Source organism: Lampetra fluviatilis, chromosome 81 (genome assembly GCF_964198595.1).
Source record: "Lampetra fluviatilis chromosome 81, kcLamFluv1.1, whole genome shotgun sequence".
NCBI lineage: Eukaryota > Metazoa > Chordata > Hyperoartia > Petromyzontiformes > Petromyzontidae > Lampetra > Lampetra fluviatilis.
The window spans coordinates 1,224,526-1,368,704 of NC_136355.1; the positions used below are offsets into that span (position 1 = coordinate 1,224,526).

At 49.2% G+C, this 144,179-nt stretch overlaps 4 protein-coding genes and 1 long non-coding RNA gene across 6 annotated transcripts; 1 reads left to right on the forward strand and 4 right to left on the reverse strand.

The window, feature by feature from the left end:
• Positions 1 to 21,588: 21,588 nt before the first annotated feature.
• Positions 21,589 to 43,984, reverse strand: LOC144953720 (tripartite motif-containing protein 14-like). The gene is made up of 6 exons (XM_078884289.1): positions 43,510 to 43,984; positions 28,183 to 28,278; positions 27,735 to 27,968; positions 25,461 to 25,483; positions 25,027 to 25,316; positions 21,589 to 22,160 (listed from the first exon to the last, which is right to left on the reverse strand). Exons 1-6 carry the CDS (start codon positions 43,966 to 43,968, stop codon positions 21,619 to 21,621), a joined length of 1,644 nt encoding a protein of 547 aa, XP_078740415.1. The 5' UTR covers positions 43,969 to 43,984; the 3' UTR covers positions 21,589 to 21,618.
• Positions 43,985 to 56,048: 12,064 nt separating this feature from the next.
• LOC144953735 (phosphatidylcholine:ceramide cholinephosphotransferase 2-like) lies at positions 56,049 to 79,976 on the forward strand. The gene is made up of 8 exons (XM_078884321.1): positions 56,049 to 56,226; positions 58,649 to 58,713; positions 59,470 to 59,773; positions 62,372 to 62,505; positions 70,566 to 70,683; positions 72,598 to 72,751; positions 74,451 to 74,617; positions 78,640 to 79,976. Exons 1-8 carry the CDS (start codon positions 56,212 to 56,214, stop codon positions 78,802 to 78,804), a joined length of 1,122 nt encoding a protein of 373 aa, XP_078740447.1. The 5' UTR covers positions 56,049 to 56,211; the 3' UTR covers positions 78,805 to 79,976.
• Positions 79,977 to 84,193: 4,217 nt separating this feature from the next.
• Positions 84,194 to 94,923, reverse strand: LOC144953724 (uncharacterized). Of its 2 annotated transcripts, XM_078884294.1 has the most exons (3): positions 94,751 to 94,923; positions 92,254 to 92,367; positions 84,194 to 86,001 (listed from the first exon to the last, which is right to left on the reverse strand). In XM_078884294.1, exons 2-3 carry the CDS (start codon positions 92,337 to 92,339, stop codon positions 84,654 to 84,656), a joined length of 1,434 nt encoding a protein of 477 aa, XP_078740420.1. In that variant the 5' UTR covers positions 92,340 to 92,367; positions 94,751 to 94,923; the 3' UTR covers positions 84,194 to 84,653. The 2 variants fall into 2 exon arrangements, with proteins under 2 accessions (XP_078740420.1, XP_078740421.1); XM_078884295.1 differs by lacking the exons at positions 92,254 to 92,367; positions 94,751 to 94,923 and adding an exon at positions 92,700 to 92,753.
• Positions 94,924 to 107,457: 12,534 nt separating this feature from the next.
• Positions 107,458 to 124,595, reverse strand: LOC144953738 (uncharacterized). Its single transcript, XM_078884327.1, has 2 exons — positions 124,428 to 124,595; positions 107,458 to 109,323 (listed from the first exon to the last, which is right to left on the reverse strand). Exon 2 carries the CDS (start codon positions 109,311 to 109,313, stop codon positions 108,483 to 108,485), a length of 831 nt encoding a protein of 276 aa, XP_078740453.1. The 5' UTR covers positions 109,314 to 109,323; positions 124,428 to 124,595; the 3' UTR covers positions 107,458 to 108,482.
• Positions 124,596 to 139,778: 15,183 nt separating this feature from the next.
• On the reverse strand, positions 139,779 to 142,529 carry LOC144953739 (uncharacterized). The gene is made up of 3 exons (XR_013640887.1): positions 142,474 to 142,529; positions 141,057 to 141,123; positions 139,779 to 140,198 (listed from the first exon to the last, which is right to left on the reverse strand). It is a non-coding gene; the product is annotated as an uncharacterized LOC144953739 (long non-coding RNA).
• Between the last annotated feature and the right edge of the window lie 1,650 nt (positions 142,530 to 144,179).

Here is a 144,179-nt window from a genome sequence, read left to right on the forward strand (position 1 = left end):
CATTGACCTGGTCAAGGCCTATGATACCATCAGTAGGCCTGGGCTCTGGGTTGTTCTTCGTGCTTTCGGAGTCCCTGACCCTCTGCTCACGCTCATTAAGGACCTTCATGATGGTGAGCAGGCCCGGGTAAAACTACGTGGCCGTGAGTCAGAGCCATTCCCTGTACACCTTGGGGTGCGACAGGGATGTCCTCTGGCTCCCACATTATTTAACATCTATTTTGACCACGTAGTTCGTGAAGCCTCCAATCGCTGTACTGGAGGAATTTCCATCTGGTACAGATACAATGGGAGTCTGATCGATGTCCGGGTGCGGTCAAGGGATAGCTCCCTATTGGTCAACCTCGTTATGTATGCCAACGACCTGGTAATTGCGGCTCACTCAGGGGAGGAGTTGGAGGTGCTGCTGCTTAAACTGGAGTGTGCCATTAAGAGCTGGGGCCTTACCATCAGCCCCACCAAAACGAGCACCTGCCTGGGTATTTTGTAACATCGGACACTCCACCCCCACAACTCCCAATCGGTGATGGGGCAGTTGTGAAGAGATTGGAGAGGTTCCCATACCTGGGCAGTGTGCTCATGACCGGCTCCGGTTTAACAGCAGAGGTCTCACTCTGAATCAGTCGAGCGGCATTATATTTTTGTCGGTTGCGTAATGCTGTGCGGAAGCTACCTGGTCTGTCGCTCTGCACGAAGCTTCAGGTTTTCTCGGCCACGGTCATTCCCTCCCTTCTCTACGCGTGCGAAACGTGGACCCCCCCAATGGAACATCTTCGCCGGTTAGAAACATTTAGGCTGGCCTGCCTACGATCAATCCTGGGTTTAACCAGGCTGGATTGTGTGGGGAGCTCACAAATCCTCGAAAGATCTGGACAAAGTCCCATCGGTGAACACCTCCGACAGGCAAGGCTCTGTTGGCTGTGCCATGTAGCCCGCATGCCCAATCACCGCATGCCCAAACAGCTTTTGTTTGGCCGGATTGAGGGGGTTAAACGCGTGCGGCATGGGCTAGAGAAGAGATGGAGTGACGTGGTACAGGAGGATGTGGAGCTGAGTAGACGCGCCGATGACTGGTACCAGCGGTGTCAAGATCGGCTTCTGTGGAGGAGGCTCGTGAAGGACGCTACTGGGCAGTTGGAGGCAGTCGCCCTCCAACAACAACAGAGGGTGGAGGAGCGACACTCACAACAACGAGCGGAGCGCCGGGTGGCTAAAGCATAGCAGGTTGGCACAGTAGGGGGCACAGGTGGTGCATCAGCCACTCGTCTCAGGCACCTGCTGGGTCTGCCCCGTGACCTCCTGCCAGCGGGCGTTCGACACTTCACGTGGCTTCAAGGTGCACATGACCTGGCACAAGCGTCGTGGTGACGTCACCGCCACTTAGTGGCGAATGGCGGTTGTTGTACCTGGTGTGTGTGTGTGTCGGGGTACCTGGTGTGTGTGTGTACGGGTACCTGGTGGTATGTGTGTATGTGTAGGGGTACCTGGTGTGTGTTTAGGGGTACCTGTTGTTGTGTGTGTGTGTAGGGGTACCTGGGGTTGTGTGTGTAGGGATACCTGTTGTTGTGTGTGTGTGTGTAGGGATACCTGTTGTTGTGTGTGTGTGTAGGGATACCTGTTGTTGTGTGTGTGTGTGTAGGGATACCTGTTGTTGTGTGTGTGTGTGTGTAGGGATACCTGTTGTTGTGTGTGTGTGTGTAGGGGTACCTGGTGTGTGTGTGTGTGTAGGGATACCTGTTGTTGTTGTGTGTGTGTGTGTAGGGATACCTGTTGTTGTGTGTGTGTGCGTGTAGGGATACCTGTTGTTGTGTGTGTGTGTAGGGATACCTGTTGTTGTGTGTGTGTGTGTGTAGGGGTACCTGGTGTGTGTGTAGGGGTACCTGGTGTGTGTGTGTGTAGGGGTACCTGTTGTTGTGTGTGTGTAGGGGTACCTGTTGTTGTGTGTGTGTGTAGGGGTACCTGTTGTTGTGTGTGTATGTAGGGGTACTTGGTGTTGTGTGTGTGTGTGTGTATGGGGTACCTGGGGTTGTGTGTGTGTGTGTAGGGATACCTGTTGTTGTGTGTGTGTGTGTAGGGATACCTGTTGTTGTGTGTGTGTGTAGGGATACCTGTTGTTGTGTGTGTGTGTGTAGGGGTACCTGGTGTGTGTGTGTAGGGGTACCTGGTGTGTGTGTGTGTAGGGGTACCTGTTGTTGTGTGTCTGTGTAGGGGTACCTGTTGTTGTGTGTGTGTGTGTGTAGGGGTACCTGTTGTTGTGTGTGTATGTAGGGGTACTTGGTGTTGTGTGTGTGTAGTAAGCATCGCCACTGGGGAGACAGAGGCTGCCGGGCGTGGTGCTGGCCACCCGTCGCCTTGTGTGCCACAGTGCCGGTAGCCTTCATAGTTGCTACTCGCTAACAGCACTTTCCCCAACAGTCTGTTACAGGCTACACGGGGGATCTTTGTCTTTGTGTGTCGGAGTGTGTCAAGTTGCACCCGTTTTGTCGAGTGGCTATCGTTTGTGATGGGCGCCGTGTTTTTTTCTGAATACAAATTTCAAATAAAGTAAATAGCTCAGTTGGAGAGGGGGGCTCTGCCTGGTTAGGATATGGGGATGGTTTAGTTTTACCAATTGTATCGGTTGTTTTTATGGGTGCGATTTGTTTTGCCCCATGTTTTGCACTTTACACTGCTATCGTTCATTTTTCGTTAATGTTTTTTTTTACGTTTTTTAAGTAGCAAAACTTACTGGACACGTCCTAACTCCGTCTTATAACGGTGATTCCCTTTTCTACCCCCCATAGATATTTTTAGGAGTTTTGAAAACACTGTTTTGCTAGTTTGACACGTTGCATGCTTTCGCGATCAATATTATTAATAATAAAGAGGGGGGGGGTGTGTGTAAGTAGATCGCTTAAGTATATAAATCTGTACAACAATATGAGAATAGCTTTTACCCTTTTTTGGAAGTCATTACACAAGAGGTATTAAAATGTCCAAACACTAAATATACTGTAACTTTTGCAAGGATTCAAGTTACTACATTAACGACACACACTACTTGTGGTGAACATGCAAACAAACATGGCTCTGATAATAATTATTTTATAATATACCCATTGTCTTTGAAACTGATTGGCTTATAATCAATTTCACTACCAGTATCAGACTATAGAACGCCAAAAGGCGAAACAGTACAAAGACAATGCACTATCAGAGCATTTATAGCTGATGTGGGCAGCTATATCATGGGATAACTTTTGTCAGTATCAAAGTATGACACTCGCAAAAAAACGGTTCCATGAAATATAGATGTGTCGTGAACAATTCTGGCAAAAAAAATCACCCTATGATGCTGGATGTAATTACCAGCGAAACGTCACGGGTTGCTCAAATTGTAAATGTTGTAGTAATGGGTTTAGCTCGCCAACACACCGGTGGTGCTGAAGTTAGTAAATCATTGTACACGTTTTGTTTACACGACCTCCTGCATACTAGGCGAGGTAGTTAACATCTCCTAGCCACCGTGGCGTCAGGGTCGGCATCGAATTCACGACCTCTTGCATTGCAGGCGAGATAGGTAACATCTCCTAACCACCGTGGTGCCAGGGTCGGCATCGAATTCACGACCTCCTGCATACTAGGCGAGGTAGTTAACATCTCCTAGCCACCGTGGGGTCAGGATCGGCATCGAATTCACGACCTCTTGCATAGCAGGCGAGGTAGTTAACATCTCCTAGCCACCGTGGCGTCAGGGTCGAGATCGAATCCACGACCTCCTGCATAGCAGGCGAGATAGATGATATCTCCAAAGCCACAGTGGATCAGCACCAAGCCGGTTTACTTATCGCGGATGCTTACAGTCAGTCTGTTAAACATCACAAGCAGAATCTATATCTGCAGTGCACTATAGCTATGAAGTTATTTTGTCGCAGATGTCCAGTAAGGGTCATGGGGGGTAAAACAAGTTACAACGACAAACGGTGCACAAACACACGCGCGACGGAAATATAGGAAAGACAACAAATCACAAGAAACGGACATATACAACGTATATTTATCTCACTAGGTAAAGCCCATTGAGCTGTATAGCTCTTTTACAGACTGATCTGGCCACATATAATAGCTCAACAAATTGGCTTATCATCACGTAGAAATGTATATCAGCAAAATAATATAAATAACACTATGTAACACAATTTTTGTTCCTGGGTAGTAAGTATTATTTCGTAATTGCTTATGCTTAGAAAGTATAGAAAATGGCTATTATTCCCCACAAACTTTGCTTTTGTGACCAGGACAGTGATATTTTGGAATTTACCTATTTTCAATGAAAAAACTAATTGTGTCTTTTCGTTCACATAAAGTCAGAAAAAACAACATATGAATCAAAATTAACATGTATTTATACTAAAGTAATAAAAAATTACTACAAAAGATTTAGAATTGAGTAGTTTTTCGAGATTTACAATTATACTGTAAATCACGAATCTGCCCAATAAATGTTGTCTCCCATCATGTTCTCGTTACACTGTCCTTGGTAGCGGCGTTCAAATTCTAGTATATCCTGGTGGAAGCGCTCGCCTTGCTCCTCCGTATACGTTCTCATGTTCTCCTTGAATTTATCAAGATGAGCATTAAAGATATGGACTTTGAGGGACATCCTACAGCCCATTGTGCTGTAGTTCTACACCAGTCTCAACCAGCTCCACATAGTTTTCGACCTTGTGATTGCACAGGAAGCCACGAACCACTGCAACAAAGCTGTCACAAGCCGCTTTCTCACTACTAGTGAGCTTCTTGGGGAATTCATAGCACTCCAGGATCTTCTTTATCTGTGGTCCGACGAAGACACCTGCATTAACCTTGGCCTCAGACAGCTTAGGGAAGAAATCTTGAAGGTACTTGAAGGCTGCCGAATCCTTATCTACAGCTCTGAGAAATTGTTTCATAAGACCCAATTTGAAGTGCAGTGGTGCCATCCCCATCTTTCGGGGGTCTACCAATGGCTCCCACCTGACGTTGTTCCTCCCCACAGAGAACTCGTTCCGCTGTGGCCAGTCCCGCCTGTGGTAGTGCGCCTTGGTGTCTAAATCTTGTGTAGTCATTTTTGTATTACTTTAGTATAAATACATGTTAATTTTGATTAATGTTGTTTTTTTCTGACTTTATGTGAACAAAAATATGCAAATTCGCCCGTTTTCTCATGGAAAATAAGTAAATTTCAAAATATCACTGTCCTGGTCACAAAAGCAAAGTTTGTGGAGAATAATAGCCACACGACCAATAGTCTAACAGACAGTCCGGCAAAACAACCCTTGCCTCCTCTCGTTGGTGCCAGATGGTAACGCTGTGGTCAGCGGTGCCATGGGGGGAGGGCCAATTGCGATTGTCCATTCCCCTCATGGCGTTTGTAGCCACCACAGCGGCCAAAGGGGACTCTGGACCGGTGCGAGGGGCTGGTAACTCCTCCACATTCAAATAATTTACCACTAAACGACAGAAAAAAAATGTACACATACATAGACACACAGAGACACATACATAAACACACACAGACACTCACAATATCCGTGCTATCGATGAGGTGCTTCTGCTGAAATCGCTTTCACCAGGTTGAACATTAAAGCACTCTGCATCGTCTTATTTAGCTTTGTCGATGTTTTAGACACATGGTTGTGTGTGCATGTAAAAGTGGGGAGCGGTGGTCTAGCGGTTAGCGCGCTGCTGCGCTACAAACCTGGCAACCCGAGTTCGATTCCTGCTCAAAGCCGGACAAAGGTGTCCGGGCGTGGTGCTGGCTACCCACCCCCTCGTGTGCCAACAGTGCCGTCCGCTTGTCCCTGCAGTCTGTAAAAAGGCTATATGGGGGTTCTTTGTCTGTGTGTGTCAAAGTGCGCGTCTGTGTAAGGAAATCTTAAGAGCTCAACTTTGCTCAGGTCCAACGGCTTCGGATCGTGTATCCCTTCCTTGTTCGAAAGTTATCACAAAATACTTTCGTATTTCGTACGCACGTGAGGAGCGATAAAAGACCACACACACACACGCAAAAAAACGTATGGCTGTGGGGGAACACAAACATTAGACAAAGATCCCCCGTATAGCATTTTAACAGACTGTAGGTGCAAGTGCCATTCATCGCGAGCACCTATGAAGGCCGGCACTGTGGCACACGAGGGGATAGGTTTAACAAAAAGGACGCCCGTCCGCTTTGTCTCCCCAGTGGTGATGTTTTGCGACACATTACTGATTTCGATCAGAACCTTCATTCATCCTGGAGAAAAGCTACGAAGCTTTCTTCCACAGATGTCCAGTGGGGGCTGAGTCGACCTAGGGGAGGCAGAGGAATGGTTCTGATAACACTGGTCTACATTATTTAGACGTCGTCTGCTTCAGAGATGAAATGTGCTGTTTATTATGGATTTTGATGTGCTGAAATCAAATATGACAATTAGAATAACTGATTGGCTACTGCTCCCAATATATTTAAGTTTTTACATTTTACGTCTACGTATATTGTGTAGATAGTTGTGTAGATAATATATCGGAAGCATTTTGGCTGGAGACCAGTGTAATCGTCACTGGCGGTCGTGGCCGTGAGCGGGAATCGATCTCGGGTTGGTGGGTTCATCGCTGCACCACCACTCCACACATTCTCGGAGCATCACGCATACACACACCTACAACACCTGGCAAGCCCCAAAGATGCTCGCCTATCTAAACACTCGCCAGGCTCATACCTGTTTAGCTGATAAGATCCCACCAGATGTCAGAAACCATGTAACTTTCAAAAAACATCCACTCTTGCAAATATTTTTTTTCTCTGCAATAAATTAACCTATTATCCTAATCACTACCACCATCATCATCGTCATCGGTTTTAGATTATTTGGCTACTATAGCTGTCCACGTGATACGCCGCTTAGTTGAGCTATCATTTGTGATATCCAGACCGCTTCTGCAAAAAAAGAGCTGGACAGCTCAGTCGGCGTAACTTTATGACCCCCCCCCCACTTACTGGACATCTGTGAACATAGGCTTTATAGCTCATCAGATTTCTCCAGCATAAAAAAAGATTGTGATTGTGAATCTACTCCCTCCCTCCCCCTCCCTCCCTCCCTGTAACCAATCATCTCTCTGGATGGATAACACATGTGTAGTGAGCGACTTCCAACAAACAACGTGTAGAGGGCTTCTTATTTATTTCTCACACTTCAGGCACAATCACTGGGCGACAAATATTTATACACGGGGCTATGCATAGCCGACCCATCTACACAGCCCCATTGTCGGCGTCTAACTACATAGCTGACTGACTAATATAGTGACGACGATGATGGGAGCCGTGCAGAGAATCGACCATGCGGCCGGACGATGAAGGGAGATGACGGCGAAGATAGCCAGGACCCTGTACCCCACGACAGCCCCAATCCTTTGGTCACGCACCCCTTATTCACTTCCCAGCGTGGCCAGACCCCGCCTCCGGCCACGCCCAATTCTAGAACCTTTGAGGAGGTTCCCGGAGCTTCCCGACCTTTAACCCAGATTCGCCCCCCTTCTAGTTAGTTCTTATATAACGCACCCATACTCGTGATCATCCCTCCTGGTCAACAGATGGCACCCTGTATTTACATCACCCCCCCCCCCCGCCCATATTTAGAAGATAGCCGTCCTGGCTAATACTAATAAAAGCAAACACATGAGGCAGAAGAGTTCCGCAATAAAAACAGTAAAAAAACGAAAACAACAACAATGTTTTTGTTAAGACGGAACAAACCGCATGGAAAAAGGAAGACCCAAGCTACAACTCGGGAGAGGTGAGAAGAGAGAGAGGGAGGTAGAAAGAAAGAAAAATGTTCCGTCTGCATAAGGCTTGAGCGTGACCCCAAATCCCCCCTCATACACACACAGGGACATTCCTATCACCGGAATCTAAAACATTTTGACCGAGTCCTCGACGCCGGTCCATCCATGGGGGCAATTTTTGAATTCTTCGCAGGGGATGTGGGCTCAAACAGAAGACCTGGAGAAGTTGGTACCCATCCCCAGCTTCAAAGGTGATGTGGGCCGTGCCGCAGCCGGCGGCTCCTGACATTAGGCGAGACCTCAAGACCCGCTAACCTTCAGGGGCTCGGAAGCTGTGGGTGGCACAACACAATCCTTCTCGAAATCAACACAGGCCCAACCACCGTGATCTCGCCCATTTCGACGCGGGCCTCCATCTGCGCTATGATACCCATACTCCCTCCGTTCGCCGTGATGCATGCATTTACCACCAGCTTAATATGCTGGTTCCTCGACGGCAACAAATAAAAATCACATCTGATATAATAGTGGTGGAAGCACCCGTGTCCACCAGGACACGTACCTCGATCCCCTGGATGGAGCCCAACACCACCCAGAAACTTGATGCGGCTGCGATCACTCGCGCGCCAACTTCCTCCACCATGTACCTGAGCTAGGCCACCCCTGTGCAGTTAGACCCTGCCACTACCAGCAATATGAGTGCGATGTGGGGTGATGACCCGTGGAACCCCAGATGCCTGAGATGGTGAAATGGGCCGGGTGTCTGGTGTGTCGCTACTCGCCTTTCGGGGTTGAGATGTGGCCGTCATTTCCGTTTCAGTTCATTTCATTTCAGTTCATTTATTAGGTATAGCCCTGTGAGCCATTCGGCTCTTGAATCGGGTGCAACCGCAACAAACAAAAACAAGAACAAGAAACATCTTAAAGTGACAACGCTCAACAGAAAAATCCAGGAAAAAACAGCAAACTCTTCCAGAAAAAGCACTGTATATCAATGCTGTGTGCAAAAATCCCAATGGGATGCAAGTTAAACAATAACATCCATAAGACAATTTAGATAAAATTTAGCAGTCTAACTCTGTACAACAAACAAATATGGCTAATCCAAAACGATTTCGAAATCACCAAAATAAAACTATAAAAACAACGTAACAGTGATCATAGGAACTGTGATTTAAATTTAACAATAAACGATATACATAACATGTACGACCAAACTTTGCAGCCATAACTCCATAACAGCAGGAGTATCAGTAGGAGTATCAACATTTTTCAATGCACCTTTAAAAATCAGCAAATTATAATCAAAAACTCAAGATCATACTTTGCAGTGGTCATCCGGAACGATACCTTTGATATCAGGCCACTGACTAGCAGTGGCAGCTAGGGGTGTACAACTCCTCTAGATAAGTTTTGAGTGAAGATCTCACAGGTAGTGATCCAAGTTGCAGTTTATTGGCGATAGCATTCCAGACCCTGGGGACAGCAATAGCAAAGGCCCTTCCTCCAGTATTTGTACGGTAATAAGGAATGTGAAGCTGGTAAATGAGCGAAGACCTTAGGCCACATTTTTTCTTAGAAACAGTGAGGAGATCCAGCAGGTAGTCTGCACATTTTCTTGTAAGTACATCGTGAATAAATAAGATCTGATGCACAAGCCGTCGATCATTAAGAGATGTTAAGTTTGACCCAGTGTAGAGATCGCAGTGGTGGGTCCTATATGAGCAGTTCAATGCAAATCTTAAGGCCGAGTGATAAATTGAGTCAAGTTTCCTCCGTACAGTACTGGGGGCTGATTTATATACGATGTCACAGTAATCAAGTAGAGGCAGTATTGTAGCTTTTAACAATTCCAAACAGAACATAGGAGGGAAGCAGTGCTTGTGTCGATACAGAAAATATTTTTTTCGTCTTTTTACCAATATAATCAATGTGATCTTGAAAATGCAGTTTTTAATCAAGAATGACCCCAATATAATTATAGATCTTCTTGGTTCTTTCGGTAAAGTCACGTAGAAGGGAAGTAATACAATAATAAAAATAAAACATAATAAAATAATTCTCACGACGTTTCGGCCACAACGCAAGCAGCCGTCTTCAGGTGAAAACCAGGTCTGTCGAGGCGACAGCGTCTGAATGAAACAGCACCATGCTTGGAGCATATATTTAAGCTGGGTAGGAAGGGGGGGAAAGGGTCCCTTGACAAAATAATTTGCATATCAAGAGGAATTTAGCATATTTATGGGAAATTTAGGTATGTGATTAGTACTACTTATGCCCGTGCATTATGCAGGATTAGCAGCATCAAAGGGAGGGGATATGGGAAATGCAGGTATGTGATTAGTACTACTTATGCCCGTGCATTATGCAGGATTAGCAGCATCAAAGGGAGGGGATATGGGAAATGCAGGTATGTGATTAGTACTACTTATGCCCGTGCATTATGCAGGATTATCAGCATCAAAGGGAGGGGATAGGGGTAGCATTAATAAAGGGAAGGAGTGTTAATAGTATGTAGCTGCAGTAACTAAAACCAACACGTAAACAACTAAAGTTTAAACTACATAGTATCATCAGTATACTAAATATACTCTACAATAAGCTGAGTTACTAACAGTAAGTAATACATTCGAATTCTACGTCGTAAAAAATATAATATGCTTCCATCTAAACTTTATTCTCTTACATCACACGAGTCTGCACTGTACTATATACTACCATAGACAAACCCAACATTAAATTACATACTGTATTGCTATAAACCACCTTATACATTGTAATATTACACTATGTATTATTCTACCCACCCTAATGTATATCACACTGCTGTATATTCACTATACAATTACAATACTATATATTACTTTGTACATTGTATTAAGCATATAAATTTTATACTAATTGTTATTATACACTGTACCATTGACCGTCGTGTGAAAGATACTAAGAGGAAGCAACGAAATATGTCAATGGGAGAGTAGAATTTGGAAACGTGCAGCGGAGCAAAGAATCCATTCCCTGCGGAGAATACAATGCCAGTGAGTGTAACGCGGTCTGAAAGTCACCGTAAACGTGAACACAATCAGTTAAGATCCGAAATGGTTTATTACGTCCTTCCAAGGATTGCTAAGCCAGAATCCATCTTCTCGGTTGAAATTGTCTCTGTGTTTGTATATGTGGATCGCCTCATGAACGAATCTCTCATGGTAGCCAGATGGCTTGCAGAGAACCTCTGTCTTGGGGAAGTCAATATCATGTGAGCCCACTGAATTGTAACAGTGATCTGCCACGGCCGAGGTGTTTGTCCTACCGTGTTTCAAGTCTGCTTTATGTTCACGGATGCGGTCCGAGACATGTCGTTTGGTTTCTCCAATGTAACTGCTACCACAGAGGCAACTTAGTTTGTAGACGCCAGGGTACTGTATGTCTGGAACCACATCTTTTACAGATGGAACCAGATCACGGATTTTATGTAATGTGTTGAATCGGACCTGGATCTTGTGTTTTATTTTGGAGATCTTTTTTGTGACCCCAGCAATGTAGGGTAAGGTGATGGTCTTGAAAGGCTCCTCAACAGGATCCTTCTTGATGGTTGGAGTGATGGCTTTGCGGATTGTGTAGTCGGAGAAACCATTAGCCTTAAGAGCTTGGCGTACGTGTTTGAGTTCACTGGCAATGTGTTCCTGGTCGGATATGCATTGGGTTCTATGGTATAGAGTCTTGATGAGGGAATTCTTCTGGGATGGATAGTGGTGGGAATCCGGTTTTAGGTAAGCATCCGTATGGGTGGCTTTCCTGTAGACAGAGTGGCTCATTGAACCATCAGGTTTCCTTTTAATTAGGACATCCAAAAAGGGTAGCTTGCCATCTTTGTCGACTTCCATGATGAATCTGATGGCTGGGTGTATGGAATTGATATGGTCGAGAAATTGGTCTAGAGCAGGCCGGCCATGTGGCCAGATGACAAAAGTGTCATCTACGTACCTCTTCCATAAGGTCGGGCATTGAGTGGCAGTCTGGATGGCGTCAGTCTCAAATTTCTCCATGAAAACGTTGGCTACAACCGGTGATAGGGGGGGCCCATTGGGGTGCCCTCAGTTTGCTTGTAGAAAGTTCCATTCCAGGTGAAGTATGTATTGGTTAAGCAGTGTCTCACCAGGGGGGGTACCCCAGTATTCAGTTTCATTCAGATGCTGTCGCCTCGATAGACCTGGTTTTCACCTGAAGACGGCTGCTTGCGTTGTGGCCCAAAATGTCTTGAGAATTATTTTATTATGTTTTATTTTTATTATTTTATTACTTCCCTTCTACGTGACTTTACCGAAAGAACCAATAAGATGAATCCCTACAGTCACGAAAGCTTTAAATTGAAATATAATTATAGATCTTGACTTGCTCTATTTGATAATTAGTTAAGGAATGTAATTGGGGGAAACTAACTTCCTGCTTTAGTCCTGGAGAGAAGCATAGCACCTTGGTTTAGGAGGTATTCAGGACTAGTTTACGAGCAACTAGCTGATGTTGTAGTTTGTTGAAATCGCCCTGGGGCTCAGCAATCACGTCATCCGGAGAGCGGCCAGCAGTAATCAGTATCGTGTCATCTGCAAAAAGATGTACCCTGGAATGATCCAGATCAGTGTCCAAGTCATTGACATAAAGAGAGAACAAGAGGGGGCCGAGGATGGAACCCTGTGGAACCCCTTTTGTTTTCTTAACACTGTTTGACCTCCAGCTATCTATGAATACAGTTTGGGTGCGAGAAGAGAGGTAATTTTTTAAACTATTCCTTTGCGTGTTTAGAGAAACGGAGGCAACTTAGTTTACTAAGCAGGGTGTTGTGGTCGACTGTATCAAAGGCTTTGGACAAGTCAAGAAAAAGACTGGTGCAGTACTGCTTATTATCAAGACTATTGTAAATGTGATTCAGAGAGTCTAATGCAGCAGATGTGGTGCTGCATTTTATTCGTAACCCAGATTGGTTTCGATCTAAAAGATTGTTGTCGGACAGGAAACTGCTAATTTGGTAGTTCAATCATTTTACAAAAATTTTCATCAATGGGGACAAAATTGAAATCGGTCGGTAGTTATTTGGATCATCTTTAGGACCCCCTTTGTGAAGTGGACGAACATAGGAATGTTTCCATTCTAGAGGTACTGATGCTTCTTTGATGGACAGGTTGAAAATATGGGCGATAGGTTTGTAAGTTAGTTGACCAACAGGTATCAGAGCAAAGACAGGAATGCTATCCGCTCCGGTAGAGGAGGACCCTTTGAGGTAGGAAAGTTGTTTCAGAACATTACTTTCGTGGATTGGCTGGAAACTAAATTCGTTTAATATTTGGACAGGCGTGTAGGAAATTGGATGAGCACGAGTTACTCCCAATACATTATTAAAAAGGCCACCAGCTTCAGAAAAATGAAGGTTAAAATTGTCTACTACTTTTTGGGGCTCTGAAAAAGTCCCCTTTTCGGTTAAGCGCAACGGGAAGATTATCTATGTTAGATGCCTTTTCAATACATTTGATTGTTTTTCAGAAGATCCTGGCGTTGCCGTGCGATTCCAGGAGAGAGGAGGAAAAGTAAGCGTTTTTTGCATGCTGTATTTTTTTGACACATCTATTCCTTAAAATCCTGTATTCTAGCCAGTCTTTGACCAAATTACCTTTCTGAGCACATGCCCAAGCCTTGTCCCTAGTTTTCGTGAGCTTAGTAATCAAAGGATCAAACCATGGTGGGTGGTTGCTTTTAATTGTAAATCTATCCAACGGAGCATGTTTGTTAAGAATTTGGATCTTGTGGGGACATTTATTAATTGAAATAGGTTAAATTCATCTGCAAAATTTGTAGCCACGGCCAGCGGGTTTAGCCAATTCCAATTCAGATCACCCATTAAAATGATATCACCTTCAGGGAGGCCCCCAAGAAGCTCTCTCAGTGCAGACGCAGCACACTACCAATATCTGTTGATTATTTGGGAGAGTTATTCTAAGAGCCAGACCTTCAAAGCAACATTTTTTTAACAAGGAGTGAGCTGGTGACCATGCAATAGTATTAATAGTATAGATGGCAATTCCACCTTCTTTAGACCCTCGGTCAAGCCGATAAAGGTTGTGGTTGTCAATGGTAATCTGCAAGTCATTTAGGGCAGGAGTGAGAAATGTCTCTGTAAGACAAAAAATGTTCGGGTCCAGATTTGCCACTTCTAGTTTTAGTTGACTTAATTTAATCACAAGCCCTCTGGTGTTGACATGTAGAACACCAACACCTTTTCTGCCACAAAAATTTACAGAATTATACGAGTTCTTTACATTTGGGCCAGGATGAAGCTCAATACCTCCCAGAAATAAGAAAAGTAAAATTAATAGTTTGCACTGGTATTTTCTGTGAAAGGATGAAGAGTGGCAAACCTCAGACGAATAGCAGCAGCTCACAGATGGTGACATTTTTAAGAGCAGAATGAAGTTTGGAAGGTGTGCTGGGGAAGTAATGGGACAGAGATAGGGTTTAAAAGGATACAATTGTAATAAAACACTTCGATGACGGTCTGTAACTTGTGTCTTCTTTATATTATTTATTTTTCGTCGGTTGGACAGCTCCGCTTCCTCCCTCGTAACCACCGTTCGCTCCGCGTCGCGCAGCGTGAATTGTTATCGTCCCGCGTGCAGCTCGCTCACTCCTCCGCTCCTGCTCACCACTGGCAGACGGCGCACAGGGAGACCGTCTCTGGACCACCACGTGGCTGATGGCGTTCCCGAGGCGCGAGACGTGGTCCTGCTTCCAGACTTCCCACACTGACCCCGAGTCCCTTCCTGCTTCCCCTTATACAGCCCTTCCGCGTCACCAAGCCCTGCCTCTAGCCACGCCCCCTTACGAACCTTCCAGATGGTTCCCCACGAGCACCCTTGAGCTCCACTCTTTGAACTCTGGCCTAGATAATCCTATCCACCTGATTGGCTAAAGGCTGAAGCGGCGAAGCCTATCCCACCGATCGGCGACCGTCGATGTATGCTCGCATTACACAATAATGGAGTGTAAAAGTGTCCATACGCTGTTTCATTAGCAGGTGCAGTGGCAAATTGAGCAATAAGTATGGACCAGAAATAACGAGTGTTACCGGTGGTAGAGTTGAGTGTGGCACTAGATACAGTGAGGGAACAAAAGTATTTTATCCCCTGCTGATTTTGTACGTTTGCCCACTGACAAAGAAATGATCAGTCTATAATTTTAATGGTAGGTTTATTTGAACAGTGAGAGACAGAATAACAACAACTAAATCCAGAAAAACGCATGTCAAAAATGTTATAAATTGATTTGCATTTTAATGAGGGAAATAAGTATTTGACCCCCTCTCAATCAGAAATATTTCTGGCTCCCAGGTGTCTTTTATACAGGTAACGAGCTGAAATTAGGAGCACACTCTTAAAGGGAGTGCTCCTAATCTCAGCTTGTTACCTGTATAAAAGACACCTGTTCACAGAAGCAATCAATCAGATTCCAAACTCTCCACCATGGCCAAGACCAAAGAGCTCTCCAAGGATGTCAGGGACAAGATTGTAGACCTACACAAGGCTGGAATGGGCTACAAGACCACCGCCAAGCAGCTTGGTGAGAAGGTGACAACAGTTGGTGCGATTATTCGCAAATGGAAGAAACACAAAAGAACTGTCAATCTACCTCGGCCTGGAGCTCCATGCAAGATCTCACCTCGTGGAATTGCAATGATCATGAGAACGGTGAGGAATCAGCCCAGAACTACACGGGAGGATCTTGTCAATTATCTCAAGGCAGCTGGGACCATAGTCACCAAGAAAACAGTTGGTAACACACTACGCCGTGAAGAACTGAAATCCTGCAGCGCCCACAAGGTCCCCCTTCTCAAGAAAGCACATATACATGCCCGTCTGAAGTTTGCCAATGAACATCTGAATGATTCAGAGGACAGCTGGGTGAAAGTGTTGTGGTCAGATGAGACCAAAATGGAGCTCTTTGGCATCAACTCAACTCGCTGTGTTTGGAGGAGGAGGAATGCTGCCTATGACCCCAAGAACACCATCCCCACCGTCAAACATCGAGGTGAAAACATTATGCTTTGGGGGTGTTTTTCTGCTAAGGTGACAGGACAACTTCACCACATCAAAGGGACGATGGACGGGGCCATGTACCGTCAAATCTTGGGTGAGAACCTCCTTCCCTCAGCCAAGGCATTGGAAATGGGTCGTGGATGGGTATTCCAGCATGACAATGACCCAAAACACACGGCCAAGGCAACAAAGGAGTGGCTCAATGTTGTATGTGTTGGGTTATGAAATTTTGATGAAAATAATAAAAATTAAAAATTTTCCGAAAAATGCGCAAATCGCATTAATTATGTTAATGTGTGAGTTAATATGCATAAATTATGATAATGTGAGTAATTATATGCATGAATTATGATAATCACGGAGATAATCGTAGTAATTTATGCGGATGCTTGCGATTATGTTAATGTGTGCAGTTATGATAATTAGGCTCAGCTTCGTTTATCCAGAGTTATCAATCAGGATAACACGATTATCATCGATTAAACGTTTACCGATTATCCTAGTGTGTGTTATGATATTTTAGGTCTCCATTTTCATATCTCATCACAGGATACAGTTATCAAGAATAAGATAGTTTTGCATGGACTTGGAAGGAACACTCGATATGCTTCTTTGATAACAATTTTATTCTAACAAGCATGTGACATTCTATCATGCAGGTTAAACATGTGTCCATAATTCATGAGCAAGATTATGCAATTAACGAACATGGATAACTAAAAATACTTCTTCATTTGCGAGACTATGCATTTAACTAAAATGAATGAATAAACACTTATGCATTTGCGAGACTATGCATTTACTAAATTGAATAACTCAAAACTCTTATGCATTTGCGATATTGTGCATTTAACGAACTGAATGGCTAAAAACCCTCCTAACAATCGTAACCTCTACCTTTCCACCAGGCATCTCATTAGTTCGTTTTTGTATCGATCACAATCGGCGACTGGCCGAGTTTGAAAACAAGCATGACACACTTCATTTTGCGGTAATAAAAAGCCCTTATTGTATCCCAGAGGCGAAAGTATATGTCAATAGATTCATCGGCAAGTATAAAATCCTTTTAACGGAATGTTTGATATAATGGTGGGTGAGGGCGTGTGTGTGGGAGAGCGAATCTGGCTCTGTTTTAATTAATGCTTCGGCGAGACTCTATGACAAAGGAAACTGGTTTGACAAGATTTTCTCTGTGCTTCCTTGAGTCTGTATGTGGGGAGCGATACGACCTCTGTCCGTGCGGGTTGCAGCCAAGACTTTCTCCGCGGTGAGGTGAGCGGCGGCGCTTGGTTGTACTTGGTAGCTGACGGCGCGATGGCGCCTCTCTGCAGCTCTGACGGCGGCGCTCGTTCGGAAGACTTTGACTCTCTTTCTCCACGGCGGGATGACGAGTCGGTTTTGGTTGATGCTGGTCGATCTGGGTGTCGCTCGGTGTCGCTCGGTGGCGCTCGGTGGCGCTCGGTGGCGCTCGGTGGCGCTCGGTGGCGCTCGGTGGCGCTCGGTGGCGCTCGGTGGCGCTCGGTGGCGCTCTCCGCCTTTCCTGCGGGTTGTTCGCTGGTCGTCACTCTGACGAGGAGCGATGCTTCGTTCGTGGCAGGGGGGAAGTTGGCGTCTTTGTTGGCTTCACTCGCAGCTCGGCGACTCAGGGTAGCGATTTTTCTCAGGTGGTGCAGACATCGGCTTGTAGCGGCACGTCGCTACCCCGCGAACCTCGTCATTCTGGATGACGAAAACTTCTTGACGACCTCTGGTGGGGCCCGTGGCCCGGACGATCTGTTTTGGATGGATTTTCCTTCGGCTTATATCTGGAAATTCCACTCAGTTTCCCGAGTTGTTCAAAGTCTGTCATAAAACATTCCTGTGGGTGTGAACCATCTGCGTCCGTGTGTGTGTCGTGTGCGTGTCCGTCCGTGTGTTTCGCGTGCGTGTTTGTCCGTGTGTTTATTAGCTTTGAAGACACAGCTGTGTGTCGTTCTGGAAGAAGGGGTGGAGGGGGGGCCTCGTGACGGCGCCACCTAAGTTATCCATTAATCAGCCCGATGATTCGCGTCGAGTTATATATTTAAAAAAATATATTCGAATCCATGTTTTTGTTTCTGAATAATATTTGTCGCGAAAGCCTACGCGTTAAGCGAGCTTAATTATTCCCTCCCTTGCTCGGGGATCATATCTTTTGTCTCACACAGCTTAAGTTGTTTTGGTTTGGAAGTTGAAATGCGACTTATTTCCATTATGCCCAAGTTATGCCGAAACCGTGTTCACGATGTTTTATCGTGACCCGATCTCCCATGGAAATGTTATTTGCTCGCGTGTGCAATTTTTGCTGTCCGTGTTGCGGGGAGACAAAGACGGTTGTTTCCACGGTGGGAGCACCCGGCGCATGCGCTTATTTATTTATTTTCCGAAGACGTGTTAATTTCCTTTGAGCCATTGCCCCAACCTTTATTGGTGTCATTTCCTGGCTTTTGGCGTGTGAGTGTAGAGATCCTCTTCGGGAAAACAAAGACGGCCGTGAGTTGCTCGCTTCTCATGGGGTGTTGCGTTTGGTTGATTATGAGAGACTTCTCCGCCCTTAGCTCCTCTAGGATATCCACTTTAATTCCGTACTTATTATTTGACTTCTTGTGATTATTTAATCTGATATCCCGGCTAGGAATTTTTGTTTTGGAGCGACCCAAGCCATAATTATTTTTTTGATGCTTCGGCCCGGCCGCGTAGAAATTATTTAAAGTAAATAAGGTCAGTATTTAATTAACAATTGATGAATCGCGACTCTGGTGCAGACTGTAGTCTGGTTTCCAATTGGAGTGAGGATGGATACTGTTTGCTTACTCTTCATGGCTAAGTTGGTACTTGTTTATCTAACATGGTTCAAAACCCGTTTGTGTTTTTTTATCGTCAATGTTGTTTCCTTTGTTAAGAATATAATTATATATTTCGTGGCCTGGTCTTGTATTTATCAAAGGGTTTTTTTTTTAACGAAAGGATGTTTCTTCCAGAACCCCCCGCTTGCAATTCCCCCCTCCCTTGTTCCTCTGGTGTGAAATTAGGGGAGTTTTTATGACCTTTATTGCCCTCTAGTCTTTTTGAGGCGAGGAATGTGCATCTGTGGAAGTGTGGGGGCGTGTCTATTAAAAAACGATATTATATATGTTGGCAGAATAATTTAAAAAAAAAATAATATAAAAAAAAAATAAAAAGGGGGCATATACACAACATCAAGAAGAAGCACATTAAGGTCCTGGAGTGGCCTAGCCAGTCTCCAGACCTTAATCCCATAGAACATCTGTGGAGGGAGCTGAAGGTTCGAGTTGCCAAACGTCAGCCTCGAAACTTTAATGACTTGGAGAAGATCTGCAAAGAGGAGTGGGACAAAATCCCTCCTGATGTTTGCAAACCTGGTGGCCAACTACAAGAAACGTCTGACCTCTGTGATTGCCAACAAGGGTTTTGCAGAGGGGTCAAATACTTATTTCCGTCATTAAAATGCAAATCAATTTATAACATTTTTGACATGCGTTTTTCTGGATTTTGTTGTTGTTATTCTGTCTCTCACTGTTCAAATAAACCTACCATACAAATTATAGACTGATCATTTCTTTATCAGTGGGCAAACGTACAAAATCAGCAGGGGATCAAATACTTTTTTCCCTCACTGTATGGCCGGGATGGACAGCAGTAGGATATACAGCAGGATACCTGCAATTTTTAAAATATCAAGGGTACACAGTTTAACACAAAAGCAATAAAAATACTTGTAGGCCGAGCGCGAGAAACGTCTTGCCGCACTCGTCATGGACGGCTTCTCACACGTGTGTTTGAGTTTTTGGAGATAAGCACCGCCCTCAACGTGTCATCGGAGCAAGAGATCACTATTGATAATAGCATTGGAGGTGAAGCGAAAGAGGGTGGCGCGCTCATTGATGGGCTTTAGCTTCTCGCTGCACTCGGGCGGCAGCTTAAGGGATTCCAGGTCGTTGAGCGAGCGCTGGAGAGAGCGAGAGAGTGTCAGCCAGCTAGTGGTACATTGGCGGCATGATACTCTGGTTGACCTGGGTACATGTGACCGGATGATACTAGAGGGAGGGCACCGGTGGAGGGGGCCAATGGGTGGTCACATGGTCTGGAAATAACTCTCAAGAGCCTTCGGGCAACGGCAAGAGAGATCTATAAGGTGGGCAGGGTGAGAGGCGGAGCAAGCCCCAGCCCGGCCCGATATAAGGGGGGGAGGGCTGTGAGGGGCTCGGGGTTCTAACTGTTGGAGAGGCAGAAGATCCATGTCAAGCTTGAAGAAGCCTCCAGCCACGCGGTCCGGGACCCAGCTTGTGGTCCGGACCGGGATAGTGGAACCGTGTTCGGTTCCGCCGTAGAGTGGTTAGTTGGGTGGTCGCCACCCGAGAGTGTGTTGTGTTAATAGCCTGGAGTATGTTGTGCTAAGAGTTGAATAAAACGTGTTGCTCCCAAGACTAACGTCTGCGACTCAGTTGGACTCACTACACAAGTAATGCGTTTGGCACATGACTCATTCATGGCTGGTCATATGGAAGTATCGCGCACACAAGTTCGTAAACCATTATTGGCCGGATGTCAATTCTGATATTGCCAATCGTGTGATGCCTGTCAACGGACAATAGCTAAGGCTGGGTGCCGAAGCCTCCCTTGGGTAAATATGAATTATAAGCACACTTTCAATGGTGGATTTCGCAACACGTTATCCAGATGCGAAGATATTGAAATCCATAGGAACAATGGAGGTGGCAGAAGCTCTAATGGATATATTTTCACGAACAGAAGTCCTATGGGAGCTATTGGGTGAAAGAGAGACAGTTCACTGCAGAGCTTGTGAGAAAAATAGGGCGGTTGTTGTCTATTTAACAAATATTTACACACCCCCTACAACCCCTAGTTTAATGGCTTGGTGAAGAGGTTTAACGAGGAGAGCTGGGAGAGAAGCTCCTGGTCGTTGTGGAGACATTGAGGAAACTTCTCAGAAGTAGTGTGTGCAGGCAAAGACAGGCTGGCCACGTGCTGAACAGGCCGCACCACAACCTAACGAACTCCAGCGAGGCTTGGCCAAGCGCCCACCCCTCCCCTTGGTCGGTGGTGAGGATCACTCTTCCCACCCATCTGGTGCCCATATACACTTGTACAAGTTGTACAATTCAAGGATATGTGACGCCCTGTGTTGCAAGAGCATCTTGTCGGGTCAGCACTACTGGAAAGTGGACCTCGGGAACACGGGGCAGAGGTGTTGGGTTGCAGCTGCCTATAGTACTACAGATTGTAAAGTACAATGCGACGTGATGCCCTCTGGTGCACATATACAGAAGTACAAGTTATACAGGATATGGTTAGGTTTGCACTGGTGACAACGCCAAACAGTCCAATTGAAGCAGGGATCACACCACGCAGCTGGGCCGATTCCTCAAATTTTATTAAAATAATTCAAATGTCTGCACCAGCGGAGTCGGAATCAGAATATGTATTTATACTAGATGAATCCGATGAGCTTTACAACTCTTTTAATAGGTAAGAACGTTACAACAATAACCAATGCAAAGTACAGGATAGGCAAACAAATCATCCAACAACTTACAAATAAAATTAAACCATCCCTATCCGACGCTCACCTCCACCTTCACCCCTCACCCTTCCCCTCCACCATCACCATCCGTCCCCTCACCCCTCCACCGTCACCACCCCTCTCCTCTAACTTCCCTTCTGTTTCTTAGATATCTGTCGCTCTCTACCCTCAGGATTCACAGCTCAGATCCATTATCCTCATGTAACCACCCCCCACCCCCAGCACGGGATGGAGAGGCAGAGTGAATCGGTCATGAATTGCGTGCAGGGACTGCATTGAGTCTGCTCGGTAAAACTCCAGGAGCCCCTCTTCCCAGTGCAGAAGAACCCCGACTCTGCGGAGAGGCTCCCTCACCTCTACTGGGGTCTCCACTCCACCGTGACTCACTGAGAAGCGGGTGCCATCTTTCTTTAAACACCAAGACTCATCGCCCATTCCCAGGATGCATGCAGCATTGTCTCCTTTCCGTGGGATCGTCCCGTACGCGGCTCCAACCCAACACCACTGCCCCTTGTTACCAAGGTCCACCTCCCAGTAGTGCTGACCCGACGAGAAGCTCTCGCAGCACAGGACTTGTGGACAGAACTCAAACCGGAGGGGGTGATTGGGGTGGCGCTGGGGGTCGCGGGTCACCACCACCATCCTGAGATCCGGGGAAATCTGGAGCAGGTTATGGGCTGAGTTCGTGTCAAAAGTCGGTGAACATCCATCTGGGAGACCAACATCACCACCATCAACATCACCATTACCATCGGCAGAAACATCACCATCAGCAAAATAACTATCACCATCAGCAAAATTAACATCATCAACACCATCAACACCATCAGCAACACTCTCACTCACATTCTGCAGAATGCAGGAAAACGTACAACAACTGCCATTCGCTACGACGTGGCAGTGACGTCACCACAGGGCTTGTGCCAGGCTAGGTGCACTTTGAGGCCACGTGACGTGTGAAAGTCTCGATGCTGGAAGGAGGTGACTGACCGAGATGACTGATCGAGATGACTGGCAGATTCACCACCGGTGCCTCTACTTTTCCAGCTTACTGTATTTTATCCACCTGGCGCTCTGCTCATTGTTGTGAGATTCGCTACTCTGCCCTATGCTGCTGGAGGGTGACTGTCTTCAACTACAATATAGCGTCCATCATGAGCCTCCTCCACCACTAATACCTGTCTTCAGCAAGTCCAATCAGCTCCATATCCTCCTGTACCACATCAGTCCATTTCTTCTCCAGCTGCTTGGGGACTCAGTGGCTGGGCATGCAGGCTACATGACCCAACAAATACAGCCTGCTGAACGAGGTCACTGATGGGAATGTGTCCAGATCTTTCAAGGCTCTGTGAGCTCATCACACAAACCAGGCTGGTGAAACTAAGGATGGGATGTAGGCAGGCCAGCCTGAATGTTTCAAACCAGTGCAGATATTCCATTAGAGAGGGTCACATTTCTAAAACATAAAGGGAGGAAATAACTGTGGCTGAGAACACCTGGAGCTTTGTATGAAGTGCCAGACAAGGTCGCTTCCACACAACAGCATTACGCACCTAAAAAAAAGATAATGCCGCTCAGCTGATTTGGATTGAGACCTCTGCTCCCAAAACTTGTTGGTGATTACAAGCCCATAAACTGAACAGAAGTCTAGCAGCCTCTTGACATTTGTATTGATCTGATCTGGCCTTAAATTTTGTACCTACATTGTGCGTACATCACCACTCAGGAATTAGTCACCCAATGGGATTACTCTTTCCCGAGAGGCCACTTCAGCCAGCACCTGAAGCAGGAGGTCATAGAAGGCATCTGACTCATCAGTCTTGCCTGTGTAGTGATGTAAAATGGATCACTACGGCACGTAGCGCTAAGTGCTGTAAAACAAGGAAATATGGGTGCAGAGGCTAGCACACCGTGCAATACTATACAGTGGGTCACTAGGGGCGTGGTACCGGGTGTGAGCAGAAAGTGGCAAATGAGTCCTACCGACAGAATAGGGAATAGCAGCCACTCCACCAGCGCAGCGAGTAATTGCCACATCCTTGGTCATGGGGGAGCGTGGTGAGGGCTGCTGGTGGAGGGGGGCATGTGAGGACGAGTCACCCTGGCATCGGGTGAAGGACGTGATGGGCCGGGGTGAGGAGTGGGGGGGAAAGGTGACTGAGGGGACATGGGAAGTGTAGCCCTGGTATCTTCTGGAAAGTTTCTGAAGGGGGCGTGGTTAAGGCCGGAGCCGGGCAGGTGGCACGTGCAAGGTAGTCTGGAACCTTCGAGAATGTTCCAGAGGGGGGCACGGCCAAGGGTGGAGCCAGGTCGCGCCAAGAGGGATAAAAGGGGAGCCCCGATCGCATATCGGGGCTGTCTGCAGGTGAAGTGGAACCCAAGTGCTACGTTTTCGTCTTCATCTCCGTCTCTGATATCGTGGGTCAGACAGCACGTTGGCTGCTCTGACCCGGTTATAGTTATCCCGTGTGCGCAAGAGATAGGCGTGTTATAGTCCCGTGTGTAACGAGTGTAAGAGTCTGGTGTATTGTAGTCCCGTGTGTAACTGTGTTATGTAATGTAGAATAAACTTTGTTGCCTCCTGAATGGTGGTTCCGAAGTAACTCACTATACCTGCATCCCTCCACTGATGTTCATCTTCTGTGGGGGTGTAAGCCACCACCGCCACCATTTCTCACCTTCAGTTGATGCGGAGGTGTACACACAGTAAGCCTAGGACTCACAGCTTCCACACAATGCCTCCACGCTCCCACACCCCGTTCATTCTTTTGTTCAGTAGGAACGCCCCTCCCTGTTGTTCGGCAGTTTCCACCCCCGAGTGAAGGACTGTCCACCCCTCATGGTGACTGGAGCCAGAAGCAGCGCACTCGGCCTTCTGTATTATGCAGAGGTGCGATACCGGTCCAGCTCCTGAAAGAATGGCAGCCTCTTCTCTGTAGTGAGCATTCGGACATTCCATGGGGCCACTCCATGTTTGCTGCTGTGTTTGGAGGGTGTGGGTTTAGTCTCCTGGCTCACACAATTGAGGTTTGGCCAGGAGGTATGGCCAGGAGCCTCCATCTATAACTTGGCTTAATCTCTGTTATTTGTGGTTTTGTGGTGATTGGGAGGGGTCACCTGGCCCTCTGGCCCATCCAGAGCCCTCGGTGGGCATCTGTGGTGGCTGCGAGTGTCATGAGGGGAACAGCCAATTGTGATCGGCCTCCCATCAATGGCATTGCCCTCAGTCACCACAGCATTACCGACCAGCACTATTAAGGAGGTAAGGGGTTGTTTTTGCCAGTCGCCACCACCATCACCACTTCCACCACAGCCATCATCAGAGTGTGAGGCAGAGTGAGTGTGTCATTGAGTAAGTTGAGTTTGTGTTTTCTCTCCTGTTTTACAGTGTGAGTTAGTGTGAGAGCATGAGTGAATGCAATTGAGTGACTATGGGGAGTTTGTATGTTGTTCCATCAACAACAACACAGCATCATCATCATCGATGAAAGCAGCTACAATCTTAACCACAGCAACAGTGCTATCCGCAACAGCTTCCCACTGTACCTCAACCTCGCTGCATGAAGCGTGACTCACATCTACTGATGAGTTCCGCTCTGTCGAGGCCGCGCCGAGCAACTGCAGGTAGTCCAAAAGCTCTGGCTGATTCGACTCCCCATGGAGCTGACCTCCGCCGGAACGTGGGCACAAGAGCAGCTGCTGGAGCCCCGATTCCTCCTATAGGTTGCGGTGCATCCGGAAGTGTGTAGGTTCTGAACGAGAGCAGGCGCTCGTCTATCTGCTCCTGCAGAGCAGCCGTTGTCTCAAACTCCAGCAACGCGCTGGGCCCAGTTGGCTCCATCTGCTCGCATTCCAGACTTGTGAAGCTATGCGAGGTGGAGGCGTAGTGGAGAAATCAGAGAGAGAATCAAAACAGGGGAAATGGCAGCCTAGAGAACCATGCATGGGTCCTTCATGAGCATCGATGGAATTTGTGAGAGCTGAACTTGAGTGCGATGGGGCATCCCTACCTTGCCCAGTGTAGAGTGCAGCCCTAAAACACGACAACAAACACGACAAAATTCAGCAGAGTCAATGCACAATACAAAGTGTCACTGAGTACTGAGTGTGTGGGGCTGTTAGAGGCACCTAGCATCAAGAAGTGAACACACCTACAGCAAACAACAAGTGTCATACTCTATGGTTCTTTCTTTTTGGGTGGCGACCGAAACGTCCTGATCTATTATTTTTTCTACTATGTGACTTTACCGAAAGAACCAAATAGTATGGATTTCTGCAGTCACGAAAGCTTCAAATCAAGATTGAACAACTGTTCTTCGCCACTAAGTGGTGGTGATGTCCCCACAGCACTTGTACCAGGCCAGTTGCACTTTGAGGCCACGTGAAGTGTCGATGGCTCCTTGGCAGGAGGTCACTGGATGGACCCAGGTGCCATGGGTTGCCTCACTGAGATGACTCGCAGATGCACCATCTGTGGTGCCTAATGTACCAACTTGTTGCATTGTATCTGCCCGCCGCTCCGCTCGTTGTTGTTAGCATCGTTTTATTGAAGGCCAACTGCCTCCTACTCCTCAGTTGCATCCTTCACAAACCTCCTCCATATAGGCTGATACTAACGCCACTGGTACCAATCATCAGCAAGACCACTCAGCTCCACTTCCTTCTGTACCACGTCAATTAATCTCTTTTCACCCATTTACCCCGCTCTATCTGGCCAAATTGAAGCTGCTTGGCCAAGAAGTAGCTGGGTATGCAGGCTACACGACCCAGCCAATGCAGCCTCGTCTGCCGGAGGAGCTCCGTATCTACATTTTTTTTAGATGTTCAAGCTCCTCACACAATCCAGCCTCGTTAAACCAAGGAGGAATTGTAGGCACGCCAGTTTAAATGTTTCACAAGCATAGCGAAGGAACCACATACATTTGGCGGAGAAGACTTTGAGTTTCATATTGAGCAATAGGTCAGATAGCTTCCACACAGCGTCACACAGCTGATGAAAAGAAAATGCCACTCGACTGATTCAGTAAGACCTCCACTGCCAAAATGGATCTGGTCATAAGCACACTGTCCAGGTACAGAAACGTCACCACTCTCTCCCCGACTGCTCCATCGATCATGAGGAATGAAGGGAGGAGAGTATTTGATGACAAAAAAAATATGCAGGCAGGTTAATAATTATTGTGGGGCCGATCTCACAGTGACACACTCCAGGTGCAGCAGCAGACTCTTCAAATCATCAGAGTGAGCAACAATTGCCAGGAAAATCAGCATGCATAAACATGGTTTACCATAAAGGAGTCTTCCCTTGACCGCTCATGGGCACTGATTATCCTATTGTATCCGTACCAGATGGAAATACCCTCTAGTTCAGCCATGGAAAGCTTCTCGAACTATGTGGTTGAAAAATATGTAAATTAATGTAGATCACTTCAGTATAAATGGGTCAACCCTCCACCACCAGATACAGCCAATTAGTAAGGGATTTGTTACGTAAACAACGCGCCAAATAGTTACTACTTTAGCCCACTGGTGTGTTGGGAGAGTAAATCAACAACATTTATACCATTTTATTACGACGTTTCGCGTGTAATTACACCCAGAATCATCGGGCGATTTGCCACTATTCTGGCCACTATTCTGGTAAATCGCCCGATGCTGGATGTAATTATCAGTGAAACGTCGTACTTAAATTATAAATGTTGTGAATTTACTCTCCTACACACCGGTGCACTGAAGTAGTAACAATTTGGCCCTTTGTTTACGTGACAAATCCCTTACTAATTGGCTGTATCGGGTGGTGGAGGATTGACCCATTTATACTTACGCGATCTAATCCAAGAACCTTTATTATGAATAATATTGGTTGTGAAAGCCTACGTATTAAACCGAATGTAGAGGCTAGATGACATCGTTGTGACTCGACCACGCAACTTTATCTGGGCCTGCCCACCACCATGAAGGTCCATAAGGAATTAGAATCAGAATATTTATTTATACTAGCGGAATCCATTGAGCTAGAACGCTCTTTTTCACAGATGTTTAGGAAGGGTACGGGGTAAAAAAATGATTGGCCACTGTGACAGCTGCAAGTGCCATGAGGATATCAGCTGATTGGTATCGGCCTTCCCTCCAATTGTTGGGGTGCATAGCGAGGGTCTACAACGTTACCGACCAGCAGCCACCAAAGAGGACAGGGATTGTTTATTGCCAGACGCAGCAGACAGAGCACACTGGGATGGGCGAGTCTGGGCCATAGACATGCCACGTCACGCACATGGCAGCACCTCGAGAAACTCCACGGGGTCTTCGGTCTCCTCCAAGCTGCGGATTCTGCTCAGTGCCTCCCTCAGGTTGCCCAGAGTTGCCCGGCTCTTTTCAATCTCCTGCCGGATCCCCGAGAGCTTGAGGTCGCGCTCCTTGTCCACGGCCCTCAGCGCCGAGGCCTTGTCCTCAGAGAGGAGGTGCAGGAGCTTGTCATAGCTGCTGCTCAGCCTCCACTTGATCTGCCCCGCTGCTGCCTGCGGTGGCAGCGTGGAACATCACAGTCGCTCTCAACTCCTCGAGAGTCATTACACGATTTGTGGAGACTCCGTGTCCTGGCTTTATACCAGAGACTACAGGTGACATATATTGTTGAGTCTTTCTGCTGCAGTTATGTATCGGATTACAGTCTTTATTGACAACGGGTTATCTGTCCGAGTGTGACCATGAGATGATACAGTGATCCCTCACCTCCACAGTCTTGGTTGAGTCCACGAGGCCGTTCACCAAGGAGATCTCCGACCCCTCTCTCTTGCTCAGTCGCAGCTTCATCGAGCTCAGTTCCTCCTGCATGGAGTGCGACTCGCAATGAACATGGGGACAGCTCCTGCTCCGTAGATGCCTGGATTATTCGAACTCACTACCCCCCATGATCCAACTTCAACCAATCAGATATTAATAACTCAATGTCAACATAATAGATGTGCCTCGGAATCTCGGAGGCAAGACACACTGACTGCACCATTGAGGACCTGATTCGGGGAAGAGTTTCAGGCGTCCATGAATAAACTGGTGCTTGAAGTGGAGGAAGTTGATGGTTTTCAATGCAGTCACCAAAGAATGACTGCACTAAAAAGCACCTTCATAAAAATTTGGGGTTTCACTTCGTTCAGATATAAGGTGATGCTTTACTGACTATGGTGAATGTTTCTCTGTCGCTGGGCATGTGGGAAAGTGTGCCCCTAGTGAACAAAAAATAAGAATAGGTGTTAACCTTTCTGGCAATATAATAGGAGTTGTGTTAAGATGTTCAAACACAGCAGATGTTCAAACACAGCAAATGTTCAAACACATCTTAACACCTGTTTCATTGCCACAAAAGGTAAAATCTATTCTTACTTTATTCATCATTTTGTATACTAACTAAAAAGTCCCGTATATATATTCCCCCTCGTATTAAGATTTTAACCAAGGGAGACACACTTGCACACACGTGGTTTCTGTGACGCTTTCCAACGTGTGTTTGCCCTCGGAAGCATTTGCTGTTGCATAGGGGAGGGGAGTAGAGATTGGTGATGGGGGTGGGGGGGTCGCCAACTGCAGCTGCAACTAATGATTACATTATCGCTGGGGACTTTCGCCAACAGCGATCCGAGACCAGGCCACTGTGGGCTTGAGTAAGATTCTATGTGCATTCCCACCATGGCAGTGGAGGAGAAATGGCTGGCGAATTTTCAGATTACAAGTCGATGGTCAGTGGGACGGATGAGAGTCAAGGACATGGCCCCACATCACTGTTACGTAATGATGTCGTCTAGCAGATGTTTTTGATTGGACCTGGTATACATCCATGATGTGTGAATGTTCCAATGTCAGAACAGCATTTTGGTGCTCACAAGTCCATGGGCTGCATATTTGTCGAGCAGCCTCCTACCGTTGTTATTGAGCTGATCTGGCCCATGCCTTCTAATCACTCCAGCCCAGGTGCCTACGTTATGACCCACCTCGGCATTAAAGTCACCCAACAGGATAATGCTATCCCGAGTGGCCACTTTAGCCAACAATAGGGAGAGGAGGTCCGAGAAAGGGATCTTACTCATCAGCCTTGGTTGCATCCCTCCACTGATGTACATTTTCTATGGGTATGTAAGCCATCACAAACACAATTCCTTGTCTTCTGTTCATGGGAAGGCAAGCCCACAATAGCCTAGGACTTCAGACTTCGCCTTCCACACTGCCTTGCCCCTTCATTTTTTTCCTAAAAGTGCCACTCCCTGTTGTTTGACAGTTTCCTGCCGAATTGAGGACCGTCCACCCGCATGGCGACTGGAGCCACAACAAGTCCACTGGACCTTCTGGATAGCATAGAGGTCCAGGTAGTACCAGTCCAGCTCCAAACAGGGAATGTAAGCCCCTCCTCCACAGTGAGCGTTTGGACATTCCACGTGGCCACTCGCAGTAGTGTCCTGCTCACAGGTCATTGGTATAAATTAGTGCCAGGTGGAGTTACCAGCCCCTCATACACTCTGCTCTCGATATAAACAGACTTTTGTGGAACGTGCTGTTAGCGAGCACCTATGAAGGCTGACACTGCACACGAGGGGGTGGATGGCCAACACTACGCCGGGCTGCCTTTGTCTCCCTAGTGGCGATATTTACACACACCCATACCCCCTACTCACACTCACTTCTGCCTCAACACACTCACCCCGATTCACACTCCCTTCAGCCACACCACCCTCACCCTCTACTCACACCTACACACATCAACCTCAGCGTTCACCCTCAAATGACGTCTCATACAATGCACTACAGACCACAAAATGCCCTACACACCACACTTATACGCACGAAATTACAGCACAGACTACAAAATTGATCATACACTACACTATTCTTTATGCCACACTACACTTCACCTTAATAAATTCCACTGTACATTACAGTACAGGTGTGTTCTCGCTTATGCGTTCCGCGAAAAATTGCTCAATAAGTGAAAACTCGTGAAAGGATCGACGTGGGCTCAAAATGTTCATACTCTTGAACGACTTTTGGTTAATGTGAGAAATACAAATTATATTAGAATAAAGCAATGAAACATCAAATTTAAAACACTTTCCCACACATGAAGAACACCAGTGCTTGCAGGTGCCTTGCATTTAATGTTGTTTGAAGGGTAGATGATGATCGTGGGTGGAGGGTTCAGCAGATTCCATGCAAGACCGCTGGTTCAAATATCACTCGCCATTGATGTTAGACGTGGCTTGGAATAGAACCAGGGTTGCTGGGTTCATAGTCACAATGGAGGGATGCGAGATGGAGCGCCAGTGCCCTACCCACCCACCCATTCCAAATTGTCTCGTTAGGGTGAATCCTGCGTATAAAGAACGTCCCATTAAGCGAGAGACACGCCTGTAGTGTACAGTGCTCGGCGTAATATAAAACATGCACGTATAAACGTGTAAAGACCAAAACACAACAGACTACTTGTTGATGCGTACACTGAGCGTACAAACATGGGCAGTCAGGAAGCAGCACAAGGCCTCCGATTGGTGCCCCTAATCTGGGAGATACCACGTTGGCTGGATGGTGAAAGGGGAAGTACAGAGGGGCCTGGAAAGGGATTGGCTGGATACAGAAAATTGAAATTATTTGAGGAAAGATAAAAACGCAAATGGTGAGAAAATGAAGGCTGACTGACAGTAGAATGGTTGACAACCATTGGAGGGTGGGATTGGCTGAGGGAGATAGGGTGAGGGAACATTCGAGAAAGGAGGCTCGAGGAATATAAAAAGGGATAGCACAAAAGGAAGGGATGCTTGGAGAGAAGAAGTTCATACCTGAAGAACCGAAGCTCATGCTTGAAGACAGTGTTCATGTCGACCAATAAAAGCTCCTAATAACTTGACGAACATGTCATAATTACAACTTGTGTCAGAAGTGGGGTCACTTGAAGATGTCCCACCTCAGCCGATGGTAGGAGGCGACTGGGGAGCCTTCACCAGGCGGTTCGAGGCTACATACCAGGCATTAAACTAGACGGAAGAGGAGGCAATAAAGACACCACCCATGGCCTTAAACGACGAAGCTCTCACCATCTTCAAAGCCATATCGCATAGCGAAGGGCTACGCTGCAAGCAACCTGCCGCGAAATGGCTGATGTCTTTGACCCGCCATCCAACGTAAAAAGGAAGTTCCAATATCACAAGCGAGAGGAAACAAAGTCGCCCTTCGCCTACCATAGCACTCTGATGGTGCTTGGGCAGGCGGCTTACCCTCGTCTGGATGAAGCGGTGCTAGATTCGTTGGTGATGGAGAGGATGCTGGCCCTGGTTTAGGAGATGGGCGTTGCTCTGCCCATAGCGCAGGAGGAAGCACATACCTCCTTGTAGGTAGCCCGGTGTCTACAGGCACAATAATTGAACCGGCGGACCCGAGTGGTGGCACGAGTAGAAGAGGTCCTGGGGAGTGGCGCCTGCACATCTACCGCCAGCAGGGTCCCACCCATCGCGACTGCAATTGGGGGGAGGGGAGGGTTCATAGAAGAAATAGCAGCAGTGGTCCACGGGTGGACAGGGCCCAGCAGAATGGCTCTGCAGCGACCTCGAGGGTGGAGGCCAAGAGTGGCTCCACGGCGGAGCTCACCCATCACCTGCCATTTCTGCAGCTGTCAAGGACACATTGCACACAGGTACAGGAGCGGCCCACTGCCATCAGCGCCAAGAGCATCCACCTCATCATTGGCTGCCACGGCTCAACAACATCAGCCATGTCGCGACACCTTAGGCACCCGGCTAGATAATTAATCTCATGCACCTAGGAACTCCTCGCCTCTCACCATCTCCATCGCCATCCAGTATATACCATCTAAATCGGTGAGTGTCGGGGATAACGGGGTCGTGAAATTCCCTAGAGAGGGTCGGGACTCGCTTCTCCATCAGTGGCCCGAGTCGGGCAAAGAGTGGAAGAAGCTGGCTTGGCTGGTCGTAGCGGCAGCCCCCAGGGATCTCGGTCGTGGTGAGCTCAGTGGGAAGAGTAGAGGTACGAATTTTAATTGATACTGGGGCGTCGGCCAATATTATTTCCAAATTGATATTCGACTTGTTACTGTCCTATCGCTTGACACCAGTCACCAGCACATATGTGGCAGCAAATGGTGATAAATTGGGGATTGAAGGGCAAATCGATGTGCAGGTGTGAATTGGGAAGCTTACATTTTTGGGACTTATACTGGTGAAATAAGACTCTGGCCATTTTCTTTATCCACAAGGTAAGGTCTTTATTTCACAGCAAGGTAAGGTCTTTATTTCACAGAATGGGTCCACACCTTCATCCTTGCCTTCTCCCACAAGACCCCAAACTCCACCTCCTGCTCCCTCTTTTAAGCTCTTTCTGGCCCTGCCCCTTGTTGCACTGTCTCCACCAATCGTCTCTTACCCTCACCTGGCCTAACCATTCCACCTGACACTCACCCAACCCTATATCTCTTTTCCATTTTGCATACACCATGCTCTAACCAATCAGAGCATGGAGTGTTTGCTCCCGCCTTCTTCATTACTCTGTCCCAGGGATCATGTGAGACAATCACGACAATACCCCCACCTGTGGGAAAAAACGAGCCGTCCTCGGCTACGTCCACCCATCCCTGTGTAAGGGTTAGGCCTGGCGGCCAACCCTATGTCTGTGTATGATGTAGTCTTCCAGAAGTCTTAACTTCACAGGCAGGCCAAGTTTAAAAGTAGCAGAGCCACTGACAACCGACTTTGTCGGTGACGCCACACACCAATCTGACTGGAAGGCAACAGAGCATTCAAATCAGACTGGTGCAAAGGGAAGAGGCGGGAAGATAAAAATAATTAACAAGGGGCGGTTGATAACCGTTGGTAAAGGTGATTGGAGGAAAAGAGGATATATAAGGGACCCGAGAGAGAGAGAGTGCGGGGCGAATTTCTGTAGTGAAGCTTCTATAAGTACGGTCTCTACGTGTTTGCGCATTACACTGGTCTACAGCCAAAATGCTTCTGAAATAAATGCAGTCCAACTTGACTAATTCTGGGTCACTGAGAATGAAAATGATGTTTAAAATTGTTGATTGGCTCTAGTGTTCACGATATGCTACTGGGTCAGTATCGACGACCCTTGACTTGGGAATGGCGGAGGATAAGTGAGTTATAAAGGGAAGGGATCTCAATTATAACCAGAAATCATTAAAATACATCTTTTACTGGATCTATGAATACATCTACAGTGGGGAGAAAAAAGTATTTGATCCCCTGCTGATTTTGTACGTTTGCCCACTAACAAAGAAATGATCAGTCTATAATTTTAATGGTAGGTTTATTTGAACAGTGAGAGACAGAATAACAACAAAAAAATCCAGAAAAATGCATGTCAAAAATGTTATAAATTGATTTGCATTTTAATGAGGGAAATAAGTATATGACCCCTCTGCAAAACATGACTTAGTACTTGGTGCCAAAACCCTTGTTGGCAATCACAGAGGTCAGGCGTTTCTTGTAGTTGGCCACCAGGTTTGCACACATCTAAGGAGGGATTTTGTCCCACTCCTCTTTGCAGATCTTCTCCAAGTCATTAAGGTTTCGAGGCTGACGTTTGGCAACTCGAACCTTCAGCTCCCTCCACAGATTTTCTATGGGATTAAGGTCTGGAGACTAGCTAGGCCACTCCAGGACCTTAATGTGCTTCTTCTTGAGCCACTCCTTTGTTGCCTTGGCCGTGTGTTTTGCGTCATTGTCATGCTGGAATACCCATCCACGACCCATTTTCAATGCCCTGGCTGAGGGAAGGAGGTTCTCACCCAAGATTTGACGGTACATGGCCCCGTCCATCGTCCCTTTGATGCGGTGAAGTTGTCCTGTCCCCTTAGCAGAAAAACACCCCCAAAGCATAATGTTTCCACCTCCATGTTTGATGGTGGGGATGGTGTTCTTGGGGTCATAGGCAGCATTCCTCCTCCTCCAAACATGGCGATTTGAGTTGATGCCAAAGAGCTCCATTTTGGTCTCATCTGATCACAACACTTTCACCCAGTTGTCCTCTGAATCATTCAGATGTTCATTGGCAAACTTCAGACGGGCATGTATATGTGCTTTCTTGAGCAGGGGGACCTTGCGGGCGCTGCAGGATTTAAGTCCTTCACAGCGTAGTGTGTTACCAACTGTTTTCTTGGTGACTATGGTCCCAGCTGCTTTGAGATCATTGACAAGATCCTCCCGTGTAGTTTTGGGCTGATTCCTCACCGTTTGCATGATCATTGCAACTCCACGATGTGAGATCTTGCATGGAGCCCCAGGCCGAGGGAGATTGACAGTTATTTTGTGGTTCTTCCATTTGCGAATAATCGCACCAACTGTTGTCACCTTCTCACCAAGCTGCTTGGCGATGGTCTGGTAGCCCATTCCAGCCTTGTGAAGATCTACAATCCTGTCCCTGACATCCTTGAAGAGCTCTTTGGTCTTGGCCATGGTGGAGAGTTTGGAATCTGATTGATTGATTTCTTCTGTGAACAGGTGTCTTTTATACAGGTAACAAGCTGAGATTAGGAGCACTCCCTTTAAGAGTGTGCTCCTTACCTGTATAAAAGACACCTGGGAGCCAGAAATCTTTCTGATTGAGAGGGGGTCAAATACTTATTTTCCTCATTAAAATGCAACTCAATTTATAACATTTTTGACATGCGTTTTTATGGATTTAGTTGTTGTTATTCTGTCTCTCACTGTTCAAATAAACCTACCATTAAAATTATAGACTGATCATTTCTTTGTCAGTGGGCAAACGTACAAAATCAGCAGGGGATCAAATACTTTTTTCCCTCACTGTATGACTGGGTTTGGACAGTACTTGCTTTTTGAGCAAAACAATGAACGGTGCAATCTGAACCTGGTATTGCATCATACATTATATGAATTGCATCATGTTATTCCTAGAAGTAATGGATTGTGCAAATAATAGTTAGGCTTACATCACTCTGCTGAACAAATTGCCCTATATCAGCTCTTGAAATCATTCAGTGTCGTGCCCTCTAATTTGTCAGTATTTGATTTTGCAAAGGGACACATTTATGTTTAGCCAAAGTAAGCAGAGATGCCTCGTACTTGTGTGAACAAAATAGATAACTTCTGCTATGTTTGTGGTGAAGTGACTTTTGCATCACAAAAGTGCAATATAACTACTATGGTTAAGAAGCCTATCACCTTTATTTTGGCTGCTAAATTATAGATCAGGACAAGATGTGGGCCCCACACATATGCTGCAACACTTGTGCAGTAAATATTTGCTAGTGGTTGAACAGGAAAAGGAAATCTATGCCTTTTGCAGTGCCAATGATTTGGAGGGAGCCAACAGATGATATCAGCTATTGTTACTGCTGCATGATGCCTCCAGTTGGGAATGGTGTGTCAAAAATGAAAAAGTGGACTGTGCATTATCCAAACATTATATCAGCTACACGCCCAGTACCCCATGGAGAATGACTTCCGGTTCCTGATGCACCAAAATCATTCTCACTTGAGTCAGACGAGCAAGAGGAAGAGGATGAACCTTCTTGTCCTGAACCATGAAGGTCACATGACCCAAATTTTCTCCGATCCTCCTCCTCTGAACCACACCTCATAACACAAGGTAAACTGAAAGATCTTGTCAGGGATTTGGAACTACCCAAGAGTAAGGCGGAGCTGTTGGGCTCCAGATGGCAGTCGTGGAATCTCCTGGCAGGTGCTGTTAGGGTTTCCATGTTCCGTGACCGTCAAAAGGATCTTGTCCCATTCTTCTTTAAAGAAAGTTGATCTTGAAGCCTGCAACAACATCGATGGTGTGATGGGAGCCCTCAACACCGTTCATGATACAGATGAGTGGAGACTGTTCATTGATTCATCGAATGCGAGTCTTAAAGCTGTTTTGCTGCACAATGGCAATGTTTTGCCATCAATTCCAGTTGGTCATGCAGTCCATATGAACGAAACCGATGACAACATGAAACTACTTTTGAGGTGCATAAACTATACCAACATCAGTGGCAGCTTTGTGGTGATTTGAAGGTTGTTACTCTCTTGCTTGGTCTGCAGACTGTATACACAAAGTAGTGCTGTTTTCTCTGCGAACGGGATAGTCGTGCGAGAGATTCCCTTTACATTAAGATAGATTGGCCACTCTGACAGTCATTGGAGCCTGGGAGCAAAAGTGTTCAGCATCCACCACTTGTTGAATCAAGGAAGATTTTGTTACCACCCTTACACATCAAGCTGGGTCTGAGGAAGAACTTTGTCAAAGCGATGGACAAAACACAAGCAGCTTTGAAGTACCTCTGTGGAAAATGTCCAAGGATAAGTGAAGCTTAAGATAAAGAAAGGTGTCTTTGGTGGTTCTCAGATTCGTGAACGTCTTCGAGATGCATTTGACAGTGCACTGAGTGGCAAGAAAAAGACGGCATGGAAAGCCTTCCACAGTTAGTGGCAACAAATTTCCTCGGAAAAAAACAAGGCAGACAACTACAGGGAGTTGGTGGAAAACCTCCTCAAGGCATGCAAAAGCCTTGGTTGCAACATGTCACTAAAGATTAAAAAAAAATCACTCTCATCTAGATTTTTTCCCACCGAACTGCGGAGTGAGCGATGAGCATGGCGAGCGATTTCACCAGGACATTCCAACAATGAAGAAACGCTATCAGGGCAAATGGAGACCATCATTGCTTGCAGACTATTTCTGGACAATGACAAGAGATGCTCCATTTAATGAATACAAGCCAAAAAGCGCCGAGTATACACTGAATAAGGATTCAACTACGTACTTATATATAATATTTCTAGATTTGAAGCTTTCGTGACTGCAAGGGTTCATATTCTTAGGTTTTTTCGGTAAAGTCACGTAGGTAAAAAAATAAAATTAATAAAAGTAAAATAAAAAATAAAATAAAAATCACAACGTTTCGGAGGCAACACAAGCTTCCGTCTTCAGGTGGAACCGTCACAGCACGATAGCTGTATGAAGTGAGAGAAATTCCAAGAAACAGTATGTGTATATATACTGGTTGAGGGTGGGAGGAGCCAAGGTAGGCCCTGAATAGAATTTTTTATTTTTGTGAGGTTCGGTGCAGCTGAAGCACGCTGTTAGGAATGAGCCTTTGTTGTGTAAACTAGGTGCGGATGATGTAAAGGTGCGTGTAAAAGGGACTGAACGTTTTTGTTATGTAGAGATGATGCGGCTGAAATCACTGCCAGGAAATAAGTCTTTGTTGTGTAGAATGGTTGACTGAGCCTATTATTATGTAGAGGTGGTGCGGCTTAAATCGCTGCCAGGAAATTAGTCTCTGTTGTGTAGAATGGTTGACTGAGCCTATTATTATGTAGAGGTGGTGCGGATTAAATCGCTGCCAGGAAATTAGTCTTTGTTGTGTAGAATGGTTGCTTTAGCCTATTGTTATGGAGAGGTGGTGCGGCTGAAATCGCTGCCAGGAATGCCCCAAATATGTGTAGTTATATATTTTTTGCATGGTTAATACATCTTTCCAATGATTACTAAGTTTGTACCCATCATCACGGTTGAAATTATGCCTGCGTTTGTATATTTGAATGGCCTCGTGTACAAACCTTTGATGGTAGCCAGGAGGCTTGCAGAGCACCTTAGTCTCGGAAAAGACAATTTTATGAGAGCCCACAGCATTGTAGCAATGATCGGCAACGGCGGAAGAATCAGTTTTTCCATGTTTCAGATCTGACTTGTGCTCGCGGACACAATCAGAGATATGACGTTTCGTTTCTCCAATGTAGCAATCACCACAACTGCAACTCAGTTTGTAGACTCCAGGGTATTGTAAGTCAGGAATGACATCTTTCACATATGGAATTAGATCACGGATTTTATGTACTGTACTGAATCGGACTTGAATCTTATGTTTGTTTAGAATTTTGGAGATCTTTTTGGTCACGCCTGATATGTATGGTAACGTGATAGTTTTGATCGGAGTTTCATGTGGCTGTTTCTGTATGGTGGGAGAAACAGCTTGGCGGATGGTGCGGTCAGAGTATCCGTTCATCCTGTGGGCCCGATGTACATGTCTTAATTCACTGGCCAGGTGGTGTTGGTCAGAAATGCCATGAGCTCTGTCGTATAGCGTTTTGATGAGAGAATTCTTTTGAGATGGGTGGTGGTGGGAATCGGGTTTCAAGTAGGAATCTGTGTGGGTGGCTTTCCTGTAGACAGAATGTCCCAAGGATCCGTCAGGTCTGCTCTCAAACAGAATATCTAAGAATGGTAGTTAACCATCTTTCTCCACTTCCATGGTGAATCTGATGGATGGGTGTCCGGTGAATCTGATGGATGGGTGTCCGGAATTGATGTGGTCCAAGCAGTGGTTCAATGCTGGGAGGCCATGTGGCCAAATGACGAAAGTGTCATCCACATACCTTTTGATTAATAATAAATATTACTTATATAACCCTTTTGCTGATTTTTAAAGTGTTGCTTGAACAGAACAGGTGACATGTTATCATGTAAAGCAACTATAAACACATGAAAAAACCTAGGTTTACAATTTATGAGTAAAACTCTATTTACACAATATACATAGACAGTTTAACACGTAGGCTTTCGCGACCAATGTTATTCATAATCAACGTTTTTGGGTTTAGATCGCGTTATTTATAAATGTGTCGTAACCCTCCACCACCCGACACGGCCAATCAGTAAAAAATGTGTCACGTTGACAAAAGACAAATAGTTCACTGCTTTAGCCCACCGGTGTGTTGAAGCCACAACATTTACAATTTGATTACGACGTTTCGCTGGTAATTGCATCCAGCATCATCGGGCAATTCGCCAGAATGGTGAGGCGCTGCTGTTTCTCCCGTTCTTATATAGAGCAGCAGCAGGGTGACGTCATCATTAACTCATTAACTCATCAGGTGCAAAGATTCAAGGGGGGAGTGATTGTAATTATATACTAGATTAGTAATCTAGTATATAATTACTAATCTAGTATATAATTACAATCACTCCCCCCTTGAATCTTTGCAACTGATGAGTTAATGAGTTAATGATGACGTCACCCTGCTGCTGCTCTATATAAGAACGGGAGAAACAGCAGCGCCTCACCATTCTGGCGAATTGCCCGATGATGCTGGATGCAATTACCAGCGAAACGTCGTACTCAAATTGTAAATGTTGTGGCTTCAACACACCGGTGGGCTAAAGCAGTGAACTATTTGTCTTTTGTCAACGTGACACATTTTTTACTGATTGGCCGTGTCGGGTGGTGGAGGGTTACGACACATTTATAAATAACGCGATCTAAACCCAAAAACGTTGATTATGAATATACATAGACGTTAAATGTAAAAACTTAAATATTTTGGGAACAGTAGCCAACCATCTTCTTGGTTCTTTCGGTAAAGTCACGTAGAATAGAAACAATAAAAATAATAAAATAAAACATAATAAAATATTTCTCACGACGTTTCGGCCACAACGCAAGCAGCCGTCATCAGGTGAAAAACAGGTCTGTCGGGGAGACAGCGTCTGAATGAAACAGCACCATGCTTGGAGCGTATATTTAAGCTTAAATATGTGGCCGCGAGTGTCTCTCTACCTCTCACGCTGTCTGTCAGCAGCGTGAAGAAGTAAGATGGGAGTGTTGTAAAATAAAGACAAATAAAGACCGGATTCCAGAAGTCGCTTCCACGACCTTTATTACACATGTGTTGTATGCGGTGACTCTGGAGGTGAATGTCCCGAAGGTGCTGTAGGGTAGTGTATGGTGGAGAATTCTTGGCGACGCCTCGAACTTTTTTGCTGACAACAGTCGTCCACAGCGTGGCCCTACAGATTTCACCGTAAGGACCTCGCACACGCTCGGGACCACATTATCAGCCCGTCTTCCGGTGGCTGCAGCTCGGCTGTCCATTGGTCAGTCAGCGAAGGGGGTGCATCCATGTGAGGAAGAGTTAGTCCTTGAAACCGGCAGGCAAGGCAATCCTCTAGACCCCGCTAACGGTGATGAAGGAGGCGATCAAGGCAAGTGAGCCACGTGATGGGGGTGACATGGGGTTTGAGCCTGCTCAGATGCACAAACCACCGGCAGTAGTCAAGTTGCGCGCGTAGGTACTGGGGGCACAATATTTACACAATTTTCACCGGACCCTGCCATGGTCGGTGTAATTTAGCAGAGGTTCCCTCTGGGACCTGTGAGAAATGCAGCCAGGCCTCATCCCTGACCTTAAAGTACACAGGTTTAGCAGCTCTTAACTTTAAGTGCTCATTGACCTTTTGCGCCACCATATCACGGGCCTCTTGTAACTGCTGCAGCACCAATTTGACTGAGGTCGGCCAAGCAGCCTACCTAGGCGGCAGGTCAACGTGTTGACACTCAAAGGGTTGTTCAGGGTCAAGGCTGTATCTACGTGACTTTACCGAAAGAACCAGCGAGTGTGGATTCCTGCAGTCAAGAAGGCTTCAAATCAAGATTAGATAGAAAGTTGAAAATTCTGTGGACGCGTGTGGGGCCCTACCATACACGTCTAGTACTGCCGGGATGTGAGCATCGCAATTTGTCTGGTCAACCTCTACCGCCTGCGAGAGCATTGTGGTCAACGTACGGATAAGTCTCTCCACCATCCCGTCTGCCTGCGAGTGATAGGGAGAGGTCCTAACCTTCATGGTCCCCATAATGTTACATACGTCATGAAGTAGGTGCGAGAATTTTCTTTTCCCTTGATCGGTTAGAAGTCTCTCCAGTGTCCCAAAACATATCTCCATATAAAAACATCTGCCATGGACCGAGCTGTTTGGTCAGCCAACGGTTACGTCATGGGCCAGCGGATATAATATTCGTCCCCCACCAATAGGAACTTGTTCCATTGAACGGGTTCCCAGTTAAACTTATTAGCGGTCTGTGCATGCTATGCAAAATGCTGCATGGATCTCCTATAGTAGGAGTCAAATCCGACGAACATGGGTCAATTTCTGACGTAAGCAGTGGACGACATGCTTACCGCGGGGGCTCCTTTTGTGTTGGTTAAAATCAAGAGAACTGGCAACAGATAGCTAAAAGACTGGACCGCCTTACCTCCGCAATTGATTGGCTGCTGACGGCGATCATTGAAGAGAGAGAGGAAGAACCGATGCTGCATGGCCTGAACAGCCGTCGCCTCCACCCTCCACGTGGCGAGCTGAAGCTCCACTTCCCCTTGAAGCGCAGTGCACAGTAACGCCAGAGCCGCCGCTGCCATTGGCCATGTGGCCAATGAAGGTTGGGTCGCATGAAGGGGTTTACGGTGACCGGAAGCGACTGGGCGGTGTTTGTAAAGAGATTTGAAGCCACCGTTAAAGTCAGCAGATGGAGCGAGGAGGACCTTCAAGCGCTGCCCACAGTGCTCGACAATGGATCGCTGATGGCCTTCTACATGATTCCAGAGAATCAACATGAATCAATGTGGTTCTCAAAGTGCCTCCATGCACACGCAGAAGCAAGACCGCTATTTGAGATGGTGGCACAAGTGTCAAAGGAAACGAAGAGTGAAGGAGCCAGAGGACCAGCAGAGCCGAGAGGAGCAGCCCAGGATAGGTGGTGAAATTCAGGTGACCTTGGAGGAGATGGCAGCGGCCATCCGGGGATTCAACAGCCCGACAACAGCAGTGGCCATGGCAGACCCGCAGAGGGACCCGGGAACATACGGAGATCTACTGCTACCGCTGCGGGAAGCCGGTCCACATCGCAAGAGGATTCTGAGGGGAAGTCGACCCGAGAAAGCCAAGCCAGCTCTGCCAACATTGTGGGGCTTCCCAAAAATAATCAGGCAGGTCGCAACACCCCAGACACCCGGCCCAGACCAATATCACCTGCTACCCAGGGTGACACGCCAGGACAAAATTGGCCAACATCTAAAGCAAAATGGAAAAAACGTGCAAGACGGGTTGTAGCAGTGACTACGGGGACATCGGTTCTAGCAGGAGCGATAGTGGGAAATCCCATTAGGGTGTTGGTTGACACGGGAGAATCAGTCACCATGATTTCTGCACTTGTGTTCAATATGTTACCTAGAACTGGTTTATAGTAAATTTGTCGCGGCAAAAGACGGTCGGTTTGGAATTGTCGGTAAAGTAAAAACGTTAATCCGCAAAGGAGAAATGTGTTTATCGGGTCCATAGCAGTACCATGCTTATTGGGAACAAATTATTTCATTTGGCTACTCATTAAAATACTAATGGGCCAGGGCTGTATAGAGACGCTGTCAGGAGGACGGATATATTTTTTGCAGCCTGACATGGAGACAGGAATGGCTGTCAGAGTACATACCCTAGAGGGAAAGTCGATGACGATTCCGTCGCTAGCACAGGTGTTGGTCCCCTTGCGATATCGAGTGCCATTAATTACCTCACGCGCGGACGCACCAATTATAGTGTCACTATTGGGACCAACAATCAGTTGGCATTCATTAGCGGCGGCGGACACCATTGTAAGATGAAACCAACAATTGTCTATGCAAGTTTTGAACACATCATTGCAGACGATTGAACTGCGAGAAGGGACGGTCATCGCCCAGATTTCCCCAGCAAGTGAAATACAGGAGGATGAAGTAGTTGTGGGGACAGTGAAAAATGGGGTAGGGTCCCGCCTGGGTGAAGGAAATCGTTAAGTGGAACCCTGAGTTGAGTCAAGGTCAAAGAGACTGTCTTAAAAGTCTCCTTCACGAATTTAACGATATTTTCAGTAAGGGCCCATATGATTTAGGGTGCACTGACTTTTTGAAACACCACAAACCACGTAACAACCCTTACTAGTTGGCTGTGTGCAGTGGTGGTGGGTTTTAACGACACATTTAAATATATTTATGCGATCTAACTCAAAAAACCTCTATTATGGATGAAATTGGTCGCGAAAGCCGACGTGTTCAACGTGATCATCTTTCACTGCACAAATTAGTAATGTGCCGAATAAAAATATATATAACGACTACTGTAGTTCACGTGTTTGCTGAAGTGCCTCCCAGAATAACAGCAGGAAAAGGGGGGCGAGGAGAGGTTGAAGTGAGAGAGTGCGACGTGGATCGGATGCCCCGCGCTCACCGACTTATCCTCCTGCTCTTCCTGCACCGGGACGATGTCGTGCCTCCTGTGGCAGCTCGTGCAGCCCGGGCAGATCAGCTGTGCGTCCGTCCTGCAGTAGAGTTCCAGGCCCTGCCCGTGAGGCTCGCATCTCCTCCCTCCGCGTGGGCTGTTGATCGCCACGCGTGGGCTGTTGGTCCCCGCGCGTGGGCTGTTGGTCCCCGCGCGTGGGCTTATGGGAATTTCCGTGAGCATTTCCATCATGTTGGCTATGAACACGTTCTTGCTCAGCTCTGGTTTGCGGTAATAAACCCGACGGCACTCGGGGCAGGAGAACCCAGTCTCCTCTGTCTGCACCGCCCAGTGGCTCTCAATGCATGACTTGCAGAAGCTGTGGCCACAGCTCAAACTCAGAGGGACCTTGAACAACTCCAGGCAGATGGCGCATGAGAAGTCTCCTTCCGGAGCCGGGGAATCCATCGCTGTGGAGCGAGGAGTGTGCGGTCGCACGGTCAGAGGGCGACTTGAGAGAGTCGAGGAGGAGGCGTCGCATTAATGAGGAGCCTCGCCCTCGTCTAAGTATGAGGTCGCTATGGAAACCACCCCTCTGTGTGCTGAGTGATGATGCAGTGGGCGTCGAGCCATGCTGTCACCCACAAAGACCAAGATCCCCCGTATAGCCTGTAACAGACTTAGGGCAAGTGCTGTTAGCGAGCACCTATGAAGACTGGCAAAGTACACGAGGTGGGTGGCCAGCACCACGCTCGACCGCAATTGTCTCCCTAGTGGCACTGTTTTTCACATCGTCCCAGGTAGTCGTTTGAGGCCGAGTCGACCTAGGAGAGACCCAGGACCGATTCAGATAATTGTCACTGGTGCTGGCCTAGAGGTGGGAATCGGAACTCGGGTCGCCGGGTCGATAGCGTTGCGCTAACCACACCACGCCACTGACAAACACTCACGCCTCGCCCTTAGCCTGCCTCGCCCTGAGCCTGGAGCGTGGCAAGAGATCAATGTTCGCTCACCGCCCCCCCCCACCTCTGTGGGAATGTGGCTCTGGGCGATGCGCAATGCGGGCGGGGTGGCGCAGGTTTTGTGCGAACCAGTGGTTGAAGCACTGCGAATCTCGGGCTTTGCTTTTGCATGGAAACCTTTATCGTGTAGAGAGTTAAGCGTTGCACTGTTAAACACGACTCATTGTAAAATAATTAGGGAAGATATGAATGATGCCACGGTGTCCAAACACACACCACCACTACAGCCGTACATACACAGCACACAGTTACCATGCACCCCACCGCTACACTACAGCCGTACACCACCAGACCATCACACACCTAAGCCATAGTTACAGAGGCCCATACACTTGCACAGAGACATATATAATTATTATGAGAGACCCAGAGACTTACATAGAGACCCATAGAGTTACATAGAGTCACAAGAACAAGAAGGCTTTCGCGACCAATATTATTCATATTAAAGGTTTTTCGGTTCGATCGCGTAGATCATTCGGCTGCTATGAATATATATTATTCGGTTGCTATGAATTTCCATGTGATAAGCTACTTTGTTGTGCTATCATTTGCGGCGAAGGTTACATCTGGTAAAAAATTGGTAGCAAAAAAGTTTTCAATACACACTTTTATTTTTACTCAAAAGTAGGAGATAAATTAATAAAATTGGATGTGCTGAATAAGTGAGTGGCTTATTTTCGATAGGTTAACTGTTAAAAACAGCATCACTATAACCCTCAACGCCTATGAAATCACCCGGACTTGGAATGCGCCCGATCTGGTCGGACCTCGAAAGCTAAGCAGATCTGAGCTTAAGTAGTGCCTGGATGGGTCGCCACCATGCACATACAGGTAGTCTTAGTGCTTTGGGGCCACGTTGTGTTTATATCCAGTTATACTGTACGTCTATGCTGCCCGCCTTTACCAATCTGCACTGACCAGCAGCGGTGGAAGACGGTCGATTGACACAAGTAGAGTCGATTGACAAAATCTCTATGCTCCTACAGGCATTGTGCGGCGCTCATCTCCAGCAGTGGAAATTCCACGTTCCCAAAAAAGGGACCATCACTAACAACCACTGATGACTTCGCACAAAGTGGTACCTATTTTATCACCCTGTAGAGATGGTAATGATGATGGCTTGCCTATCCCAACCATTGAGCCTATAATAAATAAAAGCATGTGCATTGCTATAAAATAGTCTCCGTAATGAAAGGTTGATAGCACGCAACAGGAAGCACGGCTATTACAATTAGAATGACGATCACCCTGATTACGTAGTGAAATTGCATTTGGAACAACAGGATACGTATATCTCGTTTAATTGTGATTTTTGTGATCTTTAAGTATACCGTACTGTATGAAAACGGTAAGACACATTGACTGCAATGATATAACAATGCACGCATATGCACAACAAAACGTATCGTGACACTGTATTCAACGTGCACACATTTAGCAGTTTAATTTAAAGCATTTATATCAACAATTATTATTATAACATTTTACCAATCAAAATAGGGATAACATTAAATCTTAATTTAAAGCTTTCGTTACTGCAGGAATTTATATTCTTTGGGTCTTTCAGTAAAGCCACGTAGATAGAGAAAAAAATAATAAAATAATAACAATATCACGACGTTTCGATCGCAACACAAACAATCGTCTTTAGGTGAAAAAAGAGGGGGAAACCTGCCGAGGTAAGGCTATTTATAAAGGTTTAGGGATGGGCAGGGCAGCAAATATTAATGTAGGAGAGGTATTACGGAGCTGTGGGGGGTGGCCATTGTGTTGTGAGAGATTAGCATGTATTTTGAGTGATTAGCATGCGCAGTGGCCACATGGAGGTGGGAAATAATGGCAAGCCGTCATTTACTAACACAGCTAACGGTGGCTGTGGTAATGAATGTAACTCAGAGAGTCGAAAATAACTTACAATCACACTTAACATTGACAGAAACAAAGTCGGCATCTAATTGGGACCATGTAGATAACATGACAGCCTCTTCAGCCGCCTCAATGTCAACTAAATGCAAAGATAACTTGATTTACAAGTTCAACCTTCTCTCCAAGAAGAAGCCAGATCCAGACAATAAAAAGTTCGATGGTGACAAGATTTCGATTTAAAGCTTTCGTCCTCAGGTGAAGACCAGGTCTGTCGGGGAGACAGCGTCTGAATGAGGAGACGCTGTCTCCCCGACAGACCTGGTCTTCACCTGAGAACGGCTGCTTGCGTTGTGGCCGAAACGTCGTGAGAATTATTTTATTATGTTTTATTTTTATTATTGTATTACTTCCCTTCTACGTGACTTTACCGAAAGAACCAAGAAGGTGACAAGATTGTTATCAATCAGAGAATACGCCCAATTTCTGACAGCCTAAAATCGAGTATAGCTAAAGGGTTGAATTTTGCAGTCACCCATAAACACATCCGAGTTGATGATATCATTGCCCAGGTCGACGTAGCCCTTAAGGGTTTTAGGACACATTCCTACAGACATAACAAGATCGGAAATCGCTGTAATCCTCAAAAATGCTAAGACACCTATTAGCAATATCAGCAAGGATGAGTGCTTTGAACTCTCTCAACTAAAAAAGAGAGATGGCATAGTCATCCTCTCAGCCGACAATGGCAATTCCACTGTCATCTTGGACAAAACCACATACAATAACACAATTCAGGACCTACTTAATGATGGCAGCTATACCAAAATCAATAGAGATCCTACCAACCGACTGGTTATGCAAGCCAACAACATCATCACTGATCCGACATCTTTAATCGAACCAACCAAATGGCTTGCCGTAAAACCCTCTGCTGCTAGACCACCTAGATTTATGGCTTACCAAAAATCCATAAAGAAGGCACACCACTCCACCCTATCGTCGCCACCATTGGCTCACCCACCTACAAACTGGCCCGATTTCTGTCTGAGACCTTGCAACCATTTACTGGTAAGACCACCTCAGCTGTACTTAACTCAGCTCACTTGATATCTTCCATTAAGGACATCTCACTATCTCCAGATGATTTGCTTGTCAGTTTCGATGTGGTATCTTTGTTTACTAAAGTGCCTGTGCCTGACACAATTGCAATAATTGAAAATATGTCTAACCAGGGCTGATGTACCAGTCCTGGTTAGACACTGCTTCACCAACACTTACTTCACCTGGAATGGAACATTCTACAAACAAGTTGAAGGTACCCCTATGGGTTCTCCCTTTTCTCCAGTTGTAGCCAATGTTTGCATGGAGAAATTTGAGATAGATACTATCCAGGCATCCACCCTACGTCCTTCCTTGTGGAAGACATACGTTGATGATACGTTCGTCATCTGGCCACATGGCCTACCAGCTCTGGACCAATTCTTCAACCACATCAATTCCATACACCCAGCTATCAAATTCACCATGGAGGTGGAAAAGGATGGCAAGTTACATTTCTTGGATTTTTAATCGAAAAGAGACCTGATGGCTCAATGGGACACTGTCTACAGGAAAGCCACCCATACGGATGCTTACCTAAAACCTGCCTCCCACCACCATCCATCCCAGAATAATTCCCTCATCAAAACTCTATACCACAGAGCTCATTGTATTTCCAACCATCACCACCTAGCCAATAGCAATGTCTGAAGGTGCAGCAGTACGACAACCAGAAGCATCAGTCAGCAAGTGCTTCTCATGTTCCATTTTTATGATTTTACCCGCGTGAATTTTGCATTGTGCACGTGTAGCACTTCCGAATTGTAGAGCTTATGTCCAGTTGGGTGGCTGCACATCATTGTTTTTTAATAAATAAAGTCAGTGAATTCGGATGTCAACGGGCGCACAATAATCTTGGAGACTTCTTGCAGGTCGGTTTATTTTAATCTGGGACTCCAGCTCAAACCCTCAGCTCCTGCACACAAGAAGTAACACTTATAGTCCAGCCCGTTGCTCACTACCTCACTGCTGTGATCCATAATGTGTTTTTTGGGTTAGATCGCGTAAATATTATGGATGATATTGGTCGCGAACACCTACGTGTTAAATCACTGCTGTGAATCTGATATTGTTTATTTTTCTATCTACCCACGATTGAATATAAATAACAATATAATTACTGACATTCAGCAGTATTAACGCATTTAAAAATTGAAACACCAAAACAATAACTTAGAATCAAAACCACTTAGCGAATTCAATTAACTTTTAAACATTAACTACACTACTTTATTCATTAATTTATGGAGCAGCTGACATTCTAGCAAGTCCCTTAAGGCTCTTTTTATCTGTACTCTCATGGACTCATTAATTATATAGATGAATACAGCAGTCACTTTTAATAAAAGAAGCATTTAACAAAAAATGTCTGGTCTGGTATAATTCATCTTAATGGTATATTATACTATAATTATATTATTTTCTTGGTTCTTTCGATAAAGTCACGTAGAAGGGAAATAATATAATATATAGTTTTATATTTATATTATTTTATTATTTCCCTTCTACGTGACTTTACTGAAAGAACCAAGAATATGAATCCCTGCAGTCACGAAAGCTTTAAATCAAAATTTATAATTATATTATTGTTAACCAATTATTATGTTTATACCCGTTTGCCTCAGCGCAATGAATTAATTCGACATAAACGTTAATTACAGAATATTTCCCTATCATATTTTCTTACAATCATATGCAAACTTGTGTAATGATGACGACACACGTTGCTACTCGGAGCCTTTTATTGGACACAGCACCAATACTAGGCCCGGGCTTCATTCATCATGTTTTCGCTCATAATCTCCCACGAACGTCCCATCTCCCCTTTTTATCTCCCCTTTTATTCCTCTCGAGCCCTCTCTCTCTCGAACTTTCTGTCAAAGTCTTTCTACCAGCCAATCCCCGTCCTTCTCCCTTTACGGTTCTCAACCGTCACCTCCAGGTTCGACTTCTGATTCCCGCATTTTTCCCGTTTGAATCTCTCCTCCAATCCCCTCAAACCTCCGCCTCCCAACCCATCATCCTGGAAGCCTCTTTAGGCCAATAGGAGGCCTTGACCTTTCTTCTTGGAAGTCCGTTTGGCTGCACATTTGCTTGGGGTGCTTCTTAATTTCAGTCATTACACTTGCAAACACGTTTTTAAAATCATGTAAGTTACGTAACTATGTTATTCTGAATGCTTCATTATACATACGACATCTTTAATATGCTCTTTGGTTGTTTCAGTAAAGTCACATAGAAATAAATGTCATTTAATAATAGAATCCGACGTTCCGATTGCAACACAAGCAATTGTCATCAGGTAGAGAACAAACCTAGTGAACTTAGAAATACAATGCAATCCAACACAGAGAGTCGGCTAACACAACGGTCAGCATCTTACCGGGTTGATTACGTTCTTACAAATGTAATGCGAGCATAAATGGGGTTGCTGCTGGGCTCTGGCCCAATCACACGGCCCGGGGTATGGGGGGCGTGTGGGAGGGGCCGCCGTTCACCTCGGCTCCAATGGAAAGCGAGGTGAATGGAGGTGGAGCCAGCAGGGCAGTATGGGAAGGCCGGATCGGACGATCCGGAAGGGGAGGAGTCAGGGTCACGTGGGATAGAGGATATAGAGGGGAGCCCGGAAGAGATCGGGGTCAGTTGATGGAGTGAAGAAGCGTGACCACGTTGGGTGGCCGCCGCGCCATCAGCCACGTGGCTGATGGTGCTTCGGTACACCGTCGGCCAGCGGTGTGCGGAGCGGGGAGGAGCGGAGCGACTAACGAGAGGAGCGTGCGGGGGCACGCGAGAGGAGCGTGCGTGGCACGCGAGAGGAGACGCTGGTCCCTTGTCAGGACCAGCGGGGGTGTGAGGACGAGTGGAGGAGCTAATGGAGGAGCGTGCATGGCACGCGAGAGGGAGCGTGCGCGGGGCGCGCGCGAGACGACGTTGGTCCGTGGAGGAGACCAGTGGGGTGCGGAGAAGAACCTGAATAAAAGGCAAGCGGAGACCAGCAGTGCCTGACAGAGTCTTTTATTACACAAAGATTGGTAAATTTGAGAGAGAGACAAAACACAGACATGGGGACACAGTCTATATTGTGTCTCTCTCTGTGTGTCTCTCTCTTCTTGTTTGTCTGTCTGTGTTTCTGTCTGTGTTTTGTCTCTCTCTCTCTCAAATTTAGCAATCTTTGTAAGAACGTAATCAGGTAAGGTGCTGACTGTTGTGTTAGCCGACTCTCTGTTAGATTGCATTGTATTTCTAAGTTAACGAGGTTTGTTTTCTACCTGATTACGATTGCTTGTGTTGCAATCGAAACGTCGTATTCTATTATTTAATTTATTTTCCCTCTACTTGACTTTACCGAAAGAACCAAAGAGTAATTCCTGCAGTTATGAAAGCTTCAAATCAATCATTAATATGCTTTTATAGACTTTAACAGTTTAAAATACTGTATTTATTGATGTCAATAACTATGTAAATACAGCATTTTTACCCATCATATTTATTTTTGATTCTAGTCACACAAACGAGTTTCGAGATTAACCTGAACTATTTAACTATGTTACTATGAATGTTGCCATTTGCAATGTTATTAAATATTTACCTCAATGCATGAGTTGTGTTATATTCTTAATCACTTAACTTTATCCATATAAGTTGTATCCTTATCCCACTGCTCCCTACCTCCTAGTAGAGTATATTTAATCTACCCAGTTACTTTATTTCACTTACCTGTACAGAAGAAGTAACACTTTTAGTTCAGCCTGCTTCTCACTGCCCCTCACTGCTTCACAACAACAGTGTTGTGAATCTGATTGTTGCTTTCAGGGGCCAGAGGGCAGGGTCTAAGTGTTATCCTGCTTGGGTAAGCATTGGGCTCTGAGCAGCCGTCATTGTTCGGGGTGGAGTTAAAAGCATCCTGATGAGTATTTTAATAAGGGACTTTTTCCCCTCAACTCTCACTGACATCATGTGTCACACGAGCATTCGCCAAACATTAATGTTCGTGGAGCTGGTCCGACCAGTCCTCTCTCCTCCCGTCGTGAATCATTGTGAGAGGGGTGGGGGGACACAGGTCGGCTGAATAAGCATTAACAATAAAGTTCAGAGAAGATGAGTGACTCTGCATTGTGTTCTGTACTCCGGAGAAGTAGGCGACTCGACAACGGCTGAACACCCAGGGGGCGGTTTGTGAAACGGCAAAACTGGTTTCAAAGGTCCTCTTCAGAAGGGCAAATTTGGTATGTGCAATAGCGATCAGATACCCTCCACGTCACAACACCGTAGCTGAATTCCTTGGTCCAGAAGATAGTCCACATCTCTATTGGGGTGTGCCTTGTACTTTTGTGCGCGGGGTCCAACCTCTACTCATCACTGCCAATGATCTTAAATAATCATACAACACACCTGGCTACCCGTAGCTATTAGCAGAGTACACGGTGATACACAAGCGAGTAGTCACGGATGAGCTCACACTGGCTACATCCGGTAATGATAAAAAAAAGAACATGCTTTGACCCTTTGTGGAAATAAAACAGTAGTTGTGTCAAGATGTTCAAGCACTAAATAGATACCGTTTGAAAGGCACCAAGTTTGCATTAACCATAACCTTATACTTGTGGCAAAACATTCAAACAAATCTACTCTGATATATGCATTGGCTTTAAAACTGATTGGTCTACAGCAGAGATAAGACTTCTGCATGACCTTGTCTCTGCATCAGTGTTAGACCAGAGAATGTCAAAAGGTGAAGTACAAACATTTTAACATCAGTTCTATTGCCAGAAAGGGCAGAACCTATTCTTATTTTTTCACCATCTTGGATCGTGGCGAAAATATCCCATAATGTCCGGTAAGCATCTCACTACGTGTTTTAAAAAATCAAGATTATTTCATTTCATTTTTACTTTAATTTATTTTCTTTCTTTAAATAAGCTGATTACTCTAGATTTGAAGTTTTCGTGACTGCAGGGATCCATACTCTTTGGTTCTTTCGGTAAAGTTAGGTTAGTATTGTGAATGTGTTACTATGCTCAGTGAAATATGTAGGACGTAAGAATGACAGACCTGTCAACCCATACGGTTTACCCCGTATTCTTGTACAGCAGGGGTGTCCAAACTTTTTGCAAAGAGGGACAAATTTGATAAAGTGAAGATGCCCGGGGCCAATAGTTCCTTCTGACATTTTTTTTAACCACAAAAGTTATGTGAAAATACACACTGTTATAAAACAATTTTCATTGTTACAATTACCTTTATTTTTAAAATGACAATGTAACCAAATATAAGCCACTCAGGCAGACGTGAACAACTCTAAAAACACAATTAAGCCTTTCATTCAGTCAGATAACATTGAACAAACTGTATAGAATACCTTAAATTTCCAAGAGTTAAATATCTTTGCCTCATGAACATTTCAAACAGGAGTTATAAGTAATGCAAAGTGGTCTGTTATCATTAAACTTTAAAACAAGTGAATTTTGCCATTGTCTTTTACAATATATTTCAGAAAGCAATAGTTTGTGTCACATCTACAGGTACATCACATCAACAGTTATAACCAAATCTTATTCAAGAGTTTAATAAAACAAGTGCCATAAGTCCAAGTGCATTAGTGTGCTTTAGGCTTTTCACTCTTAATAGTGTAGAGGTGTAATTGTGTATGGGAGCGGATGGCCAACAAACACAAGGGGCGTGGTTAGGGCCGTACACATAGGAGGTGCTCGCACCGACGTCCGCACCTGCATCCCCCACGGGCCCCTCCCGGGGGGGCCGAGGACTATAAAAGGTGGTGAGCCGGAGGGCTCGAGGTCGAAGTATCAGCTTTAACCAGCGAAGACGGAAGACCAGCTAGAATAGGCCCCGGAGCTTCCCTGGCTCGCTGTCCTTGTAAGGGCTGACCAGGGCTAGCCGGTGGCGTGGCCCCGAGAGCCCAGACTGACGAGCAGGTCTGGGGACTCAGGGTGCCGGATCCCAGCTTGACCAGGGCTGGGACAGGTAGCCTCCCTTAGCTCCCTAGTGGAGGACTTGGGCTTGGGTTAGCGGGGCTTAGATGTCGTGTCTCCCTGTTAGCCGAGTAAGGGGACGTTACCCCTTAGGTCCTGTGTATACTCGTTAACTGTATACAAGTTGTGTTAATAAATAAGTGTGCCTCCGATCCCGTCGTCAAGCCTCCTGAGTACTTACTACAATAGTGACAGATGTTACCGTACAAAACACTCAATTTCAGATTAATCAAGGAACAGATAACTTCCTGACACTAATGAGAAGGGTAATACTGAGATCTAGATTTCCGTAAAGAGACCAGGTCTGGCTTGAGGGCAGTGGTTGAGATACGTAAAATGTCACGCAAGTGGGAGTCACTCATCCTTGACCTCAACCGGTTCTTGTTTAAGTTTATGACTGAGAATGTTTGCTCACACAAATATGTGGAGCCGAATAAGCTCAGCATTTTCTTAGCGATTGACCGCATTTCTGGAAACCTTCGTTATGTCAACCAAAAAAGCCAGATTTGCCAGCCATACAGGATCGGACAGTTCTTCCATTGGTTGTCCCTTCTCACCCAAAAAATGTCCAATTTCCTCTTTGAGAAAGAAAAATCGCTGTAGTGCGGGCCCCCGACTTAGCCACCTCACATCGTTGTGATATATTACGTCACCGTATTCAGCCTGGATGTCACGCAAGAACTGCTGAAACTGTCGGTATAGAGCTTTAGAGCGAATAGAATTGATTGCCTTTGCCACTGGTTTCATAACATCGTCAAATTTGAGATGTTTGGCGCAGAGAGCCTGCTGGTGAATGATAGTGATGTTTAATAGCGTTACCTGCTTCTTCGCTGACTTTATTGCAGATCAGTGTGGACAATCCACTTCGCTCACCAGCCATGGCAGGCGCACCATCAGTAATGATCACAGAAACTTTACTCCATGGTAGTTTCATGTCATCAACAGCTTCACAAACAGAAACGAAGAAATCTGTTCCTCTGGTTTGCCCTTTAAGGCTTTTGAGGTCAAGCAGCACCTCTGTCACGTTCATGTTGTCATCAACTCCTCTTAAAAAACAAGTAGTTGTGCAGTGTCAGATGCATCGGTGCTTTCATCGCAGGCTAATGAGAAATAATCAAAAGCCACTCCCCTGTCCCCCAGTTGTCTCTGAATATCTGACGATATGTCCTCAACTCTCCGTGCCACAGTGTTGCGTACCAGGCAAACATTAATAAATTCTTGCTTCTTCTCGAGGCAAATGTTCTCCACTATTTTCATGACACAGTCTTTTATAAACGCACCTTCAGTAAAAGGTTTGCCATGTTTAGCTATTAACATGGCCACTTCGTAGCTGGCTTTGGTGATGTTTTCCTTTGTCTCACAGGCCCGCGTGAAGAATCACTGTTGCGATGCCAAAGCAGCTTGAAGTTGCTTCACTTTTTCAGCGCGGTCACTCCCTGTTAGCTTGTCGTATGTTGTAGCATGTTTAGTCTCGTAGTGTCTCTTTACGTTGAAATCCTTAAACAAGGCAACCGTCTCTTTACAAATTAGACAAACACAATTGCCTCAATTTTCAGTAAAGAAGTATTGTAATTCCCACCGCTCCTGAAAGCGGCGGCCCTAACTGTCAACTTTTCTCTTTTTTGCAGTCGCCATGGCAGAAATTATTCGAGAAGGGTTCGCGGCACGGATGCAGAGCCAGATAGCATTCGAATGGTGCTGCCACCGTGTGGCGGAAGCCGGAATTACATCTTTAAAGTTTTATGATTTATTTATTCTGACAGAGCTAGCGATCCATAAATAACATATTATGAGACCGAAGCTGCGGGCCGTATGAAATCTGATGGCGGGCCGTCATTGGCCCGCGGGCCGGACTTTCGACATGCCTGTTGTACAGAGAAATCGAGTTTTCAAGTCCATACGGCATACAGCCGTTTCAATACGGGCACAAAAAATCGTATTTGGTTGTGTTTCTCCCTTGTGATGAGACTTTGTAGGATGAACATTGAGATTTACAAGGTCACGGGGTGACCAATACGGTCTGAATTGGTCTGAAATAAGGTTGGGCACTGATAGGGGGATGACATGGCAATGAGGTTTGATAGCGTGCTCTCCCTAACCCCAACCATTATCCATTATTTAGTCTGGGAACATTTTACCTTTATCTTTACGCAATTTTGAGTCGTCGCACGCGCCGTTTTATGATTACACGCTTTTTATTATGATTACACGCTTTTTATTTAACTCACTCTGTTGCTGTCGTATCCTCAAATATTGTAACTCAATTTTAACCCACTTCCCAAAGTGGTATCGACTGCAAACTTGGTATACTTATGTCATACTGATGACAATACTATATTTTATCATTAAAAATAAAAAAATTAGATATTTTTTTACATTATTTTTTATGTTAAGTTTCGGCTTTGGTCTAATTGTCCACGCTCAACTGACGTTGGCTGTAAATCACCACGGCCCCTTACGTTATGGCACGCTACATGTAATGAAAGCGGTCCCTTACTAGAATATTACTTCTTGTCAATAACAAATCGAGAGGACGTCCATTTTACCTACGTGACTTTACCGAAAAAACCTAAGAATACGTCCATTGGCATCCATCACCCGCCGCTACGACAGCAGGAAGAGAATCGATCCGCGATTCACAGAATCTTGGGCGCCCAACCGCACATGGAATCGATTCCCAGCGAGGCGTCTTGCAAGGGCCTCGCGTGCCCTGAGAGGAGTTTGGGGGCCCGATGGTGATGGTGGAGGTGGGTGGCTCTCGCTCGGGGTGCTTCTTCCGCCGTTTTACCTCTGTCTGCCACCCTCGGGGGCTTTCTCCTTCGCGCTTCAACATCTTGCTGCTGCGGCGGCGGCTCCATCTGTGGCCTCGCTCTCCGAATGTCCCCCGGGCGCCCCTCGGTTGTCGGGCCCCAAAGGAGACCGAGGGGTTTAGGCCCAAGCCTCGGCCTTGTCTAGTTTACTCGCCGGCCGTGGGCGCCTGAGCACGGCGGCATTGCGAATGCAATTCACAATCATAAGTATAAGCGATTGTAATTTATAACATATATAGGCTAGTCCGATTTGAATAGGTAGACTAAATTAGAATGTGCAATTATAATGTATGGTTTGCTTTGGTATATACGTAGCTTTAACGTAGTGCAGAAAAGTATAAGGCTCAACGCAAGTGCCGAATTAAAATATCTTGTTCAGATAGGCATTGCCACGCATTGTGTTTAGAATATGTAGTCGGTATAGGTATGCGTGATTATAAGGCGTAGTGCGGATATGTTAGCAGCTGTGCCCCTCTTGTTTTCCTCCTGATGACGATCGCTTGTGTAGTGATCGAAACGTAGTTTTTGTTTATTTTATTAATTTGAACCTATCTACGTGACTTTACCGACAGACCCCAAAATATAAATTCCTGCAGTCACGAAAGCTTTAAGTCAAGATTCAATCTGTTTAGGTTTACGAGTCGTGAACACGACAGAGATTTGAGTGGGGGATTGGGTGTGTGGGTGACTGGGGGATTGGGTGTGTGGGTGACTGGGGGATTGGGTGTGTGGGTGGGTAAGTGAGTGAGTCGGGGAGTGAGTGGATGAGTGAGTGTGTAAGTGGATGAGTGAGTGGATGAGTGAGTGTGTGTAAGTGAGTGAGAAAATGGGTGAGCGAGTTCCTTAATTTTAGAGGAAGTAGCTATCTCCTGTACATAGCTGGATGAGGTAACATCTGTTGGGGAAGTATGAAAGACGAACTTGATGTGTCGGGACGTCACCATCAACCCCACGAAAAGTTAGCAAGAACCTGCCTGTGTATTTCGTGTCGTGAAACACTCAACTCCGTGTGAATGATGGGGCAGTTGTGGAGAGAGTGGAGAGGTTTCCATTCCAGGGCAGTGTGCTCATGACCAATTCTGGTTTGACAGCAGAGGTGTCACTCCGGATCAGTCGAGCGGCATTATCTTGCTATCAGCTGCGTAACGCTGCTGTGTGGAAGTTACCTGGTCTGTCGCTCAATGCGAAACTCTGGGTCTTCTCGGCCATAGTCATGCCCTCCCTTTTCTATGCTTGTGAAACGTGAACCCCTCTCATGGAACATCTGCGCCGGTTATAAACATTAAGGATGGCCTGCCTATGAACCATTCCGGGTTTAGCCTGCAAGCTGGATTGTGTGAGGAGCTCACAAATCCTTGAATGATCTGGACACATTTCCCAACAGCGAACTCCTCCGGCAGGCAAGGCTGCATTGGATGGGTCATGGAGCATGCATGCCCAGCCACCATATGCCCAAGCAACCGGATTGAGGCGGCTAAACATGCACGGCACGGGCTAGAAAATAGATGGACTGATGTGGTACAAAACGATGTGGAGCTGAGTGAACTTGCCGATGACTGGTACCAGTCGTGTCAAGATCGGCCTCCATGTGTGGAGGAGGCTCGTGAAGGACGCTACTTGGCAGTGTCAGGCTAGGTGCATCTTGAGGCTATGGGTAAGTTGGAGGCAGTCACCCTCCAGCAATAATGGAGGGCAGAGGAGTGATGCTCACAACATCTTGCGTATTGCTGGGCGGCTAAAACGCAAACAGTTGGCGCAGTCGGGAGCACAGATTGTGCATCTGCCAGTCATCTCAGTCAGTCAACCCATGGTACCTGCAGGGTCTGTCCCTTGACCTATCAGTGAGGCTTCAACATTTCACGTGGCCTCAGTGCGCCTGGCGTGGCACAGGTGCCGTGTGGACGTCTCTGTCACTTAGTGGTGAACGGCGGCGGTTGTTGTTGTATGGGGAGCAGTAGTGTAGTGGTTAGTGCGCTAGAAATCCGGCGACCCGAGTTCAATTCCCCCTCATGGTTAATGCCATTGACGATTATCTGAACTGGTCATAGGTCTCTCCTAGATTGACTCGGCCTCAAATGGGTACCTGGTGTGATGTGTAAATATCACCATTAGGGAGACAAAGGCGGCCGGGCATGGTTTTGGCCACCCACCCCCCCGTGTGCCTTGCTGGCTTTCATAGGTGCTCGCTAACAGCACTTGCCCCAACAGTCTGTTAAGGCTATATGGGGGATCTTTTGCAAGTGAGTGTATAAGTCAGTGAGTGTATAAGTGAGAATGAGTGAGTGAGTGTATGAGTGAGAATGAGTGAGTGTGTGTATGAGTGAGTGTTAAGTGACTGGGAGGAGTGATCCCTGTGCAGGTCACCATGGACGGGCACCGCAATGGGATGAAAGGAGGAGGTAGAGGGGAACACGGAGTGAGAAGGTGAGATGAGACTCAAAGAGACTCACACACTCGCCCAGACTTGCACAGAGACACACAGACAGACAAACTCACACAGAGATAGATTCTGAGTTTAACAAACATATGTTGGTGAGATATTATCTCCCTCGTCTAATGCTGATGACGACGATGTTGACGATGATGATGACGATGTTGATGATGATAAGAATGCTGATGACGCTGCTGACAATGATACTGACGATGCTGACTATGATGATGACTGCTAATAATGAAAATGATGATGACGATGGTGTCAACGATGCTGATGATGATGATGTCGATAATGACGATTCTAATGACAGTACTGATGACGATGATCACTATGACGACGATGCTGATTCTAACCATGACGATGATGCTGATGACAACGATGCTGATGATGACGATGGTGTCAACGATGCTGATGATGATGATGATGTCGATAATGACGATTCTGATGAGTGCTGATGACGATGCTGATTATAACCATGACGACGATGCTGATGACGACGATGCTGATGACGATGCTGATTATAACCATGACGACGATGCTGTTGACGACGATGCTGTTGACGACGATGCTGTTGACGATGATCACTATGACGATGATCACTATGACGATGATCACTGACGATAACGATGCTAACGATGCTGTTGACGACAATGCTGTTGATGATGATCACTATGACGATGGTCACTATGACGATGGTCACTATGACGATGATAACGATGCTGATGACAATGACGTTGCCCACACAGCTCCCGTGTCTCCGCCGACTTCGCCGCCGACCTCTCGCTGCCTTCTCCTTCGCCCTGCGACCCCGCGGCCCTCCATCACGGAGCCCCCGGAGGGCCCCCCCCCTCGCCTCCCCCGGCCCCTGGGGGCCCCCCCCTCCTCCCTCTCTCTGTGGTGGGAGGAGCAGGGGGGGGCGGGGGACCCCCCGGGGGCTCCACGCTGCCCCCCGAGTGGAGGAAGACGGCGGCTGCCTTCATCTACGCCGTGTCCGCGCTCGTGGCCACCAGCGTGGCCATCGCTGTAGTGCACGAGCGCGTGCCAGACATGGTGGGGGGCTCGTGCACATAGCCTGGCACCCCACACACTCGCTCATAACCTGGCACCCCGCACACTCGCTCATAACCTGGCACCCCACACACTTACACTCATAGCCTGGCACCCTACACACTTACACTCATAGCCTGGCCCCCCACACACTCACTCATAACCTGGCACCCCACACACTCGCTCATAGCCTGGCACCCCACACACTCACTCATAGCCTGGCACCCCACACACTCACTCATAACCTGGCACCCCACACACTCACTCATAACCTGGCACCCCACACACTCACTCATAACCTGGCACCCCACACACTCGCTCATAACCTGGCACCCCACACACTTACACTCATAGCCTGGTACCCCACACACTCATAACCTGGCACCCCACACACTTACACTCATAGCCTGGCACCCTACACACTCACTCATAACCTGGCACCCTACACACTCACTCATAGCCTGGCACCCCACACACTCACTCATAACCTGGCACCCCACACACTCACTCATAACCTGGCACCCTACACACTCACTCATAGCCTGGCACCCCACACACTCACTCATAGCCTGGCACCCCACACACTCACTCATAACCTGGCACCCCACACACTCACTCATAACCTGGCACCCCACACACTCACTCATAACCTGGCACCCCACACACTCACTCATAACCTGGCACCCCACACACTCACTCATAACCTGGCACCCCACACACTCGCTCATAACCTGGCACCCCACACACTCACTCATAACCTGGCACCCCACACACTCACTCATAACCTGGCACCCCACACACTCACTCATAACCTGGCACCCCACACACTCGCTCATAACCTGGCACCCCACACACTTACACTCATAGCCTGGTACCCCACACACTCACTCATAACCTGGCACCCCACACACTTACACTCATAGCCTGGCACCCTACACACTCACTCATAACCTGGCACCCTACACACTCACTCATAGCCTGGCACCCCACACACTCACTCATAACCTGGCACCCCACACACTCACTCATAACCTGGCACCCTACACACTCACTCATAGCCTGGCACCCCACACACTCACTCATAGCCTGGCACCCCACACACTCACTCATAACCTGGCACCCCACACACTCACTCATAACCTGGCACCCCACACACTCACTCATAACCTGGCACCCCACACACTCACTCATAACCTGGCACCCCACACACTCACTCATAACCTGGCACCCCACACACTCGCTCATAACCTGGCACCCCACACACTCACTCATAACCTGGCACCCCACACACTCACTCATAACCTGGCACCCTACACACTCACTCATAACCTGGCACCCCACACACTCGCTCATAACCTGGCACCCCACACACTTACACTCATAGCCTGGCACCCCACACACTTACACTCATAGCCTGGCACCCCACACACTTACACTTATAGCCTGGCACCCCACACACTCGCTCATAGCCTGGCACCCCACACACTCACTCATAACCTGGCACCCCACACACTTACACTCATAGCCTGGCACCCCACACACTCGCTCATAGCCTGGCACCCCACACACTTACACTCATAGCCTGGTACCCCACACACTCGCTCATAGCCTGGCACCCCACACACTTACACTCATAGCCTGGTACCCCACACACTCACTCATAGCCTGGCACCCCACACACTCACTCATAACCTGGCACCCCACACACTTACACTCATAGCCTGGCACCCCACACACTCGCTCATAGCCTGGCACCCCACACACTCACTCATAACCTGGCACCCCACACACTTACACTCATAGCCTGGCACCCCACACACTCGCTCATAGCCTGGCACCCCACACACTCACTCATAACCTGGCACCCCACACACTTACACTCATAGCCTGGCACCCCACACACTCGCTCATAGCCTGGCACCCCACACACTCACTCATAACCTGGCACCCCACACACTTACACTCATAGCCTGGCACCCCACACACTCGCTCATAGCCTGGCACCCCTCACACTTACACTCATAGCCTGGTACCCCACACACTCGCTCATAACCTGGCACCCCACACAATCACTCATAACCTGGCACCCCACACACTTACACTCGTAGCCTGGCACCCCACACACTCACTCATAACCTGGCACCCCACACAATCACTCATAACCTGGCACCCCACACACTTACACTCATAGCCTGGCACCCCACACACTCATAGCCTCCAACAACAATGGAAGGCAGAGGAGTGACGCTTACAACAATGAGCAGAGCGCCGGGCAGCTAAAACACAGCAAGTTGGCACAGCAGGGGGCACAGCTAGTGCATCGGCCAGTCATCTCAGTCAGTTAGCCCATGGCACCTGATGGGTCTGTCCCACGACCTCCTCCTGTCAGCAGCGAGCCTTCGACACGTCACGTGGCCTCAAAAGTGCACCTGATCTGGCACAGGTGCCCTGGTGACGTCACCGCCACCTAGTTGCGAATGGCGGATGTTGGTATTGGATGGTGAGTGTTGCTGATGGTGAGTCGGCGAGTGAATTGTGAGTCGGCGAGTGAATTGTGAGTCGGCAAGTAAATTGCTCCCTCTTTCTCTCGCTCTCCCCCAGGAGGTGTCCCCTCCGCTGCCCGATGTCTTCTTTGACCGCGTCGACCGTGTGAAGTGGGCATTCTCTGTCTGCGAGATCAACGGCGTCATCCTGGTCTCCATGTGGTTCATACAGTGGGCGTGTCTCACCCACAGGTACAATAGACTACTATAGATGACTATAAAATAGACCCTGTGGAGTTGGCCTTCTCTGTCTTCGAGATCAACGGTGTCATGCTGGTCTCCATGTGGTTCATACAGTGGGCCTCTCTCACCCATGGGTACACTATAGACTCATACACGATAGACTACTACACAATAGACTAATCTATAGACTCCTATTCTTTAGGTCAAAGGCGTTGCCTGAAGACGTCCGCTTGTGTTGCGATTGAAACGTCGTCGTTTTTTGTTATTTTCTTTGAACCTATCTACGTGACTTTACCGAAAGACCTAAAGAATCTGAATTCCTGCAGTCACGAAAGCTTTAAGTCAAGATTTATAGACTCTTACACAATAGATTACACTATAGACTACTACATACTTTAGACTAATATACTATAGACCGCGTGTAGTCGGCCTTCTCTGCGATATCAACAGCGTCATCCTAGTCTTCATGTGGTTCACGCAGTGGGCCTGCCTCACCCACAGGTCTCCTTGTCCGTCCATCAAAGGTTGATGATGACCATGATACTCTTCATTGGGATGAGTCTGGGGTACGGTGAGAGCGCAGATGGCTGGAGAGGCCAATCTGAGCCCGGGACACTGTGGGACACACTGAGCATGATATGTTGGTAGTAGCCTGCTGGGGGACAGGTCTCTTGATGCGCATCTTGCGCTGTTGTCTCTTCACCATGGAATTTTTGGTCCTGCTCATTTCAGAGGTCGTAGCACCATCCCAGATGAGGTTTCGCCAGGTCGGACGATCCTGAGCAAGGGTTTCCCATGACTTTTGATCTATGTTAAAGCTCTTGAGGGAGACCTTCAGGGTATCTTTGAAGCGTTTTTTCGGCCTACCTTGTGCTCGCTTCCCATTCTTCAGCTCTCCAAAGAAGATCCGCTTCGGGAGACGAGTGGCAGGCATCCTGGTCACATGGCCGGCCCATCTGAGCTGTGCTTCATAAGGTGTGTGGGAATGCTCAGCATGTCAGCACGGCTGAGGACTTCATTGTTTGGGTTTCTGTCCTGCCACTTGATCCTCAGGAGCTTCCTCAAACAGTTTAGGTGAAAGTGACTGAGTTTCCTGGCATGTCGTTGGTATGACTGCCTGGTAAACCTTCAGTTTAGTGGCCAGCTTGATGACTGTCCTTTTCCACACGGAATCTCGCAGATGGCCAAAGGCTGCACTAGCCTTGGCGATCCTTGTTGATTTCTTCATGAATGTGAACAGCACGTGACAGAGTGCTGCCAAGGTCGGTGAATTTGTCTACAGCTGTTTCTGACCTTTCACAGAAATGGTTGGGTCCACGTAAGGATTACCGGGGGCAGGTTGTTACATTACTTCAGTCTTCTTTGTACTGATTGTGAGGCCGAAGTTGTCGTATGCAGCTGAGAACTCGTCTTTGAGAGTCTGCAGGTTGGCATGCGTGTGCCAGCAGCTAGTGCGCAATCATCTGCAAACAAAAGATCGCGAATAGTCACCTCCTCTACCTTTGTTTTGGCTTGCATCCTTTACAGGTTGAACAACACCCGTCAAAGTGGTAGATGAAGCGGATCCCAGTGTGGCCATTTGGGAAGGCATCTACCAGTGTGGTGGAGAAGATCGTGCTGAACAGGGTTGATGCTAGAACACAGCCTTGCTTCACTCCATTTGTTACTGAAAACTGTTCAGAGGACTCTCTCTGTTACCTGTGTTGCTCTCGCTATGTATCTTGGTGATATCTGTCTGCTAATATGTCTGTCTATAGTTTTCTGGTTAGATTTTATGTCGCTATTTCATTATACCTGATGATGATTGCTTGTGTTGCAATCGAAACGTTGTATTCTATTATTTAATTTCATTTTTATTTTATCTTTAGACGTGACTTAACCGAAAGAACCAAATAATAATTCCTGCAGTCACGAAAGTTCTAAAATTAAGATTGAACCACTTCTACGGGGAAGTTTTAAGCTTATCTTTTTTCTCTCTCTCTGGCGACTTGTTTTCTCTGCCTGTGTCCTCTTTAGAATGTTCACACTTAAATTCTAACTTAGCAATCTTTGAAATACGTAATCAACCAGGCTATGCGTTAATTGTGTGTTGACCGACCCTCTGTGTTGTATTACATTACATTTCGATATTTTACTAGGTTATTTAATTTTAGTGTGTCTTTTCTCCTGATTTTCAGGCTTGCATGCCGTGTCATCGTACTTGCAGCACCACGTCTGTTGACCACTCATTGATATGCTAATTTTTTCTCTAACCCCCCTCCCTCTCTCTGCCTCCGCCCCCCCCTCTGTCTATTTAAGGCCACCCCACAGAGACGATCACCCCTCTCTGTTACCTGTGTTGCTCTCGCTATGTATCTTGGTGATATCTGTCTGCTAATATGTCTGTCTATAGTTTTCTGGTTAGATTTTATGTCGCTATTTCATTATACCTGATGATGATTGCTTGTGTTGCAATCGAAACGTCGTATTCTATTATTTAATTTAATTTTTATTTTATCTTTAGACGTGACTTAACCGAAAGAACCAAATAATAATTCCTGCAGTCACGAAAGTTCTAAAATTAAGATTGAACCACTTCTACGGGGAAGTTTTAAGCTTATCTTTTTTCTCTCTCTGGCGACTTGTTTTCTCTGCCTGTGTCCTCTTTAGAATGTTCACACTTAAATTCTAACTTAGCAATCTTTGAAATACGTAATCAACCAGGCTATGCGTTAATTGTGTGTTGACCGACCCTCTGTGTTGTATTACATTACATTTCGATATTTTACTAGGTTATTTAATTTTAGTGTGTCTTTCTCCTGATTTTCAGGCTTGCTTGCCGTGTCATCGTACTTGCAGCACCACGTCTGTTGACCACTCATTGATATGCTAATTTTTTCTCTAACCCCCCTCCCTCTCTCTGCCTCCGCCCCCCCCTCTGTCTATTTAAGGCCACCCCACAGAGACGATCACCCCTCTCTGTTACCTGTGTTGCTCTCGCTATGTATCTTGGTGATATCTGTCTGCTAATATGTCTGTCTATAGTTTTCTGGTTAGATTTTATGTCGCTATTTCATTATACCTGATGATGATTGCTTGTGTTGCAATCGAAACGTCGTATTCTATTATTTAATTTAATTTTTATTTTATCTTTAGACGTGACTTAACCGAAAGAACCAAATAATAATTCCTGCAGTCACGAAAGTTCTAAAATTAAGATTGAACCACTTCTACGGGGAAGTTTTAAGCTTATCTTTTTTCTCTCTCTCTGGCGACTTGTTTTCTCTGCCTGTGTCCTCTTTAGAATGTTCACACTTAAATTCTAACTTAGCAATCTTTGAAATACGTAATCAACCAGGCTATGCGTTAATTGTGTGTTGACCGACCCTCTGTGTTGTATTACATTACATTTCGATATTTTACTAGGTTATTTAATTTTAGTGTGTCTTTCTCCTGATTTTCAGGCTTGCTTGCCGTGTCATCGTACTTGCAGCACCACGTCTGTTGACCACTCATTGATATGCTAATTTTTTCTCTAACCCCCCTCCCTCTCTCTGCCTCCGCCCCCCCCTCTGTCTATTTAAGGCCACCCCACAGAGACGATCACCCCTCTCTGTTACCTGTGTTGCTCTCGCTATGTATCTTGGTGATATCTGTCTGCTAATATGTCTGTCTATAGTTTTCTGGTTAGATTTTATGTCGCTATTTCATTATACCTGATGATGATTGCTTGTGTTGCAATCGAAACGTCGTATTCTATTATTTAATTTTTATTTTATCTTTATACGTGACTTAACCGAAAGAACCAAATAATAATTCCTGCAGTCACGAAAGTTCTAAAATTAAGATTGAACCACTTCTACGGGGAAGTTTTAAGCGTATCTTTTTTCTCTCTCTCTGGCGACTTGTTTTCTCTGCCTGTGTCCTCTTTAGAATGTTCACACCTAAATTCTAACTTAGCAATCTTTGAAATACGTAATCAACCAGGCTATGCGTTAATTGTGTGTTGACCGACCCTCTGTGTTGTATTACATTACATTTCGATATTTTACTAGGTTATTTAATTTTAGTGTGTCTTTCTCCTGATTTTCAGGCTTGCTTGCCGTGTCATCGTACTTGCAGCACCACGTCTGTTGACCACTCATTGATATGCTAATTTTTTCTCTAACCCCCCTCCCTCTCTCTGCCTCCGCCCCCCCCTCTGTCTATTTAAGGCCACCCCACAGAGACGATCACCCCTCTCTGTTACCTGTGTTGCTCTCGCTATGTATCTTGGTGATATCTGTCTGCTAATATGTCTGTCTATAGTTTTCTGGTTAGATTTTATGTCGCTATTTCATTATACCTGATGATGATTGCTTGTGTTGCAATCGAAACGTCGTATTCTATTATTTAATTTAATTTTTATTTTATCTTTAGACGTGACTTAACCGAAATAACCAAATAATAATTCCTGCAGTCACGAAAGTTCTAAAATTAAGATTGTTCAGAGGACTCTTGGTGATCTTGCACACTTGCCTTCATGTCATCATGCAACTGCCGCATCATGGTGATGCGGCAGTTGGCATCGAAACTTTGCTGTGATCTTCCAGAGGCTCTCGTGGCTGACTGTGTCGAAAGCCTTTCTCAGGTCGACAGAGGTCAGTTACAGGTCAGAGCTTTGCTCTTGGCATTTTTCTTGGAGTTGGCGGGCTGCAAACACCATGTCAGTGGTTCCACGGCTTTTTCTGAAGCCAACATTGGCTCTTGGGCAGCAGGCGTTGGTCTATATTTTCTGTTAGATTATTTAGGAGGATTCTTGAAAAGATTTCCCCACCATTGACAGCAAGGATATACTTCTGATTGTCAAATGCTTGGCGATTGCCCTTCCTCGTGTAGAGGTGGATAATCGAGGCATCCTTGAACTCCTGATAGACAGCTTCTTGTCTCCACAATGACTGGAAGAGGTTGGTTAGCTTCTCAACCAAAGAAGGCCTTCCCGTCTTGTAGACTTCCGCTGGTATTGCATCAGCTCCCAGAGCTTTTCCCGATGAGAGGAGATTAATCACTTTTTTTGGTTTCCTCCAAAGTGGGTGGATCTGCATGTGACAGGTTCATTTCAATGTGAGGCAGCCACTTGAAGACGTCTTTATTTATGGATGAAAGCTGATTGAGGACTGAGTTGTGTTTGGCCCATCTGGCAAGGATTTTGTCTTTCTGTAAGCAGTGTGGTTCCATCTGCACTCAGGATAGGTGAGGTTCCTGAGGGTTGTGGGCCATAGACTGATTCGAGTACATTGTAGAAACGCTTTGTGTTGTTTCTGTTAGCATATGATTGTATCTCCTCTACTTTCTGACTGAGCCAAGCATCCTGCGTAGCTCTAAGCTTGAGCTGGACAGTCCTGCGGATGTTGAGAAATATAGTTTTATTGGACTCTGCGCTGCTGTCATTCAGGCAGGCTCTGTGCAGGCGATGTTTCTCATCAAGGAGTGCCTGAATCTCTGCATCAATTTAACCGAACCAGTGGTGGTGTTTGCGTGTGGCAGCACCAACTGTTGCAAGGACCGTCGAGTGCAGCAGATTTCTGAGAGCTGTCCTATCGGCCTCAGCATCATCAGAATCAAGGCTTAGGGACTCTGAGCAGTCGTCTAGGGCTTCAGCAAAGTTCTGCTGGATGATCTCCTGTTTCAGCCGAGAGATGTTGAGGTGCTTATAAGATTGTTGGCATTGTGGACGTCTGGGAGGTTTGATCCGAATATTGAGCTTAGAGATAATGCGTCTGATCTCTCCAGCATTCTGCACCGCACATGGTCTTTGTCACTTAGACGTCATTCCTGTCTCTCCTCCTGATGTACAGAGTCAATCAAGTGCCAATGTTTTGACCGTAGGTGCATTCATGTTGTGTTCTTGCGGTTTGGTAGTAGAAAGTGTTTGTGATCAGTGGGTCATGCACAGCACATGTCCTTTGTTGCAAAAGGCCATTGCTGTTGCATTTGCTAAAACCACGTGCATCTATGATCCCATTCCATGACTGATGGTCAGTTCCAACTTTGGCACTGAACTCCCTGAGATTGATGCGTTTCTCTTTGCTGGGTACAGCAGAAATTGCAGTCTCCAGGTCAGATGAGAACTTGTTTTTGACCTCATCAGGGTTAGTCATGGTCGGTGCATCGGCACTGATGATGGGGACCTGTGTATTGCCTGGTAGTTGGAGCTTCAGGGTCATTAAACGGTCGTTTATACCCTTGGGTAAGCTTGACAGTTGGTTGACCAGGTTAGATTTTACTGCAAAACCAACACCAGCGTCGCGTCTCGCTTTTCCACGCCCACTGCAAAAGAGGGTAGGTATAGCTGGCTCCAACTTCTGCAATCTGTCCCGTGTCAGCTAACCAGGTCTCACTTAGGGCGGCAACGTTAATGTTGTATTTGGCATGTTCTCTGCCTACGTGAGCCGCGTATCTCAGATCTATTTGGTCCAGCTGTGTCCATAAGTGTGCGCACATTCCAAGAACCAATATTAAGTGGTGTCACTTTAATTTTGTTTGTTTGACCACTGAGGTGTAGTCACTTTCAACTGTGGTAGGCTGGCCAGGGTAATGTGAAGCAGACTGATTAGGGTACCTTTTCTAGCCACTTCCTCGTGCTGGGGAGGTGAGCAGTGTGATCCTGAATAGGGCTGCTTCAGACACTCAGGCTGATGCCGAGTTCTGCTGCCGCTTCAGTCCAGTGAAAAGCGACCTGATAACCTGAGCCGCTTTTGTGTGGGTCCACGGCTACAGCTCACAGTGCATCCACACCTGTTGCTTCATCGCTCGCCCCTCGCCAAAGGACTTTGGATGATGATGTCATTACTTGTGATTCCATTTTGATTTAAGTTGGGGAGTGTTTCGCAGCTCCGACCTCACTTTCTCGTCCAAGCTCATCTGTATCCAGTGGCAAGACTGTGTCTAGATGGTTGGAGATGATTCTGGATGGAGTGGATAGGCTGAGGAGACTGTCCTACAGACTACTGCGCAATAGACTACTTTAGACTAGACTATAGACTACTACACTATAAACCATGTGGAGTGGGCCTTCTCTGTCTGCGAGATCATCGGTGTCATCCTAGTCTCCATGTGGTTCATGCAATGGGCCTGTCTCCTCACCCACAGGTATATTGATAGACTACTACACTATAGACTACTACGCTATAGACTACACTATAAACTACATACGCAGTGGGCCTGTCTCACCTACGAGTACACTATAGACTACTCTCTAGACTACACTGTAGACTCCTACACAATAACTGTGCAGTGCCCGTGTGTGTTTCTGAGTGAGGAGTGGTAGTGTAGTGGTTCACACTGCTCTTTGAACTAGGCGACCTGAATTCGATCCCACTCATGGCTACCACCACCAACACCACTGGTGATGATTATTTGAACCTGTATCTGGTCCTCCCCTAGGTTGACTTGGCTTCAAATGAGTATCACGGGGTGATGTGTAGACATCACCACTGGGGAAACAAAGGCGCCCGGGCGTGGTGCTGGCCACCCACCCCCTTGTGTGCCAGAGTGCTGGCGTTCATAGGTGCTGCTACTTGCTAAAGCACTTACCCGTACAGCCTGGTGAGGCTATAAACTATAAACTGAACCCTTTTTTATTTTACGAGGTAAGGCCCACTGAGCTATGTAGCTCTTTTTAAGACGCAACCTGGCCACAAATGATAGCTCAACTTAGTGGCTTATCACGTGGAGATGTATAGCAGTAGCCATATATTCTAAACTCGTACAGACGTTGATTCTAAATGTGGAAGGGTAAAACTGCAGGACCCGGTGAAATATACACGTGACCACTCGGAGAGAGATGCAGACTCCAAATATACAGCAGGCATTGTCAGGGTTTAGGATCCATCCCACGACCTCCTGCATACCAGAAGTGGAAGACAACATATCCTAGCCACCATGGCATCCCTTGAATAAATAAAGTACGCAAGTTAAAATAGCCGCAGCAAGATCACGCGATAGTATGGAAACTGCCTCATTGGTATCAGTTATAGTTCCAAGATTAATCTGTGAGACGACTGGTTATATGGGGGGTGGTGGTCTTTGTGTTTCTGCGTGCGTTTGAGGTCTATCATCGGCCGTCGCTACTTCTTTATTATCGGCACGCTGTACCTGTACCGCTGCGTCACCATGTACATCACCACCCTACCCGTGCCTGGACGGCACTTCCACTGCAGCCCAAAGGTGTGTCACCTCGTCACTCGCTCACTCAGCCACTCACCCACTCACCCACACACACGCTCGCACTCAAGCACTCACCCACTCACTCACCCACACACACGCTCGCACTCAAGCACTCACCCACTCACTCACCCACACACACGCTCGCACTCAAGCACTCACCCACTCACCCACACACGCTCGCACTCAAGCACTCACCCACACACACGCTCGCACTCAAGCACTCACCCACTCACTCACCCACACACGCTCGCACTCAAGCACTCACCCACTCACTCACCCACACACACGCTCGCACTCACCCACTCACTCACCCACACGCTCGCACTCAAGCACTCACCCACTCACTCACCCACACACACGCTCGCACTCAAGCACTCACCCACTCACTCACCCACAAACACGCTCGCACTCAAGCACTCACCCACAAAGACAAAGATGATCCCCCGTATAGCCTTAACAGACTGTTGGGGCAAGTGCTGTTAGCGAGCACGCACGCATTCACACACTCACACACTCACTCATGCTCACCTACTCACCTACTCACACACACCTACACCCACACACACACACTCGCCCACTTACTCACCCACTTACTCACCCACTCACTCACACACTCGCCCACACACTCACCTCACCACTCACTCATACCAACACTCACATCAGCACTCACCTCACCACTCACTCATACCACCACTCACATCAGCACTCACCTCACCACTGAGTGGGGAGCGGTAGCTCAACAGTTAGTGCGTAGTTCGATTCCTGTTCATGGCCAACATCAGTGGCGATTATCTGATCTGGTCGTGGGCCTTAGCCCCTAGTTGACTCGCCTTAAACGAGTACCTGGTGAGGTGTGTAAACATGACCACTGGGGATACAAAGGTGGCCGGGCATGGTGTTGGCTTCCCACTCCCTCGTGTGCCGTGCCGGCCTTCATAGGTGCTTTTCAACAGTCTGTTAAGGCTATATTGGGGATCATTGCCTTTGGGGGTGGGTGAGTGAGTTGGTTAGTGAGAGAGTGAGTGATGGCGTGGGTGAGTGACTGGCTGAGTGAGTGAGTGTCTGGCAGAGTGAGTGGGTGACTGAGTGAGTGGGTGGGTGACTGGATGAGTGAGTGGATGAGTGTGTGGCTGAGTGTGTGAATGAGCGACTGGCTGAGTGAGTGAGTGGGTGGGTGAGCGGGTGACTGAGCGCGTGACTGAGCGCGTGACTGAGCGCGTGACTGAGCGCGTAACTGGCTGAGTAAGTGTGAGTGGGTGACTGGTTGAGTGAGTGATTGAGAGGGTGAGGGAGTGACTGAGTGTGTGAATGAGTAGATGAGGTGAGTGGGTGACTGAGTGGCTGACTAACTGAGTGAGTGCTTGAGGGTGTGAGTGAGTGGGTAACTGGCTGAGTAAGTGATTGAGTGGTTGAATGAATGAGTGGGTGAGTGAGTGAGTGATTGAGTGGCTGAGTGAGTAATTGAGAGGGTAATTGAGTGAGTGGCTAGGTAGGTGGGTGACTGGCTGAGTAGGTGGGTGAGTGACTGAGTGCGTGAATGAGTGGGTGACTGGCTTAGTGAGTGGGTGGGTGGGTGGGTGAGTGAGTGAGTGACTAGCTGCGTGAGTCGGTGAGTGAGTTTGTGAATTAGTTGGTGACTAAGTGAGTGGGTGAGTGACAATGTGTGAATGAATGGGTGGCTGGCTTAGTGAGTGAGTGGGGTAGGTGAGTGGGTGAGTGGTTGAGTGAGTGAGTGGGTGGGTGAGTGATTGAGTGGCTGAGTGAGTGGGTGAGTAGGTGGGTGACTGGCTGAGTGAGTGGGTGAGTGACTGAGTGCGTGAATGAGTTGGTGACTGGCTGAGTGAGTGAGTGTGTGCTGGAGTTGGGTAGTGAATGAGTGGGTGACTGAATCTCCGTAATTGTGTGTGCGCCTAGGTGCTGGGCGACGTGGAGCTGCAGATGAGGCGCGTGATGAAGCTGATCGCGGGCGGTGGACTCAGCCTCACGGGGGCGCACACTCTGTGTGGGGACTACCTCTATAGTGGGCACACCGTAGTGCTCACCCTCACCTGCCTTTTCGCCCAGGAGTGTGAGTCGCTCACTCATTCACTCATACAGATAAATGCTCACGCATACGGATATATACTCACTCATACATTCATATATTTACGAGCGTGTATGTGAGTGAGCGAGTGTGTACATGAAACACTGAGTGTGTATGTGTGGTTGAGTGAATGAGTGGGTGGGTGAGTGAGTGAATGAGTGAGCGAGTGTATACGTGAGTGAGTGGGTGAAAAGATGACAACCTTGATCGCTATCTTCCCTGCCCTGCTACGTGTGAAAGTACAACGAATGTCATCAAATTGGCGGCCGAATGCCCCACTAAGGCATCTCGGATGAAAAGCAAAAGTACAAAATGTCCTTCTCATGGCCAAAGTAATGTAATTGTCGGTCCGTCGCTGAGAATCATGCAGCTGAACATTTAAGGCTTCTCAAGCGTGAAATGCAATGAAATTGTGAAGATTCTCAGGATTCATGACATCGATATTCTGGTGCCAGAATAAATCCCAACTAGATCGAGAGTGCGCCCACTTGAAGATAAGTGGATACACCATCATTACTGCAAGCCACCACCCGAAACGTTGCCTTGCAACGTACGTAAAGACAGACCTAAAGGACTTTATCCCAGGTCATAACACACCCAACAACTCGCCCCACTACATTGCCATTAAGATCAATGACGCAACTGTGATCAACGTTTGTAGATATATTTAAGTTTGCTTTGAAACCCCATCTCTTTTAACTGAGCCTTCGCTCTTTAGTTTGGTTGGTTGCACCCTGGTTCTGTTTTTGTTTCCTGCTTTTCATGCATTGCGCATTGGGATCCTAGAATGGAATGCACATTACACATTCAAATTATTATTACAAGCCTCCAGGTGCCGAATGGCCATATCCGGCAAGACCACCGCCAAGCCACCCAACCATTCACGTTGGCGACTTCAATAGCCACCATACCTTGGCGGGGCTACAACGCCGATGGTAAAGCAGAGGTGAGAAAATGACATAATGGGCAACAGCAGAAGACCATCACCTGCTTTACGACGCAAAAGACCGGGGCACGTTCGAGTTGGCACGCTGAAAAAAATGCTACACGCCTGATCTATGCTATGTATAACTGGATCATATTGGTAACTCTATGTCATCAACGAGAAGCGTACTTGACGACTTTACAACTTAGGCCTGTATTGATCAATATCAGCCTTCAGATCTCACTGATTCGCTCTGCACCAAAACCGTGCTAGAACCCAAGGATGGCTCTATGACCGAGTTACACCACGGCCATGGAGGAATCTGTTGGAATGATCCTCCAACGTGCAGCCAAGCACCACTGCTTCACAGGCCTGATCAAGGCAGCTGCCAAGGCCAACATTTTAGAGGTTTTAGAAAAGTCTTCAACTCCTGTTGGTCTCAAGAAAGCGAAAAACTCTTTCGACAATTTAATGGCGAGTGAGTGAACAAGTGGGTGAGTGAACGAGTGGGTGAGCAAGTAAGTGAGCGAGTGTTCATGAATGAGCGAGTGTATATGAGTGTGCACATGGGTGAGTGAGCGAGGTGAGTCAGTGTGTACATGTGAGAATCATTGAGTGTGTACGAGTGAGTAGCTGAGTGAATGAGTACCTGGTGAGGTGTGTACCTGAGTCAGCAAGTGAGTGATTGTTTGGGCGAGTGTGTAGATCGGTGAGTGTGCGAGTACGAGTGAGTAAGTGAGTAGTGCATTGACCCTCCAGATTCCCCCCGACGCTGGCTCTGGTACCGGATTCTCTGTTTCCTGCTGGCGGCAAGCGGCGTAGTGGCCATCTTGGCAGCGCACGACCACTACAGCATCGACGTGCTGGCCGCGTACTACGTGACGACGCGCCTGCATTACACCTACCACAGCATGGCCTGCACGACCGTGAGTTCTCCCACTCATTCGTATTCACTCAACTGTTCATTTATAAAGTCACCCAACCATTCATTCATATGCTCACTTGACTATTCCTTTATAAACTCACTGAACCATTCATGCTCACTCAAACGTTCAGTCATGAAAACAGGACCCTGCGGGGTGGGCTGGTAGGAACGAATAACCAAAGAATATAAACATAATGTATTATTACACTTGTTTAGCCAGGAAAGCCCCACTGAGTCTAAAGGTTTTTGTAGGGTCCTGCCAAGTGTTTGCAGTAGGGGGCGATGTTGCTACACCTAATTGGACGATACGCAGGGAGAGTTTGAGGCCTAGTTCTAGGCTTTAGGCCTAGCTGTAGGCTTTAGGCCGCTGTGAGTTCATTTTTAATTTAAATGTTTTTATTATATTTGTAAAAGCTTTAAATGTAAATGTTTCTATTTTAAAACATCAGGGAATGTAGCATTGTTAAACATTAACTCCCTTGCACACACGCGGGGGTACGATACGAAGGGAGAGTTTGAGGCCTAGTTCTAGGCTTTAGGCCGCTGTGAGTTAATTTTTAATTTAAATGTTTTTATTATTTATGTAAAAGCTTTACATTTAAATGTTTCTATTTTAAAACATCAGGGAATGTAACATTGTTAAACATTAACTCCCTTGCACACACGCGGGGGTACGATACGAAGGGAGAGTTTGAGGCCTAGTTCTAGGCTTTAGGCCACTGTGAGTTAAATTTTAATTTAAAAGTTTTTATTAAAAGCTATCTCAGGGAATTATAAGGGAATGTTACACTTGTTTAGCCAGGAAAGCCTCACTGAGTCTAAAGGTTTTTGTAGGATCATGCCAAGTGTTTGCAGTAGGGGGCGATGTTGCTACACGGACGGACGGACGGACGATATAATCTATTGTAGGCTGGTTCACTTCGTTCCTACCAGTATCACTCAACCTTCCAGATACTCACTGAACAAGTCATTCACTTGTTCACGTCAACTATTCATTCATATATTCAACTGTTTGAAAACTCACTCAAACTGTACATTCACACACTCGCTCAACCATTCAATCATATACTCACTGAACTGTTCATTCATGTACTCATTCAACCATCCATTCATATACTCACTGGACCGTTTATTCATATACTCATCAATCATTCATTCATAGACTCGCTGAAGCGTTCATTCATATACTGACTCGACCATTCGTCCATATACTCACTTGACCACTCGTTCATATACCCACTCCACCGTTCATTCATGTACTCCCTGAACCGGTCATTTATATGCTGAATAGACCATTCATATACTCACTCAACTGGCCATATACTCACTGAACTGTTAATTTACATACTCACTGGACCATTCATTTATATGCTCACTGAACTGGTAATTCACATGCTCATTCATCTGGTCATTCACATGCTCACTCAACCTTCCATTCATATACTCACTCAACCATTCACATGCCCGATAGTTCATTCATATACTCACGCAACCATTAATTTACTCACCCAACCATTAATTCACAAACTGAACCATTCATTCATATACTCACTCGACCATTCCTATACTCAACCATTCATTCACTCGTTCAACCATTCATTTATATATTTACTCAAATGTTCATGCATATACTCAACCAATCATTCACTCATTCAACCAGTCATGGGGGACGATGCCAACCCCAGCTGTATGCGATGATGAAATTCCCACCTGCAACTTTCATCAGCAGCAAGCTGAGACCACGCCACTGTGGGCTTGAGTTAGGTTTTATATGAATGCCCACCACCTAAGTTGAAGAATGGCAGGTGCACCTTAAAGATGACAATCCGATAGTGGGCAGATCAGCTCCACGGTAGGTCGTGATGTCTGGGACATGGGCCTGCATTATCTGTTCCATCACTATGTAGTCCAGCAGATATTTTTGCCTGGACCCGGCGTGCATCCATGGTGTTGTGTAGATGCGCCGATGCTGGAACAGCGTGTTCATGATTACAAGCACATGGGCTGCACAGAAGCCGAGCAGCCTCCTACTATTGTTATTGAGCTGAACTGGCCCATGCTTCTCAATCGCTCTATCCCAGGTTCCTGCATCATGACCCACTCAGGCATTAAAGTCACCCAACAGGATGACTATTCCGAGGGGCCACTTTATCTCGCACCTGTGACAGGAGGTCATAGAAGGCATCTGACTCATCAGCCTTGCATGCATCCCTCCATTGATGTTAATCTTCTGTGGTGACGTTAGCCACCACCATCACCATTTCTGGCCTTTTTTTAAGGGGAGACGAGCCCATAATATCATGGTACTCACAGCTTCCCATACCTCACCGCGACGCTCCCACGCCCCACTTCATTCTTTTGTTCAGAAGAAGAGCCACTCACCCCTCATGATGACTGGAGCCAGAGCTGGTCCACCGGACCCCTCCTGTATTCCAACAAGTCCAGGCGAATGGGGTTTGGCCAGGGTATGTCATAGACGCCTGTCCCCCCAGGGCCTCTGGCACAAGCTTCGTTTGGTCTCGGTTCCCCCGTGGTTAAGCGGTGAAGGGATCACCAGCCCCTTACACCCACCCAGAACCCCCCATTGGCGCCGTGGTGGCTACGATCGCCGTGAGGGGAACAGCCAATTGGAATCGACCTCTCCCCCCCTCCCAATGGCGTTGCTCGGCCACCATAGCGTTACTGTGCGGCACCACCGAAGAGGTAGGGGGTTCTTTTAACCTCATGCACTGAAAACCAATCCTGCCTTAAGGATTTTTTTTGACGCATGAGCCACTGGCACATTCGAGTGCTTGGCTCCCAGGAGGCTGGAATGCAAGTTCAAATCCTGGTCAGGGTTTGACTCTCAACCTATCCTCCATAGCTCGAAGCCACTACTGTGTTACCAGCCGAGAAGGGTAGGGAATTGTTTTTGCCACTCGGAAAATAACAGCAGCACCGTCTGTTCACCAATTAAGTGGCGGTGATGTCACCACGGCACATGTGCCCGGCTAGGTGTACCTTTGAGGCCGTCACACGAGGTGTGGAAGGCTCGCTGTTGGTAGGTGACCGCAGACCCGCGTGTGCCATGCGTTGACTGAAATGGCGGTTAGATACACCACCTGTGTCCTCTACTGTGCCAACTTGCTGTGTTTTAGCCATCCGGCACTCCGCTCGTTGTTGTGAGCGTCGCTCCTCCGCCCTCCGCTGTTGTTAGACGGCGATTGCCTCCATCTGCCCAGTAGCATCCTTCATGAGCCTCCTCCAATGAGGCAGATCTGGACACTGCTGCTCCTGGTCTTCGGCAAGTCCAATCGGCTCCACATCCTCCTGTACCGCGTCAGCTCCACATCTTCTCTAGCCAATGGTGCGCCCGTTTAGTCCCCTCTATCCAGCGAAACAGAAGCTGGCTTGGGCATGTGGTGGCTGAGAATGTGGACTTCATGACCCAACCACTCGCATAGCCACTCGCACAAAGACAAAGATCCCCCATATAGCCTTAACAGACTGTTTGAGCAAGTTGTTAGCGAGCAGCACCTATGAAGGCCGGCAGGGCACATGAAGGGGTGGGTGGCGAACACCATGCCTGGCCGTCTTTGTCTCTTTAGATAATCGTCATGGGCGTTGAACGTGAGCAGGAATTGAACCGTGGATCACCACTCGCTCACACTCTCATTGTCGGTCTCTCATTCACAGTCTATTAACCAACTACATTTTACCAGGTAAGACCCACTGAGCTATAGAGCTCTTTTTCAGAAGCGACCTGGCTATCTCAAATGATAGCTCAATGAAGTGGCTTATCATGTGCAAATTTTTCGCATCCAACTAAATACTCTAAACTCGTAGAGACGTTGACTTTAAATGTGGAGGGGAAAAAAACCGGATGACTCGTGCAACGACTGGGACAGAGAGATACGCAAACTCCAAATATACAGCAGGGGACCTGGTTGGGATCGAACCTAGGACTCCTGCATACCAGGCGAGTGTAGTTAACATCTCACCGATCTCTCCACCCCCCCCCCTCTCATCCTCACGGTGTTTTAGGATCTCAAGTCGCGGGGGTCTGGGAACTGGTTCAGGAAGCTTTGGTGGTTCCGCATTTTCCTCGTGCTGGAGGGGAACGTCTCTACCAGTGTTCCCCTGCGCTTCTCCCTGCCCATGCTGAACGCGGGGAGGAGAGGGAGGTACACGAGGGTAGAGATGGCGTGAAGCATGCAGGGGGAGACGCCGGGAGGGGGAAACATGGGGAGGAGGGGAGATACAGGGAGCGTGGGAGACATGGGGATGCGGAGAGGGGGAAGTGACGTGGGGAGGAGGGGATGCGTCTTCTGTGAGGGGGACACGGGGAAGAGACTGAGGTGGCTGTGTCTGTCAGTGCTGTCTGAACCCATAGCACCATATTGTATGGGGATTAGCCAAAGCACTGAGCCGTGGGGAGCGGTAGTGTAGTAGCGGTTAGCGCTACGCTGCACTATGAACCCTTTGGCCCAAGTTCTATTCCCGCTCACAGGCAACACCAGTGACGATTATTTGAACCAGTCCTGGGCCTCCCCTAAGTCGACTCGGCCTCAAATGAGTACTTGGTGCAGTGTGTAAAAATCATTGCCACTGGAGAGATCAAGGTTTTGGTGTTGGCCACCCACCTCATTGTGTGCCGTGCCGGCCTTCATAGGTGCTGCTCACTAACAGCACTTGCCTCAACAGTATGTTAAGGCTATACGGGGGTCTTTGTTAGTGCTATGGCTAAACCCTCACACTACCCCTGACCCGAACACTAGGCTTACCCTCTAACCATGATTCTAGCCCTATCCACTGTCTAGCCCAATCCACTGTCTAGCCCTATCACTACTCTAGCCCTATCACTGTATGTAGCCCTATCACTGCCTTGAGACCTAACACTGACTCTAGCCCTAACCATTGCACTACCCCTAACCATAGCCCTTAACACTAGGCCTTCCCCTAACCATGACACTAACCTAACCATGACTCTTATTTTTATCACCGTTTCTCGCCCTAACACTGACTCTGGTGCCCTAACATTGACTGTAGCCCCAGCCCCTAACCCGGAGGTGGTTGGTGATGAAAAGTGCCGTTGTGGTGGTGGTGGTGATGCGGACTATAACTGTGGTGATGTTAAATTGATGAAGCCAATATCGGTGAAAAGGTGAACAATGTTGATTATGTCGTTGGTGGAAATTATGGTGATGACGTTTACAATGTCGTGCACACTGCAGTACAGCAAGTAGGTTGTGCATCTCGGATTCCTCGCTCTTGTAAATGCAGCCCTGCTACCAATTACATTTTAGTACCTGTTTATACGACGTGATAATAGCGGTGTTGATGATGGTGGTGATGATGTTTAATAAAAAGTGACATTGTCAGTGAAGTGTGTGTGCATCCTGCATGGTGGTGATTGATAAATCGGGGAGATGTGGTGAGTGGAGTAGTTCAATCTTGATTTGAAGCTTTCGTGACTGCAGGAATCCATACTCTTTGGTTCTTTCGGTAAAGTCACGTAAGTAGAAATAAAATAAAACAAATCACGACGTTTCGATCACAACACAAGCAATCTTCATCAGGTGGAACAACCACAGCAAGAAAATGCTGAAGTAGGTGGGAGAGCTGCCGTGGAAAGAGGTTATATATGTAGTGGGTTCGAATTAGGTGCACACACACGCAGCTTGGAGGCAACACTATTTATTAAACGGTAAGTAATATAACACTGTACATGAGGTGGTGACCACCTTCCTCAATTCACTAACACTCTGGAACGCGACACAGACTGGACCAGGCAGGCAACGGCCTGCCTGGCCCAGGACGACGACTCGGGACTTGACGACCGATGATGTCTTCACTTTGGAGTACAGTACAACAGCCTCGCTCTGCGTTCACACCACGCTTATATCTGCTTTGGCGTGGCCAGCTCCGCCCAGGCGTGGCTGGCTCCGTCCAGGCGTGGCTGGCTTTGTCCAGGCCACGCCTCCCTTCCCAGGCCACGCCTCCCTTCCCCCACCTCTGGGAAGGTCCGGATCCCTCCACCACGTGACCCCCCAGGCACCCCCTTGGGGCCCCCAGCCCTCGTACGGGCCGACACAGTAGTGACCGTTCTGTCACTACATATAGGTAAGAAAGGGGGGAAACAACGGCGGAGAGAGAGGTGGGGAGGGTGTGGGGTAGGGGGGGCTGCATGAGCGCTTGGGGAAGAGGACGTGAAGCTGGGGGGGGGGGGTGTGAAGTGGGCGGGGCTAGAAGTGGGAAGCCGAGTGTGGGACATGGGGGGGGGGGGGAAATGTGCTAGTAAACCGGCAGGTACGATGGAAACAACCAGTTAAGGTATTACCTGGTTAATAACATCCTTCCAATAATTATTCAATTTGTATCCATCTTCTCGGTTGAAGTTATGTTTATATATCTGGATGGCTTCATGAACAAATCTCTGAAGGTAGCCGGTAGGTTTGCAGAGTACCTTCGTCTTGGAAAAATCTATTTCGTGTGACCCCACAGCGTTTAAACAATGATCAGCAACGGCAGAGGTATTGGTCCTACCGTGTTTCAGATCCGCCTTGTGTTCACGAACGCGGTCCGAGACATGTCGTTTCGTTTCCCCAATGTAACTGCTGCTACAACCACAACTCAGTTTGTAGACACCAGGGTATAGCATGTCAGGAATCACATCCTTTACAGATAGGATCACGTCACGGATTTTGTGTACTGTGTTGAAACGAACCTGGATCTTGTGTTTGTTAAAATTTTGGTAAACCCTTCTATGTATGGTAAAGTGATGGTTATGGTTGGATCCTCAGAAGGTTGTCTCCCCATGGCTGGGGAGACAGCTTTGTGGATTGTACGGTCCGAGTATCCGTTCATCCTGAGGGCTTGGTGTACGTGCTCCAACTCATTGGCTCGGTGGTACTGGTCGGAGAAGCAAAGGGCCCTATGGTGTAGTGTTGTCATGAGGGAATTCTGGGCTGGATGGTGGTGGGAGTCAGGCTTTAGAAAGGCATCCGTGGGTTTTTTTTTCCTATAGACAGTGTCTCAACGAGCCATCAGGTCTCTTCTAGATCAAAACATCCAGGAATGGTAGCTTGCCATCCTTTTTCACTTTCATGGTGAATTTGATAGACGGTTGTATGGAATTGATGTGGTTGAGAAATTGGTTCAGTGCTGGCAGGCCATGTGGCCAGATGACGAACCTGTCATCTACGTATCTCTTCCACAAGGAAGGACGTAGGGTGGATGTCACTATGCTCTGCGTGCAGTGCTGACTACTACAGGGTAGGGTGTGAGAGTGCAGGCCGCAGGAACGAGGTTACCGTGGGCCATGGCACTGGTTGATCCCGAAGGACACGTGACCAGTAAAGTATACACAGGGCCCCCAGGTCAGGGCTAGGGGGTGGTCACGCGTCGGGGCGAGATCCTACGGGAAAGGTCGAAAAACGACAAGAGGTTACTCAAAGGTGGCCGTGAACAAGGACGGGGCCAGCCACGACCCGGGAGCATATAAACCGGGTCCCCACAGGGACTAGGGTTCAGCGTAACTGTTGTCATCTGAAGATCTACGTTCTACGTCTGAGAAGATTCACCAACACGTGGACCTGGACCCAGGCTGGGGTCCGGTCCATTGTAGCTACTCCCAGTGTGGTTAGTTTAGTTTAGCCTGGTGGTCCACCACCATAGGCTGTTATCTGGTAAAAAGGGGCAGTTACCCCTTTGTGTTAATGTGTTGGTGTAAATAAATGTGTTGCCTTCAAGAAGTACGTCAAAGACTCAGTTGAATCCACTACACTGGCACCAGATGACAATACATCCAACATTCATTTTAGGGTTTTTTTGGGTTAGATCGCATAAATATATAAATGTGTCCTTAAAACCCGGCACCACCCAACATAGCCAACTAGTAAGGGGTTTCGTGCCAATTCTTCACTAGTATAGTACACCGGTGTGTTGGAGATCCAAGCCACAAGATTTACAATCTGAGTACGCTTTGCCAGCAAGTACAACTAGCTTCATTAGGCAACAGCCATATTTGTGCAGAACTCCACCTGTTCTGTTCCTCACATAGAGGCATAGATGTGGTGACCAAACTTCTGCGCTCTTACGCAAAGTGGGGGGGGGGATCATGAGTCAACGTACATTATGCATGCGCATTATGCGAGCCCTTTGATCTTGCCCTGCCTGTCCATTGTATTAAAATAGCCGTACCAATGGTAATCCCTGTGTAGTGCCATAGGTGGGCCACACCAGCAGTGGTGGACAGGGCCCATCTGCAGGTATCTCGGACCCCCAGGGGAGGTGCCACTGTGCCAGCCCAAGAGGGGAGGGGCTGCTGGGGGCTCTAGGATCCTAGACAGCTAAGCAGTCGGCGCCGGCTCTAGGATCCCAGACAACCCAGACAGCTAAGCCCCTTGGCGCCACCAACGGGGGGCTGTGGGGTATCTGGGAGCACACACAACCTCACCCCTCGATGGGCAAGAGGGATAAAAGGGCCGCTCCCTGGCCGATCGGGGCCAGTCGCAGCTCAAGACCCAAGACCAGCCAGCTTAGGACCCTGGACCCCCTCATCCCGCTTGTTCTTGTAAGGGCCGGGACGCTGTGCGGGCCAGTGGTGGGACTCTGGGACTCCTGGCTCTACGCCCTTGTAAGGGCGAGTTCCGAGGAAGCCAGAGTCTAGACCCGCACCTTGGCTGGGTCGGGTCAGGTAGCCTCCTCTTGGGTAATTGTAGCCGGCCGACCCCAGAGCGTAGCTAGAGTAGGCTGTGTTCCTAGGCTGTAACAGAGTATCAGGACTGTTGGAGTGTTGTATTGTAATAAAGAAGTTACCTCTACAAGTGCCTCCGGAACCCATTACACCTGTATAGTCATGCATTTAAACAATGTATTACTTGATTCACTTCCGCGCAGCACTATCCGAACGGTTAAAATTATTTTTACTTCTTTCAATCTCAATAGATTATCTAATTAGTCTTGACCAGTAGTAGCTAGTTTTTCACAGATTGTCAACATCAAAATAAATTGAGTGTCCTTAGCAATTATGTTGTCAAATTACATTCAAACTTAAACTTTAGTTTAAGTGAGGACAGATATGGCAGCATGGAGATGCAAAGAAACTAAACTTCCTTGGTGGTTCCAAAATGTTTAGGCAGATACATAAAAAAAAGTTGTATCTCTGGCTGGATGACGACAGCTGCATCTATTCTTGTAGTGAGAGAAGCCTGGGAGTCAGGTGACTGCTATGGAGACTCTTTGTGTCATGCTCCTGGTTATAGATCTTTCCAGACTCCACTTTACACATGTGTAATGCGAGCGTAGGAGTGATCTGGAAGGTTCGGAAAGGGAGTGGTGGAAGGTGGAGGCTGGATCACGTGGGAGGGGAATATAAGGGGGTATCCGGAAGAGGCTCGTGGCAGTTGGGATAGACTCGAAGTGGGACCACGTCGAGCCGTGGGAGGTCTCCGGCGCCATCGGCCACGTGGCTGGAGACGACTCCAAGCACACCGTCAGCTAACGGTGTGCGGGAGTGCAACTGATGGAAAGAGCGTGCGGGGCGCGCCAGTGAAACAGCCGGTCCATGGTCGGGACCGGCAGAGTGTGAGCGGCATAACTAACAAGAATAGAGACGGAGACCAAGCTGTGTGTCGTCAACGTCCTTTATTACACATGTAGGGCCTTCCTACTCTGCATTGTCTAAACACTCCATTGACAAAGATCCCCCTCATAGCCTTAACATACTTTTTGGGCAAGTGCTGTTATCGAGCACCAATGAAGGCCAGCACGGTACACTAGGGATGGGTGACCAGCATCACGCCCGACCGCCTTTGTCTTCCCAGTGATGACGATGGTCACACACCATATCAGGTACTCATTTAAGGCTGAATCGACCTAGGGGAGGCCCAGGACTGGTTCAGATAATCACCACTGGTATTGGTGGACCTGAACGGGAATCGAACTTTGGTCATCAGGGTTTGTACAGCAGCGCGCTAACCACTACACCACTACTCCCCCAAAAACTCCACTCACACCTCCATATGTACAACTCCTAGGGGTTGCCTCACTCTCCCTCAGTCTGAATCCTCCTCCTGCTTCACGCTGCCTCCATCCATCTGGACGTCGGGTCCTGGAGTTGAATCTTCATTATCACTTTTCACCTTCACTTCTTTATATTCCACCTTCACTTCTTCATATTCCACCTTCACTTCTTCATATTCCACCTTCACTTCTTCATATTCCAACTTCACGTCTTCACATTCCACCTTCACTCCTGGCCATGTTTCAAAACTGTGGATGCCTTCTGGTTCTTGTTCCATGTGAAATGGGCTAAATGCAGCACGTTCACTTTCACTTCTCGTTTCCACCTCCGTCTCCTTGTGGATCTTCTCATGTCTATTTCGGCCTTCTGATCGTGCAAATGCCTTCCCACACACAGTGCACTTGAATGGCTTTTTGCCTGTGTGTGTTTTCAGGTGTCTCTGAAGATATGCTGATACCCCAAATGCTTTCTCACACACAGTGCACTTGAACAGCTTCTTGCCTGTGTGTGTTCTCTGATGCTTTTGTAAACTTTCTGACTCTGCAAAAGCATTTCCACAGATAGTGCATGTGAAGGGCTTCTCGCCTGTGTGTTGTCTCTGGTGAACGATAAGAGACCCTGATTGTGTAAAGGTTTTACCACACACAGTACACTTGAAGGGTTTCTCGCCTGTGTGTGTTCTTTGGTGAATTTGAAGATATGATGACAGTTTGAATGCCTTCTCACACAGAGTGCACTTGAAGGGCTTCTCGCCCGTATGTTGTCTCTGGTGAGCAGTAAGAGATCCTGATTGTGTAAACCCTTTACCACACACAGTACACTTGAAGGGCTTCTCGCCTGTATGTGTTATCTGGTGAATTTGAAGATGTGATGACAGTTTAAATGCCTTCTGACAAACAGTGCACTTAAAGGGCTTCTCGCCTGAGTGTGTTTTCTGATGTGTCTGAAAACTGCCTGATACTGCAAATGCCTTCCCACACACTGTACACTTGAAGGGCTTCTCGCCTGTGTGTGTTCTCTGGTGAATTTGAAGATGTGATGACTGTCTAAATGCCTTCTCACACACAGTGCACTTGAAAGGCTTCTTTCCTGAGTGTGTTCGCTGATGTTTCTGAACACTTCCTGACTCTGCAAATGCCTTTCCACACACATTGCACTTGAAGGGTTTCTCCCCTGTGTGTATTCTCTGGTGATCTTTAAGATGTGATGACTGTCCAAATGACTTTTCACACAAAGTGCACTTGAAGGGCTTCTTGGCCGTGTGCGATTTCTGGTGCAGATTCATGTGTCCAGTGTCATTCGGGTCATATGGAGACTGGTCGCATTGGTGCCTTCTAGCAGCGGGCGTTGTATTCAGTCTCTGCTCCATGTCATTTATTCTGCAGATATACATTACACACATTACGCACTATTATTACACACAATATACACTATAATACATAGTACACAGTCACATGCAGTACACCCAGCAGACATATATACACATTACACAGAACATACACATACGTTCAACACACACACACACAGTACACCTAGAAAATGACACAGAATATACACATACGTTCAACATGCAAACGAAGTACACCTAGAAAATACAGGGTGTCCATACAATATTTATTTTATTGAACAAATACAATTCTAGCCAACCTGCACCTTCCGATACATCGGGAAATAAACACGACACCGCCTGTTCGCCTAAAATCACGGCACCCTTTCTGGATCACAGCAGCCTCACTCCACCTCACAAATATAAATGAAGGCGAGACATGGCAGAAAGTCTGGACTGTGGCCGACGTCAAAAATAAACATCTCGTACAGAACCCTACCGTTGAACCTCCCGGTTTCAACCTTTTTACGCTGCCAATAGTCGACCCATCAACTAAATCAGGACCGTGCATGGCCGATGGGGCCACCTGATGCACAAACGGTGCATCAAAGATTCAGCGCCCTGCGAGTGAGGCCACGAATCCCAAACCGTCGACCATATTGTAAAAACTCTGCTGCTGTCTTCACGCCTTTAAAGAAGGAATGGACGAGACTCACTCTGCTTCTGAATAATGGAGTGGATACCAAATCTGAAATTACACTTTTCATCTGCTGTTACACTGGTCTATAATTTTTTAGACGTCATCTGCTTCAGAGATGAAATGTGCTGTTTATGTATTTAGATTTTCTGAATTCAAATATGACAATTAAAACAACTGATTGGCTACTGTTACCAAGATATTTAAGTTTTTACATTTTACGTGTATATATATTGTGTAGATAGTAGAGTTTTACTCATAAACTGCAAACCTAGGTTTTTTCATGTGTTTATGGTTGCTTTATATGATAACATGTCACCTATCCTGTTCATGTAACACTTTAAAAATCAGAAAAAGGGTTATATAAATAAAATGTATTATGAAACAAAAGGCAGAAAACTATTATATATATGTAGTGGATTCAACTAAGTCGCAGACGTACTTCTTGGAGGCAACACATTTATGTATACCAAAACGTAACACACAAAGGGGTAGCTGCCCCTTTATCAGATAACAGCCTAGGGTGGTGGACCACCTGGCTAAACTACACTAACACACTGGGAGTTAGCTACAATGGACCGGACCCCGGCTCGGATCCGGGTCCACGTTTTTGAAGACTCTTCTTGGAAGTAGAACGTAGATCTTCAGATTAAGGTAGCAACGCTGAACCCCGGTCCCTGTGGGGACCCGTTTTATATGCTCCCGGGTCGTGGCCGGCTCCGCCTTTGGCCACGCCCACCTTCGAGAGAGCTCTATCTTGACCCTTCCCATAGGATCTTTTCCCTGACACGTGACCACCCCCTAGCCCCCACCTGCGGGACCCATGTAGACTTTACCGGTCACGTGCCTGCAGGGTCAACCAGAGTGCCATGGCCCAGGGAAACCTCATCCCATGGCTGACACTCTCACACTCCCTCCGGTAGGAGTCAGAACTGTACGCCACGCGTGGTGCCACTGCGCTATCCCAGCGCTCACCAAGCCCCCACTAGGGCTGGTACTACACCCACCAATGGGGTGTCCGCGATGACAATGCATCGCACGCCGTGCCTCGCTAGAGCCGGCAGTGCTCGGTGACATTCACGATGTCGTTACATACGTGATGTCCGCAATGTAAGTACATCGCACGCCGTGCCCCTCTTGGGCCAGCACCACACAGTGACATCCGCGATCTCACTACATATATATAAGAACATCGTTTAGTCCTTATTCAGTGTCTACGTGGCACTTCCTGGCTTGTATTTATTTGTAGTGACATCAGGGATGTCACTGTATGGTGCCCGGGAGGGCTGTGGCGTGCGATGTGCTTACATCACCAACAGCACCGGGTGAGTTGCTGTGCGAGGCTGGCTCTAGCACAGCACGGCGTGTGATGCACCTCTTCGTCCTATGAGGCCCCAATGGGGCTTGGTGAACGCTGGGATAGCATGGGCACTACGCATAGCGTGTAGTGCGGGCTCCCACCAGGGGAAGTGGGAGAGTGTCAGCCCAGGGGCAGGGTTGCCCCAGGCCATGGCACTCTGGTTGACCCCGTAGACACGTGATCTGGAGTGTCCATAGAGAGGGCCCCAGGTGAGGGGAGCTAGGGGGTGATCACGTGCCCAGGGAGAGCTCTCGAGAGGGATCGAGGGGGAGCTAGAATGCTAGAGAAGGCGGGCGGGGGCCAAGGGCGGAGCAGCCCCTACCCGGCGGGGATATGAGGTGGGTCCGTTGGGAGGGACCGGGGTTCTTTGCTGCGAATGCTGGAAGCCCTACGTCTACAAGCTGGCAGCTCTACGTCCTATGAGGCATCAACACGTGGTCGGAGACCCGAGTGAGGACCCGAACCTTCTTAGCTGTAACTCCTACGTATAGTGTAGTTAGCTGGGTGGTCATCACCCTAGGCTGTATCTGGTGAAGGGGCAGTTACCTCTTCGTGTTAACGTGTTGATGTTACAATAAATGTGTTGCCTCTAAAGAACGTCTGCGACCCAGTTGGACTCACTACAACTGGTGTCGGAAGTGGCCAACACGCTAGTATATTCAGCTAGCAGTAGACTATGTCTACACGTCGCAGACCACGTACCAGGACGTCAGAGAGCGAGAACGAGGACCTCGTGCCACCTACAGCTCCGGAGGATGCGGTGGAGACGCTGCCGGCGGAGCAGGGCGCCAGCCGGCCGCTCGATGCTTCGCCGTCGGCGGTGGGGGTCGAGTATTTTTCTCAATGGCCTGTTGCTTGGCCGCTCCCTAACGGGACGGGGGGCTGCGCCGTTATACCATAGTTGTCCCGACAAGCTAATATCGGCGATGCATACCTCGGCCGTGATCCAAACGATGATACCCAATGAGCTGCCATCAGCAGCAACACACAGCGCATTGACGAGGTCGAAAACCTGAGACTTAGGGGGCAGAATGTAAAAAATCAGGACTGTAATAATATTTGCCGATGCACCTGTCGATCAGCATCCTTAATTCCACACCCTCGATAGACCCAAGCACCGTAGACGAACCCTCGGTAACAGCCACCACTCGATGGGCCAGTTCCGACCGCTGACCCGGTCGGAGCTGATGCACCTCGTGATTACGCGTATGACTTTCCCGTACCGACGCGCGATCAGGCTGTGAACCAAATTGCCTAGATGGGTGAAGTGAGGCCAGGGGTCGAGCGTGGAGTGCGTCGCGACATGCTTCAGGTTGTAAAGAAGAGCAGGATGGCGGTGATGCCGGAAGGCGCCGACGTGGGACGCGGCAGCCCGAAGCCACGTGGCCCAACAGGAGCTCCGCAAGATGCTCGTGCGCCTCCCGGAGGGTCGCCACCGCTGACGGCGAAGCATCGAGCGCTTGGATGGTGCCTGGCTCCGCTGGCAGCGTCTTCGCCACATTCTCTGAAGTTGCATGAAGTCCTCATCGTCCAATATCCAGGTACTCGGTCCGCGACGTGTAGACATAGTCTACAGCTAGTTGAATAACTAGCGTGTTGGCCACTTCCGACACCAGTTGTAGTGAGTCCAACTGAGTCGCAAATGTTGTTCCTTTTAGAGGCAACACATTTATTGTAACACCATAACAGATACAGCCTAGAGTGGGTGACCACCCAGCTAACTACACTATCCAGAGTTACTGCTACGAAGGGTCGAACCCTCACTCGGGTCTCCAACCACGTGGTTGCCTCATAGGACGAAGAGCTTCAGCTTGAGACGTAGAGCTTCCCGCTTGCAGATGTTGAGCTTCCAGCTTGTAGATGTTGAGCTTCCAGCTTGTGGATGTTGAGCTTCCAGCTTGTGGATGTTGAGCTTCCAGCTTGTAAAATGCGACCCCGGTCCCTCTCAGGGACCCGCTTTATATCCCCCTACGGTCAGGACCGCTCCGCCCTCGGCCCCACTCGCCTTCTCGAGTATTCTCGTTCCCTCTCGATCCTTCTCAAGAGCTCTCCCCAGACACGTGATCACCCACTAGTCCGCCCACCTGGGGCCCCCTGTGTGGACATTCCGGATCACGTGTCTACGGGGTCAACCAAAGTGCCACGGCCCGGGGCAACCCTACTCCTGGGCTGAAACTCCCCCCCTCCCCCCCGGGAGAGCCCCCACCACACGCTGTGCGTGGTGCCCGCACTATCCCGGTGCTTGCCAAGCCCCGCTAGAGCTGGTATTACACACAGCCACCCACACGATGCTGTCCATGATGTAGGAACTTCGAACAGCATGGCCCTTCCGGGCCGGCACCATACAGTCACATCCCCGATGTCACTACACATATTTCAATTCCTTATAGGGGAAACACATACTAATTAACTGATTACTAATCTAGTATATAATTGCAATAACATCCCCCCCTTACTCCCCACTAATCTCTGCACCTGATTTGGTTCAGCAATTAAGTAATACATATTACAATTCCTTAAAAAGGAGTCACTCATTCACGGATTACTAATCTATTATATAATATATTTGCAGATTATACTGCAGATTATACTCAGCTTTACGGCCATTATGAGCCCGATGCCATAGCAGCATCATCCATTTCTCTTAAAAAATCTGTGTTATCATTGTCAGTTGCTGGATGGCATCCAATGGACTGAAGCTGAATGCATAAAAAATGTGATCTGGTTGGGCACCTCCCATAGCCACGCCATGTGGGCACTTGTATACAAGTGCCTACATGGCATGGCACCCCGTTATTTGTCGGAGTTATTTACGACTATCGCCAATGATCGGAAATGATAACACCTGAGATCTGCTGCTTGTAATGATCCCGTTATACGAACCCTGCCTAAAAATGCATGGCGACCGCGCTTTTCAGAAGGTGGGCCGTCACATGTAATTATCAATCCGACAAACTCAAGAACATAAGCCTTGAGTTCAACCACTTCAAGGGAGAACTTAAAATTAATTTAATGAACAGTGTGACCAGAGAATGATGTGCATTAGAGATGCAATAAGCATTATTTTACGATTCTTAAATGACTAATTACATTACTTTGCACACAATATACAGACATTATACACTTATAAGTAGTACACCCAGCAGATATACATACTCACATGCAGTACACCCACGAGATATACATAAACATTGCACACAATATACACACATTACACACTCACGCAGTACATCCAGGAAATATACATACACAATGCACACAATATACAGAATCCAAATCAGTACACACAATGCACCAATAAAAACAACAACTGCCATTCGCCACTAAGTGGTGGTGACATCACAACGGCGCCTGTGCCAGGCCAGGTGAACTTTGAGGCCACAGTGTCAAAAGCTCGCTGACAGGCCACGGGACAGATCCAGGTGCCTGGCAGATGCATCAGCTGTGCCCCCTACTGGGCCAACTACTGTGCCAACTTGCTGCATTTTAGCCGCCCGACGCTCCACTCGTTTATGTGATCATTGCTCCTATGACCTCCGTTGTTGTTGGAGGGCGACTTACTACAACGGACTGTACCATACTTCACAAGCCTCCTCCATGAAGGCCGATCTTGATACCGCTGGTGCCAGTCTTCGGAAAGTCCACTCAGATACACACCATCCTTTACCGTATCAGTCCATCTCTTCTCCAGCCTGTGTCGTGCCCGTTTAGCCTGGTCTATCCAACCAAACAAAAGCTGCTTTGACATGCGGTTACTGGGCATGCGAGCTACATGACAAGCAAAAGCAGTCTTGCCTGCCGGATGAGCTCACTGATGGGACTTTGTCCAGATCTTTAAAGGATTTTTTTAGCTTCTCACACAATCCAGCCTGCTGGTTAAACCCAGGATGGATTATAGGCAGGCCAGCCTAAATGTTTATAACCGATGGAGATGTTATATTAGGTGCGGGGGGGGGGGGGGTCCATGTTTCGCAAGCATAGAAAAGGGAGGGCATGACCCTGGTTGAGAACACCTGAAGCTTTGTGTGGAGCAAAAGACCAGGTAGCTTCCAGACAGCAGCATTACACAGCCGATGAAAACATAATGCTGCTTGACTGATTCAGTGAAACCTCTGCTGTCAAACCAGAGCTGGTCATTAGCACACTACTCATGTATGGAAACCTCTCCAATCTCTCCACAACTGCCCCATCACCAATGGGTAGTTGAGGGGGTGCTTAGTTTGGAGGGGCTGATGGAAAGGCCCCACCTCTTAGTAGCATGCTCCAGGTCAAGCAGCGGCACCTCTAACTCCTCCTCTGAGTGAGCAGCAATCACCAGATCATCAGCAAACATAACGTGGTTGACCTACAGGGAGCGAACCCTCAAATGACAAATTACACACAAAATACACTCACACAGTACACTACCACCACAACAACAACCACAACAACCACAACAACCACCATCACCACCAAAACAACTATCACCATAACCACCACCACAACAACCACCACCACAACAACCACCACCACAACAACCACCACCACAACAACCACCACCACAACAACCACCACCACCACCACAACAACCACCACAACAACCACCACAACAACAACCACAACAACAACCACCACAACAACAACCACCACAACAACCACCACCACCACAACAACAACCACCACAACAACCACCACCGCGATGTAAACGCCGCACCTCGGGTCAGAGACGCACGGAGTCGACTGCCCGACTCTTCACTTCCTGGTTCAGGGGTCGTCGTGTGACGTCATCGGCGAGAGACGCGCTCAGAGGGGTGGGGGGAAGCGGGGGTAGTGGGGAGCAGGGGGAGAGTGAGGGGGTGGGGGGGAGTGGGTGGAGGGGAGTGAGAGGGGGGGTAGTGGGAGGGGGTAGTGGAGAGCGGGTGGGGGGGGATTATGGGGGGAGTGGGGGTGGGAGGGGGAAGTGGAGGGTGCGGGGGGGGGGTGCGGGGGGGTGGAGTGGAGGGTGCGGTGGGGGTGTGGAGGGTGCGGGGGGGGAGTGGAGGGTGCGGGGGGGGAGTGGAGGGTGCGGGTGGGGGGGGAGTGGATGGTGCGGGGGGGAGTGGAGGGTGCGGGGGGGGTGGAGGGTGCGGGGGGGGGGGGAGTGGAGGGTGCGGGGGGGGGAGTGGAGGGTGCGGGGGGGGGGAGTGGAAGGTGCGGGGGGGGGAGTGGAGGGTGCGAGGGGGAGGGTGCGGGGGGGGTGGAGGGTGCGGGGGTGGAGGGTGCGGGGGGGGGAGTGGAGGGTGCGGGGGGGGGGAGTGGAGGGTGCGGGGGGGGGAAGTGGAGGGTGCGGGGGGGGGGAGTGGAGGGTGCGGGGGGGGGGAGTGGAGGGTGCGGGGGGGGGGAGTGGAGGGTGCGGGGGGAGTGGAGGGTGCGGGGGGGGAGTGGAGGGTGCGGGGGGGGAGTGGAGGGTGCGGGGGGGGGGAGTGGAGGGTGCGGGGGGGGGTGTGGAGGGTGCGGGGGGGGGAGTGGAGGGTGCGGGGGGGAGTGTGGAGGGTGCGGGGGGGGGAGTGGAGGGTGCGGGGGGGGGAGTGGAGGGTGCGGGGGGGGGGGTGGAGGGTGCGGGGGGGGGGAGTGGAGGGTGCGGGAGGGGGAGTGGAGGGGGGGTGCGGGGGGGGGTGCGGGGTGAACCAGGAAGTGGAGTCAGGGAGTCGACTCCGTGCGTCTCTGATCAGAGGTGTTTCACGTCGTGATGTCGTCGGGCTTGCATGATCTTTTCATCAGCTGCTTAACACTGTCATGTGGAAGGTCCCTGGTCTTTCGCTCCACACGAAGCTCCCGGGTTTTCTCGACCAGTCATCTCCCCTCCATTTTCTACCCTTGCAAAATTGGACCCCGCTAATGGAATATCTATGCCGGCTCGAAACATTCAGGCTCGCCAGCCTACGATCCATCCTGGGTTTAACCTGCAGGCTGGAATGTGTGAGGAGCTCACAAATCCTTGAAATATCTGGACAAAGTCCCATCGGTGAGCTCCTCCGGCAGACAAGGCTGCGTTAGCTGGTTCACGTAGCCCGCATGTCCAGCAAGCATGCCTGAACAGCTTGTGTTTGATCAGATAGAGGGGGCTAAATGGGCACCACACAGGCTGGAGAAGAGATGAGACTACTGTATTCATGTTCATCCTTTTTCTTTCTTTTTAGTTTACTAATTCCTACTCAAACGTCTTAACCATTTTACTTTAATTAAGTGTTTATGTTTTAAATTCAAAGACGAGTTGCCTCTGTGGCCTCTCTCTGTCGACCTACGTAGCCTGCTCCTGCTTCACAACACACAGAGAAGCTAAAACCGAATGCTTTTTGTCGTGGGCTTCTCATATTGCTGCAACACGCAGCCTGCGCTTGCCATGTGAAACAGCAACAACAGCAGCACCAACAACAGTAGCAATAACAGCAGCAACAGCAATAATAGAAGCAAGAACCGCAACAGGCACAAGAACAAAGAGCATGGTCCGTCTGCCTCAGCAGCAGACCATGCTTTCCCACCTGATGATGGACGCTTGTGTTGCGCCTGAAACGTCGTGATTTATTTCATTTTATACCTACGTGACTTTACCGAAAGAACCAAAGAGTATGGATTCCTACAGTCACGAAAGCTTCAAATCAAGAAGGAACAAGAACAGCTACAACAAGAACGGCAGCAGAAAAACAGGAGCACCGCATGCTTCATAGTCAACAAAGACGGTGAAGTAGACATTGGCCGTAGCCAAAACCTGGGCAGATGACTGACCGGATGTAATCAAGCGTGAGGCTGCCCCTAGCGGATGTTGCGATTGTTCATCAGCACCGTCGCGGTAAGCCTGGCACCGGCAGCCCGCGTGGAGACATCCGCGTGAAAGTCCTGAGCGGCTCATCAACGATCACCGCAATTCGAGCTGCTGCTCGTGAAAATAACGACCATGGGAGGGGATTTAAACAAAAATGCAATGTAAAAAATTAAGGTACACGAAACTTAATATAATTAATATGCTTTAAAGGTAAAAATAAAACAGCAGTTAGCGCGGAGACTCACTATCACTAAATACATCATCAGAAAACTGGAGTAACACATTCGCAAAAAGGCATCCCTACGACTTTGGAAATCAGCAATTTACTGAAAGTTCATCTCTGGCTGGATGACGCCTCCGGCTGTGCATGTGTAGTGGTGGTGTTGACGTGCGCCGACTGTGACAGTGATGGATCACGGGGCGGCGCGGGGTGCGGGGTTGGGCACGCGTTGTGGGCGTGGTGTGGACGCGCGCGCCGGGAGTGACAGATGACGGGGCGGCGCGGCGTGGGTGGTGAGGCATGCTGAGATGTGGGAAAACAGGATCGTAGCCAGCGCCCAGTGATTGGTCGAATAGGATGGGTGCTCGCAGCGACGTCCGCAGGTGGGGTATAAAGGGGGACGCGCGAGAGCACTCGGAGAGAGTTACCCAGTTGAAGACCAGAAGACGGATCTGAAGACCTAGTGCCCCGAGACCCCTAGTCCCGCCGTCCTTGTAGGGACCGGGGCCCTGTGTGGCTCGGAGGCGAGACTGTGGGACCCGGGGTCCGACGCCCACGTGGGTCGGGCTGGGGACCCACAGTCAAGACGGACACCCCGGGCAGGGAGTGTCCCGAGTAGCTCAGTGGGCGTTAGTCGCCAGGGTAGCTAAGTGGGTGTTGGTCACCCGAGTAGCTCAGGGGCGTTAGTCGCCGAGTAGCTAAGTGGGTGTTGGTCACCCGAGTAGCTCAGTGGGCGTTAGTCGCCGAGTAGCTAAGTGGGTGTTGGTCACCCGAGTAGCTCAGTGGGCGTTAGTCGCCAGGGTAGCCAAGTGGGTGTTGGTCACCCGAGTAGCTCAGTGGGCGTTAGTCGCCAGGGTAGCTAAGTGGGTGTTTGTCACCCGAGATACTAAGTGGGTGTTTGTCACCCGAGATACTAAGTGGGTGTTTGTCACCCGAGATACTAAGTGGGTGTTAGTCACCTGTGAACGAGTTTGGTAAAATAAAGAGTGTGCTACCCGTGAAGTCGTCTCCCGCCGAGTTACTACATTACACATGCATTATTGTAGCGAGAAAAGCCTGTAAGGTGACCGCAATGGAGACTCTGTGTCACGCTCCTGGTTACAGATCTTCTCAGACTCCACTTCACACGTGCAGGGGCCCTCCTACTCTGCGTTGTCCAAGAATTCCAAGACTTAACATGTTGAGTCAAGTTCTATTAGTGAGCCACCGATGAAGGCCTGCATGGACACGATGGGTGGGTAGCCAGCACCATGCTTGACCGCCTATATCTCCCGAGTAGCGATGTGTGACATCGCACCAGGTACACTAATTTGAGGCTGAATCGACCTAGGGGCAGCCCAGAACCGGTTGACATAATCGCCACTGGTGCAGGCCGTGAGCGGGAATCGAACTCAGGTTTCCAGATTTATAGCACAGTGCACAAATCACTACACCACTCTGACGGTCAGTACCTAATTTGGCATCAATGGTACTAAGGAGCCCACTAAGGTGAAGAATAGTATAAATGTGTGGTCACCACATTTACGCCTCTATATAAGGAACGAAACAGTTAGACTTCTCCACAAATCTGGCTGTCGCCTGATGAAGCTCGTCATAATTTCTGGCAAAACGTCGTACTCAGATTGTAAATGTTGTGGCTTGGCTCTCCAACACACTGGTGTGCTGTACTAGTGACGAACTGGCACGTTCTGTTTACGTGACAACCCTTACTGGTTGGCTGTGTTGGGTGATGGTGGGTTTTAACGATGCATTTATATATTTACACGATCTAACCCAAAAAAACCTCTATTATGGATATTGCTCACGAAAGCCTACGTGTTAAACATATATAACCAACTGTGCTGATCAGAGGTGCGGGGAAGGACAAACTAAACACAAAGCAGTTATAAATAAATGAGTATTCAATCTAGATTTAAAAGTGCATAGCTCCAGTGGCTTCCAAATATCAGAAGAGTGGTCGCAGAAGCACATCTGAAAGTGTGCGATGCAGTGACCGTCTGTTCGATGGCCAGGCAAAATTATCTGCAAGAATGACCGGAGTCCGTGTGATGGTTTATGCCAGGCATGTCCAAAGTCCGGCCCGTGGGCCAATCACAGCCCGTGGTCAGATTTCATACGGCCCGCAGCTTCGGTCTTATAATGTGTTATTTATGGCTCGCTAGCTCTGTCAGAATAAATAAATCATAACATTTTAAAGATGTAATTCCTCCTTTCACCACACGGTGGCAGCATTATTCTAATGCTCTCTGGCTCTGCATCCGTGCCACGAACCGTTCTAGAATCATTTCTGCCATGGTGACTGCAAAAAAAAAGAGAAAAGTTGACAGTGAGGGCCGCCGCTTTCAGGAGCGGTGGGAATTACAATACTTCTTCACTGAAAATCGAGGCAATTGTGTTTGTCTAATTTGTAAAGAGACGGTTGCCTTGTTTAAGGATTTCAACGTAAAGAGACACTACGAGACTAAACATGCTACAACATACGACAAGCTAACAGGGAGTGACCACGCTGAAAAAGTGAAGCAACTCCAAGCTGCTCTGGCATCGCAACAGCGATTCTTCACGCGGGCCTGTGAGTCAAAGGAAAACATCACCAAAGCTAGCTACGAAGTGGCCATGTTAATAGCTAAACATGGCAAACATTTTACTGAAGGTGCGTTTATCAAAGACTGTGTCATGAAAATGGTGGAGAACAATTGCCCCGAGAAGAAACAAGAATTTATTAATGTTTGCCTGGCACGCAACACTGTGGCACGGAGAGTTGAGGACATATCGTCAGATATTCAGAGACAACTGGGGGGACAGGGGAGTGGCTTTTGATTATTTCTCATTAGCCTGCGATGAAAGTGTAGTGGTGGTGTTGACGTGCGCCGACAGTGATGGATCACGGGGCGGCACGGGGTGCGGGGTTGGGCACGCGTTGTGGGCGTGGTGTGGACGCGCGCGCCGGGAGTGAGAGATCACGGGGCGGCGCGGCGTGAGTGGTGAGGCGCGCTGACACTGTGGGAAAAGAGGATCGTAGCCAGCGCCCAGTGATTGGTCGAATGGGATGGGTGCTCTCAGCGACGTCCGCAGGAGGTGTATAAAGGGTGACGCGCGAGAGCACTCGGGGTTGTTAACCAGTTGAAGATCGAAGACGGAGTTGAAGAGGTAGTGCCCTGAGACCCCTAGTCCCGCTGTCCTTGTTGGGACCGGGGCCCTGTGTGGCTCGGAGGCGAGACTGTGGGACCCGTGGTCCGACGCCCATGTGGGTCGGGACTGTGGGACCCAGAGTCGAGAGGGACACCCCGGCTGGGTGTGTTCCGAGAGGCTACGGGGCGTAAGAGCCCGTGTTGGTGTAGCCAGGAGAACCGTGTGGGGTAGGCTGGTGTTAGCCACCCGTGTAGCTAAGTGGGTGTTAGTCACCCGAGTAACTAAGTGGGTGTTAGTCACCCGAGTAGCTAAGTGGGTGTTAGTCACCCGAGTAACTAAGTGGGTGTTAGTCACCCGAGTAACCAAGTGGGTGTTAGTCACCCGAGTAACCAAGTGGGTGTTAGTCACCCGAGTAACTACAGTGGGTGTTAGTCACCTGTGAAACAAAGTTGGTGAATAAAAGAGTGTGCTACCCGTGAAGTCGTCTCCCGCCGAGTTACTACATTACAACTGGCGTCAGAAGTAAACCTGTCTTCAAGAAGAATGGATACTAGGAAGACTACCCGTACCCACGAGCGAGATCGGGAAGACGACGGCGTACCGGAGACACCAACCTCGGGAGGAGAGGACGAGGAGTTGCCGCCGATGCAGCACTTCGCGGCAATGGCCGACGCTCCGCTCGCCTCCGACACCAGCCTACAGGACGCACACTCCCGCCTGGCGGAGTTGCTGCTCGCCGCCGCTGCAGTTTTGGCGGAGATCTCCGTTCCAGCGGGCGGAGGGATGGCTGCGGGGTTGGAGGAGGTGGCGCGGCTGGAGGGATCCCGCCAGAAGGCGCTTCGCGCCAAAAGTTTTGAAGTTGGCGCCGTTTTTGAGGGTCCGCCATCAATTGGCGGGAAGCGCGGACACCACGTGGGCGGAGATCTCCACTCAGAGCGGCCCGCGTCATCGGCGCGCGCCGGAGCTCTCCATTATGCGCCTGCAGACGGAGCCGACATTTTCTACAACCACAGCGGCGCGCGGGAAAATCGTTTCGACGACGTCGACGACCGGGTCCTCCAGCAACGATTGCCCGCGCTGTCGGCGTTCAAGGCAGACGGGGGCGACTGGGGAGCCTTCCAACGAAGGTTCCTCGCACATCAAGAAATGTCGGGGTGGTCCGACACCACTGCCCTGCGCGCGCTGCCAGCGATGCTGGACGACGACGTGCTTGCAGCCTTCACATCGGCCCCTAGGTCGTCCCGCTCAACGCTCCAGGCCGCGCTACACCTAATGGCTAAAGTGTTCGGGCCGCCCTCGACCTGTCGCCACCAGTTCTACGATCGGCGAAAGGTGGTTGGAGAAACAACGCTCGCCTATCGCACGGCGCTGCTCGCCCTGGCGGACGCAGCTTTTCCCCGCATGGACAAGGAGGGGAAGGACGCCATGGTGACGGAGCAGCTGTTGGCGTTGGCTCACGGCTTGGGAGTCCCCATCAATACGGCGGACGAAATGGACATCTGCTCCCTGGGGATTGCCACGAGTATTCACGCATACGAGGTCCTCAAGCGCAAGCCGACGGTCATCTGCGCATCGGCGGGGAACGCGGCAGTGGCTGCCACGGTCGCCGAGCCTCAGCCTGCTGCGGCTCGGGAGGAGGCCTTCACTGTATCGAGACCGGGGGAGTGGAGAACGGGAGGTCGTTCGCCCACACGTTCATCCCGCAAGCTGGAGCAACCGAAACCTATGACGTCCCTCGTCGTCTGCTACAACTGTGGCCTTCGGGGTCACGTCGCAGCCGGGTGCCGGGCTCCGCGTCAGCGCGCCATGGGACCACGTCCGGACGACGACCGGGGCCACAAGTCATCGCAACTAAACCCGGCAAGTCGCGGCACCTCACACGCTCGGTCCCCATACACGGCACGTTCGGGTCGCCGCTTGGCGGTGCGGGGACCGCATATGGGTACCGGGGGTTCGGTTCGGCGAGGGGGGTTCGTACACGGCCCGAAAGCAGTCGAATGGTCCGAATTGGCCCACAAGATAGTGGCTGCGTCGGCCGGGTCGTCCGTGGTAACGGGGTTTATTGACGGGGTTGAGGTCCGGGTGCTTGTGGACACGGGTGCGTCGGCCACCATCATTTCGGACCTTATTTATAACATTCTTCCCGTCCAATGTCGACCCCTTCTGCCGGTGGACGTACCATTTTACGCGGCGAACGGGGAATCCCTGGGAATCATCGGCCAGATTCGGGCGACTATTTGTATTGGCGATATCAAATTGGCGGGTCCTATTTTTGTATCATCATCGCTGGCCGTTCCTTGTTTACTAGGTACGGACTTTCTGTCTAAAATGCCCATCAAAATTCTCATAGATCAAGCCTGCATTGAGCTTCCATCGGGACGGCGGGTTGCGTTTTTGACGAGCCCTACTAAAATACGCACGGTTTGTGCGACGGTGCAGGCGCTGGCAACTCAGACTGTACGGGTGCCCCCGGGATCGCAAATGTTGGTACCCCTTCGGTTGAGAAAACCCCTCGGGGTGGATGCGGGGGCACAGGGAGTTTTGTTGGGGCCGTCTAACAGAGCCAAAGGGGGCCGTTCGTTATGGTCCTGAATACGGGGTCGCGGCCGGCCGTAATTACACAGGGAACGGTGCTGGCTCACGCCGCGCCGCTACCCGTCGAGGAACAGCTCGTTGCTCACGCGGATTTGAGTGCCGATACGCATCCTCAAAGTGAGGAGGGGACAGAGTGGGTGGACTCGTTGTGTGCCGGGTCTAGTAACCTGTCCAGTGTGCAGTTGGGAGCATTGAGGGGCTTGCTACTCGAGTTTGCTGACGTGTTTAGCAGTCACAAGTACGATATTGGCTGCACAGACCTGTTGCGCCACCACATAGCTACGGGGGACGCGGCTCCTATTCGACAGAATCCCTTCCGGCTCAGCCCAGCCGAGAAGGAGCATGTGCAGTCGGTGGTTAATGACATGTTGGCAGCCGACATCATTTCGCCCTCTTCCAGTCCGTGGGGTGCTCCTATCGTCCTAGTTAAAAAACAGGACGGGTCCTTGCGGTTCTGTGTCGATTTCCGCCGCCTAAACAAAATCTCTATGGCCGATGCGTATCCGCTCCCCAGGATGGATGAGTCGCTGGATGCCTTGGCGGGAGCACAGTTTTTTTCGACGCTCGATCTGCTGTCGGGATTTTGGCAATTGCCCCTCGATAACGAATCAAAACCTAAAACCGCTTTCCGGACGCCGGGAGGCCTATTTGAATTCAACCGATTGCCCATGGGCTTACATTCCGCTCCCGCCACGTTCCAGAGGCTCATGGAATTGGTTTTGTCGGGCCTCCAATGGGACACCTGTTTGATTTACCTCGATGATATCATCGTTTTCAGCCGGACTTTTGAGGAGCACCTCCAGCGTCTGAGAGCGGTGTTCCTCAGGATGCGTTCCGCTAAGCTTAAATTTAAACCGGCTAAATGTTTTCTGCTTCGGGAATTGGTCAGGTACTTGGGCCATATCGTTAGTCGTTCAGGGATCTCGACAGACCCTGCTAAGACGCACTGCGTCAGCTCATGGCCAACGCCAACCTCGGTCACTGAAGTCCGCAGCTTCATAGGATTCGCCTCCTATTACCGTCGTTTTGTCAAGCAGTTTGCCACCATAGCCAGGCCCCTGCACGCTTTGACGGCTAAAGGTGTGCGGTTTCACTGGGGGCCGGAAGAGGAGGCTGCGTTCTGCTCCCTTCGTGACGCATTGGTGCAGGCTCCCCCCTTGTGTTACCCCGATTTCACGCAACCGTTTTTGCTCGACACGGATGCCAGTAACACGGGTATCGGGGGAGTGCTCTCACAGGTGGTCGGGGGGGTCGAACGGGTGGTCGCCTACGGTAGCAGGGTTCCGTCCCCTGCGGAACAACGCTACTGTGTGACACGTCGTGAATTGCTGGCGATTGTGTTTTTTATACAGCAATTCAGGCCGTATCTTTACGGCCGTCTATTTACGGTTCGTACGGACCATGCGGCTCTCCAGTACGCTATGCGGGTGGCGCAGCCATCCGGCCAATTGTCCCGATGGTTGGAGGTCCTTCAGGACTACCAATTCACGACGATTTACCGCAAGGGATTGCGCCACTCGAACGCGGATGCCTTGTTGCGGTTGCCGCCGCTCACGGAATGCGCATGTCTGCTGGGATCGGCGCGGTGTAAACCCCCTGTCGCCGTCCCCGCGGAAGTTGTGCTCACTGCCACTGATACTACGGGGGTCGACGCTCCCACGGGGAGGGACTCGCTGTTAGCGTTGCCTCTCATCGAGTGGGGCCGTCTCCAAATGGCCGACAGCTCCCTACTCACGCTACGTCGGAAGGTTGACGCTCCCGAGGGGGGGGAAACGCGGGTCGGTTCCTGGGTGTGCAGACAGGGCCTCTTGATGAAGTGGGACATGTCCCGGCGTCACGCGCTCGTTGTGCCATTTGCTATGCGGGGTAGGGTCGTTCTGGCTGCTCATGAACGACTCATGCATCTGGGTTTTCACAAAACGCTCGCCCTAATCCAGCGAGACTATTATTGGCCGGGGATGGGCAACGACGTGGCGAACATTCTTAAGGGATGTGTAAGGTGCGCCCAAAGGAAGCCGCCACCAGTAGCGGCTAATCCACCGCTGCAATCCATTCAGGTTTCGCGCACAAACGAATTGGTTGCGTTAGACATCTTGGGGCCCTTTCCCGCTACACCTAGGGGAAATAAGTTCCTGCTGGTTGGCGTAGAGTACTTCACCCGCTGGCCCATGGCATGGCCACTCGCCAACCAGTCGGCTGCGGCAGTGGCGGACGCCTTTGTCCAAGGTTATGTTTTGGACAAGGGCGCCCCTGAACGCTTGCTGACGGACCAAGGGAAGAATTTTTCGAGCGTTTTGTTGCGCGAGGTGTGCGACCTGTTGGGTACAAAGAAAGTGCGTACCTCCCCGTACCACCCGCAGACTGACGGAATGGTTGAACGTCTGAACAGGACGATTACGTCTATGCTGTGCCAACAGGTCTGCGACGATCAGGTTGATTGGGACTTACAGGTACCGGGGGTGCTCGCGGCCTATCGAATGGCCCCTCATGCGGCGACGGGGTTTTCCCCATTTTTTCTTATGTATGGGCGGGAGGCCGATCCGGCCATGGACGTCCAACTGGGGATTTCCCAGCCACGTGCAAAATCTAAATTGGCAGACCACATCAAGTTTAATATCGCCAAATTGGCTGAAGCGCGAGAGGCTGCGAGATTGAATTCGCAGTCTCGGCAGATCGCGAACGAGAGATTGCATGGACGGAGGGTGCATACGCACGATTGGAAACCAGGCGATAAGGCCTGGCTGCATTGTCCACATGCACCGTTGGCTACGTCCCCCAAATTGTTGAGACCATGGAGGGGACCGGTGGAAATTGTGCGGGTTGCACGACCCCAGAGTATACAGATTAAATGGGAAAAACGCCGTTGGTACGTGCACCCCGCCCGACTGAAACCCTACGCGGCACCGCGTGACCCCGTTTTGTGCCGTAACGACCGAGCGTGTGATGTGACCGTCGACTCGGGGAGGGATGTGTCGCAGGCTGATCCTCACGTGTCTCCACCTGACCCACCCCCAGGTGTCTCGGGCCTGACGACGGTTGACCGTCGGGAACCGGAACCCCGCGGCACGCGCGGATCCCCGATGCCTGGCCCGTGCCTTCCTGAACTGCCGGCACCACCGGACGGTCAACCGCGTCTGGTGCCGTACGACGGACCGGCAAGGCGGACTCGGGCTAGGACACAACACTTTTCATGAGAAGAAAAAAAAAATAATAAAATTTTTAAACCCGGGCTCACCGCCGTGTTCCCCCTCTGCCGGGGTAATGTCCCGTTCAAGGGACGCTCGGGAAGAATGGGACGCTGCACGAGTCAGAAGAAAGAAAAAAAAAATATATTTTTTTGGCATACACATTTATTGTTGTCACTCGCCGGATTGTACATATTGTTCTGTTGTTGTGGTGGCATTTGCTGATTTTTGCGGATGGCGGTGTTCGTGTTGTGTTATGTTGTTATGTTGTTGTTGTGTTACGGGGCACACATGGGGGGGTAGGGGGTGTTGTATATTTTTATAGCAGCCGGGTCGGCTGCGAGCTATGTGGTAGGGGGTGATGTAGTGGTGGTGTTGACGTGCGCCGACAGTGATGGATCACGGGGCGGCACGGGGTGCGGGGTTGGGCACGCGTTGTGGGCGTGGTGTGGACGCGCGCGCCGGGAGAGATCACGGGGCGGCGCGGCGTGAGTGGTGAGGCGCGCTGACACTGTGGGAAAAGAGGATCGTAGCCAGCGCCCAGTGATTGGTCAAATGGGATGGGTGCTCTCAGCGACGTCCGCAGGAGGTGTATAAAGGGTGACGCGCGAGAGCACTCGGGGTTGTTAACCAGTTGAAGATCGAAGACGGAGTTGAAGAGGTAGTGCCCTGAGACCCCTAGTCCCGCTGTCCTTGTTGGGACCGGGGCCCTGTGTGGCTCGGAGGCGAGACTGTGGGACCCGTGGTCCGACGCCCATGTGGGTCGGGACTGTGGGACCCAGAGTCGAGAGGGACACCCCGGCTGGGTGTGTTCCGAGAGGCTACGGGGCGTAAGAGCCCGTGTTGGTGTAGCCAGGAGAACCGTGTGGGGTAGGCTGGTGTTAGCCACCCGTGTAGCTAAGTGGGTGTTAGTCACCCGAGTAGCTAAGTGGGTGTTAGTCACCCGAGTAACTAAGTGGGTGTTAGTCACCCGAGTAACCAAGTGGGTGTTAGTCACCCGAGTAACCAAGTGGGTGTTAGTCACCCGAGTAACTACAGTGGGTGTTAGTCACCTGTGAAACGAAGTTGGTGAATAAAAGAGTGTGCTACCCGTGAAGTCGTCTCCCGCCGAGTTACTACATTACAAAAGCACCGATGCATCTGACACTGCACAACTACTTATTTTTTAAGAGGAGTTGATGACAACATGAACGTGACAAGAGGAGCTGCTTGACCTCAAAAGCCTTAAAGGGCAAACCAGAGGAACAGATTTATTCATTTGTTTGTGAAGCTGTTGATGATATGAAACTACCATGGAGTAAAGTTTCTGGGATCATTACCAATGGTGCACCTGCCATGGCTGGTGAGCGAAGTGGATTGTCCACACTGATCTGCAATAAAGTCAGCGAAGAAGCAGGTAACGCTATTAAACATCACTGTATCATTCACCAGCAGGCTCTGCGCCAAACATCTAAAATTTGACGATGTTATGAAACCAGTGGCAAAGGCAATCAATTATATTTATTCTAAAGCTCTATACCGACAGTTTCAGCAGTTCTTGCGTGACATCCAGGCTGAATACGGTGACGTAATATATCACAACGATGTGAGGTGGCTAAGTCGGGGGTCCGCACTGCAGCGATTTTTCTCTCTCAAAGAGGAAATTGGACATTTTTTGAGTGAGAAGGGACAACCAATGGAAGAACTGTCCGATCCCGTATGGCTGGCAAATCTGGCTATTTTGGTTGACATAACGAAGCATCTGAATGTGCTGAATGTTAATCTTCAAGGAAAAGATGCAGTGGTGAGCCAGCTATACGCTCACATCAAGGCCTTTGGAACCAAACTGCAACTTTTCCAAAGACACTTGTCCCAAACAGAGCCCTGCACCACGCACTTCCCAGCTTTGAAAGAGGTCATTGACAGTTTCCCACAGGACAACATCGGTGCGCAAATGAAGAGTTATGCAATAGCTATTGCATCTTTCTGTGGAATTTTACAAACGCTTTCGGGACTTTGCAGTTATTGAAAAGGACATGTTGCTTTTCTCTTCTCCCTTCTCCGTGGACCCTGATGATGCTCCTCCACAGCTGCAGTGTGACAATGAGTGCCGCGGAAAACACCAGCAGTGTTCTCTTGTTGACGTTTACCGGCAGCTGGACAAAAGCAGGTTTCCAGAAATGCGGTCATTCACTAAGAAAATGCTGAGCTTATTCGGCTCCACATATTTGTGTGAGCAAATATTCTCAGTCATGAACTTAAACAAGAACCGATTGAGGTCAAGGATGAGTGACTCCCACTTGCGTGACATTTTACGCATCTCAACCACTGCCCTCAAGCCAGACCTGGTCTCTTTAGTATCACCCTTCTCATTAGTGTCAGCAAGTTATCTGTTCCTTGACCAATCTGAAATTGAGTGTTTTGAACGGTAACATCTGTCACTATTAACAGTGAAAAGCCGAAAGCACACTAATGCACTTGGACTTATGGCATTTTTTTTTTATTAAACTCTTGAATAAGATTTGGTTATAACTGTTGATGTTATGTGCCTGTAGATGTGACACAAACTATTGCTTTCTGAAAGATCTTGTAAAAGACAAGGGCAAAATTTACTTGTTTTAAAGTTTAATGATAACAGACCACTTTGCATTACTTATAACTCCTGTTTAAAATGTTCATGTGGCAAAGATATTTAACTCATGGAAAATAAGGTATTGTATACAGTTTGTTCAATGTTATCTGACTGAATGAAAGGCAGAATTGTGTTTTTAGAGTTGTTCATGTCTGCCTGAGTGGCTTATATTTGGTTCCATTGTCATTTGAAAACTAAAGGTAATTGACTGAATTTTTTTTTATAACAGTGTATTTTCACGTAACTTTCGTGGTTAAAACAATTTCAGAAGGAACTATTGGCCCCCGGGCATCTTCACTTTATCAAATTTGGCCCTTTTTGCAAAAAGTTTGGACACCCCTGGTTTATGCTCTTGACACAATCACCTAAGTATTGTGGTTTATTTGTAGCAAGCACTTTGCGTGAAATGAGTGCGGCCTTATAATGTATTCGTTCGGCAACCAGATGCCAATTGTAGCTCAGCGAGCACTGGACAGGCATGGTCGGATATTGCAGTACCTCACGACACATGCCAGGGAATTTTGTACACGCTGCAGGTTGGTAATGTTTTTTCTTCCAGATGTCTCGTAGTAAGTGGCAATAATCAAGCCTTGTCGATACTATGCTACACGCAACTGTATTGACTATGATGTGACTCAATAGTGGTCGAATGTCGTAGAGCCCGATATTGAAATTGCAGGACCTAACAATATTTTACACGCAGTTGAGTATGGTGCCGAGGCTCTTGAGAAGAGTAGAAAACTGAATCCTCGAGTCCACGACCGCCACACCTGATCCTCCCACTCATGCTTTCCACTGACCCTAAGTGTCAACCAGCAGAACCTCCGATGTTTCTGGATTAAGCAGCATTTTGTTTTATCCAAACCACACGTGCACCGTTCACGTGCAATCTTCAAGGTTACCGAGGCTCTCAATATCAAACAAGGGAGGCAAGGCAGCACAAACCAGGGCCGAGACAGATTTAGGGGTTTGAGCGATGTATTTTGGCTCTTACCAAGTAAAGGGAGGTGCGGTTGTTGCAATCAATGCCACACCCCCAGAACAAATACAGGGAATATAATAAAAACCCGCACACGCCTCGCCCCGACACAAGCCCGTCCTCGCATGCACCCAGCACAGTGAACACTTGGCACAACAACAGTGTGCACCTGTCACAGCATAGCACACTGCTAGCACCTCCGATGAGCACGAGTGGCTGCGAACGGTGTGAAATAAGTTCAACATACATACACTGCTACACCACACACGCAGCTGCGTCCTGCTGCACTCAGCCACTGCACTTCTGCACACACAGCTACACACAGCTGCACAGTAGCGAGATGCCATTTGACAGGCCTCAGAGGGTCAACAGGTTCAGGCTGGTAGAGTCAGGATGGCCTTCAAGTCCCTGCAACTCACAAATCCCCATCTGCTGCTCAGTCTAAGGGCAGCTCTTTCAGTATGCTGTCCAGAACCAGACTGCTGCACACCACATGAGGCAGGCGCAAAGCCACATTCCATATAAGGTGCAGGATATTGCTCAATTGAGAATATTTATGTCGTTCATGAATACATTGTCCTCTCCGCTGGGAAATCCTCCCTTGTTCACTGCTTCTGCTGCTGCAGCTGGTGCTGCAGATTCGCAGGTGCTGCTCCTGCTTGGTGATACTCAACTGAGCTGCCTTTAACAGTGGGTGCCCCACGCCTTTGTCTTGGCCAGGACTGGTTTCAAATATCAAATTTCTGCTTGTGGCTCTGGAGCAGAATCGACTCCCCTTCCCATGTTTCACTGTACACCACCGACTCGTATGCATCCATTTTACTCGCAACACACCGCTCCCCCAAAAACTCCACCTACACCTCCATATCGACAAACTCCTGGGGGTCGCCTCGCTCTCCCTCAGTCCGAATGCTCCTCCTGGTTCACGCTGCCTCCAACCACCTGGAGGTCGGGTTCTGGAGTCAAATCTAAATCTTCACATTTCACCTTCACATTTCACCTTTACTTCACATTTCACCTTCACTTCTTCACAATCCACCTTCACATCTTCACATTCCACCTTCACTTCTTCACATTCCACCTTCACTGCTCGCCACGTTGCTAAGCTGGGGTTGTCTTCCGGTTCTTGTTCCATGCCAGATGGGCTCAATGCAGCACTTTGATTTTCACTTCTCGTTTCCACCTCCGTTTCCTTGTGGATCTTCTCATGCCTCTTTCGGGCTTCTGACCGTGCAAATGCCTTCCCACACAAAGCACACTTGAAGGGCTTCTCGCCTGTGTGTGTTCTCTGATGATTACGAAGATAAGATGACTGGCTAAATGCCTTCCCACACACAGTGCACACGAAGGGCTTCTCACCTGAGTGTGTTCTCTGATGCTTATAAAAATGTCCTGACTCAGCAAATGCCTTTCCACACAGGGTGCACTTGAAGGGCTTCTCGCCTGTGTGTGTTCTCTGATGAACATTAAGAGATGCTGACTGTTTAAAAGCTTTACCACACACAATGCATTTGAAGGGCTTTTCACCAGTGTGTGTTCTCTGGTGCATTTGAAGATGTGATAACTGTCTAAATGCCTTCTCACACACAGTGCACTTGAAGGGTGTCTCGCCTGAGTGTGTTCTATAGTGAATTTGAAGTTGTGTTGACTTTCCAAATGCCTTCCCACACACAGTGCATTTGAAGGGCTTCTTGGCTGTGTGTGATTTCTGGTGCAGATGCATGTGTCCAGTCTGGTCCATGCCATATGGACACTGGTCACATTGGTGTGTTCCAGCACTGGGCGGCGTCTTGGGTCTTTGCTCCATCTCACTGATTCTGCAGATATACATTACACGTAATATACATACACATTCTACACAATATATGCACGCTTTAAAAACCGAAATGCAGTATATCCAGCAGATATACACACACACATTACACACACGCAGTCCACCAAACAAATATACAAGCATTAAACACACACATGCAGTCCACCCAGCAAACATACATTACATACAATATGCACCTCCGATTAGCACGTTTGGCTACATATGGTGTGAAAGTGCAAAATACATACAATATACACATACATTGCACTCACACGCAGTACACCCAGCAGGTATACACACCAATTACAGAAAATATACACACATGCATTACATACTCACATGAAGTACACCCAGTAGATATATAGTGTTCCCTCGATATTCACGAAATTGCGATTTTGGCTGTGAATTACATCTGGAACGCTACAAAACTGCATCGAGTGAGCGAGAGAGAAAGAAAGTGATGAGATTAAGTGACATAGACTGTGCAGCATCATCATAATTTAAGTTCATAAACTATTATTAAATACTTTAACATTTATTTTAATTTACTTTGTTGATTATAACCACATTTTCTCGTGTTATTTTATAATTAGAAGATGTTGGGGCCTACAGGCCCTCATCTCATAGGTCCTGCAGGAGGGCTTAGGTGCCTTTGGGCTTCAATTGTAACCTATGAAGGCTAAGATAAGGCAAGTATATGGTAAATTGTAAAAGACAGTAACTAAAGAAGGAAGATTCCAATTTTCTGCCGTGTTTATCTTTGGCTCTTGTTGGCGGTGACTTGAAAAGTGTGATGAATTGGAAATTATCTTGTGTCATTGAGAATAGAAATCTCTTTTCAGCTGGAGCCAGAGGAATGAAGGACAATAGCTTCTCCTTAAAGTGGGGTCCACTTACAACAATGGCTTTGATAAATTATGCAATTGTTCATTGTCAAGATGATATCGCGTGTTCCGTCACAGTGTCTAAATTCCGAAGGAGTATAATGCAGAAGCCAACGTTCAGTTTGAGCAAGTGCGGTAGAAATGCAGAATGGTTGATGAATTCAAAAGGATAGATTATTTCATTATCCACTGTATCTGAGCTTTTGTAGACTGTTTTCTTCATCAGGAAAATAGTTCATCATCATTGAATTGATCAAATCAACAACACTCTTTCTATGAGAACTGATGGCATGGTTTGCACCCCATATGGCCTCCCTTAGGCCATCATAGACATAATAACAGAGATTGCAAATGTTTTCAGATGAAAGTCGGTATTTATTTGAAATTTGACTTTTTAAATGGACAAGTAATATATCCACAGTTACCTTTCCATTTCCAACATCCGTTAAACATTTGGTGAACTTGGCTTCATCAGAATTTTCTGCAGCTGTGGCAATTCGCATGTTGGTTTGAAGTCTCAGTTGCACTACATGTAACCAAAGCACTGATTGATTCAACATTGCTTGGACTATTTGAGGTCTCCCTCCATGACAAAACACATGCAAGATTTGCTTTTAATTTCCGGCCTAAAGGATTGTAAGACCTCCAAAAGGCATGTTATTTTTTTCACATCTTGCAATTTGGCAATCAAGGCATTACAATGTAAAGTGATGGCCCATACTGATTTCAACTATCACCAGGAGATGAGCTTTTTGCATCAAGTGACCCATAGCATTTCTTCTGGTGAAGTTACAAGTGGACTCTATGGTTTAATATCTAGAGATATCTTGAATAAAGAGTTTGGCCATTTTCCAAGTGAGTGCTTGCTATTCATGACATGGCAGAAACAATTGCAATTTTTCCCTCGGATCGTACTTTGTCAAGCATAAGGTTAATGGCCTATGTTTTATTTTTCGATTTAAAGCTTTCGTAACTGCAGGGATTCATCTTCTTGGTTCTTTCGGTAAAGTCATGTAGAAGGGAAATAATAAAATAATAAAAATAAACCAATAAAATTATTCTCACGACGTTTCGGCCACAATGCAAGCAGCCGTCCTCAGGTGAAGAACAGGTCTGTCGGAAAGACAGCATCTGAATGGGCACCACCAGGCTTGGCAGCGTATATTTAAGCTGGGTTGGAGGGGGAAGGGGCGCCTTGACAAAGGAATTTGCATATCAAGAGGAATTTAGCATATTTATGGGAAATGCAGATATGGGATTAGTCACTACTTGTGGAATGTGTAGGAGGTGGGGGGGGTTTCAAAGTCATATTATGCCCGTGCATTATACAGTATCCAGGATTAGCAGCATCAAAGGGAGGGAGTAGGGTTAGCAGTAAGAGGGAAGGAATTTTAATAGTAAGGGGCTGCAGCAGCTAAACCACCACGTAAAAAAAAACTTTCATATAAACTACATCAGTATCATCAATATACTAAATATACTCTCCAATAAGCTGAGCTACTAATAGTAAGTCATACATTACATGTCGCAAAAATATAATATGCCTCCAGCTAAACTTTTTTCTCTTACATCACACGGGTCTACCCCGTACTATATACTGCCATAGACAAACCCAACATTAAATTATATACTGCATTACTATACACCACCCTATACCTTAAAATAATACATAGTGTAATATTACACTATGTATTATTCTATCCACACTACTGTATACCACACTGCTGTATATTCACTATACAATTACGATACTATATATTACCTTATACATTATATTAAACATTACACTTTTATACTATTTATTATTATACAATCTGCTATACACTCTACCATTGACCGTCGCGTGAAAGGTACTTAGTTTATTTTACATGCATACCTTTCCTATATTTTGGACTCCTATCGATTTTTGTATTGCTTCTTGTTGTAACGTTCTGACCCACCCCGACTTGACATCTGTGAAAGAGCTTCATAGCTCATTGGATTCATTCTCCAGTTAAAATAAAGACAGGAGGCAGCTGTAGACTAACAGTGACACTCACGTAGAGAGAGACACAGCGAGACAGGAGACAGCTGTAGACTAACAGTGACACTCACGTAGAGAGACACAGCGAGACAGGAGACAGCTGTAGACTAACAGTGACACTCACGTAGAGAGACACAGCGAGACAGGCAGCTATAGACTAACAGTGACACTCACGTAGTAAAAGACACAGCGAGACAGACAGCTGTAGACTAACAGTGACACTCACGTAGAGAGAGACTCAGCGAGACAGGCAGCTGTAGACTAACAGTGACACTCACGTAGAGAGAGACACAGCGAGACAGGAGGCAGCTGTAGACTAACAGTGACACTCACGTAGAGAGAGACACAGCGAGACAGGAGGCAGCTGTAGACTAACAGTGACACTCACGTAGAGAGAGACACAGCGAGACAGGAGACAGCTGTAGACTAACAGTGATACGTAGAGAGAGACTCAGCGAGACAGGAGACAGCTGTAGACTAACGGTGACACTCACGTAGAGAGAGACACAGCGAGACAGGAGACAGCTGTAGACTAACAGTGACACTCACGTAGAGAGAGACTCAGCGAGACAGACAGCTGTAGACTAACAGTGACACTCACGTAGAGAGAGACACAGCGAGACAGGAGACAGCTGTAGACTAACAGTGACACTCACGTAGAGAGAGACACAGCGAGACAGGAGACAGCTGTAGACTAACAGTGACATTCACGTAGAGAGACACAGCGAGACAGGCAGCTGTAGACTAACAGTGACACTCACGTAGAGACACAGCGAGACAGGAAACAGCTGTAGACTAACAGTGACATTCACGTAGAGCAGGGGTCTCAAACTCGCGTCCTGCGGGCCAATTGCGGCCCTCGGGACAGCGAGTTTTATATTGTAGCAACCCCGCTGTTAGCTGCTGTGTGGGACAATGTTATGATGTTCTGGTTTCCTACTGTGTGCCTGTCCAGTGAATGCGGCATGCATGTGAGTGACATGGGGAGCGGGGTCGTGTGTGTGTGTGTTTGTGTACGTGTGAGAGTGAGTGAGAGAGAGAGCCGGGAGAGAAAAGAGTGGCTTTGGATGTGCGGAGAGCAGGAGGGTGAAATTCATAGTTTTCCACCCTCTTTCGCGCAGGTCATGATGTATCCAGTGCTTCATTTGTAAATCACAAGGTGCCGGAACGCTAAGTACATATGACAGCGCAGGTACGACGAGCACAGGTCCCGGAACGCACATAAAACGACGCTTAAAATAGCATACACATGCCACTTACAATGCAGTGGGACTTATTTAGGCTATACTGCAGTGACGGTATCAGTCTTTGTGTCAGTGATTAATAAAGTGGCATCTTGAGCAAAGGCGACTTCTGTGTCCAGCGGAGAAAACGAACGGAACACACACATACACACACAATTTGTTAAATTGAAGGCAAATTCAAGGGACACCACGGCTCCTTTACGCACACGCTGCGCTGTGAGGTTTTGGGAGCTTCTTTACACAGACGGATTATTCTAAACCGCAGCAGTTTATAACACGTCATTGAGCTAATATCTACATTTTACAGTCTGGGCTGTTTTACATTATTATTTACACCTGATATGTGTGGATGAATTTTAATGATTTAAATTCCCTCATCCTCTGGTGGTGACATTTACGCACCGAGCCACAGACTGTACATGACGATGTGCATAATTATTTTGGTTCATCTTAGAAGTCTGCATTTGTTATTATTTTATGAAATTGTGATGCTGTTGTTAAGAAAGCTTTATATTCTAGATTTGAAGCTTTCGTGACTGCAAGGAATCATCTTCTTAGGTTTTTTCGGTAAAGTCACGTAGAAAGTAAAATAAAATAAAAACAAAAATCACGACGTTTCGGAGGCAACACAAGTCTCCGTCATCAGGTGGGACCGTCACAGCCAGATTAGCTGTATCAAGTGAGGCAATGATTCAAGATGTAATCCCTTAAAAGCGAGTTGAGGGGGGAGGGAGAGGGAGGGGGGAGCTCATCAGACTATGGTAGCCAATGAAAGGAACGTATCGGGAGGGAGGGGGGGCGAGGCCAAAAGGGTGGGCGATGGACGTGGAAGCGCTTGTGCGCAAGCGGCCAATTACTGCACACGCCAACCAATGGAGCGATTGTGCGCAAGCGGCCAGCCACTGCACCCGCCAACACAATGGGCAGAGAGGAGGAGGGGAGGTCTAATACACATGATAGACAAAAGAACGAAAATGATGATGGGTACAAACTTAGGGGGAGCTCATCAGACTATGGTAGCCAATGAATGGAACGTATCGGGAGGGAGGGGGGGCGGGGGGGGGCGAGGCCAAAAGGGTGGGCGGCGGACGTGGAAGCGCTTGTGCGCAAGCGGCCAATTACTGCACACGCCAACACAATGGAGAGAGAGGGGGAGGGGGGGTCTGATACACATGATAGACAAAAGAACGAAAATGCCCATGTTTATACCAATGCTGGCTGAACAATGAAGAGAGTACTGTTAAAATAACTGGGGATGTTAACACTCGGTAAAGTACAGTGAAATAGTGCCTGTCAGATAAGATGGTCCAAAAAATTTGTGATTAAGTCTTTTTTGCGTGGTTGATAACATCTTTCCAATGATTACTAAGTTTGTACCCATCATCACGGTTGAAATTATGTCTGTGTTTGTATATTTGTATGGCTTCGTGTACAAACCTTTGATGGTAGCCGGGAGGTTTGCAGAGAACCTTGGTCTCGGAAAAGAATTTCATGAGAGCCCACCGAGTTGTAGCAATGATCGGCCACGGCAGAAGAATCAGTTCTGCCGTGTTTCAAATCTGACTTGTGCTCGCGGACACGATCAGAAACATGACGTTTCGTTTCTCCAATGTAGCAATCACCACAAATGCAACTCAATTTGTAGACTCCAGGATACTGTAAGTCAGGAACGACATCCTTCACAGATGGAATCAGATCACGGATTTTATGCACTGTACTGAATCGGATTTGGATCTTATGTTTGTTTAGAATTTTGGAGATCTTTTTGGTCACGCCAGCTATGTATGGTAACGTGATGGTTTTGGTCGGAGTTTCATGTGGCTGTTTCTGTGTGGTGGGAGAGACAGCTTGGCGGATAGTACGGTCAGAGTATCCGTTCATCCTGAGGGTCCGATGTACATGTCTTAATTCACCGGTCAGGTGGTGTTTGTCAGAAATGCCATGTGCTCTGTGGTATAGCGTTTTGATGAGAGAGTTCTTTTGAGATGGGTGGTGGTGGGAATCCGGTTTCAAGTAGGAGTCTGTGTGGGTGGCTTTTCTGTAGACAGAATGTCCCAAGGAACCGTCAGGACTCCTCTCAAACAGAATATCCAAGAATGGTAGTTTATCGTCTTTCTCCACTTCCATGGTGAATCTGATGGATGGGTGTCTAGAATTGATGTGGTCCAAGAAGTGGTTCAATGCTGGGAGGCCATGTGGCCAGATGACGAAAGTGTCATCCACATATCTCTTCCACAGGGAAGGACGCAGGGTGGATGTCTGGATGGCGTCTGATTCAAACTTTTCCATGAATATGTTGGCTATAACTGGTGACAAAGGGGAGCCCATAGGGGTACCCTCATTCTGTTTGTAGAAGGTGCCATTCCAGGTAAAATAGGTGTTGGTGAGGCAATGCCTAACCAGCGCAGGTGCATCAGAATTCAATCCATGTTGGACTAAGTCCTCAATTATTGTTAGGGTGTCCGGTACTGGGACTTTGGTAAACAAAGATACTACATCAAAGCTGACGAGGATGTCATCAGGAGATAGTACCATGTCCTTAACCATAGAGACTAATTGGGTTGAGTTGAGTACTGCTGAAGAGGTCTTGCCTGTGAAAGGGAGCAGAGTATCTGATAGAAAACGGGCTAGTTTGTACGTAGGAGAGTTTATCGTCGACACAATGGGTCGTAGCGGGGTGCCTTCCTTATGGATTTTGGGAAGACCATAGAGTCTGGGAGGTCTTGCCGCCGATGGTTTTAGAGAGGGACATTTGCTTGGTTCGATTAGGGAAGTCGAACTCGTGATGATACTGTTGGTTTTCGTCGTTAGGCTTTTAGTGGGATCGTTTTTAATTTTGGAGTAACTCCCATCATTAAGAAGGTCCAGGATTTTGTTGTTGTATGAATCTTTATCCATGATGACCGTGGCATTGCCCTTGTCTGCCGAGAGGATGACTATATCATCTCTCTTTTTTTTTTCTGAACTCGCGGACCTAAAAAAGAGAGATGATATAGTCATCCTCTCGGCAGACAAGGGCAATGCCACGGTCATCATGGATAAAGATTCATACAACAACAAAATCCTGGACCTTCTTAATGATGGGAGTTACTCCAAAATTAAAAACGATCCCACTAAAAGCCTAACGACGAAAACCAACAGTATCATCACGAGTTCGACTTCCCTAATCGAACCAAGCAAATGTCCCTCTCTAAAACCATCGGCGGCAAGACCTCCCAGACTCTATGGTCTTCCCAAAATCCATAAGGAAGGCACCCCGCTACGACCCATTGTGTCGACGATAAACTTTCCTACGTACAAACTAGCCCGTTTTCTATCAGATACTCTGCTCCCTTTCACAGGCAAGACCTCTTCAGCAGTACTCAACTCAACCCAATTAGTCTCTATGGTTAAGGACATGGTACTATCTCCTGATGACATCCTCGTCAGCTTTGATGTAGTATCTTTGTTTACCAAAGTCCCAGTACCGGACACCCTAACAATAATTGAGGACTTAGTCCAACATGGATTGAATTCTGATGCACCTGCGCTGGTTAGGCATTGCCTCACCAACACCTATTTTACCTGGAATGGCACCATCTACAAACAGAATGAGGGTACCCCTATGGGCTCCCCTTTGTCACCAGTTATAGCCAACATATTCATGGAAAAGTTTGAATCAGACGCCATCCAGACATCCACCCTGCGTCCTTCCCTGTGGAAGAGATATGTGGATGACACTTTCGTCATCTGGCCACATGGCCTCCCAGCATTGAACCACTTCTTGGACCACATCAATTCTAAACACCCATCCATCAGATTCACCATGGAAGTGGAGAAAGACGATAAACTACCATTCTTGGATATTCTGTTTGAGAGGAGTCCTGACGGTTCCTTGGGACATTCTGTCTACAGAAAAGCCACCCACACAGACTCCTACTTGAAACCGGATTCCCACCACCACCCATCTCAAAAGAACTCTCTCATCAAAACGCTATACCACAGAGCACATGGCATTTCTGACAAACACCACCTGACCGGTGAATTAAGACATGTACATCGGGCCCTCAGGATGAACGGATACTCTGACCGTACTATCCGCCAAGCTGTCTCTCCCACCACACAGAAACAGCCACATGAAACTCCGACCAAAACCATCACGTTACCATACATAGCTGGCGTGACCAAAAAGATCTCCAAAATTCTAAACAAACATAAGATCCAAGTCCGATTCAGTACAGTGCATAAAATCCGTGATCTGATTCCATCTGTGAAGGATGTCGTTCCTGACTTACAGTATCCTGGAGTCTACAAATTGAGTTGCATTTGTGGTGATTGCTACATTGGAGAAACGAAACGTCATGTTTCTGATCGTGTCCGCGAGCACAAGTCAGATCTGAAACACGGCAGAACTGATTCTTCTGCCGTGGCCGATCATTGCTACAACTCGGTGGGCTCTCATGAAATTCTTTTCCGAGACCAAGGTTCTCTGCAAACCTCCCGGCTACCATCAAAGGTTTGTACACGAAGCCATACAAATATACAAACACAGACATAATTTCAACCGTGATGATGGGTACAAACTTAGTAATCATTGGAAAGATGTTATCAACCACGCAAAAAAGACTTAATCACAAATTTTTTGGACCATCTTATCTGACAGGCACTATTTCACTGTACTTTACCGAGTGTTAACATCCCCAGTTATTTTAACAGTACTCTCTTCATTGTTCAGCCAGCATTGGTATAAACATGGGCATTTTCGTTCTTTTGTCTATCATGTGTATCAGACCCCCCCTCCCCCTCTCTCTCCATTGTGTTGGCGTGTGCAGTAATTGGCCGCTTGCGCACAAGCGCTTCCACGTCCGCCGCCCACCCTTTTGGCCTCGCCCCCCCCCCGCCCCCCCTCCCTCCCGATACGTTCCATTCATTGGCTACCATAGTCTGATGAGCTCCCCCTAAGTTTGTACCCATCATCATTTTCGTTCTTTTGTCTATCATGTGTATTAGACCTCCCCTCCTCCTCTCTGCCCATTGTGTTGGCGGGTGCAGTGGCTGGCCGCTTGCGCACAATCGCTCCATTGGTTGGCGTGTGCAGTAATTGGCCGCTTGCACACAAGCGCTTCCACGTCCATCGCCCACCCTTTTGGCCTCGCCCCCCCTCCCTCCCGATACGTTCCTTTCATTGGCTACCATAGTCTGATGAGCTCCCCCCTCCCTCTCCCTCCCCCCTCAACTCGCTTTTAAGGGATTACATCTTGAATCATTGCCTCACTTGATACAGCTAATCTGGCTGTGACGGTCCCACCTGATGACGGAGACTTGTGTTGCCTCCGAAACGTCGTGATTTTTGTTTTTATTTTATTTTACTTTCTACGTGACTTTACCGAAAAAACCTAAGAAAAAGCTTTATATATAACTTATTATATTATCTTGTTATTGCGTGGCCACAAATTAGTAATTCATCCACCGATGTCAACAGGGGCTCCGTAATATTCTAGTGATTACATTATAATGTTATATTTTATTTTAATCATTTCTTAAAAAACTTTTTTAATATTCATATTTTTTTCGATACGAGAGGAACCGGATCTGCTCAAATAAGTCCCGGAATGCAGGCAAGCCAACACGCCGGCACAAAGTAAGCACAAAAATGGATAGAAAAATGTGATGATGTGACTGAAGGCAATGAAAGCCCCGACAGTGGCCAGCAGCATTTGAACCCCGTGGTCACACAATGACGCTGCCTCATATAGTCCTCTCCTCTCCCTCTTTCGGCTCTCCACTGTTCGCGCACCGGAGCGCGTCAAAGCGCAGATCCACAGCTCATCCCGGCTCAGATCCCCGTGCTTTGAACAGAGAAGCGTGTATAGTAGCAGCCGCTACAGCTGTGTCTGCCTGTGATTGGGGTGTGGGGACGAAATCTGATGGGAACGCATTACCCCCCCCCATAATCTACGCATTTGTTGTTACCGGAAAAAGCGGAAATGACGTCAATTTGCGGAAATTATGTCTCCGTGCGTCGCTGGTTGGCTTAACACTTGACTGAAACTTTATTGCGTGAGCGACAGCAAGTGGAATGAATATATATCTTGTCACACAGCCCCAATCATGTCTTTTTCAAAGCATGCAGTGAAGAGAAAGGTTGGTGACGAGCACAGACAATTTCAGGAAAAGTGGGAGATACAATATTTCTTTGTTGAGCACATGAGCACCCCGACGTGTCTTATTTATACAGAAAAAGTTGCGGTGCACAAGGAATACAACCTCAAACGTCATTACTCAACTAGACATGCTGAGGAGTATGCAAAATACCAGGGAGATGAGAGAGCCAACCGGGTTGCCAATCTTAAAACATGTCTACTGAGGCAACAAAATGTCTTCAAGAAAGCAACCAAAGAGAATAATGCAGCAGTCGAAGTAAGCTACATGGTTAGTGAGATGATTGCTAAGGCAGGAAAGCCATTCACAGAAGGCGAGTTTATCAAAAAGTGCATCTTACAGGCTGCAAGTATAGTCTGTCCGGAAAAGAAAGGTCAGTTTAGCAACATCAGCCTTTCTGCTAACACCGTGGCAGAGCACATTTCTGACCTGTCAAGTGACATTTATGATCAACTGCGTGAGAAAGCCAAATTTTTCAATGCATACTCAGTCGCTCTTGACGAGAGTTCAGACATCACTGACACTGCCCAGCTCACAATATATGTCCGTGGTGTTGATGACAATTTTGAAGTGATGGAGGAGTTGCTCACAGTAATTCCAATGCATGGCCACACCACCGCTCAGGAGATATTTTGCCAGCTGTGTGATGCCATTGTGAATGCGGTTTGCCATGGAAGAAGTTTGTTGGAATAACAACTGACGGAGCGCCATCAATGACAGGGAGGAAAAATGGACTGGTGGCACTTGTTCAAAGAAAACTAGAAGAGGAGGGTGTGGAGGAGGCCATTGCTCTGCACTGCATCATACATCAGCAGGCCCTTTGCAGCAAATGCCTGAAGTTTGAAAATGTGATGTCTGTTGTTGTGAAATGCATCAACCAAATCAGATCCAGGGGCTTAAAGCACCGGATGTTCCGTACTTTTTTAGAGGAAATGGAGTCAGAATATGAGGATGTGCTCTACTTCACCGAGGTACGTTGGCTCAGCAGGGGAAACGTCTTGAAGAGATTTTTCGAGTTGAGAGCAGAAGTGAAAGCCTTCATGGAGAAGGATGAGGTGGCTGTTCCTGTGCTAAGTGATCCCAAATGGCTCATGGACTTAGCTTTTCTTGTTGACATCACGCATGAGCTGAATGTACTGAACAATAAGTTACAAGCCCAGGGGCAGCTCGTCAGTGCTGCCTATGACAACGTGAGAGCATTCTCCACAAAACTTTTGTTATGGAAAGCCCAGCTCTCTCAGACAAACCTTTGCCATTTCCCAGCATGCAAGGCACTCCTGAATGCAGGCACACCATTCAGTGGTGAGAAGTATGTTGATGCCATTTTGAGGCTACAGAAGGAATTTGGTCACAGATTTGCAGACTTCAAGACGCACAGAGCCACTTTTCAAATTTTTGCGGATCCCTTCTCCTTTGATGTGCAAGATGCCCCTCCTGTGCTTCAAATGGAGCTCATTGACCTGCAGTGCAACTCTGACCTCAAAACCAAGTTCAGGGAGGTGAGTGGAAAAGAAGACAAGCTTGGGCAATTTTTGCGAGAATTGAACCCCAGCTTCCCTGAGCTTTCCCGAATGTTCAAGCAGACCATGTGCCTTTTTGGGAGCACATATTTGTGTGAAAAGCTCTTCTCCACCTTGAACTTCAATAAGTCCAAGTACAGGTCCAGACTTACTGATGATCATCTTCAAGCCATACTGAGGGTCTCAACTGCTTCCTCCCTCAAGCCAAATGTGGCTCAGCTATGTGAGAGGAAGCGCTGCCAGGTCTCTGGCAGCAGGAAGTAGGCAAGAGAAGCCATGTTCAGAAGAACCGTTCATGTTCTTCAATATTCTATTCATGTTCAGAAGAACCCATTGAAGTTAAATAACTGTTAGTAATGACATTTGAGAAGTTTGGATTTTTTTAGCAAAGTTTTTTTTTGTGGAATACCTGATGCGGCCCAGCCTCACCCAGATACTGCCTCCAGCGGCCCCCAGGTAATTTGAGTTTGAGACCCCTGACGTAGAGAGACACAGCCAGACAGGCAGCTATAGACTAACAGTGACACTCACGTAGAGAGAGACTCAGCGAGACAGGAGACAGCTGTAGACTAACAGTGACACTCACGTAGAGAGAGACTCAGCGAGACAGGAGACAGCTGTAAACTAACAGTGACACTACGTAGAGAGAGACACAGCGAGACAGACAGCTGTAGACTAACAGTGACATTCACGTAGAGAGAGACTCAGCGAGACAGACAGCTATAGACTAACAGTGACATTCACGTAGAGAGAGACTCAGCGAGACAGGAGGCAGCTGTAGACTAACAGTGACACTCACGTAGAGAGAGACACAGCGAGACAGGAGGCAGCTGTAGACTAACAGTGACACTACGTAGAGAGACACAGCGAGACAGGAGGCAGCTGTAGACTAACAGTGACACTCACGTAGAGAGAGACACAGCGAGACAGGAGGCAGCTGTAGACTAACAGTGACACTACGTAGAGAGACACAGCGAGACAGGAGGCAGCTGTAGACTAACAGTGACACTACGTAAAAAGAGACACAGCGAGACAGGAGACAGCTGTAGACTAACAGTGACATTCACGTAGAGAGAGACTCAGCAAGACAGGAGACAGCTGTAGACTAACAGTGACACTACGTAGAGAGACTCAGCGAGACAGGAGGCAGCTGTAGACTAACAGTGACATTCACGTAGAGAGAGACACAGCGAGACGAGAGGCAGCTGTAGACTAACAGTGACACTACGTAGAGAGAGACACAGCGAGACAGGAGACAGCTGTAGACTAACAGTGACACTCACGTAGAGAGAGACTAAGCGAGACAGGAGACAGCTGTAGACTAACAGTGACACTACATAGAGAGAGACACAGCGAGACAGACAGCTGTAGACTAACAGTGACACTAACGTATAGAGAGACACAGCGAGACAGGAGGCAGCTGTATACTAACAGTGACATTCACGTAGAGAGAGACACAGCGAGACAGGAGGCAGCTGTAGACTAACAGTGACACTACGTAGAGAGAGACACAGCGAGACAGGAGACAGCTGTAGACTAACAGTGACATTCACGTAGAGAGAGACTCAGCGAGACAGGAGACAGCTGTAGACTAACAGTGACACTACGTAGAGAGACACAGCGAGACAGGAGGCAGCTGTAGACTAACAGTGACACTCACGTACAGAGAGACACAGCGAGACAGGAGGCAGCTGTAGACTAACAGTGACACTACGTAGAGACACAGTGAGACAGGAGGCAGCTGTAGACTAACAGTGACATTCACGTAGAGAGAGACACAGCGAGACAGGAGGCAGCTGTAGACTAACAGTGACACTACGTAGAGAGAGACACAGCGAGACAGGAGACAGCTGTAGACTAACAGTGACATTCACGTAGAGAGAGACTCAGCGAGACAGGAGACAGCTGTAGACTAACAGTGACACTACGTAGAGAGACTCAGCGAGACAGGAGGCAGCTGTAGACTAACAGTGACACTCACGTAGAGAGAGACACAGCGAGACAGGAGACAGCTGTAGACTAACAGTGACATTCACGTAGAGAGAGACACAGCGAGACAAGAGGCAGCTGTAGACTAACAGTGACACTCACGTAGAGAGAGACACAGCGAGACAGGAGACAGCTGTAGACTAACAGTGACACTACGTAGAGAGAGACTCAGCGAGACAGGAGACAGCTGTAGACTAACAGTGACACTCACGTAGAGAGAGACACAGCGAGACAGGAGGCAGCTGTAGACTAACAGTGACATTCACGTAGAGAGAGACTCAGCGAGACAGGAGACAGCTGTAGACTAACAGTGACACTCACGTAGAGACACAGCGAGACAGGAGACAGCTGTAGACTAACAGTGACACTCACGTAGAGAGAGACTCAGCGAGACAGGAGGCAGCTGTAGACTAACAGTGACACTCACGTAGAGAGAGACACAGCGAGACAGGAGGCAGCTGTATACTAACAGTGACACTCACGTAGAGAGAGACTCAGCGAGACAGGAGGCAGCTGTAGACTAACAGTGACACTCACGTAGAGAGAGACTCAGCGAGACAGGAGGCAGCTGTAGACTAACAGTGACACTCACGTAGAGAGAGACACAGCGAGACAGGAGGCAGCTGTAGACTAACAGTGACACTACGTAGAGAGAGACTCAGCGAGACAGGAGGCAGCTGTAGACTAACAGTGACACTACGTAGAGAGAGACTCAGCGAGACAGGAGACAGCTGTAGACTAACAGTGACACTCACGTAGAGAGAGACTCAGCGAGACAGGAGGCAGCTGTAGACTAACAGTGACACTACGTAGAGAGACACAGCGAGACAGGAGGCAGCTGTAGACTAACAGTGGCACTACGTAGAGAGAGACTCAGCGAGACAGCAGGCAGCTGTAGACTAACAGTGACACTCACGTAGAGAGAGACACAGCGAGACAGGAGGCAGCTGTAGACTAACAGTGGCACTCACGTAGAGAGAGACACAGCGAGACAGGAGGCAGCTGTAGACTAACAGTGACACTCACGTAGAGAGAGACACAGCGAGACAGGAGGCAGCTGTAGACTAACAGTGACACTCACGTAGAGAGAGTGAACGCGAGATAACGTCAGGCAAGGGCAGGAGGCAAGCCCCTGCATGGCTAGGCCCCGCCGTTGTACCAATCACAACCTGGACATCGATCCGTAGCTGCTGCTGCTACTCAGAATCGATATCACCGCGAGAGGAAGCAGAAGCGAGGCTTTAGCTGGCTGACCAACAACAACAATCAGAACAACAATCAGAACAACAACCACCACCAACACGCACCTGGGTCACAGCGAGAGGCGCGCTGAGCTGCAGCTCCTGGGGTCTCGGGACGTCACGCGCGGGATGGAAGTGACGTGACGTCACTAGCGGGTGACACCCGCTCACCGCCATTGAATAGTTACTGCTGAAGACGGACACAACGAACCGCTGGGATACATAATAAAAATGTGATCGTCGGAGTGATTTTGGCGTGTCTGTGCACAAATAAGGTTTAGGAAAGAAGCAGGAGTTACGTCACGCGGAGGCACGTGGTTACATGACGTCACGAGCGGGGGACACCTCCCCACTGGCTTTGGGCGCCGATGACGTCAGACCGAGATAACGAGAGCCGGGTCGTGAGAGGGCGAATGTCTTGAGAGTTTAACGCTTTCGCGACCAATGTCGTCCATGATACAGGCCTTTTGGGATAGATCGCGTAAACATCTAAATGTGTCGTTAACCCCGCCACCACCACCCGACACAGCTGTCGGGGCTGATGCCCCCTCCCCGCGAGCGGGCGGGGCGCGAAGTCCGCCCCCTCCACCCGGCCCCCTCCTCGGCCGCGTCTCGCTGGGCCCCCCGGGCCCCCGCCGATCGGGTGGGGGACCGCCCCCCCCGCACCAGCGCCTGTCAGACACCGCCTAGGGGGTTATTGCGCGTGCGCCCCCCACAACACGTGCGCCCCCACAACACGCGCCCCCCACAACACGTGCGCCCCCCACAACACGCGTGCCCCCCACAACACGCGTGCCCCCACAACACGCGCGCCCCCCACTACACGCGTGCCCCCCACAACACGTGCGCCCCCCACAACACGCGTGCCCCCCACAACACGCGTGCCCCCCACAACAAGCGCGCCTGCACTCGCGAACCGCGCCGATCACGTAACACTTTAAATCTCCGCTCACAGCTGTCGGGATCTAATTAATGACTCTGCGCACTCACGCAACGTCCCCCACCCCCGGCCGGGCGTGGTGCTGACCACCCACCCCCTCGTGTGCCGTGCTGGCCTTCAGAGGTGCTCGCTAACAACACTTGCCCCAACAGTCTGTTAAGGCTATACGGGGGGGGGGGGGTCTTTGTCTTTGTGGATGAGTGAGTGTGATTGTGGAATTCTTCGGGTCTCAGCTCAATGGAGTTCACTCGGGGAATGAACTTTTTCGGATTCTGAAATAAACGTGTGCGTGTGTTTAGTGGGGTGCATGTGAGTGTTTAGTGGGGGTGCATGTGAGTGTTTAGTGGGGGTGCATGTGAGTGTTTAGTGGAGGTGTGCGTGAGTGTTTAGTGGAGGTGTTGTGATGCCGCCGCCACGAAGCCGTTCGGCAGGCGCCCCATCCCCGACCTCGCCACCACCAAGCAACGGAGCCAACCCCTCGTCCCCCTCACCTCACCTCACATGAACACACCCGCACGCATTTCCCCCCCCCCCATAGAGCTGGAAGGGAAGGTCACCTGATCGACCGGTTTTTATCCGAGAAACCCTTATCGGGATTAACTCTCACGGTTTCCGGCGATCAGGGAATTGGACGGCCTCCCCCGATGCTACGTTGCATCGCGGCGCTGCGACCTGCCTTAAGATGGTATGGCCGCGGCGAGGGGCATTCGGCCACCACGGTTGAAGCGCATCCCCCACACACACCACCCACGTGTCGACGGGGCAAGCAGGGGAGGGACGGGACAGCATGAGTAGCGGGACCGCAGGGGCTCTTGCGCATAGCCACGGATGGTTGGGATAATTACGCTTGAGCGCGCAGGCACCATTGTTAGGGAGGGAAAGGGATTAATTAGAATTTACGCCGCGCAACGCCGCACACTGATTAGCATATCACAGGCGCCCGGAACCGCGGTGCGCGTGCCAGAGGGGCGCGAGCCCATTGTTCAGAGCCGCATCCCTTTGAGGTAGGGAGGATAAATAGTGGGCGCAAAGGGGAAATCGGGCTCTCTTCTCTCCAGCGCCAGGCGACAGGACGCTCTCCAGTCCAGCGACCCGAACGTCCGTGAGACGCATCGAGGCACGCTGCGAGTACGGGATCAACGAACCGCCGTGGGCATCTAACAGGGAGTAAGAAGGTGAAGTAGGATAATAGCCGATAGATAAGGAATAGGTACAGATTTAGTGGAATAGGCCAGCCTTGTCGACTCACTGATTCAACATTAGTTACCAGGTAGCGAATAATAAATAATTAATAGCGAAGCGTGGCCTCGCGTGATCTTGTCGAGCAGTGTGAACGTGTGGGTGCGCGTGTGTACACAGTGGTTCGCCACGTGAGTGAGCGCTGCGTAGAGCGGCGCACGAGTGGGTGTCGCGTGTGTGCAGGTGTGTGCGCTCGTAGTGTGGGGGAAGGGGTCGGTGCGTCCTCAGGTCCCCGCTCCGTCTGTCGCCGCCGGGACTCGCGCAGTGTGAGGGCAGCGTCGTTCGCCCTCCGACCCCTGACCCCCATTTAATAGCGCGTGATCCGTGGAGAGACAACGCAGCGTCTGCAGGTGAACGAGGGCGTGCGGCGAGCTATGCCTCTCACACGAGCTCGCGGAGGGACGGACCAGGGAGGGGAGCCGTCGGGCGATGAGCCCAGCGACGGCAGCAGCTGCTCGCAGAGCAGCGAGGGGTCGGCGCACGGCAGAGCCCCTGCCATAGGCACGGAGCAGGGAGGGACTTCGGGGACCAGCGGCCCCAACAACATGGTGTCAGAAGTCGTACGAACCCTCACATCTTTACGGGAAGGTGGCGCGCTACTCCACGCAAAGGTAAGGCATGTGTTCACCGGCCAGGGGACCCCTACATGGAAAGCGTTTTCCCGTAATATCATACGGGCTAAAGAGCTTAATGGCTGGTCGGACGCGCAGGCGTTGCGACATCTTACGTTAAACTTAGATGGGCGGGCAGCCGACTTTGTAGAGGCACTACCCGAAAGCGCGCAAACCCAACTAGAAGAACTAATGCGTAGATTAGACCTGCGTTTCGGCACGCGCAACGTGATACGGGCGAAGACGGCCTTAGAGGCGCGCCGACGCCAAACTGGCGAGGACTTCCGAGACTACGCTGAGGACGTGCGATCACTAACCCGGATCGCCCGTCCAGAGTTCTCGAAGGAGGTCATTGACGCGCTAGCTGCAGACAAGCTACTCAGGTACCTAGCTCGCACCGCGTGGTGGCAGCCCAAAAAGAGTAGCGCAGGCCTCCCTTTCGATACCCTAGTCGAGCAAGCGCTGGAGTGTGAGGAGCTCTCCAGCGAACGCGCGCAGCTCCGAGGGTCGGGACAGGAGTACACCGTGGCGAGCCTGATCCCTGACGAGGAGAAGGATGAGGATGAGCCCGCCAGCCCCATAGGGAGACGGGCAAGAGAGGCCCAGAGACCCCGCGAGACAACCCCGGGTTGGGTAGCTGGGTTACAGACCGGCATGGGAGATATTGCTGGCCGAGTAGACCGAATGGACGGTAAGGTAACCCAGGTAGGGGAGAGGGTAACCCACGTAGGTGAGAGGGTAACCCAGGTACGCGAGGAAGCGAATAAAAATATGAAGACCCTCCAGTCTGAGATGGGGGAACTACGCTCGACCGTAGGGGGGCTGGCCGGGAGGGTAGCCCAATTAGAGTCCGATGTGGGACAACTGCGTACTGGGGGAGGGAGAGGGAGCGGACAGGGGACCCGCTACGGAGCCGCCCCCCCTCCCCGGGCATGTTATATGTGCGACCGCCGAGGGCATCTAGTGAGAGACTGTCCTGAAATCACCCGAGCTAGGCAGACGCGGGGGTTAAACTCCAACGCCCCCTAGAAAGCGGACCAACTAGGGGTGCAATCGACGCGGTCCCGATACAAATAGACGATAATGAGAATAATGGCGAGCGAGTGATCTCCACACAGGTTCCAGCAACAACGCCCACGGAAACGGTGACTCCTGGCGACTGGCTGCGGGAGCTGGTGGCGGGGATCACGGGGGCCACGTCGCTGGTGGAAGGGGAGGTAAACGGAGTGCGTACCCGAATCCTGCTGGACACGGGGGCGGTGGCCTCGCTTGTGAGCGCAGCGCACTGCAGCGCGATCGGGGTCGACGTGCGTCACCTGCAGGCACCGGACCGCGCGCTGCACACGGCGAGCGGAGCCGGAATGGGGCTGCTGGGGAGGGCCACCTTAGAGGTCCGCATAGGCAGCCAGGTGTGCACCCAGGAGTTCTACGTGTCGAGTGCGTTGTGTCACGAGTGTATTGCAGGTACCGACCTCTTAGACAAGCTGGGACTCAACGTGCAACCCCGCCAGCGATGCGCCACCATGGAGAGCAACGGCGAGCGGATACCGTTCCTGAGACGAGAACCAACGTGCCCCCGCTTCGTACCTGTGGCCGCTATCCTGGCGACGGCAGTCACCATCGGGCCGCTCACCGAGATGCTGGTGCCGGTGGCAACATCCCCCACCGACCCCGCGCTCCGACCATCAGGAGAGGTAATGCTAACTCCTCACCCGGAGTTGGCAAAACGGTATGGGGTCGTGGGATCCGCCACGTTGGTAAACGCAGATGGGGACCGATTGTTTATGCGGATGTTTAACCCCCACAGTACCCCAGCGACACTGCGACGGCGCACCCCGATAGCCACCGTACACCCCCTGCACGCACGCCACTCTAACGACTCGGTGTTCGCACTCTGGGCTGAGGACCCCGGTCGTCCTGAGGGTGACCAGGACCTGGCCTGGCGAGTCGGCCCGACTCCCCGAGCCGAGGTCATTCCCCTGCTCGACGCGTTACATGTACCATGGGTGGATTTACCTAAGGGAGAGGCCGATCGGCAGCGCGAATTACTGCGGGAGTATGCCGACGTATTCAGTGAACACGACTCGGACGTGGGTCGGACCGATCTTGTTAAGCACCAAATTGACACCGGTGCAGCCCGACCCATCAAACTCCCTGCGTACCGAGTGGGCGCACCCGAACGCGCCCAAATCAAAGAGGCAGTTGGGGACATGCTTCGCGATAACATAATTCAGCCCTCGGCGAGCCCCTGGTCAGCCCCAGTGGTACTAGTAACGAAAAAGGATGGGTCAACCCGGTTCTGTGTCGATTACCGTAAACTAAATGCAGTCACGCTCGGAGATGCCTTCCCCATACCCCGCATCGACGACACCTTCGACAGCCTCGCCGGAGCGCGATATTTATCCACCCTCGATCTCGCGTCCGGGTACTGGCAGGTGGAGATGGCGGAGGAGGATCAGCCGAAAACCGCATTCACCACCCCGATGGGGCTATTCGAGTTTCGAGTACTCCCGTTCGGACTCACCAATGCGCCCGCGACGTTCCAGCGGCTGATGGAGTTGGTGATGCGGGGCTTGCAATGGGAACAGTGCCTGATTTACTTGAACGATGTGATAGTGTTCAGTAGATCTTTGTCTGAGCATTGGTCCAGGCTTCGAGAGGTGTTCCAGCGAATGCGAGCGGCTCATCTCAAGCTCAAGCCACGTAAGTGTTACATCGCACAACGCGAGGTGGGGTACCTCGGGCATTGCGTCAGCGAGGCAGGCGTGCACACCGATCCGGGGAAGGTACGCGCCGTAGTGGAGTGGCCACGGCCAAGGAATCTGACGGAGATCAGATCATTTTTGGGGCTCGCCACCTATTATCGTCGATTTGTAAAGGGATTCAGCGAGATTGCACGCCCTCTCACCCAACTCACCTCCCCTAAGCACCCCTATCAGTGGACGGGGGCCTGCCAGACGGCCTTCACCACTCTCAAAGATCACCTCACCCACGCCCCCACCCTCGCTTTCCCCGATTTTACCACCGATTTTATTTTGGACACCGACGCCTGCAGCAGCGGGCTGGGCGCGGTGTTGTCACAGGTACAGGATGGGACGGAACGAGTCATCGCGTACGCCAGCCGGACCTTGAGTGGGGCCGAGCTGAACTATTGCGTGACCCGCCAAGAGTTGTATGCCGTGATTTCCGCATGTAAGCAGTTCCGGCCGTATTTGTACGGCAGGAAATGTCGTGTACGCACTGACCAATATGCTCTGCAGTTCCTTCTTACATTCAAGGAGCCACGGGGGCAGATGGCCCGGTGGTTGGCGCAGTTGCAGGAGTACAACCTGCAAATCGAGTATCGGGCTGGCCGGACGCATGCAAACGCGGACGCCTTGTCGAGGCGGCCCACGGTGTACGCCGAGACAAGGGCGGAGGAGGCCTGCCCGTGTTTCACGGGGGGACGCTGCCGGCAGGCAACGGACCCCCGAGAGGCCGCGGCCACTGACCCCCCCCCCCCCAGCGAGAGAGAGTGCAGTGTGCGCCACAGAGACCCTCACAGGTGGCACCGAGGATCCCGTCGACCGCCCGGCAAGCGCGGGACCCGCGGCTCGGGACCCTATCGGACGGATCCAGGAGGACGTCGGCTGCGCCTTCCCGGGCCTGAACGACGAGCAGCTGAGACAGACCCAGCAGCGAGATCCCGATCTGGCGGCGGTGGAGGCGGCACTGCGGGAGAAAAAGAGCGCCCTACCAGGACCCTGGAGCGGTTTGTATGCCCGGTTGTGTGTGCAGAACGGAGTGGTACGGGAGTTAACCGAGGCCGGCCAGCCGGGGTGCATCTTTGTTCCTGCCCAGGTGCGACCCCAGCTGCTACGGCTGGTGCATGACCACCCACTCGGGGGCCACGATGGGGAACAATGCACTCGAGAGACCCTGCGTCGCCAGTATCTCTGGCCCAAATTGGCACAAGACGTGGCGGCCTGGGTACAGGGCTGCCGCGCCTGTCAGCAGTGCGGGCCGAAACCGGCACGATACCAGGTACCCCTAAGGCCGTTCCACGTCAGCCGCACGAATCAGCTGGTCGGGATCGACCTACAGGGGCCATTCCCGCGATCCCATCGAGGCAACCGGTATATCCTAGTCGCAGTAGAGTATTTCACCCGCTACCCCGTGGCAGTGGCCATCCCTGATAAAACGGCCTTGGTGGTGGCCCGGGCATTTGTGGAACATTACGTACTTAAGCACGGAATCCCAGAACGAGTCCTCACCGACCAGGGTAGCGAGTTCGAGGCCGAGCTGTTCCAGGCACTGTGCCGAGAATTCGGAATCCAGAAGGACCGAACCACAGCGTACCACCCCCAAGCGAACGGTATGGTAGAACGCATGAATCAGACCCTAGCGGGGAAACTCAAACGTATGGCGGCTGCAAATCAACGGGATTGGGACGAACACCTCCCCTACGCCCTTTTCGCCTACGCCACCACCGTACACACATCGACGGGACAAACCCCGTTTTTAATGATGTTCGGCCGTGAGTCTCGTTTACCCGCAGATCTGCTATTCGGCGTCCCTTCCCCCCAGCCGGAGGAGGGAAGCCGCCCCGTGGAACACCTGTTGGAGACCCTGCGAGAAGCCCGAGGCCGAGCATACCCGCAAGGGGAAGCCGCGCATTGGCGGCAGGAACAGGGCACCCGACCCCGCATGGAACCCCCCTTATTTCTGACAGGCGCTAAGGTGTGGCTACACACCCCTCGCGTCGGGGCCGGGCAGGTGGGGAAACTGACGACCTACTGGCGGGGACCCTGGACCGTGGTGCGGCAGATCTCCCCCTGGACGGTACTAATTTATGGCGGGGAGAGGGGTCGAGAGACGGTGGTCAACGTCCGCCGCTTAAAACCGTGGAAAGCGGCCCCGGCGAGAGAGAACCCCGTCACCCGAAGGCCCCGAAATCCCAGAGTACCCGCACCCCTCGTGTCGGGGGGCCTCGCACACTACATGGGCCCCACCGGGCCCCCGAGACGCCCCGATCCAGTCCGGAGACGGCGCGGACGACGGCCCCTAAACCCTTCCGCTGCTGAGTTTGTGCCCCAGCCCACAGGTGCCGGAGGACGGGGAGAGCCGCTGGAGTGGAGGAGGAGGCCGCCGCAGGAGCCACAGAGGACGGAACCACCCGCCCCGAGACCAGCAACCAGGTCCGGACGGATCCCCCGGACCCCGCAACGTTTCCTCGTGGGCGCGGCCCAAGCGAGGTGCTCCAGTCAACCCGGGACGGGGACTGGCACCTCGGGGGGCTATGTGATGCCGCTGCCATGAAGCCGTTCGGCAGGCGCCCCATCCCCGACCTCGCCACCACCAAGCAACGGAGCCAACCCCTCGTCCCCCTCACCTCACCTCACATGAACACACCCGCACGCATTTCCCCCCCCCCATAGAGCTGGAAGGGAAGGTCACCTGATCGACCGGTTTTTATCCGAGAAACCCTTATCGGGATTAACTCTCACGGTTTCCGGCGATCAGGGAATTGGACGGCCTCCCCCGACGCTACGTTGCACCGCGGCGCTGCGACCTGCCTTAAGATGGTATGGCCGCGGCGAGGGGCATTCGGCCACCGCGGTTGAAGCGCATCCCCCACACACACCACCCACGTGTCGACGGGGCAAGCAGGGGAGGGACGGGACAGCATGAGTAGCGGGACCGCAGGGGCTCTTGCGCATAGTCACGGATGGTTGGGATAATTACGCTTGAGCGCGCAGGCACCATTGTTAGGGAGGGAAAGGGATTAATTAGAATTTACGCCGCGCAACGCCGCACACTGATTAGCAGAGGTGGGACAAAGTCATTGTTATGCAAGTCACAAGTAAGTCTCAAGTCTTTGCTCTCGAGTCCCGAGTCAAGTCGAGTCAAAGATGAGGCAAGTCCAAGTCGAGTCTGAAGTCATCAAAATCATGACTCGAGTCTGACTCGAGTCCAAGTCGCATGACTCGAGTCCACACCTCTGCTGATTAGCATATCACAGGCGCCCGGAACCGCGGTGCGCGTGCCAGAGGGGCGCGAGCCCATTGTTCAGAGCCGCATCCCTTTGAGGTAGGGAGGATAAATAGTGGGCGCAAAGGGGAAATCGGGCTCTCTTTTCTCCAGCGCCAGGCGACAGGACGCTCTCCAGTCCAGCAACCCGAACGTCCGTGAGACGCATCGAGGCACGCTGCGAGTACGGGATCAACGAACCGCCCTGGGCATCTAACAGGGAGTAAGAAGGTGAAGTAGGATAATAGCCGATAGATAAGGAATAGGTACAGGTTTAGTGGAATAGGCCAGCCTCGTCGACTCACTGATTCAACATTAGTTACCAGGTAGCGAATAATAAATCATTAATAGCGAAGCGTGGCCTCGCGTGATCTTGTCGAGCAGTGTGAACGTGTGGGTGCGCGTGTGTACACAGTGGTTCGCCACGTGAGTGAGCGCTGCGTAGAGCGGCGCACGAGTGGGTGTCGCGTGTGTGCAGGTGTGTGCACTCGTAGTGTGGGGGAAGGGGTCGGTGCGTCCGCAGGTTCCCGCTCCGTCTGTCGCCGCCGGGACTCGCGCAGTGTGAGGGCAGCGTCGTTCGCCCTCCGACCCCTGACCCCCGTTTAATAGCGCGTGATCCGTGGAGAGACAACGCAGCGTCTGCAGGTGAACGAGGGCGTGCGGCGAGCTATGCCTCTCACACGAGCTCGCGGAGGGACGGACCAGGGAGGGGAGCCGTCGGGCGATGAGCCCAGCGACGGCAGCAGCTGCTCGCAGAGCAGCGAGGGGTCGGCGCACGGCAGAGCCCCTGCCATAGGCACGGAGCAGGGAGGGACTTCGGGGACCAGCGGCCCCAACAGTGTGCGTGAGTGTTTAGTGGAGGTGTGCGTGTGTTTAGTGGGGGTGCATGTGCGTGTTTAGTGGGGGTGCATGTGCGTGTTTAGTGGGGGTGCATGTGCGTGTTTAGTGGGGGTGCATGTGAGTGTTTAGTGGGGGTGCATGTGAGTGTTTAGTGGGGGTGCGTGTGTTTAGTGGGGGTGAGTGTGTGTGTTTAGTGGGGGTGCATGTGTGTGTTTAGTGGGGGTGTGAGTGTTTAGTGGGGGTGCATGCGAGTGTTTAGTGGGGGTGGCGTGTGTGTGTTTAGTGGGGGTTCATGTAGTGTTTAGTGGAGGTGCATGTGAGTGTTTAGTGGAGGTGTGCGGGTGTTTAGTGGGGGTGCATGTGAGTGTTTAGTGGGGGTCCATGTGTGTTGTTTAGTCGGGGTGCGTGTATGTGTTTAGTGGGGGTGCATGTGAGTGTTTAGTGGAGGTGTGCGTGTGTTTAGTGGGGGTGCATGTGTGTGTTTAGTGGGGGTGCATGTGAGTGTTTAGTGGGGGTGCATGTGAGTGTTTAGTGGGGGTGTGTGTGAGTGTTTAGTGGGGGTGCATGTCAGTGTTTAGTGGGTGTGCATGTGAGTGTTTAGTGGGGGTGCATGTGCGTGTTTAGTGGGGGTGAGTGTTTAGTGGGGGTGCATGTGCGTGTTTAGTGGGGGTGAGTGTTTAGTGGGGGTGCGTGTTTAGTGGGGGTGCATGTGAGTGTTTAGTGGGGGTGCATGTGAGTGTTTAGTGGGGGTGCATGTGAGTGTTTAGTGGGGGTGCATGTGAGTGTTTAGTAGGGGTGCATGTGTGTGTTTAGTGGGGGTGCATGTGAGTGTTTAGTGGAGGTGTGCGTGTGTTTGGTGGGGGTGCATGTGAGTGTTTAGTAGAGGTGTGCGTGTGTTTAGTGGGGGTGCATGTGAGTGTTTAGTGGGGTGCATGTGAGTGTTTAGTGGGGGTGCGTGTGAGTGTTTAGTGGGGTGCATGTGTGTTTAGTGGGGGTGCATGTGTTTAGTGGGGGTGCATGTGAGTGTTTAGTGGGGGTGCATGTGAGTGTTTAGTGGGGGTGCATGTGCGTGTTTAGTGGGGGTGCATGTGCGTGTTTAGTGGGGGTGCATGTGAGTGTTTAGTGAGGGTGCATGTGCGTGTTTAGTGGGGGTGCATGTGAGTGTTTAGTGGGGGTACGTGCGTGTGTTTAGTGGGGGTGCATGCATGTGTTTAGTGGGGGTGCATGTGTGTTTAGTGGGGGTGCATGTGAGTGTTTAGTGGAGGTGTGCGTGTGTTTGGTGGGGGTGCATGTGAGTGTTTAGTGGAGGTGTGCGTGTGTTAGGTGGGGGTGCATGTGAGTGTTTAGTGGGGGTGCATGTGAGTGTTTAGTGGGGCGTGCATGTGTTTAGTGGGGTGCATGTGCGTGTTTAGTGGGGGTGCGTGTGAGTGTTTAGTGGGGTGCATGTGTGTGTTTAGTGGGGGTGCATGTGAGTGTTTAGTGGGGGTGCATGTGAGTGTTTAGTGGGGGTGCATGTGTGTGTTTAGTGGGGGTGCGTGTGAGTGTTTAGTGGGGGTGCGTGTGTGTGTTTAGTGGGGGTGCATGTGCGTGTTTAGTGGGGGTGCATGTGCGTGTTTAGTGGGGGTGCATGTGAGTGTTTAGTGAGGGTGCATGTGCGTGTTTAGTGGGGGTGCATGTGAGTGTTTAGTGGGGGTACGTGCGTGTGTTTAGTGGGGGTGCATGCGTGTGTTTAGTGGGGGTGCATGTGTTTAGTGGGGGTGCATGTGAGTGTTTAGTGGGGGTGCATGTGAGTGTTTAGTGGGGGTGCATGTGAGTGTTTAGTGGGGGTGAGTGTTTAGTGGGGGTGCATGTGAGTGTTTAGTCGGGGTGCATGTGCGTGTTTAGTGGGGGTGCATGTGCGTGTTTAGTGGGGGTGCATGTGAGTGTTTAGTGGGGGTGCATGTGCGTGTTTAGTGGGGGTGCATGTGCGTGTTTAGTGGGGGTGCATGTGCGTGTTTAGTGGGGGTGCATGTGCATGTTTAGTGGGGGTGCATGTGAGTTTTTAGTGGGGGTGCATGTGCGTGTTTAGTGGAGGTTGATGTGCGTGTTTAGTGGGGGTGCGTGTGCGTGTTTAGTGGAGGTGCGTGTGCGTGTTTAGTGGGGGTGCATGTGAGTGTTTAGTGGGGGTGCATGTGCGTGTTTAGTGGGGGTGCATGTGCGTGTTTAGTGGGGGTGCGTGTGCGTGTCTTGTGGGGGTGCATGTGAGTCTTTAGTGGGGGTGCATGTGCGTGTTTAGTGGGGGTGCATGTGCGTGTTTAGTGGGGGTGCATGTGAGTGTGGAGGTGTGCGAGGAGAGAGCAGCGCCTGCCGAGTTTCTCCGCTACGGTTGCACCACAGGAACATTCTGTGGAAACTATTGCCAGTGATGATTGTTGACAACAATTGCTATGAAATCTTCGCAGTCGATCACAGCCTATGAGGTGTGGTCTTGGTCGTGAAGTCTGTTGCGCTGACGCTACCGACGGCAGTATCGTGCTTTTATTCTGCCCTCGGCTTCTTGTGGTGTTCACAAGGGGCCGGCATTCCACCCCACTCCCTCCCCAGCAACTCAACTACTCTCATTGCGAGGCCACTATTCGATTCCGGATCATATAATTTGTATGGTCTTGTTATCATTCGTATTGTTTCTCAATTATTCTCCGTTTAACGATGAAATGTAATAACTTATTAAGTTTTGTATGCTCTGTTAGCTGCGGTCTCGCGTGGTAGGGGTGGCTCGCAAACCAACCTGCCGCACCGGTGTCACATTGACCAATCACCACCATGGGCCTAAATGTCAAATATATTGAACGATTGTAAATAATAACTTTTCACGCATGCAACTCGGCGCTTTTATCAGGTGCGTATCGCGTGGAGTGATTACCAATCGTGCAGTTAGGGTCGAAGCTAGTTTTGTTTTGTTTATTAAAGTCGGGGCCTGGTCCGGTCGGCCCAAGTGCGTGTCGAGTCCGGGCTCTGCTCGGTTCGGGGTACTGCTGGTGCCACCACGCTTGTGAAGCCGGCACTGGTGTCTCTCCGCAGCTTGAGCGAGCGCTACGAGGAGGAGATGGCAGTGCGAGCCGAGGCTCGAGTCAACTCCGGCAGGCGGCTGGTACAGAGGTACGAGCAGGAGAAGAGCCGTCTCGCCGACGGGCTGCTCCACCCACGCTTGCACGGATGGCCGGATGACGTCGCGGTCACCGAACGGCCAAACCACCAACCCGACGGATGACCCCCACCCGACCGCCAGCCCACGGGTACCCCCACCGAGTAAATGACCCAACACGCATCATCCTGACACACTGACCAAATAACTTACAGACCGATAATTCGCCACCCCATCCTATGACCCAATAAAATACTTTCGCAACAATATATATGAACCCGACACCCGACTTGCCCACCCTCTGACTCTATAAGACACCGAGGCCAATACAATACACCGACTTGGTGAAACTCTGACCCATCAATCGACCCATTTGACTTCGAGCCTATCCACCGGATCACCAGCTGACCTACTGATCCAATAAACACTCTAACCTGGTAACTTACTGCCAAAATACTGATCCACCAAATGACCCTATAACCTTGCCAGCTAGGCTCAGACTCACGACCAGCTGATCTAATAATCCAAAAACCCACTGTCCCACCAGACTATCCCCGCTATGAAGGAGGGACCGGTATTATAAATTAATGTTGTGTTTTTGTTCCGCGTTTAGGCACCACTGCCATTACTTGGCCATAAACGTGTTTAAGCCCAGGAGTGTCTGTGCACTCATCTTTCCCAAATGGAAGCTGCTCGTGGTGGAGGCAACATGTCACGTCTGGCAACGCAAAACTAGTTTAGCACCAATGGATTTGACTTAAACCACTCGTGCACAAGACCAGTTGAAAAATTATCCTGACATTTTTATAAATTAATACACACCGTGAGGAGGGTAGTTCCTTAAACAGCATGCTCGAAGTGGTCGAGTGACACGGACGTATGTTCTCCTGTACGTGCATTCCACGTAGTTATGTTCTCCTGTAAACGAGGGCTACTCCTCGGAAAATGTGCACAACGCACGCTGCGCTCCCACGGTTTCATCTTTACATGTCACAGCGATCTGCAGGTTCTGCGCTTGTTTAGCTTGAGGCTGTAGTCATCGCCGCGATGCCGCGAGGGAGTCTGCTGAGTGAGCTCCGGCGCCCCGTTATCAATCGAAGGCTCGCGTTGCCGAGCCACGTGTCGCCAGGCTCGATCGGAACACGACGGTGGCTGGGAGGGCTCGGCGGGCTGTTTAAAGTTCTTGGGAGACGCCGCAATGGGGGATCAACGTAGGCTCGGAATGAACTTAGCAAAATTATATCACTTGAGAGAGCAGGCTGCAGATGTGTGCGTCGTTGTCTCTTTACCAGCTTTTGTTGAAAACTTGGGTGTCATGTGGAGCATTTCATAATTCTCATGACAGACTGCAAAGGCTGAAGTGGAATTCCTCACACATCCGACACGACACAATATACGCACAGACACACGTAAACTTTACCCCCTGTATTTCCAATATTCCTATAACCGTGCTCGATTCAAGACACTTATTATCTCTTTATCGGTGACACATTTAATAGTCATGTTTTTTGCTGGCTGTTTTGTGTGTGTGGGTCTTTGGGGCTGTCTGATGAACAAAATAAAATTAGTTCCTTGGGTGTTAGCCCCTCCATATACGTAGGCTTTGTTCGGGCATTCCAGTTTCCTGCCACACACGACGACCAATTCAGCTCCTGCCCTCAGGACCCTCTTGGAAATGCAGCTTGAAACCACCAATCACTGCACCGCCACTCCCCAAATGCAGGATACTGCAGCATGCGTCAAAAATAAAATCCATTCCAGTCATTCTCAGCACAACAACGGATGAAGGCCCCTCCCGTACGTCGCGTTAACAATGGGGGTCATTTGATCATATTTCACCACGCTGGTGAGTGCGAGTGCAAAATTATTCCCGGTGTAAGCGATCCGGAGCGTTCCGGCTGAAAGTAAACATTGAGCATCGCGATGGAGAGAAAGAGCAGTCTAATCACAAGAGAAGAAGGCGCGATGAAGGGACCACTCCTACCCCTTGTAGCAAGCCACCCTCCCTAATCACGCCTCTTGATACTTCTCCACTGTCTATAAATCCTCACAACACGCTCGATTTTATTCCTTGTTTTTTTTTTATCTCGTCGATTCTTTTGCATGGAAGCCCCCGGTTTCAGCGAGGCCGGTGCTCTCCTCCATCCCGTAGGAATTCAGACGTGACTCGCCTCCTATCGTGCAACGTCTGACCTCCATCCCCCTCCCTGCGCTCCTCTCCTACAATGCTCCGTCTCCTCACAAGTTGCCAAGTTGTCCATTCGGTGGCCACACTTCCCCTACAAGGTGACCCTGGCAGCGCGGACCTGGGAAGCTGCGATCCTCCGTGAACGCACCAGCGCTTTCCTTCAGCATCTTCCTCGGGAGGCTTGCTGGGGTCCGGAGCTCCGAGAAGGTGGGAGGGGGGTTCCAGGCGGTGTGGGCCGGGTCTTCACGAACCGGCTACCCTTATGCCGCCCCCTGCTGGCGTGGGGTGGCGACGCCTGCTCATCACCCAAATTCGAAGGCCTCATTCCCCGCCGTTCTGGCCTTAGTGACGGAATATGGAGGTGCTTTGGGATACAAATTAAATGTAACTAAATCGGACTTGATGCCCCAAATAAGTTCTCAAGAAATTAGTTTTCAATCTAGATGATTTAAAAGTGTATAGCTCCAGTGGCTTCCTAATATCGGAAGCGCATCTGAAAGCGTGTGATGTGCTGGGGACAGAGCACAAATAATCATCCCCATGCAACAGGGCCACCATCATGCAGTCCCCCATGCAACATGGCTACCATTAAGTCCCCCATACAACACTGCCAACATGAAGTCCCCCATGCAACTTGGCCACCTGGATATCACTCATGCATCATGGCCACTATGAAATATTCAATGAATCATGGCCACTGTGACATCCACCATGCAACATGGCCATCGTGATGTTCCACCATTCACCATGGCCCTCTGTGACATCCCTCATTCCTGTTCTTACCTTGCGGTGATTTGATGCAGATGGAGGCGGTGCCCTCTGAGGACAGCGCCCTCCACGTGGTACAAAATTCGCCCTTATTCCTCGCCTCTCCAGATTGGCTCATCTACACACACACACAAAGACAAAGGTCCACCACATAGGCTTTAGCAAGATGTGGGGGATAGTGCAAGTGGCGAGCACTGAGCCAGGATCTCTGAGATCCTGGGCTCCACATTCAGGAGGGTCCTGCTGAGATGTCAGTTCTCAGCGTTCGGATATTTGGCCAATGTCAGATGTCACACTTGGATTAACAATGAGACACGTGTGTATTTAAAGGACACACGCAGGTTAATGGCATCCTTCAAACTGTTAAGAGAAGTAGGGCTGGGCCAGGACATGCCACGGCCACGAGGAACAACGATGGTTGATGGTCTAGAACAGGGGTCGGCAACCAAAATAATAAGAAGAGCCATTTCTTTCCAATTCGGTACAAAATTCCGTATTTCAAGAGCCGCAATGCATCTGAGTACATACTGTACATACGTACATATCGTCAAGAAGCAGCCCGTAAAGAGCCGCATGCGGCTCCGGAGCCGTAGGTTGCCGACCCCTGGTCTAGAACAATAACGGAGGTGCAGCCAAGTATCGGAACACGTCTGAGAGGACGGCTGCTAGAAAGATGGAGCGACAAAATCGGTGCTTGGTGGATTATTCCATCGCATGATCGTGAGGGGTAGCAGGGTCTCAAGGAAGGAGGCCTTCATCCAGTAGTGGATAGATAAAAGTACAGTAGATTGTTAAAACGTAGAAAGGCAGGTACACAGAGAGGATCTTGGGGAGATACTCTGATAGATGCAGACACACTCAGGCAGCCAAGCAGATGCACACTTAGGTGTATGGATAGGTGACAGGTAGCCACACGCGGAGTGGAGAGCACACGTCCATTAATACTTAACCACACGAGTCGAAGAGCCACATGTACCTCCATGGTGGCAACTTGCAGAGCAGGGTGCACAAAACTAACAGCGTCTCTCGCGCAGTCCAGGTCTCTGCGTGCGAAGCAGGAGACGAAGCCGAGGATCACATAGAGTCGAGGGGGTGTGACGGCACCCACATCTCAACACGAGTCAAGTCACAATGCGGACTCACACCATGAACCCACATCATCAACACAGACTCACATCATCACCAATCACTCACAACACGAAACACAAAAACAACAACCCACATTCGCCACTTAGTAGCGATGATGTCACCACGGCGCCTTTGCCAGGCCAGGTGCACTTTCAGGCCACACGAAGTGTCGAAGGCTCACTGACAAGACGTCACGGGACAGACCCAGGTTCCAAAGGTTGGCTGAGATGATTGGTAGATACACCAGCTGTATGCCCAACTGTGCCAACTTACCGAATTGTATCCGCCACTCGTTGTGAGCGTCACTCCTCTGCCCTCAGTTGTTGTAGGAGGCAGTCTGCCTCCAACTGTCCAGTAGCCTCCTTCACGAGCTTCCTCGTGAAGGATGCTATTTACACCGCTGGTACCAGTCTTTCACAAGTCTACTCAACTCAACATCCTCCCATACAGCATCAGTCCATATTTTCGACAGCCCATGTCGTGGCCGTTTAGCCCCCTTTATGCAGCCAAAAAGAAACTGCTTGGGTATGCGGGCTACAAGACCCAGCAAACGCAGCCTTGCCTGCCGGAGGAGCTTACTGGTGGGAATGTGTCCAGATCCTTCAAGGATTTGTGAGCTCCTCACACAATCCAGCTAGGTTAAACCCAGGATGGCTCGTTGGAACCACCACCGACACCACCACCAACACTACTAACACCATCAACATCACCACCAACAACACCAGTACCACCACCAACAAGAATATCACCATCATCAACACCGTCACCAGCACCACCAACAACACCAACAGCACCACCACCAACAACACCAATAGCACCACCATCAACACCACCATCAACACCAACAACACCACCATCAACACCACCACCATCAACACCACCAACAACACCACCACGAACAACAAATATAAATATCCCCCTTATAGCTGAAATTAACTGTTGGGGCAAGTGCTGTTAGCCAGCATCACCTATGAAGGCCGGAAAAGCACACGAGGGCGTGGGTGGCCAACACCACGCCTTTGTCTCCGAGTGGCGATATTTACACACCACACCAGGTACTCATTTGAGGCTGAGTCGACCTAGGGGAGGCCCAGGACCGGTTCATATAATGGTCACTGGTGTTGACAGCGCGTTAACCACTCCACACACACACAGACTCACACACGGATACAAACACACACGGACTCACACAAACACAGACTCACACCACACACACAGACTCACACCACCGCACCACCCACCCACAGCTAGGATCCACTCCTCACCTTCGCCAGAGTTTCTCCCCGCCTCTCTAACGGACAAACTGCCAGGGGGAAGCGCGTGACTCGAGACGAGGGGGCAGTACCAGGTGACCACGCCCACCGAGACGTAGAGCCCTGAGCCCTGAGCCCCTCACCCGAGCCTCCCCCCCATGCCCACCCCCTGGCCCCACCTCTTCACCCCCCTCGGCCCGCCCCCTCTTCCCCGCCCCTCCCCCCGCTGAGGCCGGGGCGAGTGGAGGCAGCGCTGTGCATTGTGGGTGGCGAGCGGCTGATTTGGATTCCCGCTCGCGGCCACCATCGGTGGCTCGCGAGCTGCTGAAGCGGCGGCTCGCTGGCTGGTCCTCCTCTACATCGACTCAGCCCGAAGAAGGTGAGAACCTTGCATGGTGTGGACACATCAGCAGTGGCGGTGGTGGAGAGGGGAGGCAGAGGAGGCGCCTGGCTCACCGCCGTTACGCTCTGGGCGCCTGCTGAGTTCACGGCGCTGCTCCAAGCAGAGCGCGGCCCTGCTGATGATGAGAGGCACTGCCAGATTGTGGCTGATGGGATGAGTTAAATTTTGTTTTTTTGTATCTGGAGGGACGGAGTTGTTGTCGTAGCAGAAATGGCCTCCACTAGAGGCCGCGATGTGGAGTATTTGGTCTACTCTTCCACGCTGGTCCAGACCCGTTGGAGCGAGGTGGGTGTACCCACAACTTTACCCCTCCACACGCGGGGGGCGTCAGCTCACTGCACTTGCAATGCAGAGGTGCAGGTTCGAGTCCATTTCACACTCAGTCATTCACCCACCCACAGAGGGATAAAGACCCTTTATGCAGTGGTTGTGTAGTATCTGCATCAATGTTTTTGTTGTTGAGTTATGGTGGTTGTTCTGGTTGCGGTTATAATCTTGGCTTTAGTTTTGGTTGTATAGGTGGTTGTAGTACTGGTTGTAATTGTGGTTGCTCTGGTTGTGGTGCCTTTGGTGTTTTTGGTTGTGGTTATAATTGTGGTTGAGTAGGTTGTGGTTATATGTGCGGTTGTGGTGTTTGTGGTTATAACTTGATTTGAAGTTTTGGTGACTGCATAAATTACTCTCTGGTTCTTTCTGTAAAGTCACGTAGAAAGAAAATAAATTAAATAATAGAGTACGACGTTGCGATTGCAACACAAGCAACCGTCATCAGGTAGAACTAAATTTGAGAGATAGACAAAACACAGACACACAAGCAGAGAGAGACAACACAGAGACAGAGAGGGGGGGGGAGGGGCAGAGTGAGAGGTGGGTCTGCTGGAGCAGCTGCTGGAGTGAGTGGGTGAGTTAGTGAGTGGGTGAGTGGGTGGGTGGATGAGTGATTGATTGATTGAGTGATTGATTGAGTGATTGATTGAGTGATTGATTGAGTGGGTGAGTGGGTGGGTGAGTAGGTGGGTGAGTGGGTGGGTGGGTGAGTGGGTGGGTGAGTGGGTGGGTGAGTGGGTGGGTGAGTGGGTGGGTGGGTGAGTGAGTGAGTGAGTGGGTGGGTGAGTGAGTGGGTGGGTGGGTCGGTGAGTGAGTGGGTGGGTGAGTGGGTGAGTGGGTGGGTGGGTGGGTGAGTGGGTGGGTGAGTGGGTGGGTGGGTGGGTGAGTGGGTGAGTGGGTGAGTGAGTGGGTGGGTGAGTAGGTGGGTGAGTGGGTGGGTGGGTGGGTGAGTGGGTGGGTGAGTGGGTGAGTGAGTGGGTGGGTGAGC

Excerpts from the sequence above, each read along its gene's own strand:
- LOC144953724 (XM_078884294.1), bottom strand. The coding sequence starts at position 92,339 with ATGTTTGCTGATGATCTGGTGATTGCTGCTCACTCAGAGGAGGAGTTA. Across the intron at positions 86,002-92,253 it reads CTGGAGCATGCTACTAAGAG|AATAAATGACATGGAGCAGA; the intron begins GTGGGGCCTTTC and ends GTATATCTGCAG.
- LOC144953735 (XM_078884321.1), top strand. Across the intron at positions 58,714-59,469 it reads GGGGAACACGGAGTGAGAAG|CTCCCGTGTCTCCGCCGACT; the intron begins GTGAGATGAGAC and ends TTGCCCACACAG. Across the intron at positions 74,618-78,639 it reads ACAGCATGGCCTGCACGACC|GATCTCAAGTCGCGGGGGTC; the intron begins GTGAGTTCTCCC and ends ACGGTGTTTTAG.
- LOC144953738 (XM_078884327.1), bottom strand. The coding sequence starts at position 109,313 with ATGGAGCAAAGACCCAAGACGCCGCCCAGTGCTGGAACACACCAATGT.
- LOC144953720 (XM_078884289.1), bottom strand. The coding sequence starts at position 43,968 with ATGGATTCCCCGGCTCCGGAAGGAGACTTCTCATGCGCCATCTGCCTG. Across the intron at positions 27,969-28,182 it reads ACTCAACCAAGACTGTGGAG|GCAGCAGCGGGGCAGATCAA; the intron begins GTGAGGGATCAC and ends CTGCCACCGCAG. Across the intron at positions 25,484-27,734 it reads ACCCCGTGGAGTTTCTCGAG|GGCTGCACTCTACACTGGGC; the intron begins GTGCTGCCATGT and ends GTCGTGTTTTAG.